At 43.0% G+C, this 140,360-nt stretch overlaps 10 protein-coding genes, 1 long non-coding RNA gene and 1 other non-coding gene across 17 annotated transcripts in view; 5 read left to right on the top strand and 7 right to left on the bottom strand.

Annotated features, from left to right (window-relative positions):
* Positions 1-5,659, bottom strand: part of c1qtnf5 (C1q and TNF related 5) — a 12,059-nt gene extending 6,400 nt beyond the window's left edge. Inside the window, exon 1 of the mRNA XM_015951572.3 lies at positions 5,373-5,659. The gene's annotated coding sequence lies outside the window, so the exon portion shown is untranslated. The remainder of the gene's footprint in view (positions 1-5,372) is intronic.
* A 5,376-nt stretch (positions 5,660-11,035) lies between these two features.
* On the bottom strand, positions 11,036-44,711 carry kmt2a (lysine (K)-specific methyltransferase 2A). 5 transcript variants are annotated; one of them, XM_015951577.3, is made up of 35 exons: positions 44,371-44,711; positions 37,674-37,746; positions 34,279-37,592; positions 33,370-33,547; positions 32,636-32,864; positions 31,841-32,523; positions 31,549-31,622; positions 31,181-31,417; positions 30,940-31,086; positions 30,328-30,423; positions 30,079-30,199; positions 29,865-29,978; positions 29,525-29,709; positions 29,230-29,406; positions 28,926-29,036; positions 28,671-28,744; positions 25,894-26,108; positions 25,711-25,805; positions 25,491-25,628; positions 25,248-25,406; positions 25,046-25,157; positions 24,893-24,971; positions 24,595-24,755; positions 23,753-23,899; positions 21,032-23,669; positions 20,012-20,948; positions 18,318-19,927; positions 18,107-18,175; positions 17,797-18,023; positions 12,985-13,059; positions 12,699-12,873; positions 12,361-12,468; positions 12,182-12,262; positions 11,842-11,971; positions 11,036-11,541 (listed from the first exon to the last, which is right to left on the bottom strand). In XM_015951577.3, exons 1-35 carry the CDS (start codon positions 44,614-44,616, stop codon positions 11,266-11,268), a joined length of 13,491 nt encoding a protein of 4,496 aa, XP_015807063.1. In that variant the 5' UTR covers positions 44,617-44,711; the 3' UTR covers positions 11,036-11,265. The 5 variants fall into 5 exon arrangements, with proteins under 5 accessions (XP_015807063.1, XP_015807059.1, XP_015807061.1 ...); XM_015951573.3 differs by having other exon boundaries at positions 18,318-20,948; XM_015951575.3 differs by having other exon boundaries at positions 18,318-20,948; positions 25,894-26,105.
* A 15,883-nt stretch (positions 44,712-60,594) lies between these two features.
* Positions 60,595-72,447, bottom strand: ube4a (ubiquitination factor E4A (UFD2 homolog, yeast)). Its single transcript, XM_015951578.3, has 20 exons — positions 72,309-72,447; positions 71,132-71,301; positions 70,145-70,321; positions 69,213-69,325; positions 68,949-69,101; positions 68,685-68,844; positions 68,400-68,602; positions 67,311-67,502; positions 66,879-67,215; positions 66,613-66,739; positions 66,232-66,539; positions 65,799-65,931; positions 65,519-65,709; positions 63,083-63,183; positions 62,740-62,853; positions 62,408-62,582; positions 61,760-61,940; positions 61,483-61,630; positions 61,211-61,368; positions 60,595-60,962 (listed from the first exon to the last, which is right to left on the bottom strand). Exons 2-20 carry the CDS (start codon positions 71,259-71,261, stop codon positions 60,827-60,829), a joined length of 3,237 nt encoding a protein of 1,078 aa, XP_015807064.1. The 5' UTR covers positions 71,262-71,301; positions 72,309-72,447; the 3' UTR covers positions 60,595-60,826.
* A 404-nt stretch (positions 72,448-72,851) lies between these two features.
* Positions 72,852-99,414, bottom strand: si:ch211-235m3.5 (BICD family-like cargo adapter 1). Its single transcript, XM_015951581.3, has 10 exons — positions 99,020-99,414; positions 97,226-97,441; positions 85,858-85,977; positions 84,052-84,198; positions 81,598-81,768; positions 78,552-78,716; positions 77,901-77,978; positions 74,643-74,755; positions 74,421-74,541; positions 72,852-73,702 (listed from the first exon to the last, which is right to left on the bottom strand). The coding sequence occupies exons 1-10, from the start codon at positions 99,299-99,301 to the stop codon at positions 73,466-73,468; spliced, it is 1,650 nt and encodes a 549-aa protein (XP_015807067.1). The 5' UTR covers positions 99,302-99,414; the 3' UTR covers positions 72,852-73,465.
* A 2,339-nt stretch (positions 99,415-101,753) lies between these two features.
* Positions 101,754-111,294, top strand: im:7138535 (protein FAM98B). Its single transcript, XM_015951582.3, has 8 exons — positions 101,754-101,910; positions 102,142-102,248; positions 102,919-103,044; positions 104,339-104,592; positions 104,655-104,735; positions 104,819-104,935; positions 110,629-110,775; positions 110,858-111,294. Exons 1-8 carry the CDS (start codon positions 101,858-101,860, stop codon positions 111,008-111,010), a joined length of 1,038 nt encoding a protein of 345 aa, XP_015807068.1. The 5' UTR covers positions 101,754-101,857; the 3' UTR covers positions 111,011-111,294.
* A 603-nt stretch (positions 111,295-111,897) lies between these two features.
* Positions 111,898-113,003, top strand: LOC107380363 (insertion element IS630 uncharacterized 39 kDa protein-like). Its single transcript, XM_015951583.3, has 2 exons — positions 111,898-112,084; positions 112,223-113,003. Exons 1-2 carry the CDS (start codon positions 112,001-112,003, stop codon positions 112,880-112,882), a joined length of 744 nt encoding a protein of 247 aa, XP_015807069.2. The 5' UTR covers positions 111,898-112,000; the 3' UTR covers positions 112,883-113,003.
* Positions 113,004-113,963: 960 nt separating this feature from the next.
* Positions 113,964-116,937, top strand: chchd2 (coiled-coil-helix-coiled-coil-helix domain containing 2). Its single transcript, XM_015951587.3, has 4 exons — positions 113,964-114,154; positions 115,062-115,323; positions 115,532-115,679; positions 116,622-116,937. The coding sequence occupies exons 1-4, from the start codon at positions 114,105-114,107 to the stop codon at positions 116,630-116,632; spliced, it is 471 nt and encodes a 156-aa protein (XP_015807073.1). The 5' UTR covers positions 113,964-114,104; the 3' UTR covers positions 116,633-116,937.
* Positions 116,938-117,114: 177 nt separating this feature from the next.
* LOC107380364 (phosphorylase b kinase gamma catalytic chain, skeletal muscle/heart isoform) lies at positions 117,115-123,033 on the top strand. 2 transcript variants are annotated; one of them, XM_015951586.3, is made up of 10 exons: positions 117,115-117,354; positions 117,785-117,940; positions 119,751-119,929; positions 120,029-120,083; positions 120,153-120,218; positions 120,299-120,462; positions 121,697-121,787; positions 121,853-122,006; positions 122,094-122,219; positions 122,301-123,033. In XM_015951586.3, exons 2-10 carry the CDS (start codon positions 117,858-117,860, stop codon positions 122,565-122,567), a joined length of 1,185 nt encoding a protein of 394 aa, XP_015807072.1. In that variant the 5' UTR covers positions 117,115-117,354; positions 117,785-117,857; the 3' UTR covers positions 122,568-123,033. The 2 variants fall into 2 exon arrangements, with proteins under 2 accessions (XP_015807072.1, XP_015807070.1); XM_015951584.3 differs by having other exon boundaries at positions 121,853-122,015.
* Positions 123,034-123,100: 67 nt separating this feature from the next.
* On the bottom strand, positions 123,101-124,318 carry LOC107380366 (uncharacterized). Its single transcript, XR_011516044.1, has 4 exons — positions 124,242-124,318; positions 124,013-124,086; positions 123,504-123,582; positions 123,101-123,243 (listed from the first exon to the last, which is right to left on the bottom strand). It is a non-coding gene; the product is annotated as an uncharacterized lncRNA (long non-coding RNA).
* Positions 123,675-123,809, bottom strand: LOC129163995 (small nucleolar RNA SNORA15). Its single transcript, XR_008563796.1, has one exon. It is a non-coding gene; the product is annotated as a small nucleolar RNA SNORA15 (small nucleolar RNA).
* Positions 124,319-126,202: 1,884 nt separating the features above from the next.
* psph (phosphoserine phosphatase) lies at positions 126,203-128,572 on the top strand. The gene is made up of 6 exons (XM_015951589.3): positions 126,203-126,312; positions 126,841-126,984; positions 127,307-127,441; positions 127,613-127,758; positions 127,851-127,999; positions 128,073-128,572. Exons 2-6 carry the CDS (start codon positions 126,845-126,847, stop codon positions 128,181-128,183), a joined length of 681 nt encoding a protein of 226 aa, XP_015807075.1. The 5' UTR covers positions 126,203-126,312; positions 126,841-126,844; the 3' UTR covers positions 128,184-128,572.
* On the bottom strand, positions 128,554-134,791 carry nipsnap2 (nipsnap homolog 2). Its single transcript, XM_015951588.3, has 10 exons — positions 134,658-134,791; positions 134,074-134,213; positions 133,950-133,995; positions 133,668-133,762; positions 133,474-133,544; positions 133,254-133,394; positions 132,532-132,563; positions 131,722-131,816; positions 129,534-129,617; positions 128,554-129,418 (listed from the first exon to the last, which is right to left on the bottom strand). The coding sequence occupies exons 1-10, from the start codon at positions 134,747-134,749 to the stop codon at positions 129,354-129,356; spliced, it is 861 nt and encodes a 286-aa protein (XP_015807074.1). The 5' UTR covers positions 134,750-134,791; the 3' UTR covers positions 128,554-129,353.
* Positions 134,792-140,360: the final 5,569 nt, after the last annotated feature.

The following is a 140,360-nucleotide window of genomic DNA, read 5'->3' as shown; positions in this document are numbered from 1 at the left end:
GTAACTCCTCTTGGATGCCATGAAGGCGGAAAACGTGTTTGACCAGTAGTTGTGCGGTGACAGCTGAGGAAGGAAGCAACTTTAACGAAACCAGATGACATGCCTTAGAAAACCGATCAACGATGGTGAGTATTGTATTAAAGCCGTGAGAGTTTGGGAAACCACACACAAAGTTCAAAGCAATATGAGACCAAGGGCGAAAGGGAATAGGTAAAGGGTTTAACAGACCTGCTGGTTGACGGTGATCAACCTTTTGCTGGGAGCAGGTATGGCAACCTGAAATGTAGCTTGTAACATCCTTGTATGTAGACGGCCACCAGAAAAACCTTCTGATTAGGGCAACAGTGCGACCCACGCCAGGATGCAGCGTGAACTTGCCTGTATAAGCCCAGTGTTTGACCTTACTCCTCATGGACTGGGGCACATACAGCCTGCCTGGAGGGACGTTACCTGGACCGGGGTCCGTCTTGAGGGCCTCCAGAGCCTGGTCCCTGACTTCCCAGGTAACCCTGCCCACGACTCATGCCGGAGGTAAGATAGTGGAGGGTTCCTCTTCCTGATCTGGTGAGTATAGTCTGGAAAGAGCGCCGGGCTTAGGGTTTTTGGAACCTGGTCAGTGGGAGATTTGAAAGTTGAAACACGAAAAGAAAAGGGACCACCTATACTGTCATGGATAGAGTCTTTTTGCTTCCTTTAAACAGACCAGGTTTTTATGATCGGTCCAAATAATGGACGGCTTCTCAGCGCCCTCCAGCCAATGTCTCCACTCTTCTATGGCGAGTTTCACCGCCAACAGTTCGCGGTCTCCAACATCATATCTGCTCTCTGCGGGGGTCAAACGACGTGAGAAGAAGGCATAAAGATGAAGGCGATGATCCTCTGGGGAGACCTGGGACAGCACTGCTCCCATGGAGTCTACCTCGAGGGTAAATTGGTGTAGCGGATCTGGTCGATGGAGCACAGGGGCATTGGTGAATCTCGTCATAACTGCTCGGAAAGCTGCGTCAGCTTCTGGAGACGGCTTCTGGCTTCTGGTTTGTTAATCGAAGTCAGGTTGGTTAACGGAGTGGCCGTTTGTAGTTCTTGATGAATCTTCTGTAAAAATTAGCAAACCCCAGGAACCTCTGCTACTGCTCACGTGTGGACGGAGTGGGCCATTCAGTAACAGCTTGTACCTTGTCAGTATCTGGCTTCAACCGCCCGCTCTTGATGATGAACCCCAGGAACTTGACAGTGGGAGCATGAAAAACACACTTCTCAGCTTTAACATATAGCCGATTCTCCAACAGACGTTGCAAAACCGCTCAAACATGCTGGGTATGCTGTTCCTGTGTTTTGGAGAAAATCAGAATATCGTCTAGATACACAGCCACAAACTTATTTAGGTAATCACCCAACACAGAATTTACCAACGACTGAAAAACTGCTGGTGCATTGGTTAACCCAAAGGGCATCACTAAATACTCAGTGTCCAAGAGGGGTTTTGAATGCTGTCTTCCACTCATCTCCCTCCCTTATCCTCACCAGATGATAGGCGTTCCTGAGGTCCAGTCGACTGAAGATAGAAGCGTCCTCAACAGGTTCAAAGGTGGAGGAGTGTAACGGCAGAGGTATTTGTTTATAACAGTGATTTGATTCAAACCCTGGTAGTCTATGCATGGCCTGAGTGACCCCTCCTTCTTGGGTACAAAGAAAAACCCGGTGCCCAAAGGAGAAGAGGACGGTCTGATGGTTCGGGCGGCCAGGGAGTCTTGGATGTACTTCTCCATGCTCTCACTCTCAGGCTTGGAGAGATGATACAGACGGCTAGATGGAAGAGGAGCTCCTGGAAATAAATCAACTCCACAGTCGAATGGTCTGTGAGGAGATAAGGAAGAGGCACGGTCCTTACTGAAAACCTGTTTGAGGTCATGGTATTCAGGGGGAACCGCTGAGAGATCAATGTCCTCCACTGGTGGGGTCGTAGAGCCGCAGATAGGCGAGGAGGCAGAGCAGAGGCAACGTTGAGAGCACTCGGGACTCCATCCCACAATTCTGTTCCTCCTCCAGTCAAGTTGAGGATTGTGGCGTACTAACCAGGAATGCCCAAGCACCAACGGCGACTGAGGAGAAGGGAACACATAAAAGGTCAAGGTCTCGGTGTGGTTACCTGACACCTTTAGACGGAGAGGAATAGTCTGATGGGTGATGGTGGAGAGGTTCCGACAATCCAGAGAGGAGACTGAGAGAGGCGCGGTCAACGGGGTGGTTGGGATCCTCCATTTTTCAATCAGCTTGGAGTCCAACATGGATTGTTCGCAACCCAAGTCCAGTAGGGATTCGAGATGGATCTGTTCGGAATTAAAAAACACAGAGCACAGGAGAGAACACGAGAACTAGTAGAGTCTGAGTTGCTGCCCGCCAGTAATCCTGGTTTTACCGGTAGGCTCTGCCTTTTAACAGTAACGAGCAGTCTCGGGCAAAATGTCCATCTTTACCACAGTACATGCATAAACCAAACCTCATACGATGTTGTCTCTCCTCCTGTGTGAGACGAGTCCTCCCCATCTGCATCGGTTCCTCAGCTGGTGAGGATTCTGTTGAGGAGTGACCACTAGTTCCTTGGCCCCGATCCTGAGTGGGAGGTGAACTGGGCCCGGGGTCTTGTCGCCTCAGCTCGTGGCGTCGCTTGTCGATGGAGGTAGCCAGTCTGATGAGGGCCTCCAACGAACCGGGCTCGGGGGATAGGGCCAGCTGGTTCCGGACCCAATCATTAAGAGCCTCGGTGAAGGCGGCAATAAGAGCTTCCTCGTTCCAGGACGTCCGAGCTGCCAGGATACGAAAATCCAATGCTATGTCTGCCACTGTCCTTCTGCCTTGAGAAAGATTCCAGAGCTTCTTTCTAATATCCGAGCTGGACTCAAAACTTCCAAAAGTCAGTTTAAAATCAGATAAAAAATCATTGTATGAAACATTCAAAAAGGATTCACAGTGGCTCTTAGCCTCGGCCCACCTTAGAGCCTTTCCTCGTAGCAGCCCCACTACATAGCAAATCTTCACAGAGTCCGAGGCAAAGGCCACAGGAGAACGTTCAAAGGCCAGTCTACACTGGAGTAGAAAACTGTGGCATTCCTCAAACTCACCGCTAAAAGTCACTGATGGTGGGGATGCTGCAAGACGGAAGTGGGTGACTTCCGGAGGACATGCAGCTTCCGGTCCGGGGAAAACCGCAGCTGCTGGAGCGGCAAATTATGGTTCAGCTGGCGGAGGTGGCTGTTGATGCTGAGACAAACCGTCGTGGACTTGTCTTACCAGAGCCTCCAATTGTTGGTAGGGTTGATACGCTGCGGCGAGTTGTTCCATAAGTAGCGGTAGTGTCTGTTCCTGCTGTGTTAACCTGTGGGTGAGATCGGTGAGGGCTGCTTCTGCAGGATTAGCGGTATGGCCGGATGATTCTGACATGTTCTGAGGAAGGTGTCTAACCCAAGACATGCAGATTCAACCCAGGAGAAGGTATAATGAAAAAATAATATTTTTATTTGTGGATAACGGTAACTGAGCGCACACTGGGAATTCCAGTGGACAGGAAAAACGGGAAACGCAGCGTCTGGTGGGGAGAGCAGATTAGAGGTGAGTCCTGAGAACTTTAAGTCCAACAGATAATGAGTGAGCGGTTCCAGAGCTGGAGAGGGAGCGGGTAGTTGTTGGAGAGCAGGTCGGTCAGCGGTGACTGGATGACTTGGCGTGTGAGCAGAGCAGAGTCCTATTGAGCGTGGTGAGTGTTCACAAAAACCAAGAGCCAAATACGAGGGCAAGAAACTGTCAGTAGCAATCATCCAGCATCGAGTAGTGTCACCCTCCTCCTCAAGAAGCCAACCCGCTGATTAGCTGATCAGGTGCAGCTGCCGCTCCCTCTCCTGCAAGACACAACTCAGAGATCTCATGTAGAGAGACGAGTACTCACCCCCGGCTCATGACAAGGTCCCTCTCAAGCTTTCCACTTATCTCAGACTGCTTTGCTTCACAGAACAAGAAGAAGGAACTTTTATAATAACGAACCGTTATGAATAATGGAGTGTTAAAATAATCATTTAATGAATGAATAATAATGGCTGAAGAATAATAACAATGTTGTGATTAATCTGTGCTTAAATTACTGAAGTTGAAATGAATATTATGTTTTGATCAGTAAGTTGATTTAACAAGTGAATCACTATCTACTGACAAGCTCACACACACTTACCATATCTCCATGACGCAAGTTAAAGTTAAACGTCACTGCTCATAGAGAATTCCTGATCCACAAATCAGAGCTCTTCTATCTGATGTTCTGAGGTTTGTTTGGTAAAACCCCTTTACATGTCAAATTCTGGTTGGCCATGTATTCAAAATATGTTAAAACAGAACTCACTTCCTGAGTGAGTCAGTTTTTGAGAAAGCTTCGGACCGGCCATCTGAAGCAAAACCTTTTTAACCCAGCGCATCTTTTGACAAGCTGTCAAAACCTGTTGCACGCTACCGCTGACTGCATACGGTTCCATCAGAATAAAGCTGAACCAGCTTCAACTCCATACTCCATAGACGCAAAACAAGTCCACCTGTTTGTCGTGACCTGGAGACGACTCTGGACTGACCTGGTCGTACTGCGGTTTCTCTACAGACTTCAGTACCGTGGGGTCCACGGACTCTCCGACATCTCGGTTCCAAAAGAGAGTCTCCAACGAAGGGTACATAGACTCGACAGATTGCGTCATTATAGTTTATAGCAGACCAAATTCACTCCCACTCAGAACTCAGTTTCTCCAGATAAGAAGGTTCTGATAACGTCACATTCACACATCCTCACACCTCACAATCCATCCACTTAGATTCATTCATCATATAAAGTGTTTCCTAGTTGTCATGTTTTCAATTGTTTAGAAAATAAATTTCTTACTTTTTATAAACTTGACTCTGTCTGAATTAATACGAAGTGTCTTACAATCCCTGAATAAACAAATAATTCTAAATCTTCTGGTTAAACATTCAAAGACCAATCAGACTGGATTTTCATATTTATATAGAAATTCACATCTTATTGGTCAAATGTAGTGTAGCATATTTAGCTTAAAAAGCACCCAAAATAAATATGTATGTTAACCCTACACCATGTTTGAGTTAAAACAAACATTTTTGCATGATCTCTAAAACCACATCCATTTCTTTTTTTTTTATTAACATTGTTCTTTGCTAATGTTTTCATGTGCTGCAACACTTCTTCATAAACACACAACTTACTTTTGCAGCTCTACGTTTCACTGGATTACCTGAGAATAAGACTTCTGTGCGTATTTTTCATTATCTCAGCTCCTGGAAAGGCATAAAGTTCAGTTCAAAGACAGTCGAACCCTTACCAGGATGTATGGAAGCTGCTGCTGAAGTTTATGTCTGAATCCACTGAAAAGCTGCTCCTCTGATCCCGAGAGTCTGGCTGGGAAAAACCAAAAGGAAATGTGATGAAATCCAATTAGAAAGCTGGAGTCGGTGGGAGAGGAGGAGCCATGGGTGGAGGAGAAGGAGGAAAATATGTGATGTCCATCCAGCTCACACAGAAGAGAAATATAACCAAAACAAAAAGTAAGACAGTAAAATCAGTGTGAAGGGAGGGATTTAAAGGGGAGGGTGATAAACAGACATTTTTCAGATGCTGCATAAAAAACATGAAGAAACTCCCCAACATGTGCCCTCGGGGCTGTGGTTAAAGTTAAATGTTCCCACGATGCACCGCTGCAGCTGGGAATGTGCTGTCCACTGAGTTTCATGTTGATTTTTATTATCTAAAGAAGCTATTTTCTTGCTCCTGATAGCATCTTTCAAACTAAAATCTGTCTTCTGCTCAAACAAGACTGACCATAATCCTCTATAATCCTGCAGAAGTGTTTATGAAGAAGTGTTGCAGTACATGTAAACATTAGCAAAGAAATATGTCAATTTAGAAAAAAGGGGAGTGGAGCTTTGTCAATGGAGCTAAACTTTTAAGTCATGTCCAGGCCAATGAAAATGTGATTTTGTTGTTATCTTGGAGACCAGACCCCTGAGAAGGAACCAAGTCTGCAGTAAAACAGGAAGCTGTAGAAAAATGATTTTGGTGTCCTGGGATGAAAAGAAAAACATCAGAAGAACATTTTTAAGAAATAAATCAGTTCAGGTTCATTTAAAGTCAGTTTATACAGAATGTAGTAGGGACGGGTCAAGTGTGACGTGACCAGGATGAGAGTTATCTCCCAACTGGAAAAATGTGGAATGCTCTCTTTGGGCTGGAATGAAGATCACTGCCTCAAAAGAAGAATGCTGTTGTTTTGTTTATAATGGATGGATGGATGGATGGATGGATGGATGGATGGATGGATGGATGGATGCTGGGTGAATGGATGGATGGATGGATGGATGCTGGGTGAATGGATGGATGGATGGATGGATGGATGGATGGATGTTTTTTACAATACTTAATTGATTTATAATCCTAATCTGATCCAACTACATGAAATATTGATCAGTAGTTAAGTTACTAAAGTCCACTAAATACATCTGATTATTCTGACAGTCTATAATTCACACTCCTTTCAGGTTCTAAAGGAAAGTCTCTTTATGTGAGGGTGAGCCCAATCTGAATGAACACATCTGCAGTTTAGCACTTTGACTGTAAAGAGCAGGTTTTATTGGATCGTAGAGTTTTAAATTTCAGTCATCAGGCTTTTATAGCGAGGAGTCAGCTGACTCCTGTGGAGGTACCAACCCGAAACTGTGTTTAATTAGCAGCACCAGATTCAGCACATTTTGGGTCTGCTGCACTCATTTCCTGGAAAAGTCCGGCATAAACCACGGCTCAGAGCACTAAATGGTAATTTGCTCCATGTGGCAATTTAACAACTTAGAACTCACTTACTTTCAATATGTAGCGGTGGAGTTATGGCATGAAGAGTGCTTGGAGACACATCATTTTAAAGTCCTTTAAGTACAAGAAATCAGTAAACAAGACAATTTAGAAAACAATCTTGACAAAATTTTATATTTAAAAAAAGGATTATAAATTACAGTTATTGTCTTTCCTTTTATAACCATTTAAACCTCCAAATGTTCTTTTTATTAGTCAGTTTTTATTGGAGCTGGTAATTATTATTGTAATAAATAAAAAACATTTTAACTGGACCAGAACTTGATGACATTAAGAAAATTCCCTGCTGTATATTTTTTAAATAAAATATGCTTTTCTATGTGAGGCACTTTATTTAAAAAATATGTACATTATACTGTCACATAAGAAATAAAATGCATTATGTTCGTATTAAATATGTAAACTCTACTGTTTGAGTTTTTGTGTCCATGCAGAGAGTTGTGTGTGAACACAGACGTCTGGGAGTCGCTGTTCAACTTTTAGTAAATAAAGACGAAACTGAGTAAAGGAGACATGTTTATTATTTAAACTATCACTTAAATAAAAAAAGTGCATAGAAAATAAACATGATTACAAACTTTACTTTTTACACTTATGTACAACTTTGTGTCCTAATTATACATTCAACCAAGTAGTTTGTGGTTTATTTTCACGGTGGTGGTTTTCCTTCATTTTCCTTTACTGAAATAAACACTGTTGAACGGGAGGATAAAACTTGACTGTTGTGAATACCTTTGTTACAGAGAGCAGGAGGATATCGATGCAAGACAAAGGTATATTCAAGGCAAAAGAAACAACTGGCCTGTTCATGATCCCTCATACTGCACCCCCCCCCCCCCCCTCGTTCTGACACTACATCCCATCTTAGACTGTTTATACACAACAAACGCTTCAAAAATTACAAATACAAGTTAAGTACTCATACAATCTCTCCAAAACCCTGACTTGTAAAAAGAACAACTCAGGGTGAATGCTGTGCCAAATAAATAAATTAAAAAATTTCCAACATCAGCATGATGACTTTCTATAAAACAGTACAAGATAAGTACAACCAAAGCTTCAGAGGAGACCGCCGTGGTCAGGGAGACAGAAGAGCTTTTCAAATCAAAACATCAAAAGAAAAAATTAAGCCATTTTGGTGTCTAAACGTCTGGTCTGTCTCCACAAACCCAACTTTCCCCACATCAAATAAGCCATCCCTGTTAAAACGTAGTGAAAGAAACATAACTGAAAAAATAAAATAAAAAATCATTCCAAAATGGCTACCCTCAAATAGTTCACAACCACATTAATACAGTTACACTTCTCATCACATAAAAACCGTTCTGCTCCAGAAAGGAAAGAAGAGAAAAAGAAAACTGCAGTGCTCCTTTGCTGATGAAGGAACCCTTACAGGCACAGCAAAACTGGTACTGGATATCAAGATTACAAAAAGAATGATGCACGTTAGTTTTATCTGATAGTACTGTAACACAAAACCGTTATAGAGTACATTGAAACATTGCTATTAACCATTATAAATCCGCTGTTTTTGCTACTGTAACTAAGTTTGTCTGTCCATTCCATATATTGTATAGATACAAGAACAAGAAATTACTATGTGTGTTTTTCCATTATAAGTATTTATACTATAATTACAGAGAATGAAGAAGGGCCACTGATGTGGCGTGGTAAAATGTCCAGAATTCAACAAAAACACCAGACGCTTTTTCCTTATTGTGTATCTGCTGCTTAAACTGTAACCAACGTAGAAGTGGAGGATATGAAGTGAGTCATAGACAGAGCCCTTAGCATCAGTAACCACCTGATTACCACTGCTAACGTGAACCGTTTGAGCTAAACCAGTAAGAGCAAGCCAAATCCCACTGCTGTTCATGCTTTAAAACCAGTCCTGAAATAAATCTGAGGTCATGTCTACCACAAACTAACACGCATCAACATGGTCACAGGTCTGTTGATGTGGAGGAAGAGTATACATTCATCGTTGACCGTAGCAGCAGAACCCAGCGAGCTGCGGCCCTCTCAGGAAGTAGAAAGGGCCCGCCGTTGTGGTCCCCTGCCTTCAATTACTGAGCAGAAAGAGTCAAGTGCACTTCGCTAGAGCCTCAAATAACCATCGTCTGGAGTCGTCGGAGACGCGAACTCTAGAGGATCCCAAGTGACGTATTTGTGCTTGTGGTTTCAGCACTGGAGTTGCATGGTCTGTCTGGGGTGAGAGCTGAGGTTTCCTGTAACTGTTCAGTGCCTGTTTCACAGCTCAAGTGCAAATTTTGTTTGTCTCAGGTCAAAATCTAGACTCAGTTCACAACAAAAACAAAGGGCAGTGCGATAGTAACTGCTGATGGATGCGAGGTCGTAATGAGGTTGGCGCGAAAGGCAGACGACAATAAATGAGTGAAAAGATGTGATCAGTGTAAACATCCTGCTTTCATATTCAGTGCTGATTTACAACTAAGGCAAAAACCAACAAGACTGGAAAAGAAAACACCGTCCCCGAGGGCTGGTGGTTATTGAGCGGTCATGGGAACATCGGCTCAGTGGAGATATGCTTGGTGAGTTCTGTTAAAAGGGTTAAAACAAAGGCACCTCTTTCATATGGGCCGAGTCTGCAGAGGGACTTCATTCTCTACTGCTGGATTTTACAAACTTTGATAGTTTTATTCGATCAGCTGATTATTAAGTGACTTTTGATATGACTCCCAGTTAGCAGCAGCCTGTGAGCAGACACGACTCTCTGATCGATGTTGCTATGGAGACAATAAGGCTGGAGAGAGGAGATATCGGCAATGGAGTAGCAATCTAAACTCTCTCAAGTGCATAATAACAGTTCACACGACAAACCAGTAACCAGAACTGGAACGATTTTAAAAAACAAAACAAAAAATATATTTATATCAGCTATGGCCAAATGGCCTATGGTAGATAAAGAGCTACTGGTGGACTGAACTTAAGGAGAACCAAGCCATAGACCAGTGTCAGTCTTTGGATTCAAATAAAAACATTCAAGCTCCAAATAAAAAGAGAAAAGAAAATACAACAGAAATACGTTGAAAAGGCAGTGGAATACAAAACATAGAAACCAAGAATTAGTGTTTGTAAACCTCTATTTTCCTACAAAAATGGCAATAAAATAAATACGAATTTTTAAAAATATAAATACCATCATTAAGTGCTATTCGCTAGAGAGTGCTTTTTTTTCTCGTAGAAAAATATTCATTATTTACATTATTATTTTCAAAATAAATCATGATATTTCCCTGTCCGTAATAATAAAAAATAACAAAATAAAAAAAAATTCTCCAAAATAACGGTTATCACAACAGGAGAGGAAAACAGGATATGTCAGAATTCCGTGATGTTTGGTTGTCTCGCTGCTGTGATTTGGAACGTGATTCCAAGCTTGCACCGACAACGGCACGCTTGCGTCTGCAACACAGCGCCAAAAAATAACAAAAACAAATTTACGTACGTCTACTCAAGCACATCAGTAGGTTTTCTGGTCCCAGTCTGTCAGTCCACCAGAATCTCTAGCTGCCTCACAATTATCAGGCCAGAGGCTCCATCTCATCGTAGCTACTCAGTTTACAGATGGTATCAAACAATCCTTTACAACAATGGTCAAAAATAAACTTGTCTTTGTAACAGAATTTGTCATTTTCTGTACATTTTTTTCTTCTTATCCTTGTTGCCACGGCTCCCCCTAGTGTTCCCACCAGTACAGCTCCTGCTAAACATGAGCAGCTCGTATTTACAGTGTCAAATGTACACAAAGTTTAGAGGAAGGTTCTAGCTCTGAAGGCATCAGGGCACATTGAGACAGGGAGATGTGCATCAATAACAGCTGACACTGAGATAAAAAACAAATTTTTTTAAATTAAATTAAAAAAAAATGATAGGGTTTATCACTGTTGCAGATCCCTTCAACAAATTGCACTTTGGTGTAAAATGAAACCAAGTTCTTTGATTTTTTTTTTCCCTTCTAAGTTCACATTAGTGGACCATGAGATATTTTTGAAAAAGGTCAAATAAAATCCAAAGAGGAAGGACCAATGTAAAAATAATATGTATGGAGGGTTAACTATCGTTCAGATACAAATAAAAGGTAATATTGCAATTCGTAACTCACCACACGGGGTGAAACTTTCAATGCCGAATGTAAAACAGACAAAAGGAGGCACAGTATGTTTGAATTCTTACTCATGGCCCATCCTGCAAGCACAGTCCTGACCCAGATCACCAAAACCGGCAGCAATCGGCATAACACAAATCAGATAACTGGTGCCATGGCGAACCCAGGGAGAGAGGCGTGACGATGCCCTTCTGGAGTCCTCCAAGTGGTTTAGGTAGGGGCGTCAGTTGAGGAACCTGCGGCATTTCTTTGCTCTGCAGTTGCAGGGTAGCTTATTGTTGGCGTCTTCGATGGGGAACTTGTAGTCGTACGTCAGCTCCTCTCCACAGAAAATGCGACGAGACGCAAAGATGACGATGTGCTTCTGGCCGTCCACGGTGATGACTCGAGAGTAGCAGTTGGGCTCACAGGAGTGGTTGATGAAGCGGGCGGCGTTGCCGTGCACTGTGGCGTCTACCACCTCGTAGTCATCAATGCGAAACATGTAACAGCCAATCCCCTACGAGGACAGAGAAGACAGATTCAGTATTACTGACTTCATCTGACTAAACTTTTAAGAGTCAATGACAGCAGCTAATCCACCTTGGCTAACACAAACATGCCTAGAACTCAGTTTTACAGCTAACACCCAGTTTTTCTGAAGATGAGCCGAACACAAGACTATGTGATTAATACTTTTTCAAGATTTCCTAAAAATTGCAATAATTCCATAATTTCTTAGTTTAAAAGTCTCACATGAAAGAAAACGGGCGACTTGCATTCCTTTCAAGAAATGGAATGCTTTTAATTAAGATCTCACCTTTCCATCGTAGTATTTCTCACGTTTGTCGGTGAGAACAGACCGAATGACATTTCCAGAGTATTCAATGACCATTTCTCCAGCTTCAATGGTTTTCTTGCAGAACAAACCACGACCGTGAATGGGTGACCTGCGAAAAAAACAGTCATACTGTTTTTGTCTTCCATGCATTAAAGGCTTGCCCATGAGCACATTTTAAAATTGCAAAAAAAGCTAAAAAAGTCCAGACCAATCAGACATTAAAGCAATCACATTACTGCTGTTAAGCTGCCAACACGTCCTATACATCTTTTCCTCAGCCTTAATGAGCTATAAACACATTTAATACTGTTTATCTGACCTGTAGACTCCCACGGTTTCCCTCGAGGTGGCTTTGATCTGCTTGAACCTCGCAACGAGTGGCAGCTCCATGGAAGCACGTCTGCAAAAGCAACACGAATTAAAAAAAAGTGTTCACTAGAACTTTCATCTTGGTTTTAAAGTGAATATAATAGCTGATGATAAATTTCAGTGATTCACCTGGCAGTCCTTAGCTGCCCTTCCTCCTCATCTTCCTCCTGAGGCCTGTACTCAGGGGGCTGGCGGTGTTTTGAGGCCAAGAAATTAAACATGTCGAATACGGACCTCCTGGACATTAGAGGAGAGAAAACCCAGAGCACCGCACATCAGCACATCGTTTTTATAATCTTCCCAACAATAAAACCAGATGAAAAGTGTGGTGGTGGAAGTCGAAATAAATCAGTAAATAATTTACTCCAGTCTGGTTGTGATCTTCACACAGTCAAACAAGAGAGACCAAATAGATGTTTTTTGTTTTTTTTGCCTGACTCCAAGAAAAATTCTGTTTCGTCTCTAACCTGTGATGGACTTCTGCCCGAGCCGAGCCGTGGGGGTTGAGGGGAGGTTCGTCCGTTTCCTCTGGTTGGTGGAAGCGGAAACGGTAGCTTCGGCAGTGCCTGGATCCATTCAGCTGCTCCAGCAGGAAGAGCACAGCTTCATGGACAACTCCTAGCATCCTCAGTCCATTCACACCTGGGATCAACAACAGAAAAAACAAAAAAAAAAACACAGTTACTGCAGGAAGCACAGAGTCTAATTAAAGACTTATTTTGATGTTTTATTGTTATCAGAGCGATCCTTTACCTTCAAAAGACAGCTCTTTCAGTTGTGCGTTGGAGCGAGCCTCCTTCACTTTATCAGTTAAAGACTTCCAGGCCTCTGTGAAGAGACGAGCAGAAAAGGGTTAGAATTGTTGATGATGCTTTTATGTTAAACAAATGTCCTGTTGGCATATATGCTTTTATTCTGAAAGTGTGTGGTTGCTTCCGGAGGAATGGCCTTTTTTGCGCGGGAGTTGGATGGTGTCATGGCGGAATAAAGGAGAAGTTCTTAACCAAGTATCAGTCTAGTTTATTGAGTAACATTGGTAGCAGAGGATGGCTAACAACTACAGAGTCCCACCAGCCTTCGATGAAAAGAAGTCCTATGAAAGCGGGAAAAATGAAGTCGCCATTTGGATTCGGGTTACGGACTTGGAGAAAAATAAACAAGCGCTCGCGGCGGCTTTGGCACTTTCTGGAAGAGCTTGAGAAGTCGCGATGGAAATATCGGTGGATGATTTGAATGAAGATGACGGAATGCAGACGTCACTTCGAAAACTTGATGATTTATTTCTTAAAGAAGAAAAGGACCGTGTTTATGAAGCATACACTAACTTTGACCGAATCATGAGAGACGGCAACGTGTCCATGGAGGACTACATCATTGACTTTGAACAGAGATACTTGCAGATGCAGAAATACAAGATGGAGCTTCCGGATGCTCTCATGCTGTTGGATACCGCCTGTTTGGATGCTAAAGATCGACAGCTGGCCCTAACTGCATGCACAGATTTAACGTTTGCTTCAATGAAATCAGCGTTACAAAAGAATCTTCGGAGGGAAGTCGGCTCACGCTGTGGGAATTAATCAAGAAACTGCCTACATCACATAACAGAAAAGCAAACCGCGCTTCTCTTGGAATCAGCACGATAAACAAAAGGCGTCACTCGCTGGAACTAATCCACTGGACAGGTATGGACGCAGATCAAGATGTGCAGTCTGTCAGAGCACATTTCACTGGGCAAAAGACTGTCCAAACAAAGGTGAGCAAGCTAAACTTACCTATGCTGGTGAGTCAGAGAAGGTGGAGGAGTGCAACATTGCTCTATATACAAGAGGCACCCTCAGATGCGGAAATATTTATGACTGAGTGCCTTGGTTCGGCACAGCGTGCACCAAAACAGTATGTGGACAAGAATGGCTTGACAGCTATATTATCAAGCTAACTCCAGTTGAAGTAAAAAAACTAAAGATGTCAGAAGTACACAGCAGTAGACCCTTCAAGTTTGGAGATGGAAAAAATAGTAAAATCCATCAAAAGGGTAAAGATACCAGCAAATATTGGACAGACTAAGAGTCAGATCCAAACAGAAGTTGTCCCAACAAAAATACCTTTGCTTTTAAGTAAAGAATCGATGAAAAAGGCAGGAACAGTGCTTAACATGGAAAATGACAGCGCAGTAATGTTCAAATCTGTGAAGCTTGACTTTACCAGCTCCGGTCACTACTGTGTGAACATAATGGATGACAATATGCCGTGTAGTCATCATGACAATGTCATAACGAATAATGTAAAGAAGGGTGAAGAACAGATACTGGCACTCACAGAAACAATGACTTCTGCAGAGAAGACCAAAAATGCTGATTAAACTTCACAAGCAGTTTGGGCACGCATCTGCTGAAAAACTTAACAGAATGCTGATAAGTTCAGGCAATAAAGACAAAGAGTGTGGATCTATTCTGCTAAAGGTGGTAGAATAATGTGAAACATGTCAGAGATACGGCAGAGCCAGACCAAAGCCAGTTATTGGTCTTCCACTGGCACCTCAGTACAATGAAACCGTGGCAATTGATCTACATGAACTTAAGCCGGGGATGTGGTACCCTACTTGCCCGTTGACCGCTGGAGATAGGCACCAGACCCCACCCCACCCCCGCGCGTGGACAAAGCGGGTTCAGAAGATGGATGGATGGAGGTCCGGGACACGCCAGAGAACTTCAACATAGAAGTAAAGCCGACAGCAGCATACAGCCCATGGAGCAATGGGCGACTTGAAAGACATAATCAGACGCTCACAGAGATCATAATGAAAGTGAAAACAGACATGAGCTGTGGCTGGGATACTGCATTGGACTGGGCGATAATGGCTAAAAACACTATGCAGAGCGTGCATGGTTATAGTCCATATCAGCTGGTGTTCGGACAGAATCCCAACCTGCCATCTGTGCTGACTGACAAACCACCTGCACTGGAAGGCACAACTAAAAGCGAATGGGTGGCAAATCACATCTCGGCTCTGCATGCATCAAGAAAAGCATTTACAGAAGCAGAATGTTCAGAAAGAATAAGACGAGCTCTGCGAAAACAGATTCGACATGGAGATGACAAGTATGAAGTTGGTGACAAAGTCTATTATAAGAGAGTGGACTCCCCAGAGTGGAAAGGACCAGGAGTCGTCACTGGACAAGATGGTGCAGTGGTGTTTGTCAGACATGGTGGAATGTGTATCAGAGTCCATCAACTCAGACTGAAAAAGGTGGACAACGAGAAAGATGATTTACAACTGGAAAACTACGCAGAAATAAAAGAAAATGCTGTGCTAAGTCAGGAGAGGACAAGAGACTTTGTTGATGACATGGAGGCTGCAGAGCACACAAACACACTGGGACAACCAGAAGTAACAGCTGGTGAGGATGCTGGAGAAACTACTGCAGCACCTACAACAAGAGGAGAATATGAAAGGAACGAACAGAGGGATGTGCAGCCAGATTGTTTGTTTGAAACCTGGACAGGTGATAGAATACAAAGATCGTGAAACTGGAGGCCTTCATACAGATAAAGTGCTGGGCCGTGCAGGAAAAGCCACGGGCAAATATAGAAACTGGTACAATGTGGCTCTTGTGTTCTTTGGCAGGAAAACACCAGTTCAGTTGACATCAAACAACTGGAAGATTTCCAGGTACAAGTTGACATGGAAGTGGATGTAACAGGTACAAGTGAGGAGGTGTTTGTGATGGGAGATTTAGCGTTTGATGATGCAAAACAAAACGAGATAAAAAGTTGGAAGGACAATGATGTTTTTGTAGAGGTTAGAGATGAAGGGCAAAAGTCAATCTCCACAAGATGGGTCTGCACTGTGAAGGAGACGTCTGATGGATTAAAACCTAAAGCACGTATGGTGGCCAGAGGGTTTGAAGAATTACAAGTGTCGGAACTACAAAAGGACTCACCAACATGTGCTTCAGAGTCCCTTTGCATGCTTGTTGCAGTTATCTGCCAGAGAACATGGACGCTTAACTCGATGGATATTAAATCTGCATTTCTACAAGGAATTGAACTGTCACGTGATCTTTATATCAGACCTCCACCAGAAGCACACTCCGACGGCAGACTGTGGAAACTAAAAAAAAATGTGTGTATGGATTAGCAGATGCATCACTGTATTGGTACAATCGTGTAAAGGAGATTGTACAAAGACTTGGAGGAAACATATCAAAGGTTGACCCTGCTGTTTTCTTTTGGACGGGTCAAGAAGGCAATGTTGTTGGAGTACTTGTTTGTCATGTGGATGACTTCATTTGGGGAGGAACAGAGAGCTTCTCTTCAACAGTGATACTCCAGATAAGAGATGCATTTCAAGTTGGCCGTGAAGAGCAGAACAACTTCAGTTATGTGGGAATGGATTTTGTGACTATTGACAAAGAGGCACACATACACCAGGAAACCTACATCCAGCAACTGCAGCCCATCCATGTGGACCCCCAACGCACCGTACAACAAGAGTCACTTCTCTTACCAGGAGAAAAGGATCAACTCAGACCCAAAGTGGGTCAGCTTCTTTGGGTGGCAAGACAAACCAGGCCAGATATAATGTTTGACGTAAGCATGTTGGCGTCAAGCATGAAGGATGCAACTGTGAACACGATTCATGAAACTAACAGAGCAGTGTGCAAACTGAAGACAAAGAGTGTAACTTTGAACTTTGGACAACTGGGCAGAGACAGCGATCTCAAGATTGCTGTGTTCAGTGATGCTTCTTTTGGAAATCTTCCCGACGGAGGAACACAAGGAGGACATCTAACTGTCCTCATAGGGAAGGATGGAAAGCTTTCACCACTCTCCTGGCAGTCACGAAGAGCTGAGAGAGTTGTATGGAGCACAATAGCGGGCGAAACACTGGCAATGTCTGATGGAATTAATAATGCACTTTTCCTGTCTACATTGTTTTCAGAGTTGACAACTGGAGACTTAAAACATGCTGTCCCCATAATCTGTATTACAGACAACCATTCTCTTGTCGACGCACTCAAGTCAACGAAGTCGGTCTCTGAAAAAAGACTTCGCCTTGAAATGAGCAGCATAAGGGAGCTCATTCAAACCCAAAAGGTTGAGCAAGTGTTGTGGCACAGCGCCAAAGCTCAACTTGTAGACTCTCACAAAAAAAGGGGGCCTCCTGCTTTCAGCTGAAAACGCTGAGTGAGGGACAATGGACTGTTGAATATAAAAAAATGTATTAAACCTATCCAGTCGCACATATCAGTCAGTTGGTTTTGTTTGTTTTTGAAAGAGCTCATCTTTATAGGTGTAAGTGATAAATATAATTTCTTTTAAAAGGATAGGCGAGATTGTTAATAATGCGTTTATGTTAAACAAATGTCCTGTTGGCATAGATGCTTTTATTCTGAAAGTGTGTGGTTGCTTCCGGAGGAATGGCCTTTTTGTGCGGGAGTTCGATGGTGTCATGGCGGAATAAAGGAGAAGTTCTTAACCAAGTATCAGTCTAGTTTATTGAGTAACAAGGATCACATCTTTCTGAAACGTTTTGGTCACTGCTTTGGTTACTTTCTGACTCACCTTCAATACTCTCACAGCGAATGTGGAAGCCGTCCTCGCTGCAGATTTCAAAGACGATGCCCTTTTTGGGTTTGCTATCTAGGCCAGAATCCCTGCTGTTACCGTCCTGGTCGGGTGGTGATGCCGCAGGAAGAGACCCAGCTTCTCCGGTTGCTGAGGGTTTATCCATCCCCACTATTTTCTCTGCTAAAGCATGTCCTTCGGGCATCTTCTTCTTCCCAATTACACTGGAAAAACATGTCAACAAAATATTAGTGTTCTATTTTAAGCCCAGCTTGGAAGTGTGTGAGTTAATAGTGGAACGCCGTACCTCTTGTTGGTGGTCTTATCTGGAGGTTTGCCTGTGTCCATGGGTTCAGGAGAGGTCAGCTCCCTGGAGCTGCACAGAAACACAATTGAAGAGGGTTTGATGTAAGGAATCATAGCAAGCTCTGTTTAGATTTGTGATGTCATGAAAAGCTAAAAAAAGAAAATTCCTAAAAATAAACACAGCTCTAAAAGCAACAGGAAGAGTGTCTGACCTTAGGTTTGAAGGTGGGAGCGGTTTTTCAAGATTCCCGTGATGATCTTCCACCTGAGAAGCCTTTAGCTTCTTCCCGGTGTTCGTGTCCAGACTCTGTCGGCCCCTCTTTGCTTTCTTTTTGTTTTTTTCTGCCACAGAAAGCAAGCGTGGCACTGCCGCGGTAGAGTTGGTTGGCCGTTGTTCCGATAATCTGGAAATGGGTGTTGTTCTGCTAGTCTGGGAGTGCACTGAGGTCTGTTTTTGAGTAAACATTCCAACAACACGTCCCTTGGCGGGACTTAGTGGGGTGGACGGGCTAGAAGATAATGTAATGTTTGGATTGGAGTCCACAGCCTGAGCTCTGCTAATGGGCTGGTGATGTAAGTGGATGCTGCCGTCCTCTGCGTCTCCATGCTGGTTGACAGCCATGCTGAGAGTCTGTTGGGTGGGCAGGACACAGATGCTGCTGGCTATGGTGGTCTGAATGGAGGGGCCCAGCTGCGACATGAGAGGAGCTCCCCCTGCTGGCTGAAGGACCACCGGCTGATCAGACAGGCCCACACCGTGGGGACCGGCTTTAAAAAGCAGGTTGCTAATGGGGCCTGTGATCTCAGCAGAGCTTAGAACAGGAGTGGAGAGTGACACTGATCCTGAAGCGAGGAGACCAGCAGAGCCGCTGGATGGAACAGACACGACGTTCAACACTGACTGACTGGGGTTTAAACCAGAGACAGAGCATGGTAGGAGGTGAGTTGAGGAATCGTGACCCAGGATGCCAGGCTGGCCGGGACCAGGAATTCTCTGCTGCAGGATTGTAGTGGGATCCAAGTACATCACTCCACCGGATTTTGGTCTCTTGATGATATTGGGGACCTTGCGCTGCGCAGTGGAGAGAGTACCTAACTCAACCAGACCACCTGGTTGGCCAGAAATGCTCGCAGTGATCTGTGGGGAAGACAGGTTGATGAGGGTCATGTTGGGGGGGCCGACCTCAGACGGGGCCAGGTTGGGCTGGCTGCGGGAGCGAGCTGGTTTTTTGCTTTTTCTTGGCAGACGGGAAATAGGCCTCTTCTTGCCATGAGCGGAAGCAAGTACAGCAGGGGAGGAAGAGAGGGAGGAGGGGCTGGAAACGATGGCGACGCTGTGGGCCAACTCCTGATGTTTACCAGCCTCTGAGACCAAAATTTGGGACTGTTCATGGGGCTGAGAGGGCAGACCAATGAGCAGCCCGGAGGTGGTGCTGGGGATTCCCGTCTGGAAGCCCGCCTGCGTGGATCCTGTGAAGGTGTGGATCTGAGAAGGGTGTGTTATGGTGCCCAGGACTTTACCACCAGCAGGAAAAATTGACTGAGCTGATGATAAACTAGCATTCAACCCTTGGGTGAGAGTCATGGGACTCAGCACTGCTTGAGAGGACGTGTCCATCATTCCCGCTGCGCTGATTTTCTGTGTGACGCCATTAGGGACTGTCTGAAGAACGTAGAGCGGCTGGAACTGCTGATTGACCACGATGAGCTTGTCAGGACCTGGTTTGATGACTGTTGGGCTGGACACCTGAGCCTGGGGAGGGCCAGGACCAAGCACTGGACTGGGACTTCCTGCAGCAGCAGCCGGAAGGTACTTCTGACTCTGAAGAGGCACAGAGGGAGAGTTTGGCAAACCTGAAGTACCAGAATTTCTGTTCACATCATGGTTAGCGGTGGGTTCAACTACCTGACCAATAACAGGACTGGAAATAAACTGCTCCGGAGTCATGTGACCATCCGTGACCTGCGCGTCTCTATTTCCCAGAGCTGTGCCGTCGTGCTGATTCTCAGAAGACGCCACACCGGGTCCCGCTCCTTTCTTGTCTCCACTTTTATCTCCACTGATGCTTTCTGGGTCAGAGTTCAATCCTAGCATGGTGCGGTCTGAGGTATTCGAGATGAGACTCCCAGCAGCGTGGTTCTGACTGGCACTGACAGAGGGGCTGCGTGTGGTTAGAACAGAGAGGTCAGAGGGCAGCTCTAGAGGAAGATAAGGCTCTTCTACCGATATGGAGCCATTTACACTGCTCTCTACAACCCCTCCACCTTCAGCACTGGGCAGTGGCTGCGAGAAGTCATCAAACAGAATATCCTTCCGCCGGTTGACATCTACCCCATAGCTGTCATCCAGCAGCAGCTCTGAGGACGAGGACCCAGATTGCTGACCCAGAGTCGGCAGCGACATGGACGGCGTGTTTAAAACAAACTCCATGATGTCAGATGGCAAAATATTCCCACAATCATCGCTGTTGTTATTGTCAGAGTCTGATTTTAGCAGGTCTGTGCTGAGGGACAACTGGGCCTCTATAGGATCCTGACCCTGATTCTGAGCCTGGGATTTGGCCCCGCCCCCAAGAGGAAGACAATTTTCCTTCTGGTTCTTTCTGCTTTCTCGTGTGTTGCCGCTTCCTGCTCCGCCGCTGTTTTCAGCATCTTTGCTTGAGTCGTGGGAGTCCGTTTTGTCGGCGTGCCTCTCTCTGCCTCTCCTCTTGGGAGTGCTTTTATGTGTGGTGGAGGACGGGGTGGCCGTAGTGGTGGTGGTGCTGGTCGTGCAGATGCTGGTGTCGCTCTCTGAGCCGTCATCAGCACCATCAAGCTGGCCGATTCTCTGCTTTCCCAAAGTCCTGTTAAAGACAACAAATAGAACATTAGTGTCCAAAGAAAACCAAGAATTTTTGATCATCTGAAGAAACAAAAGTGTACTAACAAAGCTGTCAGCATGTCTTCTTCTATTTTTTCTTGATTCCTTTGCTGCTGCTGTTCTTCGTCTTTTAGAAAGCGCTGGAGCTGGGATCCTCTTCCCAGGCAGTGGTCCAATCCTTCTATAGATGGAAGACCTTCCCCGGGGTTAATTATTGTCCGGGTGAAGTTGTAGTAGTACGGGTCTTTACCCCTGTTCTTCATCCCACAGTCTTCATCCTCTCCGCTGTCTTCTGATGAAGATGAGGTGCTCATATCATCTGCTCCATCCACCTGGCCCTCGGCTGACTTCTTGCGACCACCGCTCCGTCTCTTCACCATAGCTCCTGCTCCATCGCCGCTGCTGTAGAACGCAAGGTCCTCTTCGCCATATGAGCGAACTCCGTAGAAAGGTGTGAGGCCAAAAAACATGTTGGAGCGTGCACGGGCGCTGCGTCGAGGGTAGCGCCGCTTGGCCGACCCCGATCCGTCACTGTCGTCCTCGTGGTGCTTGTCCTCCAAACCCCTGTCGTGGTCATCCTCTGGGCCATCGCCGTCGTCCTCTGCAGGCCGAGCGAGCAGACTGTGACGGTCTCTGAGCTTGCTGTGCAAGTGGCTTTTGTGCTGGTCGTCCGCCTCAGCCTGAGTCTGGTTGTCAGAGTCAGAGCTGTCGCTGCTGCTGGCAGACGGTGAGGAGAAGAGAGCGGAGCGAGCAGAGCGGTGATCCCCCTGTACAGCAGGAAAAACCGGTGAGACTGTGCTTATAGGACAAGAGGATGAGGAGGTATCAGCAATGCCGCTGGTACCATTACGATCAGTCTTGACCTCAGACTTGAGTAAAGCTGGAGTGGAGGGTTTGACTGATCTCTTTTTGTCTCTGGAGGACAGAGAAAGCTGATTAGCCATTTGTGTTAGCTGTTTAGTGTGAGGCTGGTTGGAGGTTGTCACACCCTTCTCTGCAGCTAACCCGCTCAGCTGTAAGCTCTCCAGACTGGAGCTGTTCTTCCTCTCTGGACAGGAGTAGCTGTCCCTGCTCTTTTTGGAGGACCGTTCACCTCCCTGGTTCTCGTGTTTCTCTCCCTGAGGCTTTCCGTGGGCTTTGGTGCTGTTTCCGAGCACTGGAGCTCTGCTGCTGCTGTTGTAAGAGCTGGAGTTTGATGGGTGCGTGTTGAAGATCCCGCTCATTTTAGCTTTGTTGTTGAGAAGCGGAATTTTGTTGCTGCTATTGCTGTTTTGAGGGTTTGCCTCCCTGTCTCGGTCTTTGGATGCATCTCTGCTGCCTGCTGTCTTAACTTTGGGCTGTTTGTCTTTGGCAGCTGGTGGAGCCAGAAGCAGGGAGCTACGTTTAACAACATCATCTTCTAATGATGTCCTTGATGACCACAGAGGATTCACAGCGGCTCCTGCTGTCTGACCTAGTACAAAGTCATTTGATTTGCGTGTGTTGGACTTCTGTGGGGAGCTGAATTTTGCAACAACAGAATCCTTGTGGAGTGGAGACGGTGTGATATTTCCAGTGGCACTGCTACACTCCTTCCCTGAGCCGGGCTTGTCCTTGCATGGAAACACGCTGGAGGTGGTCGTGGGTCGGTGACGAGGTGAAGAACTCTGGCTCGGGGCAACATCCTGGTCTTTGCTTCCATGCTTTTCAACCTGTTTGGTACCACTTCTCTGTTGGCCAGAATTAACAGCTGTTCCCACAGGAGGGGAGGACTGTCCTGAGCCTGCAGGGGCTAGTCTTGGACTCTTACTTTCACTTCCAGCGCGTTTAGACTGAATTCCAGCGTTGCAATCTTTCCCTGAGCCAGAATCTTTGCTTCTCTCTGAGCTTCTGTAACTAGAATCTCTAGAAGGAGGTCGACCCTTGTCAGAATCTCTGCTGGGTGGTCTGTCTTTACCTTGTCCTGAGTCTTTTCCCGTTTCCCTGCTGTGCTGTCTTTGTTTCTCTGAGTCTCTTCCTCCGGTGTCTCTACTGAGAGACCCGGATTTATTCACATCCCTATAGCTGGAATTTCTGGAGGACAGTTTAGTCTTATCTGTGTCTCGAGTGCTCAATTCCCTGCTTGCCTGTCTCTCCTTGTCAGACTCTCTGTTCGCCTGTCTCCCCCTTTCAGAATCTCTCTGAGGATCTCTACTAAGAGCTCTTCCACTCTCAGACTCTTTCAGACCCGATTCTGTACTTAAAAGCCTCCTCTTCTCTGGCTCTTTGGCAGATATTTGGCCCTTATCTGAGTCTTTTTGCCCAGCTTCTCTGGGCGGTTTACCCCTGTCAGAGTCCTTGGAAGCATGGTCTTGACTTGACGTTCTCCCCTTGTCTGCATCTCTTAGTCCTTGTTCTCTGTTTGTCTGCAGTCGGTTCCTGTCTGCTGAGAACGACCTGGCTCTTGCATCATCTCTCTGGACTGGATTCTTTGTCACGTCTTTGTTGAAGTGTTTGGATTTTTCAGGGTCTCTGGCAGGTGAGGGGATGAGGGGAGGGGGTGAGGTGATGGGTCGAGATAAAAGCTGAGGTGGAGAGGTCACTCCTCTGTGTCGGTTTAGATGTTGGGGTGCAGAAGAAAGAGATGGGGAGCTGTGACGTCGTGAATCAGTATTTCTCATGCTAGAGTTTACCAAGGAGCCTCCTACGGTGACCAGCACGTGGCTGTGGGGCTGAGAGACACCACCTAGGAAAAAGAAATGGTATTTAAGCTGATGCTTTGTTGTGAAGTCTTATCTTTAGTTAATTTATGTAAAACAGCATTTGAACCTGGAGATGGGGTGGGCTTGGAGTCTAGTGAGCGCTGACAAGGAGGGTAGCTGGGGTGCCGGTTTCGAGAGTAAACCCTGAGCTTGGGGGTGTTGGCAGGGGAAAGATTTTCAGAACGTCTTGGAGACTCAAATGGATCTGGAAAATCTATGTTTGGACAAAACAAGACAAGAATCATGAAAATCAGTTTAAGCAAAAACAATAATCAACCCTGAGGACCATCTTTAACTGCAGCAGAAACTTTTTAGCTTCTCTACCAAAATAATTATACAACAATTATTTAGTTCTTGTGAACTGCTATTAAGATGTGTTGACTGGAGCACTCGTAGGACTACAGTAACCTACTTTGGTCTTGGCTGCATTTGGGCTAGCTGTTAGCTCCTCTGGGTGAACAGAGGCAGCTCAGGATGATTTTTCGACAATCGAAATTATTCATAATTTTTTACATAAAAACACGTTTCAACGAGGCCAAAACCTCCCTTTAACATTAGAACTAATGCTAGCAAGCATGGTGAATCTTTAATGCAAATGAGTTGTAGAGGGAAAAGACCTAAAAACAAGAAAAAACTATTTCCCTGACACTGCCTTGCTTATTTCAACATAAATAATCGACACAAGCTGTAAATGTTATTAGGAGAAGCAGGGCCAAAGAAAAGTAAGACGATTTTTCACTTTTGAAACCATTAAATGCAAATTGAGTCAATGTTTTCTAGAGTTTTATCTTCTGACTGAACAAAATTACTTTAAATCTGATTCAAATATTTGAAAATTTTCCAAAGTTATTTGTTTCCTACAGCATCCAAACCTTCTAAAATTAAAATGTGTGACGTTGGTAGCTTTACCTGTTAAGGGAGGTGGGCTGTGGGCAATTGTGCGATTCTCCTCCGCAGCCATCATGCACTTGAGGCCAGACTCTGCCACTGGAGGGTGGCAAACTAATATCCTACAGGTATAGACGCAGCGCTTTCGGGCATCTAAAGTGCTCCAGTACACCCTTGAACACCTAGAAAGAGGAAAATGTGTTCAGTTTGACAAGCCTTTTGCATTTCCTCTGCAGTCAGATGAGGTGTTGCGACTGAAAATGAAAAATGCTGTCAGAGATAACAGTGAGAGAAGAATTATAGATAAATCTCTACTTACTGGTATCCCACAGGGAAGAGCTTTCGTTTACAGTCGGAGAGTTCAGTCAGTATTCCTAAACAATCAACTGTCATGGAGCCTGAAACGGGGATGTTTAGATCAGAGTTGGACGGAAGCGGAGGAAACGTCAATGTTCAGCAGCAGGTGACCTACCGATCATCATGTGGATGTTTTCTGGCTCCAGTCCTGCCAGCCACTTCCTCCTGAGACTGATGCCCTCAAGGTCTACCAAGATCCTACGGGTTACCTCGAAACCAGACACCACCTTGAGTAAAAGTAAACAAACACACAACGGGTGAGGAATAACGTTTAAATTCAAGTGTCAGCTGAATTTCTTCCAGTGATAACCCCCTACTTCTCCTTTGATGAGGTCCCTGTGCTTTGAACAGTAGACCTTCTTGTCCTCCAAGAAGACACAGTGGCACTGGCGGGCACACATGAAGTGGTACCTGCTAGTGCAGGAGGCCAGGCAGCAGCTGACTGTGGCTCCGGTCTTTTCACACCTCTCACAGCGCTGAACACAAAGCACAACCCCTTTTTAGTGTTTGTCCAATGAACATGCATTAGAAGGAGTGGCCACTTAGTCAAAACGTCTGACCATCTGCCTCCCCTTGCGAACAGCCATGTGAACATTTTTCAAAGAGCCATCATCATCCTCAAACACGTCAGCAGACCAAAGAGCGCAGTTCACGTGGGTCCACTCGTTCTGACCAATGTACAACAGCCTGCCGCCCTCCTAAAACACACAGAAATGTTACAAGTCACACAGACACGGCCTTTTGTGTGCTGAAGTGAGCTGAGATGCGTTGGTGACTCACATTTGTGTTCTCGTCTCCGTATTTGAGACACAGAACACACTGCCTGTTGTCAGTGACGCCCGGCGGAGGAGGAAGCTCTGGGCTGTCTTCAAGATCTGAAACGAAAACAACCACAGTTTGATATGAAAATAAAAAAGAAACAAGTACGGGCATCTGTGGTAAAATTGTTTGTGTATGTCGCACCTGGTAGGTGAGTGGGTGGTGGAGGAAGAGAGGGAGGAAGAGGAGGAGGGGAGGCTGTTGAATCGGGTTCTCCAGGGAGCTTCGGCTGGGGAGCTGGGATAATCTTTTTCATAAAATGTGGATGCTCGGCACGACAGAGCTCCTGTCTCTCCTGCCACTGGGCGTAGTTGTGGTCCAGGGATGGAGGCAGAACGGCATTGGGAAGGAGCCCGCTGCTGGGGACAACAACAGGTTCAAACACTCTGATGAAACACAGATCAGCCCAAAGGGTCTAGATCTTTACATTAAAAATGAGTTCAAATGTGGATAAACAAAATGTGTGAGTTAACAAGTAAAGTTTAGAAAGTATTGAAAAACTGTGAGATAAGATAAAGATAGTTTCTTCTCTCTGCTCCTTTTCATTCAGGGAGTTTTGTTTTGATATATTTTTAGTTTTTAAGTTCCACCTTGGAATGAATGAAATAAAGAATACCTTAAATAAGTGGACATTTTGAACTCTTCGAAGAAGTGAAATCAACAGAATTCTATAAAACCAATCCCTATTATTTGTAACATCCGTGCAGCTGATGTAGAAAAGAAGCTTTAACTCATTCAAAATGATTCACTCTTGCATATCAAATGTTACCATGATTGCAATAGTCCATACACATGTTAGCCTAATACTGAGTCCCACCAAACATCGAACAACTAAAATATCTCCAGGGCCCTCATTCATCAACCGTACTTACGCACAGATCGGTGCGTATTTTGTGAGTAGGAACAATTTTATTAAGTGTGTGATTTTCACCAATTTGTCTTTGTACGAAGAAAGTTCCTTCATCTCACAACTGATGTTACAAACTATAACAGGCACTTGTGACTGACAGGAATCTGATATTATAACATGGCTGATCTTGTATTATTGGAAAATTAGGCAGAAAGTGCACTCTGGAAGGAATGGGAGGGAAGGGTCTTCCGTGAGCGCACTGATCTCATTCCTGAAGGAGATCCTTCTACGTGATTTGGGACCCTTCATGCGGCACGGCAGACAAAGCACAACAATCTGAATCCAGTCCATATTCAGTTATTTACAACTACAAGAGTGCATCAGAACGTCCTGCGCTCCGCTCCCCAAACATGCATGCGTTGCCATGGTAACCGGACTAACTGGCACCTGTGTAGCTCTGCACTCAGACAGCAAGCATTTCCAAACAAGAACAACACTAACTCCAAACAGAGCATGCATTCAGCTCCATAAATGTAAACTGTAAATGACAACAGAGCTGGAGCATCCAGTCTGCTAATCTGTATTCTTCATGTTCAGTTTTATGTCAAACCACTTTTTCTTTATTTGTGACAGGGAAATAATAAGATTACAGCCTCTGCAACATGTTTGGTTCTCTCCACTTCGACAGCCAGTGCCTCAATCTCGCTGTCAATAAAGTTTTTTTATTTATTTCTTTTGGTAGGAACGCAGGAAATCCCTCCAATGGGATGAGGATGTAGTGTGATCAAATATGGTTAATTGAGGGCATCTCTGAATGTAAATGACGGTGAACGGACACGAGCACATGGGTGGGCACATGTGGGATTTAGCAACAGTCGATTGCGGAGGGACATGCACGAGTGGCCAGCACATGTTTGATGAGTCAGGATTTTGGCCGTTTGTACGAACATTCTAAATTGAATTTGTAGGAAGGAGTGTAGGAAAGTTTCTACAAAGGATTGATGAATGAAGGCCCACGAGTGTCTGGAACAGACTGCTGTTCCAATGTGGAGGCTGTGATTTCTTCATAAAAAAAAAATTAAAAAAAAGACTTTCCAGCTCTATGTTGCATTATCATTGGTCATAATATTATGGCTGAGCAGCGATTATAAATGTTTTATCAGAAATCTATCAAATTCAAACATTTTGGGCAGTTGCCACGAGTACTAAATAGCCCAATCCAGGAACGTTTGCAGAGTCATGGTTCGTGTGATGTGAAATTTTAATATCCGAGAGCCAGGAGACGGATCTAAAACAAATCTTTCCACTGATGGGTTTGAGATCCTTTGGATGAATCACAGCTTTACTAGACTGCTGAACGGATTCAAAAAGCATCAGTAAACCACAAATAACACAAATGCATCAAGCAGCCTCCGGTGAATCTGACTCTGTTACAGCTCGCCTCCTGCAGCGCCAGGAGGAGAGGCAGAACTAAAGCTGTGAGAAAGTTGACAGCTCCATCTAAGTGACTAAAACAGTGAACATGTGAGGCTTCTGTGACTTCACACAAGTATTGTTTGAGCCGATTCCACTAATAACATCAGTTCAAAATGCATAAATACTATTTTGCTGCTTCATGGTGCTCTCGTGTGTGCAGAGGATGATCCTGCCTCGTCCAAAGAGACCACATCTGGCTCCTAATTTCAATAATTACAGACCAGCTACGCTTGAAAACTTCTCAAAGGATTTTGGAGGATCTCGTATTACAGAAATAATGCAGATCAAATCCTCCTCTTCTCTGTAATTACCAGCATAACTTGGACTACAGGATTAGAAAATAATGGCACATTATGTTGATGCAAGTGACACAAAAAACATCTAACTCCCTGACTTTATTTAGTTTTAACAAATTAATAATCACTTTTAGCTTTTTTGTGTCCATGTTTGCAATTTTGGATTACACGAACAAATCTAGACTCACCTAAAAGATTAATGGCCTTTCGTGTAACTTTGATGAGCAGCACAGAGCAGACCCTGAACACGATGTAATTACATAACTGCTGGTATTTGCTTTGCTGTGATGGAAACTCACTTGGCGGAGACTCTTTGCCTTTCCCAGAACCTGGATTCCTTCACTTTGAACCACGGGAAGATTCGGTCCATTTGCTGGAACAGGAGGAAATTCAGTGAAGTTGGTGCATCAGGCTAAACGAAGGACTTGGCTAGACCTGCTTTTTGGTGGCAGGAAGGATGATGATGATGATGACGCTAATATTATATAAACGGTCTGATGTCACCCATACCGTCATTATGGAGTTAGTGTGTACTTTTAAATTTCTGTCCTCACCTGAATGAAGAAAGACTTCACCATGCTGTTGGCTCTTCTGCTCTCATGCTGACCGCCGTCGCTGCTGATGGCTGCCTGAATGATTCGAACGATGTCGTCGCTAAACTCCACCTGGCAGAGAAACCACAAACGTTAATGATACGGAGCTTACAACGCACCACTTAAGGAAGGTTTTTCACAGACTTGCACATTTACCTCCTAAGCTTGATGCACTATGTGCCTCTGATTAAAATAAGGCCACCATCTCCATGTTTTTACTTGAAACCGAGCCACTTTGTTACAGATGCACAGCTAACAGACTCACCAATGAGCTATATCGACCTTGATCCATTTTTTTCTCGACAGACTTGAGGTCTGGAGGGGAGTCGCCGGGAGGTGTTGGAGTGACCTCGGTAAGAACCGGAGGATCTGGGCCCTCCGGGGAACGACGGGATGGCAGACTCTCCTCTGTCTCCGGATTCAGCTCTGGAGGCTTCACTGCCTGCAGAGTCAGAGAACATTTAAATCCCTCCTAATATCCACTAAAATGACCCGAGCATCACAATAAATCAAGGTACACCACAATAAAGAGAATAAATACAAGCAAAAGCATATGACACCTGTGTGTAGCGTAGAAGGTGTGTGGATGTGCGCGAGTTGAGCAGAGCATTAAGGATGTTGCGAATGCAGCCTTGAAGCTCTCTCTCCAGTACCGCCCTCCACTCGGCCGGGTGGCATTCAGTGCATTTGGTACACATGTAGGCAACGCTTTCTGGCAGCTTTGACAGCAGTTGGTACTTTTCATCTGAGGGAAGGCAGAATGACAGGTCATTATTGCTGCCGTCATTAAGATTTATTGTATTGGAGCATCTCATCAGCATGACAGCTCTCTCGTCAAATCCTGAAATGGCGGCAGAAGTGGAAAACATGACCGTGCTATCTGCATTGCTTCTCACTAACCTGTAAGATTCTCACACTTGGCGTGGACCCATCTGTTGCAGCGGCTGCACACCATTGTCTTGCTGTCGCAGTCCTCATCATCGTGACACTTGTCGCACAGCGGGCAGAGGTTTCCTACGAGAGCGGAGTTGAGAAAAGCCGCTCTGATGAGATTCCTGGAACAGCTACTTGAACTGGGGCTACCAGGCAGAACGGTAAAATCGTGCTCACTCACCTTTAGCAAAACGTTTGGCACAGTCGTGACACATGGAGAAGTCATGTGACCACTGAGCATCCCAGGACTTCCCGGGTTTGGTGGCTCCACAGCTCTTGCAGCACACACACTTAGTGCAGATCTGAAATGAAAACATGGCTAAAACATCAAAGCTCTGCCTACAAATGGTATTTCTTTAGAAATGACCATCCAGTGGCTATAAGTAGCACAGATCTGATGAGGAGAGGGCAGAGTGGCGTGGGTCCATACCCAGATTCTCTTCTTGGTGGGTCTGGAGGGGTAGTTAGGACCCAGGCACTCCGGGTGATAGCTGTTACGGCACTTATCACACTCTAGCAGCTGCTGCTACGGTGCAAGAGGCAAAAAGAAAGACAACAAGAGTCAAAAAACAAGCGAAATACCTAAATGTTCCCAACAAGCTATTGTTGCCTGTGAATAACAAGTGAACAGCAGGTTTCCATTTTGAACTGAAAATGTACCCGTAGTTCTTTTTGAAACAACAAGCTGAGATTTCAGACTTTCATGTCATGTTCTGTAGTGAGATCACAATGGCAGACACTTGCTGGTGTTTAAACAGCTCACTAATTATAGTAATACAATTTTACTTAATCTTATTATTTCACACAGTAGCTTTACTGTGCTGCTCAGATCAAACGTGATCATATGTCACTCTTAAATGGCGGCCACACAGAGCACAGAGCACACATGGTGCACATGTTGAACACAGTGGGAGCTAAATAATAAAACAGCGGCAGGAAACCAGGGGGTGATGAAAAGGTGTGTTAGCGAAGCTTCTTCTCTCTTGGAGGAATCTCCACTCTGTCAGTCTAAACTCAGCTTCTTTTGTACTAATTGGCTTACTTTAGCTTTTTGGTGCTGGTGCCCACAGGCCTGGCAGAACCGGCATCTTCGACAGCACCAGTTCTCAAACTGCTCCTGGAGAGGGCGCTCTGACTCCCCCAAGCAGAACAGATGGAAGGGCTCACAGCAGACCTGGCAAAAGACAAACTGTAGAGAAAGAGAGAGCGTCAACTGGATCGAGTAAATCGACTTTAAATGACAAGAAGTTGTGACTATTACTCCAGTTATTGTTTGTTTTTACCTCTAAGTTCCCGCTGCTGGCACACAAGAAGCAAAGTACCCTGGGTGTGATGGGCACAGAGGTGAGCAGGCTGAGGCCACCAGCCTCCCACACCTTCTCCACATCCTGATCGCTCTTAAAATCCACTCTGAGACGATGCACTCCGTCGCAGGGAGCTCTGGACCTCACCTGCTCCCTAGTCGAGGGAGTGCTCAGCGAGTTTAAAGTACTGCTGCTGGGAGGTTTAGTGCTCAGCGCCTTTTAGTGTAGAGCAAACAGGACACAGAAGAGAGTGCAGAGTCAGAGATCATGTGTGGTCTCTCCCCAAAGTACCTACGAGACTGTTAAAGATACAAAACAGCATTTTGATCAATCTCAGGGACTCCTACCATGTCTTTTGGTTTCTGCTTAGGAAACGGAGAAATAGTGCGAGATGGTTGCTTCTTCAACTGTTTGGCGTCAACTAGGATGAAGAAACAGAACATAGCAATCAAATAAGAGTGAGAAAGTGATTAAATATGTATTATTCCTGCAGCAAAGCAGGAGCCGAGGTGTGTGAAACATGGTGGAGATGTGGAGAATTTGCAAAGGAAGAACCTGCAGGCCTCGATGGCGCATTTGCTGCTTAAGTACACTCGTTTAAAGATTAACACAGCATGAAAAGAGCGGCCAGCCTCTCACCTGCTGCGGCTGAACTCTGCTGCTGCTGCTGCGTAGAAAACTGCTGGGGCCTCTTCTTGGGTTCACTCACAGAAATCTTGGGTGAAGTATCTTTTCTGGAAGGGGCCTGACTAGTAGATGGCTGTTGCTGTGAGAGCTGGTGACACGGAATAGACTGGGAGGGAGAATTCTGGGCTGAAGACGACGAGGATGAAGATGATGAAGATGAGGACGAAGGAGAAGATGAGGATGTGGTTGTGGAGGCAGAAGATTGGATAGGCTGCTGTGGCTTGTGTCCCTTTTTACTGGTGTCGCTGCAGGAGACTGGTAGCTGTTTGGGGTCTGGTGTGGGAGCTGGAGACTGGGCCTGGGCGCTGACTGGAAGCTGGGCCTGGGTGGGTTCTAGTGGGGAAGGGGAAGGAGACGAGGCGAGTGCCGGGGAGGACTGCTTCAACTGTGGTTGCTGTCTTGACTTCTCCTCTCCCAGCTTTAAAGGAGGAGCTTCGGTGTTTTTACAGAGGGGATCCTCTTTTGGCGGAGCTGGAGAGGATTTACCGCCCGGCTCTGAACTGGGTCCTTTTACTGAATTCACACCGTCTCTCTTCTCAGAAAACTTGCTCTTTTTCTTGTCCTTCTTGCCCTTTCCTTGCTTTTGAAGAAACATCTTCGAGGGCATCCACTGCAGGTTCTGACACTTTCTCATCCTGTAAATAAAACATTAAAAATGCTCAAACCTGACAGCTTAAAATAAAGCTGTTAAAATAACGAATTTTTACAAAGCCACTCGAGACAAACAAATCCACAGCCAAAACTCACTTGCAGCACTGCTTTTTAATGTTCCGCCCTCCAAACTTGGGCTTGTCGAGACAGTTAGTGCAGATGCCACAGTCCTCCGGAACCTGGCAGCCTGAGCACTGGCCACAGCGGCGTGACCGGCGCCCCTTTTTTGGAGGAGCTTCCTGAATGCCCTTTGGTCGCATCTCCCGTGGCTTAATGGGAGGAGACTGGGGCTCTGCCTCCTCTGAGCCTGCTACTGACGACTTATCTGCAAAGACAATCCGTCACACAAAGCTGATCAGCAAGACTTTTTGATCAATAAAAAGGTCTACATGTTCAGCATCATCATCATCACAATGATTAATTACATATATACAACTCCAGACTCCTGGCTTGTCACCATCAGGACCTAGAGCATCACATGAATTCACATGTTGCAACATGAAATGAACACAGTCAGAAATAATAGGAACAGAGCAGCAAAACTCCTCTCACTCCTTCATTACTTCACTGCACATGTGTGCTCCAAATGACTGGACTTTGATACTCTTATGAGGAGTCTGCCATCACAACATCACATGTTTTAATCAGAACGAGCACAGATGTTCTCATAAATAACAAACCGTGATTAAAATGATTTAAGTGTTAAGATATGTCCTGCCTTTGACTATACAAAGGATTTTACCCAAAAAAGGAACAGCCGGGCTAAATTTGCTCTTATTTCAGTTACCGTATGCAAGTCAAATGAGAGCTAGGGTATAATTGGCGCTTACCGTCATTCCCCATGGAAGATAGGATCTTTTCTCTCTCCTCCCAGGGCAAGGCACTAAGTGTGGGCATGTCGTCGGGAAACACTGCCCGGTTACGGCCAAGAGCCACAGCTGCACGACGGCACACATGTTTGATGCGTGGACCCCGGACCGAAGTCTCTGATGAGTCGCTCTCTTGACCCTTCACAGAATCATGCAACATCCAAAAAAAGAGAGTAGAAAAAATGTGTTAACGATAAGAAATAAGCAGACAAACATCTACCTAATCTAATGGTTTATAGGTCATGTATCAAGCAACACTGATGAAAAAGACAAAAAAAAGGGGATCGGGTCTTCGGGCTGCACATGGCACCCCACTGAGGAAACTACGATCTCCACCACAGCCTAGCTGGCAATAATGAGCGGAGTTCTTCAAAAAAGAAGAATAAATTAGGAAACACCAGGTTTCTGTGGTCCATAAATGATATCCAAATGTTGACAACAGCAACTATTACTCCAGTTATTGTATTTTTTGTCAGTTGTGTCCTTGCTCCACTATTTTAAGAGGTGAGTACTGCAGCCGGACCTCAACATACAGGTAATATGACATGAGTGAGTATTGAAAAGCATGAGCGGCTACAGTAAGGGCATGAAGGGTAAGGCTCAGCTGAAGGGACACGTTCTCAGATGTGCTTATGTTTTCTACATAAGCACAAAACAGACAAAATTCCCCTTAAGTAACACCCTCTGTGGGACTTTCCTCCTATCAAATTTCAGTCTGAGTACAATCACAGGTTTCTACTTATAGGAAATATTGAACACATCATTTCATTTACACATGTACCCACTTGATTGTGGCTGAATGACTGAAAGTAGAAAACCAGAAAAGTGTTTTTTGAGAAACTTGAAGAAGACATAAACAGGAGAACTGACCTGGACCTTGGTCTGATCTGCAGGTTTTAGGTTATTCTTCTTTATTGCATTGAGCTGGTCTTTGGCCTTCTTCAGTAGTCCAGCCAGCTGCCCGTCAGTCAACGAGTTCTCCTTCGTTTGGGTTCCCGTCACAGGGACAGGAAGATGGTGTTTACTCGGCTGCCCTGGAAGGTTAGCTGTCTGCTGATTAGATGAACTTTGTTTCTCTTTCTCCTTTCCCCCCTCTTCTGTCTCTGCTCCTTTCTCAGAAACTCGTCCTTTCTTAGGCAGACGTCCTTTCGTGATGGACATAGAATGAGGACCTCTCACTTCTGAAGAAGCAGCTTCAGAAACGGTGTCAATTTTTTTCCTTCCTGGAGTCTTTTTCGGTGCAAGAGCGCTTTCCGAGTCCCTCCCGTCCCCAGGAAAAAAACCAGGAGGTGGATTTGGAGAGCTGTCAGGTGAGGACACCTTACTTCTTTTCTCCAGCTCCTTCCTCCCCTCCCGCTTGTTTTCCTTCTCCTTCTCACGATTTTTCTCGGACTCCCTCTCTTTCTCCTTCGAAGGAGGCTCTTGAGATGTTTTGTCTTTAGCTCCTTTACCACCTCCTCGACCTGTGTCCTGAGCACCAGAAGGAAAAAGCGGGAAAAATGGGGAAGAAGCGGATGACGTATTTGACATGGGAGATGGGTTTCCAGTTGCTCCGCTTCTGCTATCAGATGTTGCTTGTGAGTCCAGACCCCGAGAGACAGTGGAGAAGTTGCTGAAAAGAGCAGGCTTTAAGGCACTAGTGGCTAACGGACTTGCAGACACCCCCGGCAGCGAGCTGGGGTTAGTACCGGAAACAGATCCTGTCAGCACAGACATCTCAGAGGCACCTTTCCCAGCAGGCATCTGCTCTCTCGTTTGGCTGCTGCGTCTGGTCATAGAATGTGACGCGGACCGTAAATGGACACGCTGTGCTCCCGGGAACAGTCGCCGACTGCGCCGATGGCACCTGTTGGAACTCGGGGAGGTCTGGTGAGGGGAAAGAGAACCTGGGCTGCTTCCAGAGGACGACTGTAAAGTAACGGACTCAAATATTCGAGAGTGAGCCTCGCTGGGTGTAAAACGTGGAGCTCGGAGCAGAGGGCTGCGTTTTGGGAGTGTTGAGTCAAAGCGGGATGACGAGGGATGCTGGTGGTGTGTGTGAGGGTGAAGAGGGGCAAACAAGCGACTCCCTGATCCAGCTCCGGTGCCCGGTGTTGGAAATGCAGCTCCTCCTGCTCCGGCAACACCCTGGGGCAACAACCCTACATCTTCAGGCGTTAAAGGTGGAGGACGGAAATTGTCAAATATAGGCTTTCGGATGAGACCCTCTTTTGCATATTTGGCAGAGGAAAAGTACGGCTGTCTTGGGTGGGACAGCGATGTCCAACGAAAGGTGGGCTCTCTCAGAATGGATCGACTCCGTTTGTCTGACAAGCTGGTAAGCACGGATGACCCAGGCATGAACGTTGGGATTGTGTGAGGCATCCAGGTTGGCTGGCCGTGGTGTTCACTGATTGCAGCTGTACTACAGGACCCTGACAGGGGGGCCTGTGGAGCAGTGAGGAGTGGAGGAGGTGGGGGAGAAGAAGGGGATGAAGCTGTGGACGAGGCTTGTTGGGAATTTACAAGAGTACCGGAGGTCATTAGCACTCCTGTGGGTGGGCTGATTATTGGTTTTTTAACCCCACTGGGGAGCGTCTCTCTCGCTCTCTGTTTCTGACTGCCCCGTCCTACCCCTTGTGCTCTCCGACCCCTTTGACTTCTCTCTGGCTCTGGTTCAGAAGGAGGAGAGGCAGGCCTTGAGCTGTGCAACAGGTTAGCCTCTCTTTCTCCCTGGGAGGATGGGGAATGATCCTCGGGCTCTGACAAAGCCTGCGTGGCCTCAGAACCCTGGGAGTCACAGGATGAGTCATCCAAGGTCGGACTGCTAGACCTGGAAGACTCTGCAGAGGACAGTTGAGAGGAATGCTGTGACACAGCGCTGGAGCCGCAAGATGGTGCACTATGGCTAAATCTTCCATTGGCTGCGTTACTGGTGTTGCTGTTGAGCAGACTGGGAGTTGTTGCTGGGACAGTAGGGGTAGGAGCAGGGGTTGGTGGAGGAGGAGGAGGAGGAGGAGGAGGAGGTTCAGCAGGAGCAGTTGCCCCGCTGCTTGCAACAGCAGGAGTAACAGATACAAGTACAGGAGAAGGAGATGAGGAGGTGGCAGATGTGGGTGGGGCGGGCACTGGGGCAGATGAGGGGTGTGTGTCTAAACGTGCTATCTTTGCATGGGGTGGAGGAGTTCCAAAAGTGCCCTCATCCTGGATAAAGCGCTTTGGAGTTTTGATGATGCGAAGGGAAACAGTGCTGACCACAGGCATGATGAACTGCCTAATGTTCTTAAGCTGGGTCTTTCTGATGCCCACCTCAGTCGCTCCCGAGCCGCTAACCCCAATGGCCTCTTTCTCCAACCGCTTCTGCGCTCCCTTCTTGGCACGCTGCAGCAGCTGTTTAGCGATGGTCGCATCAGTTCGTTTAGAAGGAGGGACAATTCTAACTGGCTTTCTATGCCGAGGGCTTTTTCTGAGGCCCGCCGGCCAACCCGATTTAGAGGGAGATGGGGAGGCAGGTGGATTGGAAGAGACTTGGTCCTCAGCGCCATCTGCATCTCTTAGACTGGACTGCTGAGTTATGTGTGGTTCTGTGCCTTTGTCTCCACCTCTGACTCTAAAAGCCTTATGTTTCCCTTCCCCATCTTCGATGGAGGTAGACAGCTGTGCAGCAGCTGCTGCTTCAGCTTTGAGCCGCTCAGCTGAAGGTGGTCTCCCACATCTGCGTCGAGGTACACTAGGCAACGTCTTGAGGTGGGACTTGAGTGGGGTGATTTTAGTCTCTGTCAGCCTCTTCAGGTTGGTAACTTTGGATTTACTCCGTCCGCCTTTGGGAAACTTTGCATTTGTGTCATGAGGCTGTGCATAACCCAACGATAACCTCTTGCTGCCCTTCCTGTACTTGTCCTCCTCTGTTTCCGCACCAAGCTCAAACCCAGCCTGCCTACCGTCCTCCCCTGCTGCATGGCTACCAGTGCACCAAGCTTTCTTGTTGTTTAAAGAAGGCGGTCGGCCTCTTTTCCTCTCCCCGGTGCCAGGTGGCCTCCCAGGTAACCGTTTTACTTTCTCTGCTGGCCTTTCGGGGTCATCAGACTTTGCCCGTGTCGGGGAAGGAAAGGATGAGAGGGGAGGTAGACTTGAAGCAGCTTTCTGGGTGTTCAAAATACGTGGTGGACGGCCTCTGGGCTTCTTCTCATGTACGGGTGGCTCTACTTGGCAAATCAGAGAAGAAAACATTTTTTAGTACGCTAAAACTGAACGTAAAGATCTCGAAATATCATTTTGTACTGTACCTGGAGAAGGTGCTGAAGGGTTTTGTATTTCTGTTTGTTCAGCAGTCTCTCCAAATCCTCCAAATGCTTCTTCCTACAAAACAAATACTGAGTCAAAAAAAGATGCTTTGATCCTAATTAAAAAAATTGATCATATGTTTGTTTTTTTAAAAGAAGTCACTGTCCTAAACTGACACATAAATCAACAGAAATCCCCTACGATATTTTAAAGGAGTGGTTCACTGAAAATGACTGAATATAGTCGGTCACTCTGAGTTTTTCATGCAGGCTGAAAATGAAAATAGTCTCCTACACCGTTCTCCTGTATTAGCTTCTGATAGAAAATAGACAGTGAAACGCTAGGATTTGAAAAGCCTGACCACTCTACATCACACTGTCACTTAACGTTAATAGACTCACCCATCTTGACTCACGACGGGGAAGACTGTTTTTGTTTTAACATTTGGGAATCAGCAGTGGACAACTCAGCTAGTTTAAGCTAACTATTAGCATTAGCAACTACACCACTTGGCAGAAGCTCCTCCAGGCTTGTGTTATTTGTGGAGATAAAACATCCACGCTGCAAGTCAGTGATAAGAGTCACGTTGCTGTTATCCGATCAGAGGCGAGATGTCCAAATATCAGGAAACAAGACTCCAAAACCTGCCATCTGAATCTCGGCTGTGATGTGGGTAACTTTTAGGTCCAAGAAACGGTGCACCGGTATATTTTTCCCCAAACAAGGCATTCATTCCTACTAGACACCACTGCAAATGTATTGATTGAATGAGTGATCCGCTCCTTTAATGGTGTAATTACCTTTATTTCATTTTAAAAATGGCTAATTTTAACATTTTTGTGTTCCTTTAGAGCAAATAAATAATATATTACAGTTAACTTAATATAAACTCTGCCTCTCGAGCACCGTTTCTTCCAACAGTGAATACGTTTAACATTGGAGGTGAGTCTGTCATTTCGTCATGTTTATTTATAGAGGCGAGTGGGGAAGCAGTTGAGGTCTTGTTGGCCCAGTTTAGAGAGCAGCTGCCTTCCAGGTGTACGCACATGCTAGCTCACCAGCACCAGCTACAAGTTACACACACGAGAAAACCTGACACTAACATGGAATGTGATTTAAAAGAAAATATAGGAAGATATAAAGTGAGCCACAAAATCATCCTTTCATCTGTTCAACATATAAATAAACTGCCATAACAGATGGAAAATACTGCTGTTTATCCTGGCAAGCTGCATTAATCTGAGCATCTGATGCTCTTCATAAGCATTCTAGCATCTTCGTCTATTTACACTTCTGTCTCCTCTATTCCCCGTTCACTGTGATGCCAGCATCCTCTCCTCACTGAGCAAGCTGCTGCTCCCCGTTGGTAGTGTTGCAGAGCTGGAGGGGGGCGGAGTACCAACGGACAGCACTGACTCGCTGTGATGGTGAGTAGCAGTCAATGACATCACAACACGCTAGGCTCAAAGCGAGAGCTTACAGTCAACTGCATGGATGGATGTGGCGGCACACGTGTGCTGCACATGTATGTCAATTCTGTTCTCTTTAAAAAAAACATCACTCTTAAAATAAGGGGGGGGGGACACATAAAAAACTTCCTGTGCATGAAATGCACATCAAGATGTAAACAAGCAGAGTGCAGAGGAGTGATGATGCGGGGGAGGGGAGCACAAGCAGGCGCACCAGTGAGAATGGGAGGGGGGGAGAAAGAGGGGAAAAAAAAGAGACAAGGAAACAGCATCTTGACCACATGCACCGTTGACAACAGAGGGAGCCCAGTTGTCTCCTGGGAGCGCTGGATGAAAGGCGTTAAGATTTTTAACATGCTCATGCAGCAGCTTGCCAAATCCCAAACTAAACAGGCCTCCCACATAAAATAAGCCCCCCTCCTTCTTATTTCTGTTCTCCGCCGTGCTCCGAAACACATAAATTCAGCCACTCACTCGTTACTTCCTTGCCTCGCGCCCACTGACTCCCAAGCAGCAGCGTGTGAAACACAAGGTTAACCACGAGCTCAATACCAGGACGGGCATGGGAAGGTAGCGTTAAGAAGTAAACAAACACGGGAGTAGACTAGTCAGGTTGGATTATGTGCTGCCTTGCCTAGCAGCAGATACAGTAACACAGCAACAGAAAGACAACTTTCCATCTTTCATTTCTGTTCTTCTCTTAAGCTTATCAGCTCTCATCTGCATCTCTGCTTCTGCCGTCATCCTCACCTTGAAAGTCTGAGCACTTTTACTCCCTACTGATCTGACACATCTCATTTGCCTGATCACTACTTATATTACATGACAGAAATCATTAAAAGACAGAGAAAAAGCCCAACTGATTCATAGTGGAAGAAACTGGTATTTTCAGGACATGATGGGGACAGTCCCTGACACTTAGACGGGTGGGAATTGTGTTTGAGGTCGATTTTGGTGTTGTTCTGAGGGCGCTTTTACACCTTTAAGAAAGCTGGTGGGACTTTTTCTGTCTTTAAGGGCCGTATTTAGGTTCAGTCAAACTGACTAAGAACAGCTGGCTGCAGATCAGTGCGGAATATGAACATATATTGTAGGTAGTAATACAACCAAAACATCAGAATATTACTGGAAGGTTAACCCGAATATTTTATTAATCAAGTAAACTGGTTATTGCTCCACAATGCCTTTTAATTTAGTATTTTGTCCCCTATGACATAGATTACACACTAGGGTGAGTGTTGCAGGCTTGCTTGAGAACATCTGGACAGTCTGTCACAGAGCCACACATAAAATCATCCATTCACACTCACACCTAGGGTCAATTAAGTAGCCAAATAAACACACATGCATACACTAGGAGAACATGCAAACTCCACGCAGAAAGGTCCCAGCCAGAAATGCAAATCAAACTTGCTACTGTGCAGACTTGCATTTTATTACAGGGAAATGTATGGAAATAGCTTCTGTGCAGATATGATAATTAGCCATGTGCTAATTACTGTACACTGAAAACAGCAAAGATCAGGAGTTAAGGTCAGCGACCTGATTACTGATCAGCTGGTTAAAGGATCTCTATCTGATTTTTAATATTTAATCAGACGTTTGAACTTTTTTACTATTTATTCTTTCATCTTCCAATCAGAAATGGAATTTTGTGAAACTCAATTTAGGTTAAATAGAAACGGATATCTTCATGTCACAAAGACAGGAAATTAGTAACCCTGAATGACACAATTGCCGCCTTTCTCCCAGTCAGGCAATTCCTAAAGTGGAGGTGAAAGCTCCTTGCCCGCCTGCTGCAGCAGAATAAAGCCATGGATGGGAGTGTCTGGGACTAATTCTCCATCCAGTGCTGTCCCGTTGGGAGGAGGGGGCTTGCCCAGCACTCTTTGATACCCCTGCCTGGACTCTTTCACCCACCCGCACTTTGTGAGAACTAGAATAAAAGCAGACACAAAGCTTCCTGCTCCAATCCACACGCTGTCTTGGGAATGGGTAAGCGGGTGTGGGGGTCTTCCATTTAAATAGGCCAAACACCTGCTGGACTGAAGCCCCTTCCACTCAAGCACACCAGTTCTCTCAAACCAGTCAGGCAAAGACACATTTAGATTGATACATCTATTCAGTTGAATTGTTTTTTTTTTTTTGTATGAATGATTAAACCTCAATAATAACATATGAGTAAAGGATGCAGCAGAAGGCAAGATGTGATGTCTCAAGGACAAAAAGAAAAAGATGCAAAGTCTGATTTGAGACAGTGACACTGGGGTCGGACAGGCATTTAAGAAAGAATCAACATGATCTGCTCCAAACCGAGGTTTAACACGTGGTTCAGATCAAGAAAACAAATTCTCTTCACACACACAAAAGCTAATAAATGGACAACAACAGCCAACGAGCGCCCCTTTGAGACACTCCAACAGGCTTAGTAATCCATTCCAAAGTGGCAGCTGTCAGAAGAAAAGTTGCTCTGCCTCTCAGACAGGGTGTTTTGTGTGTGTGTGTGTGTGTGTGTAAGGGGGGGGTTCTGCCTGGATGGAGGAGGGAGGGGTGGTCGAGTGTCCGGCTGGCACTCTGTTCGAGGGTTGCAGCGCGAGCTCAGTGTGTTGCAGTCAACCTGAACAACTGTGCCTCGATCTGGCCAGACAAGCACTTCACGCTGCTTTTTGATGAAATCACCATGCTGCGTCCGCAACTTTCACACGCTTCAGGTCCCATGGGGGTTTTATGGTCTAGTCTGTGTCCACACACATCAGATAATACTATACATTAGCAGAAGAAGGAGCATAAGGATGATGTTTCCCATATAATTCCCTGTTTTTCACATCCCTGTTTCTTGGTAGTATGAAAGAGCTGAAAGATTAAGCACAACTGAAGAAGAAACTGTGTGTGTTCAATTAAGTGTCAGGGATCAAAATGCTTACAAAAAAGTATTACAATTAGTGTGTTCTGTGCTAGCAAATACTCCTTCATAAAAATAAATATTTAAATAATTACAAATGCACCAATTCTAATTTTGTGGCCTGATCCAATTAATGTTTTATTCTAATAAGTAGGAGAATACTTGCTTTTCCCTGATTTTTTTGAAAATTGTGATTCTGAAGAACTTTAACATGAATGATCTGTTATTGCTAGCCCGAATTAGCACTTAGCACTGTTGTATTCACACAGACCAACCAGTTCAAAAAACAGATTTTTTGTTATTGATCACTGGGAAAGGTGCAATCATAATCCCCAAAAAGAAAAAGGAAAAACATTTCAGATTTATAAGTTTCAGATTGGCTAATCAGATTAAGCTGATCATGCTGAATATTTGCTGATGGGGTTAAATTAAACTGAGCCTTAACAGTAAATAATACTCCATGAATAATTAACGAACAACATATCAAATATGCTTTTTTTAAACTTTCATACCTAAACATATTTAAAGGTGTGGTTTGTTCCTGAAATGTTATTTGTAATAAAGATATTAAAATACTATGTAGTTTCACTTGTAAAAATAACATTAAATCACTAAATTATTTGCAATATATTACACATTTTGGCTGCTACATTCTAATTTGATAATTATAAACCCAAGACATGTTTTAGAATTAATTTGGAATACAAACAATTACATCAAAAACTTCTAACTTCATTTACGTAAATACTGCTGCTCTTTAGTAAAACTGGTGCACCGTCTGAGCTCAGATTAGAGGAGTTAAACCCTGGTGGTAAACATCCCCACGCAACGCACTCCCACTGCAATGAACGCATGCTGCTCATCATGAAGAAGGAAGATTCGCTAAGGCGAACACACCCCCACATCGCGGTCCGTCAAGAAGGGGCTCGTTGTTATTGTACCCAGCCCTGCATGCGCACTGCCACTACTAGCCTTTATTTCTCTGAAACGTAGTGAAATTACCCACCAAATCACATCGAAATTATCTAAACGTCACTTCTAAAATGAACAGGGTGGTTTTTAGTAGTGTGGCTGGGAAAACCGTCATTACCTGGCGTTATAGACCAGATATTGTATTAGTAGTAGCTACGTATCGACTGTAGAGGAAAAACATGTCCACCTCCCATTTTCCCTATGCATCAGCAGCAGCCCTGATAGCTAGCGTGGCGTAGTACGTAGCATGGTAGCTGTCTTAGCTTAACGATGGGAGTTATTTAGTTATGAGTACAAGCTTATCTAACTTTTCCTCCTGGTAAATTTAATCCATTGTGTATCAATGAAGTAAACGGAGGAAAACGACCTTTAGAGGAAATAGCCAGCTTTCCAGTGGCTTACGAGAGTGATGTAGTTTTAGCTCTGACAGACAAACAGCTAGCCTGTGAGCTAACCAGCCCTGCTGGCTAACAAGCGTCGCTGGAAGGTTGACACCTCGCTGCAAAGAGTGAGCTCTGAGTGAGTTCACGTTGTTAGCACTGGGTTATTTAGCTGGCAGAGATTATATGACAGAATATTGAGTCTGGGTAAGGGAGTACTGAACAGCCCTTTCCAGGGGAAGCTGCAGACAGACGCTAAGTTGATGTTAGCTCATTTAAAACCACAATGTTCTCTCGCCTGCTTTCGAGTTGTTTTCAAACACACTGCACACTAACTTGAAGCTAGGTCCCGTATTGTTGCACTAAAATAAAGGCACGATTAATTTCAATATTTATATCTCAAAGACATTAACATTAATGCATATTTGGAACAATAACTTAGTGTCAATGAGAATTAATTTGAAGGAAACAATGCTTAAAACCCTCAAGCCGAGTTGCTAGTAAAGCATTAGTGAAAGCGCAATTACAACGTGTATTAGTCAGTAACAGTGTTTAGATTAGTTCAATGTGTTTACTGGACTAAATGTAATTTATCAAGTTATGTATTTACTGTGTTCTAGCTAGCAGACTAACGTTAGCCTCACTTCAACCAAACTGTGGATGTAGCATCTCTTTACTCAGGATTAGAAAACTTTCCTTGTGGCAGAACTATGGTACTATAGGGTGACATTTTAATATTTAGTTTTTTTTTCTGATTGAAGTTTACACTCTACCGTGTTACTGGAGAGTTTAAGGCCACAACACCAAGTCAAAGTTATCTGAGCATCCCTGCAATGACAAGTTTGCGCACAGTAAGGAGATGCTTGGAGGACAGTAACCGTTAGCTCCTTTCCTCAGGGGTAACAAAACGCTCCTCCGGGTGGACCGGCTGCCCCGTAGCGGACTAACCGTTGGTCCCAGCTCGTCTTAGGCTTACCTCTGCGCTGCTCGAGTCGCTCAATTCCCCCAAAACATCCCGAAATTTCTGCAGGTTGCTCCCGATAACCGATGAGACTTGTAGTGCAGCATCAAACCCGGGTCCGAGTCCAGCTGCGTTCGATTGGGCTCCCGATACACTCTGCAAAAAGGCAGTAACCCTGATTCGGCCCGCTCTCCTCCCGGTACCGGAGTTGCTGCTCCCTCCGGGCCGAGCGGGGAACCGCCACCGACAGCTGTGCGCCATTTTACACTCTGCCTGTCTGCCCTACGATCAGATACCTCGGTGGGCGGAACCTTAACCCAGCACTCCACATAAACAACCTCTACCACCGCGCTCCGCTCTCATTCTGACGAACTCATCGTTATGCTTGTTCCAGGGCAGAACCAGAGAAGCCCCGGCAACGTAATCTCCTCAGCTGCCCTGCTCAAGCATTACATCGCTGAAATCTATTCAGATTCACGGTTTTGCCCGGGAAACGACCTTCTCATTTAAATCTCAAGCTAAGGACAGACCTATGGGACAGACTCAGTCTAAGGATGGTTTAACACGAAGCTGCAGCAGATTTATTTAAAAATACAAGACTTATTATATTAGAGTTAACAGTGATATTATGAACGTGTTAAACCAGATGGGTAATATATAATTTGCATAATTTTTCACAAACCAAAGAAAAATCAGTTACCATGTGTCTCATAAAATACACAAGAATAGCTGGATGATGGAGAAACTTTTTTTTACCGTGCTGGTGAAGGTCAGAGAGACAGGCCCTGGTAATCCACAGAGTTGGGCTTCAAATGGAGGCAACTGGACTTTTTTGGTTTCTTGAAGACATTTTGCTTCTCATCCGAGGAGCTTTGTCAATTCTGAATATGGGAGAGTCGAGCTTATTGTGTTGGTGCAGTCTTTTTGGTTTTAAAGAAGTCATTCGATACGGTGGACCATCAAACACTTCTGACCAAACTGACTCGTTATAATTTCTCAGAAAATGCATTAGCCTGGTTAAAATCTTGTCTAACAGAAGGCAGTCTGTGTGTGTAGGGGATACAATGTCATCATACCTTCACTGTCCAGCAGGGGTCCCACAGGGCTCTATCATAGTACAAGTGTTGTTTTCTTTTTATGTAAATGACCTGCCGAATGTGTGTAAAAATGTACACTTCCAAATGTATGCAGATGATGCGGTTATTTTTACACCTGCTAAAAGTACACAGGAAGCATCATCTATTCTCACATTAGCCTTGGAGAACATACAGCTTTGGCTCCATCAGTCATGCCTGTTACTGAATTAAAAAACAGTTGCAATGATATTCACAAAAGAAAAAACCCATAAATCTGAAGCGGTCCAATGTGTTCTTGGGGGAGGTAGAGCTTGACCTGGTGCAAGAGTTCAAGTACCTTGGAATCACCCTGGATCCGACACTATCCTTTATAAAACATATAAAACATACACTGAACACAATTAAATTCAATACAAATAACTTTAAACAAATTAGATCTTCATTGACTACAATTTCAGCTACAATGTTTTTGCACTCCATGATTTTCTCTCATATAGACTACTGCATCACAACCTGGTCATTCACTGGGGACACTCTTTTAAAACCAATAGAAATATTATTCAAAAAGTCTATAAAATTTTTGGATCAAAAGCCTTTGTCATATCACCATAGTAATATTCTGGCAAAGTACAACATGCTTAATTATAAAAAATTTTATTAAGTTCAAAAATAGTTGTTTAATCCACAGAGCACTTAATGGACTAGCTCCACCACCACTTTCCGCATACATAAAATTAAGACCAGACAAAGGCTATGGCACTAGAGCCTCCACTAGAGGAGACCTTCAGATCCCCTACAGGAAAACGATGTTCGGACAAATGGTACTGTCCGTTAGAGGGAGTCAATTTTGGAACAACATCCCAGCAAATATCAGAGAGTATCCCACTTATAGCACCTTTAAAAAGCACCTCAAACTACATCTTAAAGGTTCCCAGACATGTTTGCATCTTTAGTTATTTTAATTTTTTTGTTTGTCTATTTTAATGGAATGTTTCTATCTGACTGTTTTTGAATTGTATAGTGTTACTTATTTTACTTAGTTATCTTGTTGACGGACTACAGATGCAAATTATCAACTATGCTAATCTGGCCCATTTACGATCAATACAATGTATTTGATTGTTTATTAATGTGCATTGTCCTGAATAAAGAGTTGAATTGAACTGAATATGGGAGAGTCGAGCTTATTAAACTGTAGCTGTCTGCTTAAACTATCTATAAATACCCTGATCTGCCATCCTTTTGAAAATACCGTGCTGTGTTCTGGGAAATTTTTGACCAAGGCCTGGCTACAATTCACCTCCAGTGTATCCTTGCTCAACTAGCTAAACGGCTAACAAACAGCGAACAGAAGCCTTGGTAGAGCATGAAGTCTAGAACACGCTAGGCGGTTCGTGATGACATATCTCCTAGGCAACTGGGGCGGAACCAAGACATCAAGACAATGTTCCTTGGCAATGAGAAACACCCCATGAGTCCCCAGAAGAATGAAAAAATGAATGCAAGTCAATGGGGCTAAAAGAGCTATTTTCTTATCTGCTTTGAAGTCACGGACAACATAAAACGATTGGACCTAGAAAGCAGCAACTGGTGTTTAGCACTATCATGTAGCTCACAGAAAATATTGGAAAACCAGAAAAAGCACAATGTATCTCTCTGGTGGAAGGAATCTTAGACTACTGATGATGTATAGGTCCTTTGAAAGTGTGTCCAATTTCAGAGGAGAATATTTTAACCACTGTGATGGTGTTGTGCCCTGTCCAGGTTGTTCCCTGCTTCACCCAGCTAGACACAGGTACCAGGTCCCATCAACCTACTGGGAGTAGGTATAGAAAATTAATTAATATTTTGACCACTGCTCTGTGTGACTTTGGCCAAAGGGTTAACTGAAATTTAAGATTAGGGGTAACAATAGAAAAGTGAGTTGACTTAATGTGCATTCATTTGTTTTTGATTTGTCATGTCCAATAAAGCCATCAATCGTGGAATGATGACTTCCCAGAAACACTTTAACCAAGCCAATTAAAGGAATCTTGATGGGTTATTAGTTCTAGATCAGCACAAAAACATCAGAAATGAAAACACTCCCATCTAAACATGAAATTAAGAGTTTTCTTATGACACAATAACAAAGAACTCTGTGGCAAAAAGACAGTGGAGAACAACCAACCTACCCCATTGCTAAGACCCCACAGCTGAGTGGAATTTCTGGTGACTCTATCAAAAGCTCCACCGGGAACCTCAAGTGCCCATCAGAAAACCTAGACCAAGTGCTGCTTGGAGGAAAAATCTAAAAAAGTACTTGCACACTTGAGACAACCATTGCGTTGCCAAATGACACTAATGGAGTGGTTCCCAACCTTATTCCTTGAGAACCCCATTTCCTATGTCCAAGACAATGCATTTGCTACACATACATTAGAAGTGGTTAATTACAAACCTTATACTGACATACAAAGTTATACCTCTGTTATACCCTCCTTGGGTGTGTTATTGGGATTTTATAAAGGAAATATTTACCAATTTTCTTGGTGACTTCACTACCTCATTATAGAAAAAATTGTGGGGAACCTCCCTGGACATCCTGTGTGTGTGTGTGTGTGTGTGTGTGTGTGTGTGTGTGTGTGTGTGTGTGTGTGTGTGTGTGTGTGCGTGCGTGCGTGCGTGCGTGCGTGCGTGCGTGCGTGCTTGCGTGTGTGTGTGTGTGTGTGTGGGAGAAAGATGAAAAACAGCCAAAAGAAATCAACAAGAGATGGTAGAAACAATGGATTTTTACCAACATTTTATGTGATAAATTAGTAAACAACAGTGGGTGTGTCTCCTGGGAAAACTGTGGAAAATCCAAATCTTGAAAGAAAAATGCAAATATTCTTTATTTCAAAAGCTTAATTCCCAAACACAAGAAATATTCAGGAATTAAAAATGCATAAGTCAAATTGTGAAAGTCTCTGCAAGCACAAGTGTGCTGCAGTGTACTGGGTTATTTTAAGAAAAGAACATGTCTTACATAATGTACATAAGTTATTTCTTATTCTTACTGTACATCCAAAATAAACATTTAATGGTCACAAGACAAAGATATTGCATTGTAAATGAAACCACATAGGAAGTTAGATGTTTGAGGTGAGAAAATGTTAAATAATCTTCCCCTCACCATTTCAATGATCTTGAATTAAACCGCTTTCATTTTCAAAAATGACAACATAACATGTGATCATCTTCTGCTCTTCTTTAACACATATCTACAACGAAGCTCCAAATATTTGTCAAAGGAAATAAAGAAATATTGATGATTTAAAGGTGTGAAAAAGGTCCTTGTTTGCTGCAAGTCTCTTTGTTTTAGGTACGTCGTCGTCGTCGTCTTCCTCCGCTTATCCGGGTCTGGGTCGCGGGGGCAGCATCCCAACTAGGGAGCTCCAGACCGTCCTCTCCCCGGCCACCTCTACCAGCTCCTCCGGCAGGACCCCAAGGTGTTCCCGGACCAGATTGGAGATGTAACCTCTCCAACGTGTCCCGGGGGCCTCCTGCCGGCAGGACATGTCTGAAACACCTCCCCAGGGAGGCGTCCAGGAGGCATCCTGACCAGATGCCCAAACCACCTCAACTGACTCCTTTCGATCCGGAGGAGCAGCAGTTCTACTCCGAGTCCCTCCCGAATGTCCGAGCTCCTCACCCTATCTCTAAGGCTGAGCCCGGCCACCCTACGGAGGAAACTCATTTTTGGCCGTTTGTATCCGCGATCTTGTTCTTTCTGTCATTACCCAAACCTCATGACCATAGGTGAGGATTGGGACATAGATCAACCAGTAAATCGAGAGCATGGCTTTCTGGCTCAGCTCCCTCTTCACCACGACAGATCGGCTCAGCGTCCGCATCACTGCAGACGCCGAACCACTCCGCCTGTCTATCTCCCGATCCCTCCTACCCACACTCGTGAATAAGACCCCAAGATACTTAAACTCCTCCACTTGAGGTAGGACCTCTCTCCCGACCCGGAGTTGGCAAGCCACCCTTTTCTGGTCGAGAACCATGGTCTTGGATTTGGAGGTGCTTTTCCACATCCCAGCCGCTTCACACTCGGCCGCAAACCTACCCAGCAAGAGCTGAAGGTCAGAGCTGGATGAACCTAGGAAGACCACATCATCTGCAAAAAGCAGAGACGAGATTCTCCTGCCACCAAACTTGACACACTCCACACAACGGCTGCGCCTAGAAATTCTGTCCATAAAGGTAATGAACAGAACCGGTGACAAAGGGCAGCCCTGGCGGAGTCCGACCCTCACCGGGAACAGGTCCGACTTACTACCGGCTATGCGGACCTGTGACGTGCACCGTCTCCTTTCGGCCACGAGGGGCCCTCAGTCCGCTGCCTGCACAGCTGCAGGCTGTTAGTTCAATTATGCCACCCTGTTAAAAGGGAGAGTTTCATGTCATTCTGGGAGAGATGTGCAGATGGGTGTTGGCACGGAGGTGTTTGCTCTCCTCTCTAGCTCTCCTCGCTTACAGACGTTAAAGTCTTCGTTCGTTCGTGGTATCTCTTCGATTCGCTACCTGAGTGGTATTTTCGTTTGTTTCGCTACCTGAGTGGTATTTTGAGTTTGGTATTGTTAATAGTAATTCGTGTGTCCTCGTTATAGAGAGACTTTGCTCACCCTTTTGGTGCAGTTTTGCGTTTACCGTTTAGCCTTATTCCAGCCCATGTGCTGCGCTTTTCGTTTATTATTAGATATCGTTTTTCTTTATTGGGAAATTCCTTTGTTTGTTAATACCCAGTCTTGGATGACCCTTTTGTTCCCTTTTCAGCCAAGAGCTGCGGTTTTGTTTAATAAATATCTTATAGAGAAAAGTAAAAGTGTTTGTTTCATTACCGTACAAAATCTTCTTTACTCCCTTAACCACATCGTGCTCCTAGCGAAGCCGAGGGACGTAAAAGAGTGGGGGCTCCTCTGGTAAAGGGACTGAATGGCCCTTAACAGAAAGCCACCCACCCCATACTCCTGGAGCGTCCCCCACAGGGTGCCCCTGAGGACACGGTCATAAGCCTTCTCCAAATCCACAAAACACATGTGGATTGGTTGGGCAAACTCCCATGCCCCCTCCATCACCCTTGCAAGGGTATAGAGCTGGTCCACAGTTCCACGGCCAGGACGAAAACCACATTGCCCCCCCCCCCCCCCCCCAATCTGAGATTCAACTATCGATTGGACCCTCCTCTCCAGTACCTTGGAGTAGACCTTTCCAGGGAGGCTGAGGAGTGTGATCCCCCTATAGTTGGAACACACCCTCAGGTCACCCTTCTTAAAGATGTGGACCACCACTCCGGTCTGCCACTCCACAGGAACTGCCCCCGATGACCACGCAATGTTGCAGAGACGTGTCAACCACGACAGCACTACAACATCCATAGCCTTGAGATACCCAGGACGAATCTCATCCACCCCCGGTGCTCCGCCGCTGTGTAGTTGTTTGACTACCTCAGCAACTTCTGCCCCCGAGATTGGACAGTCCATCCCCAGGTCTCCCGGCTCTGGTTCCTCCTCGGAATGCACATAGGTGGGATTGAGGAGCTCCTCAAAATATTCCTTGCACCGTCCGACTATAGCCTCAGTTGACGTCAGCAGCTTCCCATCCCCACTGTAAACAGTGTGAGCGAGTTGCTGCCTCCCTCTGGACAGTTTGCCAGAACCTCTTTGGAGCCGATCGATAGTCTTTCTCCATGGCCTCACCAAACTCCTCCCATGCCCAAGATTTTGCCTCAGCAACTGCCACTGCTGCACCCTGCTTGGCTATCTGGTACCTGTCTGCTGCCTCCGGAGACCCACAGACCAGCCACGCCCTGTAGGCCTCCTTCTTCAGCCTGACGACTCCCCGAACCTCTGGTCTCCACCAGCGGATACGGGGGTTGCCACCACGACTGGCACCGGCCACCTTGCGACCACAGCTAGCAACAGCCACCTCAACAATCGCAGAGTGGAACAAGGCCCACGCGGAGTCAATGTCCCCCACTTCTCTCGGGACGCGGTCAAACTCTGCCGGAGGCGGGAGTTGAAGACCGTCTTGACAGGTTCTTCTGCCAGGCGTTTTCAGCAGACCCTCACTATGCGTTTGGGTCTGCCAGGTCTACGCGGCATCTTCCCCTGACATCGGATCCAACTCACCACCAGGTGGTGATCAGCTGACAGCTCCGCTCCTCTCTTCACTCGGGTGTCCAAAACATACGGCCGCAGGTCAGATGATACAACTACAAAGTCTATCATCAACCTGCGACCTAGGCTGCCCTGGTACCAAGTGTACCGATGGGCATCCTTATGTTCGAACATGGTGTTCGTTATGGCCAAACTACGGCTTGCACAGAAGTCCTATAACGAAACACCACTCGAGTTCAGATCAGGCGGGCCGTTCCTCCCAATCACACCCCTCCAGGTCATGCTGTCATTGCCCACGTGAGCATTGAAGTCCCCCAGCAGGACAATGGAGTCCCCTGATGGAGCACTATCTAACACGTCCCAGGGACTCCAAAAAGGGTGGGTACTGCGAACTGATATTTGGCCCATAAGCACAAACAACAGTCAGGACCCGTTCCCCGACCCAAAGGCGCAGGGAACCTACCCTCTCGTCCCCCGGGGTAAACCCCAACACACAGGCAGAGAGTCTTGGGGCTAACAAAAAGCCAACCCCAGCCCTCCGCCTCTCACCCGGAGCAACTCCAGCAAAGGAGAGTGTCCAACCCCTCTCAAGGACTTGGGTTCCAGAGCCAATGCTATGTGTCAAGGTGAGGCCGACTATATCTAGCCAGTACCGCTCAACCTCTGCCACAAGCTCCTGCTCCTTCCCCGCCAGCGAGGTGACGTTCCATGTCCCAAAAACCAGTTTCCTTGTCCGGGGATCGGACCGCCAAGGCTCCCGCCTCGGTCTGCCACCCGATCCACACTGCACCGGACCTTTCATGTTCCTCCTGCGGGTGGTGGGTCCACAGTTGGATGAGCCCATGTATCCGGTTCGGGCTGGGCCCGGCCGGGCACCATGGGCGAAAGCCCGGCCACCAGGTGCTCGCTCATGGGCCCCAACCCCAGGCCTGGCTCCAGGGTGGGACCCCGGTAACCCTCCGAGCCGGGTACTCCAACTCCTTGATAGTTCATCCATGAAAGATCCTCTGAACCGTTCTTTGTCTCACCCTTCACCTAAGGCCAATTTGTCATGGGAGACCCTACCAGGGGCACAAAGTGCCCCAGACAACATAGCTCCTTTTTGTATGACCTTCTTCACCACTCTCTCTTTATTCTGCTCTCCCCACCTATTCCACCTTCCTCAGGATCCACTGATTTCCCTCTTTCCTATTCACTTTCTCTCTTTCTTAACATTTTTAATCACAATTGTCTATTTTTGCTCATTTTAAATATGTATTTTAAACATTTTCTAAATGCTTTTTTATATTTTTACATTTTTGTTTTTGTGAAGCGCCTCATGATTTTTATCTTGAGAGGCGCTATAGAAATGATACTTTCTTCTCCTTCTTCTAGGATTATTAGGGCACTCAAACTCCTCCACAACAATAAGGCGACGGTTCAAGGAGGAGTTTTAGGTACCTATATGTTAATTTACAATTAAACTGAAAACAAAAAAAGTAGGGTTAAGATGTGACCAATTATTTGCAGAATGACTAACAAATACCAGTCAAAGATGGTTGAACCTCAGATTTTTGCTTTTTAAGGTTGAATCCCAAACCACCAGTTGTGGGCAGTCAGGGCCAGCAAAGCCTTCTCTGCTGGCCTAAACTTACTCAAAAACGTAAATATGTTTTTTCCTTTGGTAAATATTTTTAAATAAAATAAATTTCACTGGTCCATTTTCTTTCTATATCCTATTATACCCACTTGGTTGTGCTGCTTCCAGTGTTAAAATACCAAGGTTGGGTGTTATCCTATCAGTTTCAGCTAGCTTGTGTTGTCAGGCATATTAAGTCTGCACTAGGCCTTCAGAATCAACCGACTGTCCACTGTAAGTGAACAGAGACAATCCAGTTGCGATAGACAATCAGCTCACGAGTCAGCGTGGCCCACGCAAAAGCTGACATGAACACATCCTGTGATTGGATAAGCAGTAGTTGTAACTTTTCTAGTGCCATTAAGCAAAATATCAAAACTAAACACGGAGATTTGTGTGGCAGTGTGAGCATCCTGTCACAGTGTCCCGATTGATCATGCGCCCTGGCTACTTGGCCAAGGGGATGTCCCTTTGGCTGACTGGTAAGAGCGTGACTCTCACCCAGGAGTCTGGGGATCGAATCCCGCCTGGGCTCTCGTTTCTCCACCTTGCCACATTTGGCGTTGTTGGCAGGATTCATGTAGTACTGTCAAGAAGGTCCATGGATGTGAAGTTTGTGGCACCCTGCGCAGGAGCACGAGGACATGCTTGTGGAAAGAGGGGGGAATATGTGACAGTGTGAGCGTCCTGTACAGTGTCCCGATTGATCATGCACCCTGGCTACTTGGCCAAGGGGATGTCCCTTTGGCTGACTGGTAAGTGCACGTGACTCTCACCCGGGAGTCTGGGGATTGAATCCCACCTTGCCACATTTGTATCTATAGACAGCTATTGGTGTATTTTTTGAACACATGATGGCAGAAAGGGGAGAAGGGACAGACTTGGTTGCAAATTTACGTGACACGCCATTTTCAAGATGGACCTTTCAAGAAAAAATGGATCTTGTGAGAACAGGTCGTTCGACTCCAATGCTAGCTGGCTTGTCCCAGCAGGGGAAAGGATTTGTTCGACATTTTCAGGCAAGCAACTATGAACAGTACCCATGGCTAACAGCTTCAGAGAACCGCTGCAGGTTATTCTGCTGAATGACTGTTGCTCGCATAAGATCGATTTGGTATTTGGAGTTTTAATGGGTATAGTATATTGCAGTAGTTGATCCATTGTGCTGGTATCGATTTGTACATGCTTGGGGTGGGGGCTGTGCAGCTAGCCATGACTGGGGTGAATTTTGAGTTTTTTCTGCAGCACATGTTGAAGTGCAAAATAAACGTTACATGCATGGTGCTTTAACTTCAGTCTCCGAGGTCCTCATTGTTTTCATGTTAGACAGAAACACAACATGGTGTCAGAAGTGGGATTTTCTTTTTATTATTTGTTTTTTCATCCACCGAAGACGCTAAAACAAAGTAGCTCCGTCGAGTGAGTGCTGTTTTGACTGAACGCCGTTACAAGCTGAGCCAGCCATGGAGTAGTTCAGCTCCAGCGCCTGCGCCGCTACAGCTCACAGGGAATTTGAGTGAAAATTGGCGGCCACGGGAGCAGATGGAAAAGACGAACCAGTAAAAGCTGCCATTCTGCTACACACGATTGGGGAAGAGGCTCTTGAGATTTATAATACCCTTGATGTTGAAGCTGATGATGGTGAAGATGGGCCAACTTTACAAGGTATTTTGGATGCATTCAAGATGTAATTAATGCCGGAAAAAAATATCGTCTTTGAACGACATCAGTTCTGGTCTCACCCGCTACCGGAGGGGCTCGGAGTGGACAAGTTTGTGACAGAACTATGGCAAAAGTCCAAAAACCGCGAGTTTGTGGTGAGTGAAAACGATATGATCTGAGGGAGGTTTCGCTTTAAAACACTGCCTTTCGGCATCAAATCTGCCATTGAGGTTTTTCAACAGAAGAACTGTGAGGCGTTTGGAAATATAGAAGGGGTGCACATCATAGCAGACGACATGACAGTAGCCGCAGCATCGGTTGAAGAGCATGATGTCATCCTGAAAAGGGTGATGGAGACAGCCAGGAAAGCAAACCTAAAATTCTACATGGAGAAAATACAGTACAAAGTTAATACTGTAAGATACATGGAACACGTGGTCACTGCTGAAGGTGTGAAGCCGGATGAGACAAAAGTATTGGCTAACAAAGACATGCCACCACCAGCAGACAAAAGTGGACTCCAGAGACTGTTAGGAATGAAAAGATACCTGTCCCAGAACATCCCAAATGAAGCCACTATAACAGCGCCACTCAGACAGCTACTGGGGAAAGATGCAGTGTGGGACTGGAACCAGGAACACAATAAAACGCTGGAAAAACTCAAGACTTCGCTGATGCAAGCGCCAGTGCTCAAGTTTTATGATTTAAAAAAAATAAAATAAACGCTGACTATTCAATGTGACACATCTAAAGATGGACAGGGTGCTAGTCTCCTGCAAGAGGGCAGGCCACTATCCTACGCGTCACATGCACTCACTGAGTCTGAAAAAAATGAAAAGGAGCTTCTTGCAATTGTTTTTGCAACTAAACGTATGGCAACACAGTGAATGTCCAATCTGACCACAAACTGCTGGAGGTCATCTTTAAGAAGAACCTGAAACACCAGCACGACTTCAGCACACATTGCTACAGCTTCAGCGCTACGATCTCAGGATAACATACACAGCAGGCAAAGAGACGCATGTCGCTGACACCCTGTCTCGTGCTGTTGCCGGGAACTGCCAAGAGAAAGCAGTAGAGGACCATTTTGATGAGAGAGTTGTTCACATGATGGAAGCTACAGCAACAATTGATGCAGAGACTATCGCCATGCTAAAAGAGGCAACTGCCAGCGATAAAGTGCTGCAGGATCTGACAGAGATGCATTATAAAGGGTGGCCTGAAAGAAGCAGCAGCGTGGCCACTAATCGTCACCAGTATTGGTCGAGAGACATCATCAGCATCAGAGACGGAATAATCATGGCTGGTGATAAGATTATTATTCCTGCAAAAGCCAAACAAATGATGCTTGGCAGATTACATATTGCACACCAAGGAATACAGAGGATGAAAGCTCAAGCTTGGAAAATGATGTACTGGCCAGGAATGACCTATGACATTGCAAACATGGTAGAAAAGTGTGCTCCATGTCAACAGCTTCAGCCACAAAACGCCAAAGAACCACTCATTCCACATGAGATACCCGAGTTACCTTGGATCAAAGTGGGAGCTGATATGTTTGAGCTAAAAGGACAATCCTATCGGGTGATAGTAGACTATCTGTCGAAATACCTTGAAGTGCTGCATTTAGCTGACAAGACAGCCTGTACAGTCATACAGAAAATGAATGCAATTTTCGCAGGCATGGGATCCCCAAAGAACTGGTGAGTGACCACGTTCCTTTTGTTAGCTCTGAAATGAGAATGTTTGCAGCATCCTGGGGCATAAAACTAATCCATTCAAGTCCTGGATATCTGCAATCAAATGGGCTAGCAGAGAGGATGGTGAAAACCATTAAATACACACTGAAACAAGAATTACAATCAGGGACAGCTCCACATTTAGCCCTGTTGTCACTCAGAAATACGCCAGTAACTAGTAATACGTTTTCACCTGCCCAAGTTCTTATGGGTAGAGTGTTGAGAACGTTGCCGAGCTCTACTGCTGTACTGCAACCTGCGATCCCAGAAGTATTTCACCTGAGGTTGAAACATCTCCAGGCCAGACAGGAACATCATTACAATCAACACTCAAAACATCTACCTGAGTTTGTTCCTGGCACCACGGTTCACATGACGACACACAAGATGGATGCCATGAACTGTCATGTATACCATGGCTGATTTTAAAGGAAAAATTCCAGCTGATCTATAGGATTTTCTTCTGAACAAAAACCTAGGTGAGTGTGGGACAACTTCACTATCCCAGTGTCCACTGCCTCTGTTGAGCGCTCATTTTTAGCATTAAAGCGTGTTAAAACTTACGCCATGCGACCAGACAGACACGGCTTTTAGCCTCCATGTCCAGATCTACTCATGGACCCAAGGCCGGATTAACCATAAAGGGCCCAGGGCAGCAAGGGCACGAGCAAATTACTGTATCTGTGATCTCTCGCTTTATATTAAACTAGTGTGACCGTACGTCCTTTTTTCCACGGACATGTCAGCTTTTCACTCTGTCCGGGATGTCCGGGTTCTTGTATTGATGAAAATGTCCGGCTTTTCATCCAGGAGCAGGGATGGGGAAGCTGTATATCCTACACATTCAGGGGAGCCAGAAAAAAGTTTTCTACCTATATTACTATATTATCATTCATGGACTCTTTTCAGCAGAGAGCGGCAGAGCGATGATCGGTGCGCAGCACTCCAGGCTGCTGCGTCCAGCGCACGGTCCATTCTCAAAGTGGCGCAACCAAAAAACTATAATTAACACACGATCGTTCATGTCTGCACATGTTCTCTACTTTCTGTCTTATTTGTGCCTGAAGCGCGCTACTGCGGAGCTCATCACCTGTGCTGCGGTGATTTCATCTCACTGATGCGTCGAAACGCGCTCTCCGCTTTGCGGTCAGGAGATCCCTTTGATCTGCTCAAAAGTAACCGATGAGGTGAAAAAGTAAGAATCCAGGCAGCAGTTTTTCTGGATAGTTTAGAGGCGATGCAGGAAGAAGAGAGACAGACAGGACAGGAAAATATAGTTAAATAAAAACAAGAAAACAAAAAAGTGTTGAAAAGTAAAATGTACATAGATTTATCTCCACTACACGTTTTTACCTGCAAAACAAAAAGTTATACACATGTAATATTTATACATCTGATACAATTCAGATCACCTTTAAAACTCAGTCACACACCCAGGGCCGTTTCAAGACATTTTGGAGGCCAAGGCAAAACGACCCCCCCCCCCCCACCACCACCACCACCACCACCCCACCCCCATAGCTGGGCTCCCCAGAAGCCTCTGTGTAATTCATACCCTCTCCAGGAGAATTAGTTATACAGTGTTTGTAAAAGTCCCTCAGATATTACTGACATGTTCTAATATTATCAGATGAAAAACTAAATTATCAGACATGCTGTCTCATCTGCTTCTTTTCTAAACTTGCAAGAAGTAACAAAACCATTTGAAAGCCACTATTTGTGGATTCTCTGAAAGTTTCCAGTGTGACAACTTATTTTTTCATTGATCCTATCATCTAATCTCACAGCTGAAACAAGCACCCTTAATAATCTGTGCACAGGAAGCGTATCGATGCTGTAGTAAAACAAAAGTTATAATTTATTATTAATGAAACCTTGTTGCAGCACTAAAGCAGAAAAATGAGATTTTGCAGTAAATATGCTAAGTACTTATTGTTTTAGAGCCCTTTTATTGGCAGAATCTGATATTAATTTACTTCTTACAAAAAAATGGGTCCCAGCGTTGTGTGGCGTTGCCATAGTGTGATGTCATAGGCACAGATCCCCTGTCCTCTTTTTTGGAAATGGAAATATGATCACCCTGTATTAAACAAACTGTCCACCCGGGCTTTTGCGCTGCACAGAGACTGTTCGCTGCCTATGACTTTGAACGTCAGTTGAGACTCAGTCTCTTGTAGACTGACCAATGAAGAGAGGGCCTCAAGTTAAGACTCTCTCCTCATTGGTCAGTCCACACAAGATGGGTCAAAGGTTACCCTGAGCGGGTTAAGTGAAGTCAGGCATTCAAGTATTGAGTATATTTACTGCATATTACAGTAAAATATTCTGTGTGTGACCATATTATGGTGATCCTTGGGTCGTGATGAGGGGGCCCTTTAATATTGTTGCCCAGGGTACAACGAAGTCTTAATTTGGCCCTGCATGGACCGGAAGTGCACAGAAACTGACAGCATGGAGGTTTTCCTGAGGAAAGAAGGATGGATTTTATTTTCAAATGAGAGGAGGAGATCCCTGTTGGAGATTTATGCTGGTGAGTACAAACATTTTTAGTATTTTTAATGTTTTGTCATTTTATTTAGTTAATAATCAATAAATATCTAAATAAAATGGCAAAATGAAATAAAAATTTATTCAGTTTCTATGCAATTTATATTGTGTATAATGTGGTGCGCGCAGCTGCGCTAACATGTTCAATTGTTTCGCGGTGCAATTTTCTCCAAAACAAATGCAAATGTGTTTGCTTTACTTACTTTATTGACTCATCTCTTAAACCCGTCTTACATTTTTGAGATTTGACAGTATCCATGGTCTTAGTTTCCTACTTTCAATTGCGAATGCCAGTTTGACTTTAAAGGCTCCGGAAATAGTGTCTTGACCAACTACTGGTGTGGTGTGTGTGTGTGATTCTGTAAGGATTCTCAAGCTGTGATGTCATATTGATGGTATTTTAAAGTGTATTAATTTAGATTGGACTGAATAGGAAATCACTGAAGGCCCAGGGGTGGAACGCACGTCACTGCAAACCACCATGGTCAGTTTAAGGACCTTAAAATGAACTGACACAAGTAAATGATGATAATGTCATTTAAACTGAATCTAGACAGAGATAAATCAGCACAGTCACAGATAATAAGCTGCATCTGATCTACATTTTTATTAGAATTAAACATTTCAGAGTCTGAGTTTTCTACACTTCTTTTGAACTTAAAAGTCACAGTTTTGATAATATCCTCTTATCCTCAGGGGCTGAGAGGAGCCTCTCGGTGTCCATTATCACCGCTTAGTGTCTCAAAAAGGCACTCATAAATCTCACACATGAAGGTCGCTCTACCATTCAGCAGATGCTTTCTGCAGCAGCGGAGGAAACCCCAAAACACTTTAATTACAACGTCCCACAAGGATTCAACAATTGTGTGCTACAGTCAGTATTCAATGGCTCCCAAAGTGACATTCAAGGTAAAATGTCAAATGTTTAAATTCTCATCACAAAAGGTTGGTTTTTATTCTCATTTTTGCATTTCCTAAAAAAAAAAACATCTGAACTTTGTATCCTTAAATCCAACAACCTCTAGTGAACTCTCATTGTGACAATAAAATATTTTATTAAAGGCAGGCATTTGAAAGTCTACTGAGGCTAATTTTCTAAGTATTTTTAAATAATTTCTCCAAAACCAACAAAAAACGGAGAAATTTTTAAGTAGCTTTAATCTGATCTTTGTTTCACTTTTAACAGTTAATATTTATAATTAGCATGCTGGTCAAGATTGACCAAAAATGCAAACATGTAGGGTGTTGGTGGACTTTAAAAGGCAGTGTATGACACATTCTTTATCCAAGGGAGACCAGTTAGAATGTACAAATCTACTTAAGAGTTCCCAAAAATACTCACCTTGCATTACAAAATTAAAATTACTGGCTGGTAATTCATGGTAGTTCATGAGAGATGACCAGAGTTCTGACCGTAGTGACGACAGAAGCAGCAGCAGCGCATCATGGGAGAAAACAGCAGGTACTGTGCATCAGATTTAAAGTTGTAACCTGCAGTGCAGTTTGCAACGACAGTTGATGCAAAAACTATGTGTTTGAGCATAAAAGGACTGATGTAAAGTCAGCTGGAGAAGAGGAGCCTGAATAAATCCAGAGATAAAAAGCACGCTGAGGGTTTTCCATGAAGCAGAGGAGCACAAGAGCCAGGGTAAATAACAGTTTTTCACAGCAAGTTAACCAAGACTAGCCACTTGGTCCCAGCTGCAGCTTCTCCTGCTTATGTTTATCCAACCACTGTAAGATCTGTTGTTTGAGTTCCTCGTTTGGCCTGATCTGGTCCATAGTTAGAGGACTCCTGTTGAAGGGGTCGGTCTGGTCACTGTGAGGAGCACACACATAATCAATAATCAATCAATCACTAATTTTATTAAAGACAAAAAAAGGTCCATAACAGATTGTAAAAATAAATAAATAAATAGGTAAAATACATGCAAGCTATTTAGGCTCACATAAAGGTTAAAACGCCAATAGTTCCAACATGTCAGGGACAATACATGAACTAATCAAGTGTTGAATTAAAGATTAGAGAAAATATTTAGATAATGTTAGAGCTCAGGAGGAACACACCTGAGAAGATGTCTTGCTATAGTTGAGCGGTCAACTGTAACATTAGAGGAAGGGAGAAGGACGGGATCTAACATCAAAGTGGACATGATGGGGTCCAAAAACTCATCTGGAGCATCTGCATAGGTTTCTTCTTCCTGTTGCTGTCTGTCCGCATGAGACTAAAGAAAAAGGCACAATGATTAAAAAAAAATGCTGAATTCCTAGATTACTGCATTAATTTATAATGGTTTACTCAGATGCTAATCTCCAACAAACCACAAGTCAAATTATACCTTTATTTTATCTGCAATGAGACCAAAAGTCACTATCATGTCACCAGGCTTGTTGATCTTCTTCAGCACCCGAAGTGTCTGGGAGAAGAGGGTAGGGGAGTAAGATCGTCCATCTTTTGGGACTGTGGCACAGAAATTCTCCTCATCACTGCAAAAGACAAGAGCTGGATGTAAAGTTCAAATAAAAAGAAACAAAGCAAATGGTTTCTCACTCAAGATTCAGTTTTATCATGAAAGTCTGCCATCTTGTGAAATAAAATAAATAATTCTAACCTACCCCAAGTTGAGGTAGATTGTGCAGATGTCAGAAACGAGCTGCTGTGGCTTAAAGTCAAACTCGCTGAAGTCCTTGACTTTAAGAGCCCCCATCTTAGGACCGACCAGGTGCTGCAAGAAGTAGTTCAGCATAGAGATGATCCTCTCAGCTAGGAACGGGTGCACAAATATACCCTTGATCTCTGAGAGAGAGAGAGACACAGAGAGACAGACAGACAGAGACAGAGAGAGAGAGAGAGAGAGAGACAGAGACAGAGAGAGACACAGAGAGAGAGAGAGAGAGAGAGAGAGAGAGAGAGAGAGAGAGAGACAGAGAGAGACAGAGAGAGACAGAGAGAGAGAGAGAGAGAGAGAGAGAGAGAGAGAGAGAAATATTTAAACACAAGTACTATAAGTGAAAAGTTAGTGCATGTACATCTTTAATAACGTTTGAGTCAACATGTTTAAATAAATAAACGGTTTTATAAAAGTATTATTAGTTTAAACAATTTTTTCTCCACAGAAAAAATAAAAATATATCGATAAATCCTGTTTGTTCATAAATGCCTAAATGAAGTATCTAGGGCTGCAAAAGCTGCTTGAATAAACATAAAAAATACATAAACAAACAACAAAACAATTGTATCTGTAACAGCCTATTGAGCCTGACCTGAGGTGAGGAAGGCTAGTGTCCCGATGGTCTCGTTGGACATGATGTTGTGGAAGCGTCCCAGCTGTCCAAACATCTGCAGGCTCGACTCCTTTTCTCTTCGAGCATCAGGGGCTAGGCCTTCCCACTCACCTCGATCCCGCTCCAGCTGCAGGATCTTGATTTTACTCAAGTACTACACACAAAAGTAAATGTATGAGATGTGGCTCAACACAAAAACCCATGACCAAATCTAAATTTCATCACTGACGACATCATTTTGGGAGGACTTCAAAGCACTGAAAAATGACCAAATAAGTTCAGATCATCGACATATATGCAAGGAAACTCACCTGAATCGCTTCATCCAGCAGAAAGATGGCATCGTTCATCAGTAAGTTGAGGAACTTGAGGAACAGAGGGGGGTTCATGGCCTCCAGGTTTTCAGATGCATAGTTGGCCAAACGCTGAATGAAAAAATATCAAACAGAATAAAAAACAAGTTTGAACTTAACAGAATGCTTTTAGTTGGTAATTACAACTTTTGAATGAGAATGATCTAATCAGTTCAACTGGAGCACAACAAGGAACTCTCCAAACTCCAAACATTTCAGCTTCCTGTTAAAACCACAACTGTCATACCACTGCATGCAGGTGAGAAGACCGCGAGTTCAGATAAACAGTGAAAAACTTTACCTTGATGCTCTCCCTGTAAATGTCCTTGCTCCACATGTACTTGAGAATTGGATACATGGGTCTCCTGTAGTTGAATTTCTGTTCAAATTGATGAGGATCACCTGGAGAACAGACAGATAAGAGGTGAGTAAACTGTTAGCATCTGCTTGTTTACATTGTTCAGCTGTTCTTTATAAAGAGTTCCCTTTTAGTCCACTCACTCGGTACAACACTTATGGTATGAGACGTCACACCTCCGCATGGCCTGACTCAAGACATCTTTAACCACGCCCTTAGGCACATGATGCGTGGTGAAAAGCGGCGGGCCCTGGCTGCATGTACTGTAAACACGCTTACCATCACAGTCATTATTCAGCTCTTACACTCTTCACCTCACTGAGAACACCCAATTTTCTAACTATGTGCAACCAAGCTAGAAGAGCTTTCACTTTACAAAATCAGCTTCAAGGTGCATGAAGTAGGAATGACATCCTGTGGTCAAATCCGAGTACTGCAGCCCAAGCTTCAAAACAAGCAGGTTCGTTGGTTTCGTGGCTGTTGCCAGTTACGGATCAGCGCCAGAAGAGATGAGTTATACACGGTAAGTTGAGTAGATAAATACATTTCACTGTAATACTGAGTTGTTGATAATTGAAAAAGTAGCTTGAGACATTTTCAGAGCAACTATTTGCTTTTATTTCACCGTTAGCGTCGTTAGTGCAACATTTTACCCCATAGAGTAAAACAAAAAGGATGACTGTTCAGAAGACACTGCCACCAAGAAAAGCTGCTCAGACCAAACTCAGGGTGTGTGACCAGCTGTGTTTTACCAATCCAGCTAGAGGTAAGGCTCTGTCCAGAAAGAGGTTCTCTCATTGGATTGTGGAAGCTATCTCACTCGCTTACAACAGCAGGGGTCTCCCTTTACCTCAAGGTGCATGATAGAACATTCAACCGGGGGTATGGTTGCTTCCTGGGTCCTTTGGGCGGGCCTAATATCCAATACTACATTTCTTATATCTTGTTCCGCTAAAACGGTAACTTTATTTAATTACCGTAAATCCTCTAATACAGGCCCGGGTCTGTATTTGACTCAAGCTCATCAAGCTCCAGGCCTTTATTGGAAGGAGGGCCAGTATTAGACGCAGGCCTCTATTTCTATTTGAGCAAAATGAACGAATGTTTCGCTGGAGTTTTTGACAATTAAAATTGCGCCCACATTTTCAAAGTTAAACACAATTCTTTTAACAATGGTAGTTTCTGCTTCAGCCCTCTCCCCCCTCCCCCTGCGCAGCGGCCGCAAACTCACTGATGCGCCTGCAGCCTCTCGGAGTTCCTGCTGCTCTAAACATTAAAATAATTATTTCATTTTCTGTTCCTCACTTCTGATTACCTTCAATGGTGTCTGTTTGTTGCAACCAGCAGGTACAAAAACTAACTTGTTTTTATTTGACTATTTTTCTGTCCTGCCTGTTTATTATCTTCCTGCATCTCCTCTCAATCCTTAAGAAAAACTGCTACCTGGGTTCATATATATTCACCTCACGAGTTACCTTTGAACTGCAGTTCTAAAAGATATACCAACCGCAAAAACAGTGGAGTGCTCGCTGCTTGCCGGCCGCATCAGTGATCAGTGCGTCGGAGGACAAGGTGATGTGCCCCGCTCCACAGCAGCGAAACACATCAGGCGCAAATAAAAGACAGAAAACATTAAAGGAAATGAACCGACATGAACGATCGCGTGTCAGTGCTGACGCTCTGGCAGAGCGCGTTGCCCCCCCGAGCGCAGGAGCTTGTCACCTGCTGACAGCAGGCTGCTGTCTTTTCCGAGGGCTGCATCTTGCCGGTCATTATCACGTGACAGCGACTAGTCGACGACAGGCATAAAAAGTCACTATAGTGAAGTTGACTAGTTCATACAACCCCTATTGCTCCCCAGTGTTCTGCAGCGCACGTTCTCTTTGAACTTGATATCAAATTTTCGCCTCCTCTTCGTCTCCGCACGGTTAAAGTTACACTCGCGGTCTATCACTGGCAAATCAAAAGTGAGACGATGACACAACCGCTCCCGTACTTGCTTGTTACCACATTCCACCCGGCCACAATAAGAGACCGGCCATTATTCACCTCCGCCGACTCCGACACCGGCCAAAATTGGAGACCCAGCCTTTAATTGAATACCGGCCTGTATTAGAGGATTTACGGTAATTTTTCTTCGTGGTCAAGACTGACATATGAGAAACACACACAGAATTGACATGGCGTTTCTCCGTGTCCCGGTGCTAATAGCAAAATAGTACAAATAAAAATATTTAAGGTAAAAAAGGAGGTAGTAAAAGAGAAGACAAAAACACAACATGGCTTTTAAATTCAGTCGATGTCTACTATGCGAACTTAGTAAGTTTTAAAAAGGTCATTTAAAACTAGCAAGTTGAACGTTCTAAGAACTCGCTTCACCTGTAAATTCAATGTCAACAAACACAGTGATGAGGGCCTCGGCCAGCTGAGGAGCATATCTATAGGAGCAGAAGACCCTTTCCCTCTGGTACACAACAGGCTGAGCGGCACCCAGAGCCTGCGGCTCCATGTGAGGCATCACCGCCTCCAACACCTCCGCAAGCTTTGCTCTTAAATGAGGATTCTTCATCCTATTGAGCAAAAAAACAAGGAACAATCTGAAAAGTGGATTGCTTTTTATATTACCGCAACCAAAGTCATGTCAGAAAAAGTCACGTACCTTTCTACATTGCCCATAAAGACAGTAATGAAATTAAGAATCTGCTCCAGACTTTCAGCGGAAGTCTCCAAAACGTCGTCTGCAAAACGCCGTAGGAAGATGAAAAAGTCTCCCACGTTTTCTGCAAAAAACTCTGATAAACACAAGCCAGCTTTTAGTTGAGCCTATCCTTATGGAGAATGCTCAGCAGCGTTGAATAACTGTACTATGAATAACTAACCTCAATTATATTGTATGCACAGCTGCAGACACAATAAAACCCTTTCTTCAATGGGCGCATTTCAAAAGATCAATTAGCTACGAGACTGAAACCTGAAGCCACATAACCCTGTCCCTACATAAGGTGAAAGGTTTAAGTGGACCGGTCATGTTGGTATTTTTTTATACCGAGTTAAAAACAGCAAACCTAGTCTGTAATGACAATGTACCCCACCTGGAATGAAACACAGCATGGTGTTGTGTAGGGAGGGCAGGGGGAAGCTGAGCGCTACATGTTCAGGACCCTGGTTTTCCATACTGAGCTGAACGAGCAGAGCGGCGGTGGAAGCCTGCAGGTTAAGGCAGCATTGTAGCATGGCGGGCTGTGTGGTGGCAGCTTTGGTTGACAAATAAAAAGTCATCAGACGCTCAAACTGCTCCAGGAGCTGCTCTGACATGGGGTTTCCTGTTCGCTGGGCCTCCTGCCATGCCACCTGGAGCCGGTGGAGAGACTGGTTCATCTTGACCATCTGCTCGTGGAGTCTGCACACACACACATGCACAGGGCTTCCAATATAGTTGTGATCACTTGTTTATGGCGTTTGACTTTATGCACCTGTGGAAGCCAAGATACACGGTGAGTTGTGTGAAGGTGAGGTTTTCAGTCAGCAGGCTGTAGGACTGTGCAGGCTCGACCTGCTGCTGGGGAGGCACAGGAATCAGACAGGTCTCCTTGTCGAGACCTGTCATCAGACAGAAATTAAAACACGCACTCATGTGTTATTATTGCTGCGACATTTGTGCAAACAACTTTATAGAAAATTGTAGAACTAGATGAAATACCCAAGCAGTTCCAATGATTCAACAGTGCATTATACTGACCTCTTGCATGAATGCTGCGATTGCGCCTCTCTTCTTCGCTCATGTCTTTGAGAGCACAGTAGGTGGGATTGAAGGAGAGCAGTTTGAGTGAATGAGGCTTGCAGAATGGCTGGCACAGCTTCAGCAAAGCGGCGCCCAAGTTTAGGAAGAAAGCATCCGAGGCGTACGTCTGGTAAAAAATCTCTGGCATCTGATTGGCCCAGATTTTGGCTCGACCAGAATTAGCCTGCAGACAGCCGCCCAACCATGTGAGCAGCAAGTGGCGGGTCTCACCAGATCGCTGCTGCAGCAGGTTTTTAAAAACCTGGTGTATCTTGTCATGGAACTGCCCCATGAACTGTGAAACAGAGAGAGTAAACCTGTGGCACCTGGAGGCATTTATAGTTTGATAATTTGGCAAAAAATAAAAATAAACTAAAGAAGCTCATGTACTTGGTGAATGTTGCCTTCCTGGACCTTTGTCTCCTGGGCACTTGAGCGAGAAGGGTTCAGGAAGTAGCCATGGCCCTCAACAACACCTGGGGTTTTCAGCAAACAGGAAATATTCAGCACCGTCCCCAGGAGAGTTTTCTGGTACTGCAAACCATTAGCAGGGTCTTTGGGCAGTATGTGTTCAACCAACACCTTAAAAAAATCAAAAGAAAAATGATTTAGAACTAAAATTATCTCTCAGGTTCTGGAACTACTGCCTAGGTTTTGTGTATTATTTCATAAATGATTTCCTGCTGACTAAAGCCGGGCGTACACTGTGCGACTTTTTCACTCGCAGCGTTCAGCTTCAGCTCAAACTGTACGACTTCCTCGCAGAGCAGATCTCACGAGTCATGTGCTCACACTGTACGACCCAGTTCTCGCATGCGACCTGACTGCTCACACTGTACGTCTGGTAGCAACACGTCGGCCCTAAAAATGTGCTAAAAATAGCAGTTTTTACACAACACGTCAGACTTTTTTGTCTTGTCTTGCCTGTTGTCCTTCGGGGGTGCTGCAGGAGGACACACAGGCATTTATGGGGGTTGGATGAGGAAAACGAAATAAAGTAAATCTGTGTTTTGTGATCAGTTTAATTTGACATGAACACGACAAACACACTTTCTTGACAATCTTTGTGAGTAAAAAAAACGTGTAGAAACAAAAACGAACAGCGTGTGTTATTAGGGAAATAGCGAGCGACCGGCGTTGATGCAGGATTGCGCATGCGCCATGAGCGGTTCTGATACTTTTTGGATCGTAGCTGCTCGCAGCGCTGCTTCAACAGTGCGATACCCTCACGAGGGACGAGCGAAATATTAAACACACCAGAAGTCCGTGCGACCTCACGACTGCTGATCGGCAGCTGGTCACGTGGTGTTAATCGCCTCTCGTAACCCCCTGTACACTACACGACCGCTCGGCACAAAACTCGCCCCGATCTTGTGGATTCTCGCACGACTGGAAAATCGGCTCAAAAAAGTGAAAAAGTCGCACAGTGTACGCCCGGCTTAAAACTGCATGTTTCCTCACATCTGTTTGTCTGCTAACCTTGGCAATGTCTTTCTGGTGACTGAAATAGAGGAGAACGTCGAGGTAGAAGTAGAGAAGAGGCTGGCACAGCTCCAAGTCTTTTAAGCGTCCCTGAAGAATATCGAAAACAGGAACCATCACCTCCTCAAAAGTACGTACCTCTTGGTCAGAAATCAGGCCAGCGATGACCTCCTCAACAAATTCAACCACCTCCTCTGGATCTGAAACACAGAGACTTTGTTAGTGGAAAAACCAGAGAGAGAGAGTTATTGTGATTCTCCTCAGGCTTAATGCAGGACCTACGTGCTCCTCGGAAACCTTCCAACAGCAGGTCGAGAAGCTGCTCATAAATGTTCTGGTTGATGTAGATCTCTGGTGTGAGCAGGACTGTTCGTGTGTTTGACACAGACAAGTTCTTACAGCGTACAGCAAATGAGAGTAACTTCTCAGGGACCTTTGTCACCTAAACCAAGAGAGCAGATGTTACATTGTTAGTTTATCATTTACCAATCGTTCTGAAAAATGGGAGGATTCTGATAACCAGTCGTTAAAAGCTACAAGGCAAACCTCCTCCTTGGCTCTCTGGTAAGAAGAAAAAAGGTAAGGGATGGCACATTTCTCTCCAGCATCGCGGTCAGCTGACAGGTTCACTGCGCTGCATGATGTCATGTAAATGAGCTGGTTTCCAGGCTCGAGCAGCAGCAGGCGGTTAAACAGAGCCTGAAGGACAAAAATAGGAAACATCACAGACACAAATCAGAGCAGAACAACCATTTCAAAAAGAGTTTATCATTTCTGTTCAATGATTAAAACTAAAAGTTGATGTTTAACCTGCTCTATGTTGTCCATGTCCAGCCAGTCCTGTCCATCCAGATCTGCAGCCATTTCCTCCAGGTAAACGCAGCGAGGTGGGATCCCATTACCGCCTCTCAGACTGGGATCACCTAAAGGTAAAACATAATCATCTTAACACGAAACTAACAACAAGGCCGAGTTATTCCTAGCTGCGAAATAACCAGAACTAGAATAAATAAGACATGAGAGTCTCAAATGTAGTGTGTGTGTGTTTACACACAGAGGTGAGGATAAATAACCTGGGAACTAACTGGGGGGGGGGCTGCTTTTAGCCAATATTTCCTGAAACATGGTGAGTCATTCTTTAGCAGTCTGACTGAAGACGAGTGACTCAGCCAGCTCACAGCACTGGAGGTCTTTGTGCTGTCTTTGACCACCGTGACTCATTTGTCTCTGACTGGAAACTTATAATTTGATTTTCAAGATATCGAACAGCATCCAACAACGGCCTCTGAGGAGAAGCGGGCTCCACCCGCTGCTATTTCTGATCTGCATCGCTATCAGCGAGCATCTACCCTTCATACGTTGTTTTCATGTGAAAGCAAGAACTTCTGCAAAAATAAGGTTTTCTGCTAATATCTGAATTTGTTTTCACAACTGTATCAGGAGCACAGACTGACTCCAGAACCCTGAGATCACACACACAGAAATCCTCGAGTCTGAACCTCTTTGTCAGCAGCTCTGATCTCAACATCATGGAGTCATTCAGAAATCTCATTAAGAGGCAGAAGCAACTAAAACCACCTGAATTCAAAGAGTCTTTAAAGTTAAAAATATGCTTCATGTTAAGAAGACATAAAAGATCAAAGTGAAGCGTATGACAACATCATCCCTACTGATGTGTTACCAGTCCAGTGTTTGAGCTAAATTCCACACAGCCGTGTGATAATCGTCCAGGTTCTACTTACTGTTATCCAGAGTGATTAGAAATATCCTCTGGATCATGTGATTGACATTGAGCTGTTCACAGAGCTCCTGTCGGGACCGGAACGAGCGGCTAATCTCTGCCACAGAGTCATCGTTGTCATCGACACTGTCTGACACAGAGTTTTCGGACTCTGACTGGCTCTCTCCTGAGTCCTCCGCTGAGAGAAAAGGTGCATTTAGAGCAGATGTTACTACAGGAAAAAGGCAGATGTGTATTTGCTACAAACATTCTGTCCAAGCATATTTGTGTAAAATAGAACCTTTCTGCATTTGAGGTGACATTAAGTAAGATGGCTGAGCTTTATTATGTCAGCAACTCTTTAAACTGCAACAACAAATAAAAAACTAAAGAAAGAAAGAAAGAAAGAAAGAAAACAAATGCCCACGAAACCAAACCTTCCACTCTAAAAATGAAGCAATTTGGTGAAAGCTGCTCTAATGAAAGAATAAAAAAATATATTCTAAAATAATTTTTTAATGAAAATATAATCACAGATATGCAGTTTCATTTCTGCAGATAGATCAATCTGCAGTATAAATACCACACTGTATATTGAGACTTTCACTGATTGTTAAATAAACGGTTTGCCTGCATCCACGACAAGCATGCACTCCAACAACATGAAATCACAGCTAAGCTGCAAAAGACCTGCTGGAAAGGTTAATATACATAAAACGGGTAGCTAAACGCCTCTACTGCACACGTCTTAATGGACTAATTATCAAAAGAAAATCTGATCTGCAGCTGCATAAAATGTAATACGTGAAGTAGCCAAATTAGGTTATGGAACAATGATAGCTGCTATTCTCCTCTCACTTAGCCCCTAAAAGGTTTACACACCCCAATTGTAACACTAGAGCCAATTAACATCTTGTCTTTTCTACAAAGGATGTTCGTTCTGTGGCGCTAAATCTATATTAAGACAACGGTTACTCAGTAATAATGCAAGATTCAAACTCTCACTCACATGGTGGTTGAGCAGACTGTTGCGGTGCTTTCTGGCCAGATGCAAACTGTTTGGCATCAGCCAGTGAGCTGAAAAGGGCAGCAAAGGGATTGCAGGAGATGTTGTGGTTGTTGTTGCCCTGGTCAGTCATCTCACTGGGGCTCAACACTCACTCCATCCAAGATTCCAGCCTCAAGAAACAATGCACACAGTTAATAATGCACAAAGGAAATAGCCCACAAAGAAGTAAGCAAAGATGAACAGAACGCTATTCCAGAACGCTAGAAGACACTATATCAAATACAGGCCATTTGCCATTTAATCTGGGAATTTCCTTGTTTCCCTACCTGCTGAAAATGTTAATGTTTCTAAATTAAAATATACTAGCAAAAATTATATGAGAACTATTTTGACATGTTGCTCTATGGACAATTTATGCTGTTTTATGAACAATTTAGGCTATGGACATATCACAGAAAATCCATTCCGGGCCCAACAAGTTCAAACTCCAAAAGACTCACTCAGCTCTGCTGTCACAAAATATCATTCATCCCTGTCAGCAGATCAACAGCCCAGTGAACTTTGCATTTTTACAAACCAACAATAAATATGTAAATTATGTGCAGATTCTACACACTCAGGTACACACTAATGACTGAAACACTACTGCTTTTACTTTATTTGATGTTGGTAGTTTATTATTTTTAATATTCTCGTTACTGTTCATAATTTATAATCAATCTGGATTTCTAGTACTAGTACTTCCATCAGTGTATTCAGCACGTTTTGTAGTTTTTATAGTTTAACTCAGTCTTTATAAAATACAATATTTTCAGATGCGGTCATAATGTGTTTGTATGAAATCCAAAGTAAAACATCCGTTAACTGCTAGGTTAACCAGCAGTTAGCACCCTTCAGCGATTAGTTAAACTACTTCATCGAGTTTCAACAACTCAACGTTGTGTTATTTTAAAGCTGCCATACTACTAACTTACACTTTATTAGCAGAATCAGGTTAACTTGACACTTGACGAACTGGCTAGCAGGGTTAGCTTGTTAGCTCAACGTGATGCAACAAGCTAAGCTCTCATAAGGTCACAACGGACCATTTTCAACGTTTATTTAGAAAACCAGCACACGTGTTTATGTGCTTCCAGTATACACGATGTATAAAATACAGTAAAGAACGCTGTCGTACCTGTTTAACGATCAGAAATTAGTGTTTTTGATCTGGAAGATAGCCTCTACGTAGCCTGAAGCATTTCCTCAGTAAACAGAAGCTGGACGTCATCAATGTGAGACGACTGCTATTTGTTTCTGTAAATGAACATTTCGCCAAGCGAACCTGTAAAGCCGTCTTTCATTACAAAGCATTAAAGGTTTAAGTCATATAGAATTTTACATTACAATTTTATAATTTTACCTGCTTGGACGGGTTGTAGCCTGTAGTGTTTGATAACTACCAGCAAGGGGCAGCAATACTCTGTGTCGTCATTCTCGAGGACATGATAGTTATGGACATGATAGTTTGGCATGCTGTTTCATAGTTTTTATTATATATTTCTTTTTGATAGCTGCTTTAGTGGGAACGGTGGGAACCATGGTGGGAACCTTAAGGTTGGGTAAGAGAGTATCTCAATAATTTGGGTCTTTTTCAACAATAATTTGCTCAGTACTGAGCCTCTTTTTTCACATTAAGACATAATGAAAACATACAAAATAAAAAAAATAAAAACTGAAATCATTTTCTTTTTTTAATGTTTTATGACCAGAAAGTGATCAAGTGAGTAAAAAAATAAAAAAAAGAAAACATGAATACAGACTATGTACACATGCTACATACTGACATGTTACCAAATTATCCTTCAGATAATTTTTACTTTAACTGGAAAAACAGACAAAATTATAACATATAAATTGCTGTACATGAGAAAATTTGAAAATATTAATTTCTGAGCAGAAGTAACAATAAAAATGTGCTTTTCCATCAAACTTGGAAAATTTGAACATATAGCCTGAATTTAAGTGTTTGATCGTTAATTTCCTGACATAGATGTTGAGTTTGTAGGCTTAAATAATCTAAACAAATTGTTAATATAACAAAAATTAGGTACAAAATTTACAATCTGTTTGCTGTTTTATGAAAATGCTGGTGTTGCATGTTGTCACAGTTTAGATTTAATGGAGGCTCAGCCTCTCGTTGAAATGTGTGTCAGTAGTTGTTCGTAAAGCAAGTCTTTGTTCTGTAGCGCCACACCTCAAGAATTGGAGGATGCTCCACTTGTGACTTCCTTTGACCTGTTATTTTTTATTTTTACTTCATGTATCCTCTATTGAGTGGAGAGCTGTCATACTTTATTTGCCAAACTGTGTCCCCTTTCCAAGTCTTAGCCAGTCCTTCCAAGGGGACTGAACTTTGTCCTGATTAGTGTCCGAGCTGCAGAAGGAAGAAGAGGACTGGTGCGACCAGCTGGAGATAATTTTGCTGGGTCTGCGGAAGAAGGACAGGCCATTTGAGGCAGGCTTCAGCTGGGGCTTTTCTGACTGCTGCTGTGACTTGAGCTGCTGGTTGATGACGATCTGGATGTCGTCCTGAAGAAAAGATGAGAAAAGGGTGAACAGGAAGTCTGGTTTCTAATGTCTTAAACACAAATATGGTCAAATAAATAAAATAAAATAAAGGCCAACGATGCAACCTACATGTATTTGTTTTATGTCTCTAGTTTTCTTATATACTGAGAATTAATGTCTAAGAACGAATTTGACTTTTTTTTAGACAGAAGATTCATATTTCAGGTCACTATTTTTAAAACACTCCTCAAGTTCCAGCAAGCTTTTGCAAACAAAGCAAAGCCGAACAGAGTTTGGGTTTGATATTTCATCTTAATAACATCAGTGTAACTAATATTCATGTGCAGATTTTTTAAAAGTCCTTTCCAGAACCTATTTTTTGATTGTCTCCATGAGCTAGTATCTGCAGAAAATGAACCAGTGTTTTGATCTAAACATTTTCTGCATCGTCCTCAAAGCTTGAGATCAGACTGGCAGATGGCTCCGCTTGGCAGCAGAGGACACCTGCTGCTCAAATCCTTTAAAACTGTTATTACTGACAAAGAAATGGCTGCATCTGCTCCTCATATCTAAGTTAGAACATCTTTGGTTCCATCAAAACATTAGAAATCTCCAAATGACATGGCAGGAAGTGTTATTTTTATCTTTATTTCTACAAAAAATAATCTATAATGCAGGAATTTTATAGAGCAGAGGATGGTGAAACAGATTTTAAGAGATGAAGAAGCTGCTGACCCACCTGCCAGGCCTCCAGCTCCTGTGACAGCTCCAGTTTACGATGGATAGCATCTAATAACTGGTTGTTTAAACTCATCATGTCATGTTTGCTCCTCAACAGCTCGTCTTCCATCAGGTTCTTCCTACACAAACAAATTAATTTAAGACATTTAAGACATGAATTCATATTGGAGTTTTTTTTTCATCACTTTTTAAAATGAAATCAAGAATACGAGTTAGCTACTTGGCAATAGCTTCGTCCCGGTCTCTAATGGCTTGTTGAACAAAATCCGTCTGATCTTGTATGTTCTGCAGCTTCTGCAACAGTTCAGCATTCTCCTCCTGCAGCTGGATGTTCTGCAGAAGGATTCAGAATAAATTAATTAACTTCCATGATACAGCACCAACCTATTTAATTGCTTATTTAAAGATGCAATATGTAAGAATGACATCATGTGGTCAAATTTGGGTACTGCAGCCCATTTTCTAAACAAGAAGTTACTATCTCACTCCAGTTCTATGAGTTTCATGGCTGTTGCCTGTTACTTGTCAGCGCCAGAAGATTCTAGATGACAAGCAAAGACGGGCCACAATATGTTGATAAGTAGATAAATGCATTATCATATCTGGTGTTAGCTCTCTTAGGCTTTTTACGGTAAGGAGCTAGGGATTGTACGAACTAGTCGACTAGTCGACTTCACTGCTCTGTAGTGACTTTTTATGCCTGTCATCGACTAGTCGCTGTCACGTGATAATGAGCGATACAGCAGGTGACGAGCTCCTGCACGTCGGGAGGCGGAGGCGACGCGCTGTGCCAGAGCGTCAGTACTGACACCCACGGTAAAACGGACATTTAACCAAATTGTGACGTTTACCCTCTTGCAATTTAACCTTCCCCTCACCCCCATCCTAACTTTAACCAGCTTGCACATGCAAAGCATGATGATTCTCTGATTGTTGACGCGTTCCAGACATCTGCGTCCTGAGCACGGCCACAGTAACATTATCAAATTAGGTGTCGCCACCTCAAAAACAAATTTAACACGCAATAGTTCATGTCGGCTTATTTCCTTTAATGTTTTCTGTCTTTTATTTGTGCCTGATGCGTTTCGCTGCTGTGGAGCGGGGCGTATCACTTGTTTTGTCCTCCGGTGACGCACCTAACTGATGTGGCCGGCGAGCAGCGAGCAGTCCGCTGTTTTTGCGGTCAATAGATCTTTTAGAACTGCAGTTCAAAGGTAACTCATAAGGTGAATATATCTGAACCCAGGTAGCAGTTTTTCTTTAGGATTGAGAGGAGATGCAGGAAGATAATAAACAAGACAGGACAGAAAAATAGTCAAATAAAAACTAGTAAGTTTTTGTACCTGGTGGTTGCAACAAACAGACACCATTGAAGGTAATCAGAAGTAAGGAACAGAAAATGAAATAATTATTTTAATGTTTAGAGCAGCAGGAACTCCGAGAGGCTGCAGGCGCATCAGTGAGTTTATGGCCACTGCGCAGGGGGAGGGGGGAGAGGGCTGAATCAGAGCAGTATAAATGCAGAAAAAACCGTTGTTAAAAGAGATGTGTTTAACTTTGAAAATGTGGGCGCAATGTTAATTGTCAAAAACTCCAGCCAACCAACCGACCGACAACCCCCCCCACCCACCCACCCACCCCCGCTTCAGGTGTATGACGTCATCGACGACTAGTCAAAATCGACTCGATTTTCATTGCTTGACTGTCGACTGTAAAAAAAATTAAGTCATGCAGCCCCTATAAGGAGCTGTTATTAAAATTATTACAGTAGTATGCCTCCAGCATTAGAAGAGTGTGGTTGTTTGCCAGTTGTTTGCTGTCTTACTGTTAGCATGCTGTTACAGTTCTGAATGACTCATTAAGAAAGTAAAACTCCTCAATTGACTCATTATTCACTTCACACACAGATTTCACTGTAATATAGAGTAATTGGTGATCGGAAAAGTAGCTTGAGATATTTCTAGAGCTTCTAATAAGTGCTTAATTTGTAAATCAAACGTTCCCGGAACGCAAATACTGATGTCAAACCAAAGTTCACTAAAGACAAAGCAGATGCTCCCTTTAGATCACCTGTAATTCGTACCCTGCGTATATAGCACAAGCTGGGAGCGTGAGTTGCCGGAACCTTGCAGACAGATGTGAACGGTCTTTTTAAAATAAGACAGTTCCCAGATCTTGTTCCGGCAAGATCTGGCTCAAATTAACCCCTGCTTCTTTAAACTCTAGCCTTCTTTACCCGATATTGGAGTGAAACAAAAGGATGCCGTGGCTTATAAGCCGGGCGTACACTGTACGACTTTTTCACTTTTTTGAGCCGATTTTCCACTCGTGCGAGAATCCACAAGATCGGGGCGAGTTTTGCGCTGAGCGTCGTGTAGTGTACAGGGGGTTATGAGAGGCGAATAACACCACGTGACCAGCTACCGATCAGCAACCGTGAGCTCGCACAGACTTCTGGAGTGTTTGATATTTTGCTCGTTCCTCGTGAGGGTTGAAGCGGCGCAGCGAGCGGCTGCGACCCAAAATGTACCAGCACCGCTCACGGCGCATGCGCAATCATGCATCAGCACTGCTCACCCGCTATTTCCCTAATAACTCACGTTGTTCGTTTTTATTTCTAAACATTTTTTTTACACACAGTGACAAGGATTGTCAAGAAAGCGTGTTTGTCGTGTTCATGTCAAATTAAAGTGATCACAAAACACAGATTTACTTTCTTTATTTCGTTTTCCTCATCCAAACCCCATAAATCCCTGTGTGTCCTCCTGCAGCACTCCCGAAGGACAACAGGCAAAACAAGACAAAAACGTCTGACGTGTTGTGTAAAAACTGCTATTTTTAGCATATTTTGTAGGTCTGATGTGTTGCTACCAGACGTAAAGTGTGAGGAGTCAGGTCGCATCCGAGAACTGGGTCGTGCAGTGTGAGCACATGACTCGTGAGGTCTGCCCTGCGAGGAAGTCGTACAGTTTGAGCTGAAGCTGAGTGCTACGAGTGGAAAAGTCGCACAGTGTACGCCCAGCTTAAGAAATCACTTCTGGGTCACTCTTGTTTACTGGCTTGGCTTTTTGCCTGTGGCTGTCAAATTACAAATGCCGGTGCTGCAGCGTTATCTCGGCACAGACTCGGCAAACTCGTATGCTTACAGATTGTAAACAAAGACTACGTCCACCTTTGTTCTTTTTTAAATGGAAGAAAACTAACAACCCCCCTCTGGCTGAGAAGGAAATCTTTTTCAATGTATCCTTCCTTCCAACATGATTGGTACATTAGACTGTTTTGTGATTATTTCATTATAAAATCCTTACATATTGCTCCTTTAACTTATAGATATACAGCAAGTTGTAAAACAAGCTTTTTCAAACATTTCTCCTGTTTCGAAATGCAACAAGTCACAGCAGCTGCAGCCTAGCTCTGATTTAATGACCCACTAAAGGCACTGTCCTTTGACAGACATGTTTGTTCATCACTGGGTTACCTGATCTCTCAGCTCCTGTGCGGCACTCAGATTCCCACAGTGATCGCTCGTCCCGTCGACAAAACCCAGATTCAACTCCTGGGACAGAGACATTCGCAAAGAGATCAGGTGTCGGCCGCACATGTGCAAAGGCAACAGTTTAAACAAAAATCTGCTATTCGTCTTCATGCATGGCACTCTGACGGTGGAAGAGGTGGGACTCGGTATTTAGTTACACAGATGAATGAATGTTCCTGCTCAGAATGGAATGCAGATTCCAGGAAAAACAACTGGACGACTGTGTTTGACCGTTAAAGGCAGGAATGGGATAGCAGTTCAGGTAAATCCAAACCGGGATTTAAGAGATGATTTGAGATTTTTTTAATCTCTGCTGCTTCCACGTCTAACAAGAAAGACTAAAACATTGCTTACTCTCCTTTAAGAATAGCTGACTCACTTTTGTTATCCACAGTCATTGCTGTTTCATAAAGTTGAAAGAGAGTAAAAATACACACACCTGTCTTTCAGGTCAAGCATGATTACATAAAACCTGCAGCGTCTGAGCAAACATCCGTGTAGTCACAGATTTGAAAACCAGAGTGAAACTTTTCTTTCTTTGTAATTTAAAAATAAACAAAGCTGCCTTTTGTTTCCACTTCCCGTGCCCCTCACCTGTGGACTGGATTCTCCTGCCAGATTCCGGGCCACTCCCTTCAGTCGGTGCAGCACGGCCTGCAGATCTTCCTGCTCATCCATGACCTCTGACTTCTCTGGGCTGTTCGGATCTCGAGTAAGAGGGAGGAGCAACCCCAGGATGGAACCCACTTCTTGTGTTATCTAAGTAAAGAAACGGAAACTTCACTTTATAATAAAGATTCAACTATTAAATCTTTTCTAGCAACAACAAAAAAAGCAAAACTAGTTTGTTGCTTTCATCGTTTTTGTTCAATAATTTCCAATTCCATAACAAAGATGCATAAAAACACTATATTCTCCTACTACTGTCACAGATGGTCTTCTGATTAACAGCAGGACTTGAGTGACATCACTATTATTGACTCAATGGGAGGTGACAGCATTACCTCATGACATTCATCTCATCTGACTCAACTAGTCCCACATGACTGTGCTGATTTGTAGATAAAGACAGCTGAATTAGCTCAATTTTCAGATTACAGATTAGTTGAAAGTTAGTCCTCTTGGGTGACTTACACACGCTGCTGCCGTCCTTTTAATGTTATGAAAACACCAAAACATCCTTTATGTTTCAGCCAAGACGAACAGGAAACACATCTCGTGTGTTCCATGTCCCACTTTCCTGTTGCTGAACACACACAGAGTGAGAGGACGTCCTCTCTCTCAGACATAATCACATCTGATCTCACATTTCTGAAGCTCCAATATTCACAATATTTGCCACCTTTTTTCTGGCGTCAAACACAAGTCACACTGTTGCCAGAGCTTGCACGAACTGTTCTGTCACCGTGTTCTTCTCTGCAGACAACATGGGAGTTTTGTTCTGGCGACATATACCCGACTTATGTCATTTTTTTCTAAATTCACCTTAAAACTGCACGTTTTTATTAAAAATGTGCCCAAACGATGCAGCACTGCAGACGGGACATCAAAAAGACTAACACTGTCTAACTTTAGAGCTCAAATCTAGTGAATGTATCTACACAGAATTATTTTATTGTCTTATTTTGGTGCAAACTCCTTCCTCTGAACCCTGATAAGAATGAGTTTGTTGTTCACCATCCCCATCATCAGGACTCTATCTGTCTCTTTATGAGGAATTCAGCTTGTTTTTGCAGACTCTGTGACATGCTGCGTAAAGGGGTTATTTACTGAGTCACTTAATGAAATTACAGGAGCAGCAATTAGATTCTTACCTTAACCCTCTCAGGCTCAAAATAAGTTTTGATAAAAGGACGAACAACTAACGCCGGGGACACACCGGCCGCGGAAGCGGTGCGAAGCGAATCGCTCACGAAATTCGGCCGCTGCTCGCCACTCCTCAGTTCAGATCAGACGCGCCCCAGTCGAGGCGTGCCTCGGCTCAGCTGTAGTTTTTCTTTTAACCACTTGGTGTCCTCCATTTCCTCTCTGCCTTTTCTCAGCTCTTTTCCTCTGTGTGTGTGTGTGTGTGTGCGTGCGTGCGTGCGTGCGTGCGTGCGTGTGTGTGTGTGTGTGTGAACCTATGGTATGAACCAGTTGTTTCTGCCAGTTAAATCTCTTGGAACCCGCTCCAATTCTGCAGCTGTATCCTAGAAGCTTATTCCGAAATGGGTATGTAAATAACCAGGTTTTTCGGGGGTCGTACAGCTCCTTGTGTTTCTCAACTTCCATAATTAATTTAAAGTCATCCATTTTAACTGCTTGCCTCAGACTTTCTGCCTCTCTGTCCTGTTTGCTCCGGAAAAAAAGACACCCAAAACCACACCCCCTTCACGTGGTCACACACGTTCGATATGTGTGTATGTGTGTTCGTGTGGTTTTTCTGCAGTGTGTGATTACGAACACATTTGACTATTGTGGAATTTTATTTTGAAATGCTTTATTTTGTTAAATTTACCAGCCTGCCTCTTATGTCTAGGTTTGACTTCCTGCCAGAATTGACACGATTCACCCACGGCTCGCGAAAAAATAGAGCAGACGCCGAAACGATCGCTGCACAGCGCGGGCTGGAGCGCCGGCACAAGGCGATTCGCGGCGCTTCGGCGGCCCATGTGGTCTATAGAATAGCTAAGTCCTTCAGGGGTACTTCTGAGTTACAAAATGCTCATGAAATACGGATGTGGAGTAACCTGATAGGTAGGTTTTAACGTTGCAAATCTGCAATGCCTGCCTACAGAGGGTTAAATTAGGCTTCTGATGAACCACCATTCTTTCAGCAACTCTAGTTAAACACAACCTAGGTGATTTTTTTTTTTTAGATTTAAAGACAAACTGAACAGGCTGCAACACAGTTTTACTTCACTTGAGTTCGGCAGTAAAACATCTGGACAGCCTGCATTTTAAAATGTTTAACCCTCCCACTGTCTTTATGGGTGGCCCTGCGAGGAAAGTTGACCATTGAGCAGGATTGATGGTTTATCCCTTGAGGTCCATGTGGCAGGGGTGAGGTGGTGCTCACTCTTGCCACGTGGACCTCAAGGGATAAACCATCAATCCTGCTCAATGGTCAACTTTCCTCGCGGGGTCACACCCATTAGGACAGTGGGAGGGTTGAACAAATGTCACTAGATTATTGTACTCTGTGAATGGTAAGTTGTATTTTAAAAATAAGTAAAAGTGTCACTTTTTGTTTTTTCCCAAATCCAATGATTTCCTGTAAAGTTACCTTTTCTGGGATTCAGAATTTTCTCTAAAAATTCTCAATCATGAAAGTCAAAAGAAAACACTCATAAAGGGGCGTTCAGAAGCTGCTGCTGCAGGTGAAAACAACAGAAATAAATCTTGATTTTTTTTATTTTAAAGTATATGAAACTTGTTTTAGCAACAAGTGTGACTCTTTAAAACATGCATTTCATATTTTTCCACACGTTTCTCATTTAAATCCACCAAACTCAGGTTAACCAAATATTTCAAAAATTTCTAGGAAAAATCATTATGGCCAACAAAAACATTTCAAGTGAATATTTCTGTTCTTATGTATTTTTTAATTTAAACGCTTATTTAAAATGTGTGTTCTGATGGTTGTAAACAGTCGGTCTACCTCCGCCCTGCTGACTCCCAGCTCTGCTGTCTCCAGCTCAGTGAGCAGGGAGGAGTCCAGGTGGCTCCTGGACTCCTGCAGAGAGACCTTCTCCTGCAGCTCCTCCACCTGAGCCTGCAGCTGCTGTGAGCGACCCTGTGCCAACTCCACCTCCTTCAATGCCTCATCTAGCTATAAAAAGAAAAACAACAGAGGAATTCATACATTTATAATCACAAATGTCTAAAGATAAGATAAACAGGTGTAACTGAATGAAATGACTGTTTACCCCTCTCCTCTGACACAGAACTAGTCTGCATGAGATATGGCCTCAAGGTCTCATGCATTTGCTTATAAACTGCTTCTTTTCAGCTCAACAGAAGAATGAACAATGGACTCTCTGCTTTTAATAAATCAAAGAACTCTATTTTAATAAAGCTAATCAAGCAAAGTGTTAGTCAATCAATAAGATGTGACCAATCTGTGAATTCAAAATATTAATTACTTATTATAATCCTATAGAATATAACAGTTAATATGACTTTAAATGTTTCCACTAGGACTGATCTCACGTAGCGTTAAAAGACATGACACATTGCTTTCACTGATCCAATCAGAATCTGCCAGATCTGACGGAGGCATGGTTTTGGTGGTGTTTGGTAAATCTGTCAACTTTTCGTTCGACCATAAACCAAAACATCCGAAGTATAAAACTATGCCCACGTCATCTTTAACGCCAGTTCAAAGCATTCTAGAGAAGTTGTCGGAGTGGCCAATCCGTAACTTTCCTCTTCAGCCAAAAGAAACAACGACAAGCTGGATAAAATCTGTTGCTGTTCCAACTGCTGCAACAGTTCCTTTCAGAATAAAAGCTGAACCATCAAGACCCAGGTTTGGGTCTCGCTAGACGGAAACAAAATTGTCGTGACCCGGAAATATCTCAAAGATTGGTCTGGTCGGCAACCGCTGCTTTTCCTACCGGCTTCGGTTCCAGAGAAGGTCAAGCTGGACCTCGACATTCCTGATCTAACAGGGACTTCCGCTAAGGGTATGTAGGCCGACAAATGGCGTAGAATGTGTTTATGAATCTCCTAATCAAAGCTTAGCGCGAATATATCACCTTCAGTTCAGGTGATGTCTTCGCGCTAAGCAGATTCTGATTGGATCAGTGAAAGCAATGTGTCATGTCTTTTAACGCTACGTGAGATCAGTCCTAGTGGAAACATTTAAAGTCATATTACTTGTTATATTCTATAGGATTATAATAAGTAATTAATATTTTGATTTCACAGATTGGTAACATCTTATTTATTGACTAACACTTTGCTTGATTAGCTTTATTAAAATAGAGTTCTTTGACTTATTAAAAGCAGAGAGTCCATTGTTCATTCTTCTGAGCTGAAAAGAAGCAGTTTATAAGCAAACGAGTGAGAACTTGAGGCCATATCTCATGCAGACTAGTCCTGTGTCAGAGGAGAGGGGGAAACAGTCATTTCATTCTGCTACACAGGAAATCTAGTTTATTCTGTTAGTGTGATTAAAAGGTGGCTCATGTGAAACCTCTGCAAACATTCAGCAGAAGAGAAATCCTGACGAACCAGATTCCAGCGTGACATGCAACTGAACACCAGAGGAATCCAGACTTGTGGGTTAAAAAGCAGGGATGAGGTGATTGTTTAGTTATTCTTTCAACAATCGAAACCTCAGCTTCCAGGCAGAGAGTGGAAAATTCCCTCGATGCTCACACAGTCACGTTTAAAGGGACTCTAAGGAAGTTTGAAGTTTTAATGCTCGCAATCGCCACTCAGGCCTCACGTGTAACTGCAGCTTCAAAAGTAAGCTTGTGCATGAGGTGCGCATGCTGTACGTGCACGCTCCTTAGCGAAAATAACAGCTAAGACAGTCCTGTGTGTGTGTGTGTGGGGGGGGGGGGGGGGGGAGGACAGAAGAACACAGCAAATTAATAAAAATAATGTGCCTCTGTCTCTGCAGCTGCACTTTCTTGTTGGCCGGCCGAATGTGCTGAAACAATGTCAATTTGCAGGAAATATCTAGAAGAAAGTTCTACAGAAAGTAGCTAAGGGTCCTCAGAAATGTAGCTAGGTTTGTCACTAGGTGTTAGGAACAGAGATAAAGTCGCTGAGTTGCCGCTGCCTCGCTCTCTGCTGCTAAATCTACTGATAGCAAATGCTATGGACTATGCCTGAGCGTGAACGTGCATGAAGGAGCCTGCTCGACCCGAGCAGCTCTCTTTTTCTGTGATTTTACAGAAAAACAGGCAATCACAGTAAAAATGCCAGGGCTCATTCTACAGGACCAGGGCATTGCAGGAGAATGTATGAAGAAGAAATTTATTATTTCTATACATGTTTTGACTGTCAAACTTCCTTACAGTCCCTTTAACGTGTTTTTACTAACATTGCTCACATTTACTGACTTTGATTTGGTGTACCTGTGTGTATCGTGTGTGCTTACCTGCTGGCTGTGCTGCTGTTTGAGTTGGTCGTGCAGATCTAAACGTGCCTGTAAAGAGGCCAAAGTCGCCCCGAGCTGGGCATTTTCCTGACACACACTCTCTAAATGTTTCTCCAGTGTCTGTTCCTTTTGGGTGAGTCGCAACACCTGGAGATCAAACACAGACCTTAGTGACTATTCAAAATCCATGCATGAAAAAGTGAATCAGACGTATTGAGGAGTAACTTCGTGTCCTCCTGTTTTCCAGTTATGTACAAAAATATTACCCATAAGCCTTTGCTGCTTTACTTCTGCAATAATGGATTTATTTGAAACCTTTTTTATTTGTAATCTGACTCATCTGGTTGGACAAAAACAGCAAAGAGGAAGGTGCTCGTTCTTTGTTTGCGCTGATATGCAAATGTGTTTCATCGTGATTGCATCAAGTCCAGGAGCGTATCAGTCACGAATGGGACCTCTCAGAAATGATATCTACTGAAGGCGAAGGTAAATAAAACAAAGAATAGGACTCGTTTAATGCTGATGCTCTCCAGTATTTTTCAGATTTAAAGCTTTAGCAAAGCAGTTAGCGTGTTAGATCTATTTCTAAATGTATTCGAATAGAAAATTCTTGAAGAAAATGTTCTATTTTGCTTTTTTCCAAATCATCACCTGCTGTTCAAAGGCAAAAGATGGGTTATCATGTTTATGTCTGTCAGTTTGACAGAAAATGTCTCAAGACCCACTAGATGGATGACTGACTAACATATAGAGTCTACATGGTTAAACCTCTTTAGCTAACACTATGGCCATCAAACAGCAATAGTTTCACCATCTCCTTTAAGCCCCATGAGATGTCTAAGCTGCAGATGTTCCACACCTGCTTATGTTTATGTTTATGTATTTATCAGACGCTTTTATCCAAAGTGACTTACAATTTAAAACCTATAGGGCATGTTGTGATCTGTGGGGGAAACCCGAGTACCCGGAGGAAACCCACGAATGCATGGGGAGAACACGCAACTCCACGCAGAAAGGCTGCAGCTGAGCCGAGGTTCGAACGTGCAACCTTCGTGCTGCGAGGCAACAGTGCTAACCACTGCGCCACCATGCAGCCCATGCTTAGACTCTATCAAAACCTGGATGGCTGGGAGCTTTCTACAGCTGAATGAATATGACTGGGATCCTCATCTGTGCCCCAGACAAGCTGGTTCCCAAAGTCAGAGACTCTCTTGGTCAGCTTTCTTCTCACACCAAATCACCTGTCAGGAATCTTAGTGTGACCTTTGACCCAGCTCTCACCCTGGATTCTCATGTCAGTTCTCTTGTTCGTTCTTGCTTCTTCCATCCCAAAAACATTGCTGAGTCCCATTCTGTCCCACACCTTCATCTCCTCACACCTATAGACTACTGCAACTCGCTTTTAACTTGTCTGCGCAAAACCTCCCTCAACCGTCTGCAGGTGGTTCAGAATGCCCGTGCCCAGCTTCTGACCAAATTTTTCTATTCTTCCCCATTTAAAAAAGAAATATTTTTACTTTGCTTAATTCTTTGCGTTGATTTTGTTGAAACATCAGCTCAAGAGATTTTTCCTTTAAAATATTTGTTGCATATCATTGTTGATTCATTATTTAGATTATCACACCAATGATAAGACCAAAAACAAACAAGCAGCTGATCAAACACATCATCTTTTAATTCCCTGAAAGGCAGCATAAATGGAGCAGTATGTCTCTGTAAGTGTGATTACATAACATTTTAACTTCAGCAGGATTACCAGTTAGAAAAAACCTAATCATGATGAAGTTTGACCTCTCCGGTAGTTACCTGCTCTCTCATGGCACTGATCAGCTCCTCGTCCTGCTGTCGATTTGGACTTCCTTTGTGTTGAAGCTCCTGTTTCAGAGCCTGCAGCTCACTGGACATGGCTCTCTCCATCTCTTTTGCCTTCAAGTGCACACAAGAGAGGAAAACAAAGAAAATGGGTTAAAAAGTGATTTAATTAAACAAAAACCTACAGAAAATTTACCAAAACACTCAAAGAAAAATGCAAAACCTACACAAAAAGTAAATATATAAGTTTTTGTTTGCTTCTGTCTGAGAGGCAAACTCATTCTAAAAGATTTAAAAATTAAACCAAAACTAAGTGATCATAGAAAAGCCACGGGTACCCCCTCCCCCACTCTGATCCAATGACCCAGTCCAGAACCCCTGATTACCCTCAGTGGTCTGGCAGGCCCCTGTCAGCTCCCATCACCACCCCATAATACCAGATGAAAGGCTGGCCTCTGCAGCAGATGGAGCTGAGAGCTTCTTGGTCCTGTTGGTGACATCTTCATGCCACTTTAGACATCCATGGAGCAGAGGCTAAAACAGTGCCCATCGTGAGGTTAAGTTTGCTAGCTTGGGTCTGAATGAGGCTACACAGGGAGTGAGGTGGGCCAGGGGACTGAAATAAGAGGAATGCATGTGTGATGAGAGTAAAGCGGACACCGATGGACAAAAACAAAACATTGCACGCAGACAAAGTGTGTAGAAGAACGAAGGGGCTAATTGTCATCATTACTGCTGCTTCTGTGAACAAACATGGGCCTCTTGTAGAACAGAGACCGCTTTGAGAATCAGCAAACCATGGAAGGAGGGCGCTTCTTTTATTAAAAAAAAACAAAGGCTGAACTGATATATTCTTCATTTAAGGGCCTCTACCAAGCTTTGAGCCATCATCAGAGCAAACATACAGAGTTATCTACGATCCAGATCCCCACAGGGAACATCCAGAGTAGTTGTCTCTCAACTGGGATGCATAGATGTCTGGATATGAGGAGCAACATCAAAGGGAGAATATTACAGATCTATATCTCTGCAATGCATCGTCTCTTCTGCTTTTGTCTGTGAGAGTGGTGATGCTGACAGAGAGCACAGAGGTCATGGAGCCTTGTCTGAATTGAAGCTTCTCCTTTTCTAATAATGGTAATCCACAGAGAGGGATTCATCACAGCTGTCCAATAATGCAGCACAAAACCACAGCCAGCAACCAGGACCAGAAAGCGCCAGAGGTGAAGAGGTCAAACATCGCTGAAACACTATAGACAAAATGAATAAAGTTATAGCAACATAAATTTGAATTTTCCTCCTTTAATCTTGTGCTAAACATTTTGTTTTTATGGAAACTACAAAAACTTTACACTGCACACAAAAAATTGGACTTGGAACATGTACACATGTAACCAAATATCCTTCCCGACACCATCTTGTTTTCAGGAATAAAAAAAAAATCTAGTGCAGGGGTAGGCAACCCTGGTCCTAGAGAGCTGCAGTCCTGCATGTTTGCCAGCCATGTCTAAATTTGCAGCTTCTAACTGGCTGAACACACCTGATCCAGGTAATCAACATCGTTGTTGTTCCTGATGTTGATTACCTGGATCAGGGTTAGGGTTAGGGTTAGATAGTTGGAAAACAAGCAGGACTGCAGCTCTCTTGGACCAGGGTTGCCTAGTCCTGATCTAGTGCATTGTAAAACACAATCAGGCATGCTAGGCCTGTAGGAGGCAGTAGTTCCCCAAATCAGCGACATCTTTTGGGATTGGGCCATCCTTCGCCAGTCAGAAATACTTTCTTCTTCTGTGGTCTTTCACATGCTGCAGTAACTGAGCTTGAAAAAACAAGTGAGTGTAAAAACAGTTTGCACGTGTGACATCAGTGACATTGCATAACCTAAAACCTCGGTTATTTACATTTACAACCAAATGCTGACAACGGAGAGTTCGCAAATCTTTGAAATAATTGCTTTAGGTGCCGTATATCTTCAATTTTGGGTGGAAGACAGACACATTTGTTTTGTCAGATACCCATCTATGTGTGTACTGGTTCTACGTTTATAGGATGCATCAATATAGTTAAAACCATCTAGAGTGAATCGAGAACCTTTTTACTCCAAGACACAAGCTAGCTTGTTTTTGTGCAACAACAGAGCTAACGATGGACATTTTCTTCCAAACCACTTGCAGAGGAGGTTTTCTGGGAAGCGTTGAAGTGATAAATGTTGTAGCGTTCCAGCAGAATAAGAGCATAAGCATGAGAAACAGCTTTCCGCTTCTGGTAGGTAACAAGATGGCGCCTGTGCTTGGCTTAGCCGCAGTCACCGGTCACTTTTTCAAACTTTTCTCCACTAACCTCCTCTTTTCCACCTTGCTCCTGTCTGCGATCCTCTTCAGTAGTGTCCCTGCTACCATCCCCTATGATCGCCAGACTCTTTTGTCCTTCCGTTCGTTCACGATTGCCCAAGATGCACCGAGGATTTACCTCCCTGTTTGTTTATCTGAGTGGCGCACTGGCCCGGAGCCAAATGACGATTCCAACCAGGGCATCACCAGCTATGTTTATTCGGTCCCGGGAAAACGTCGGAGGAAAAGAGGGAAACAAGCAGGAATCGAGGTGAGAATAAGACTTCTCTTGTTCTCTTCTCTTGTTTATCTAGTAAACATCGGCGTGATCTTCTAGCTTCTTGTCCTTTGTTTGGCGACTAAAGTGCCACTTCCGCATTCCCGCCAGGCCACGTTGCGGCGCGGTTTCTCCGTCCAAGTTTTTAAGGTTGGTTTATCCTCATTCTTCAGTGGCTTCTCCTCCTGTTCCCTCCATAAGTGGTTTTTATAAACACCGTGGATCTAACCCAGCTAATTTACGTCCACAATATCCAGCTGTTTCTGTAGTTTCTGAATGCTCCACCTCACTCAACATGGCTCTATTAAATACCCGCTCTGTTAACAAGTCCTTCCTGCTCAGTGATCTAATTCTCTCTAAAATCCTGGATTTTCTGTTCCTGACTGAAGTTTGCTGGCAAACATCTGATTATTCTGGTCTAATTGAACTCTGCCAGAGTGATTATTCTTTTCTTAGCCAGCCCCGGGGTTCTGGCCGTGGTGGAGGCCTAGCTGTTGTTTTCAGAGACCATCTTCCATGTAGCTCTACAACCGCTAGTCACTTTGCTTCCTTTGAACTGCAGCTTATTAAAGTCGAGCGTAAGGACCCGTTCTATTGTGCTGTGTCTATCGTCCACCTGGTCCAAACAGTTCTTTCCTTCAGGAGTTTAGTGACTTTCTATCCTCCACTGTGAAGCTGTCCAGACTGGTGATTGTTGGTGACTTTAACATCCACGTTGATGATCCCTCTGACCACTTTGCCATGAATTTCTCCAGCCTTATGGACTCCTTCAGCTTTACCCAGCATGTTTCTGGCCCCACACACACTGGGGGCACACTCTAGACCTTGTTTTTACCCTGAGTCTAAATGCTGACAGTGTTTGTCCTGAGGACGTTTATATTTCAGATCACCATTGCATTTTCTTTAACTTGTCAGTTTCTGCGTCCCCACCTCCTGCTCGCCGTATGGTTAGTTCTCGTTTTCTTAATGAGCGCACAACTAGAGTTTTTTCTGCTGCTTTTGATTCACTCTGTTCTTCTGATAACGACCCAGATTACTTAACTTCTCACCCCGGCTTTCCACAGGAGCCGTCAGCAGCACGTTACTGCAGCAGCACGTCATATCTGCTGATAGGAACTTCTGTGGTCAACAGAACCTTTTCCACTGGAGCCGTCAGCAGGCATCAGCAAAGCGAGTCGGCCTGCTCAGGAGCAGCATGTCGCGGCCTTTAGGCGCCGGTTCTATTTTCTACGCGCGACGCCTCTGAAGCGGGTCAATTTCGACATTTTTGGGGAAGGAAAGACAGGAAATCGTACGCAGAAATGGAGAGAAGCTCCCGAGATTTTCAGAATAAAGAAACGTACTGCCTTCCGGTTGCTTTACTTTTAAAAGAAGTTACTAACTGCGGCCCCGTGAGAAGTTATCACCTAGCTAGCGGTCTCCTTTGTTTTTCAGGTCCGTATTGGCGATTATAAAACGGACAGAACATAAAACACAAACCTTTTGGAGCCGACTTCGTGCTCGGTCGGTGACAGCTGCTCCCCTGCTGCTTCGTGTCTCGTGGGAAGGGCCAAGCAGCAGCTTACGCGAGCAAGACGTGCTGCTGCAGTAACGTGCTGCTGACGGCTCCTGTGGAAACCCGGGGTCAGTTTAACGAGCACTGCCTCTCAATCAAATCAAATCAAAGATACGAGAGCAGCCATGTACGGCGCTCAGTCACTGTAGCCACAGGTGGGAGGGAGATCTTGGGAGGAGCGCTGAGCACATTGACTCCTGCAGGTTGATGACCTCGCCAGGCTGAAGTCCACCAATCCGAAGGCGGGGCGGGGGGGGGGGGGGGGTCGGGTTTTCACAGCATCTGTCTGCATGCCTTCGTGGGGGTTTGTTCATAGCATCTTGAATGCTGCTATGGCGTCAGATTCGGATAACAAGACTGTTTGGGTCAGGCTGAGATAATTATCCTCTCTACCTTCAGTCTTTAAACTGATCATTCAAGTCCTCCAGTGAAGCCAATTTGGTTTATAATCTTGTCCATACCGTCCGGTGACCCTCTCCGAGATGACATCCATTTTGCGCACTAATACCGGTATCGCAGCTAGAACATTGTCCAGCTTACGATTCGCCTCAAGTAGCGTCCCAGTCTGTGAGGTCTCCACACGGACAGTGCTTTCCGTGGGTGCGGGTCGCCCTCCAATCGCTCCCGCCTTCCCAAATTTCCAGAAAACCAGATATCCTCCCACTCCAATCAGAAGAAATCCAGAGATCATCAGGCCAAACATCCACACGTCTTCGACGTCCTCAATGGACAGCTGGGAGAGGCATACGATCTTCCACTCCTTCCAGGAATCGAGCATATACCCCACCGGGTGTGTCCCTTGCGGGCAAGTGGGAGCCCCCTGATCCGTTCTCATCGTTGAAAAAATCTTATCAATCGCATTGAATTACCAATTTATCAAATCCATTGTTAAAAAATAGGGGGTTTCAGAAGAAATGCAGAGACACGCTCTGAGGGCAGACAGGACAAAGAGCCTTGGGGAAAAAAAAGTTAAGGGAGCAAAAAGAGAAGCGTCTGTACTCTGTGAGTGCCAGAAGAGAAAGGTGCTTTCTCTTCATTGTCCATTCTGGACAACATCTGTCCTTTCAGAACCAGATCAGTTCCTACAGTGAACCCTACTCCCTGGTTTAATGACAGCCTTCACAGCCTAAAGCACCAATGCAGAAAAACTGAGCGTTTGTGGAAGAAAACCCATCTCCACGTCCATCTGCTGCACCTAAAGGATCTTCTGACATCCTTTAACTCTGCAGTCAGAGATGCTAGGGTTTCCTATTTTTCCAACCTGGTGCCCCAGAGCAAAGGGAACCCCCAAGATGCTGTTTAACACCATCAACTGTATTGTCTCCCCTGCCTCTCCTACAGCCTCCATCCACTCTGTTGCAGACGGTGAAAACTTTCTGTCTTTCTTTGTGGACAAAGTCAATAAGGTTAGATCTAGCATCTCTCCTTCAGCTTTATTGTTGCCTTTCCCGAATCCAACCAGGCCCATAATCCTAGACAGCTTTGCTCCCGTTTCTTTGCCTGAGTTAACCAATCAAGTTAACTCTATGAAGACCTCTGCATGCCCCCTTGACATCTTACCCTCATCTTTTTATAAAAGTGCTTTTCAGTCCATCGGTCCCAGAGTGATGCAGGGGACTGTTCTGTTCTGGTCCTGCTGGACCTGACTGCAGCCTTTGACACTGTTGACCATGACCTGCTACTGGAGAGGCTGAGAGACTGGGTAGACCTATCAGGAACTGCTCTGGAGCGGTTCTCCTCTTATCTTTCTGGGTGCTCCTTTTCTGTGGCCGTCTCCAAGTTTAGGTCCTCCACCACCTCCCTGGTGTCCCACAAGGTTCTGTGTTGGGGCCTCTGCTTTTCCTCCTCTATCTACTTCCTCTTCAGCACATCCTGAGCTACTTCAAAGGAATCTCCTACCATCTTTATGCAGACGACATCCAACAGAACATCTCCTTTAAGCCCCATGAGAAGTCTAAGCTGCAGCTGTTACACACCTGCTTAGACTCTGTCAAAGCCTGGATGGCTGGGAGCTTTCTTCGGATTTCTTCTCACACCAAACCTTCCGTCAGGAATCTTGGCGTGTCCTTTGACCCAGCTCTCACCCTGGATTCTCATGTCAGTTCTCTTGTTCGCTCTTCCTTCTTCCATCTCAGGAACATTGCTAAGCTGAGTCCCATTCTGTCCCGCTCTGAACTTGAGACAGTTATCCACACTTTCATGTCCTCACGCTTAGACTACTGTAACTCTCTTTTCACATGTCCTGAGCAAAACCTCCCTGAACCGTCTACAGGTGGTTCAGAATGCCTGTGCTCGGCTTCTGACCATGTCCTCCAAACATACCCACATCACCCCTCTTCTCCTCCAGCTTCATTGGCTGCCAGTCAACTTCAGGGTTCATTTCAAGATCCTGGTTCTGGTCTATAGGGCCTTACATGGACAAGCACCATCTTACATTGGTGATCTTCTTAGTCCCTACACCCCCTGCAGATCCCTGAGGTCCAGTGATCAAAGACTACTGATTGTGCAGCGCACCAGGCTAAAGACCAAAGGTGACAGATCATTTGCTGCTGTGGCCCCCAGACTCTGGAACTCTCTCCCCCTGAGCCTGAGATCAGTGGACTCAGTGGACTCCTTTAAAAAGCAAACTCACCATGTTCAAGCTGGCTTTGGTGTGACCTTTGTCACCCTCTTCTTTTCTGCTCTCCCTACCTATTCCACCTTCCTCAGGATCCACTGATTTCCCTCTTTCCTATTCACTCTTTCTCCCTCTTTCTTTACATTTTTAATCACAATTGTCTATTTTTTGCTCATTTTAAATATGTTTTTAACCATTTTCTAAATTCTTTTTTATATTTTTACATTTTTTGTTTTTGTGAAGTGCCTCGTGATTTTATCTTGAGAGGCGCTATAGAAATGATATTTTCTTCTACTTCATTTTTCATGAGGAATTCCAGCTAAGCTCCAAAAATACACTCCTGTTCCAGTCTGGGAATTCTTATCAAGAATTGTTGTTTACGGTTCCTTTTCCAACACACTGATAATGTTTCCCAGGAGTTCGACTCGATCAGGAAACATTTTTTAATCTCCCTTTTAACAATCTCAGGCTCAAAATAAGTTTTGATAAAAGGACGAAAAACTAAGTCCTTCAGGGGTACTTCTCAGTTAAAAATGCTCATGAAATACATACATGGCAGTAGGTAGGTTTTAACGTTGCAAATCTGCAACGCCTGCCTTCAGAGGGTTAAAATTTCACATCCACCAACCACGACTCAGCAAACTTTCCTGGATTGGGCTATTTAGTACTCGTGGCAACTGTCCAAAATTTTTGAATTTGATAGATTTGTGATAAAACATTTATAATCACTGCTCAGCCATAATATTATGACCAGTGATAATGCAACATAGAGCTGGAAAGTCTTTTTTGTTTTTTCACAAAGAAATCAGCCTCCACATTAGAACAGCATTCTGTTCCAGACACTCGTGGGCCTTCATTCATCAATTCTTTGTAGAAACTTTCCTATACTCCTTCCTACAAATTCAATTTATAAAGTTCGTACAAACGGCCAAAATCCTGACTCATCAAACATGTGCTGCAGGCCACTCGTGCATGTCCCTCCTCAACGCCTGCCTCCAGAGGATTAAAAAGAAAAATCATTACAGTTGATGTTTTTCCTTTTTCAAATCCTGCTGGGAAACATTTCTAATGATTGAGTTTGGAAATTATTCAGGCATTATTAAATAAGCTGTGAGCTGTCAGCTGATTGTAGAGAAATGCATTTTATTACGTGATCAAAGTAAAATAACCAGATGGACACCATTCATACACACACCCTGGTATTCCAACAGCTGATTGTTAAAGTTTGGCTTCTGTTTATACAACTGCTGCTAAATCATGTGACAGTCTGCTCCACATTTATTTATGCTTTTGTTTTCAGCCTCTTCCAGGAATCAGCTGGTATGATTTACGGTGAATTTCTCTTTAGCTTCTGTCCGTAAACTCCAGATTCTTTCTAATTCTCTCCTCTAGATTCCCATCACACTTTTCCAATCTACCACACGTCCTTGTAATTAAATAAATATTATTGATCAAAAGTCAGTCATGGGTTTTCTAAGGATTTTTAAGCATTTCTTTGGGCTCGGCTGCTTTTTTTTCCTGCCCTTGTACCGGACCATGACAGGACACACAAATAAGAAGAAGTGACAGGACAATTCATCCTTCAGCTGATCATTTACTGTATGTGAAGTTTTCAGCTGATAGATCCCTTTGATGTGGTCGTGTTTGGAACAGTCTTCAGGCAACAAAAAGTCTAAAGATTTTATTTATTTAGGCCCTCAAAGCCTAAGTAATAACGAACAATTATATAAATATTAAAAACATGTTATTGGGCAATTGTACGGTATTAAATCAGTAATAAAGCTATAATTGACATTTAGGTCCTACAGTACTTAAATTTCCCACAAGGAGGCAAACGTCCAGTACAGAACTCAATGGAGAAGATATTAGAGGAATGTACTAATCCTGTTAAAGAGAAAGAGGTCTAAGACGTTTAGAAACATGCATCAAATATGACACATATTGTTCCTGTGAAGTTCAGACATGTTTGAAACCTGAATTATTCATAGATTAGAGTCAAACCTGGCTTTTATGTAGGGTGATTTCATTTTTTGTCATTGTCATTCGTTCTCATTTTTATTGATTTTATAATTGCGTGATGTAATGTTGTTTTTATCCTAACTTGCTAATTATTATGGTTTTATGATTTTAGTTATGCTGTCTTGCTATGTTATCTTGTGTGCTTGTACAGCACTTTGGGTTGCGGAAGCAATAATAAGTGTGCTTTAGAAATAAACGTGACCTTGACCTAGAGTTGCAAGGCCAAAAAAGAAAATGACAACCTTCAGGAATTTAACAGTGTTAGGTTTAAAAAAACAGTATGGATTAAGGCAACTTCAAAGGACTACCACAAGATAGACGATGACGAGTTCCAACATCTTGTTGGGACTTTTTCTGATTTCTTAAAGCAGAAATCTGGAGCTCTTTTCTCAGAGTGCACCATCTAGAGGTGGAAACATGCATGGCATCTATAGCCCCTCCCCTTACTCCGCGATTACGGCTGGAAGCAACGCCTCTCATTGGTGAACATGTGTCTCTAGACAGCATCTGGGATAAAACGTGTTGTTTTACAGTTATTCCACATTATGGTGTTTATTATATTTTACAGTCACCAGCTCTGCATCTGTCTAGGAAATTCAGCAAACATGCATGCCCACTCTGGATTGCTGCTTTAAGTATTCTATCGTTCCAGTAAAAAGACAATCTTAGACCTGCAGTGAGGAAGTTTAACTTTGTTTCCTGCATTTTTCTTTAGCATAAATAAACTGCACGTTCCTCGGTACATCACAGACTGATACTCACACGAACAGCCAGGACTCACGTCACAGGGTAGAGGAGCCAAAGAACCAACAACCTTCACCACATCTAGTAACGAAACGTCAAAGACGTGAAGCTTCTCCTGTCTCTGAAGACGCTTTCACTCTCTTTTCTGACTTTCTCCAGCCACACTGAGTCCAGCTGTAGCCATGTTTGACTCTAGACACGCAAATAAGACACTTCCTCCGCTTTGGAGCTCAAACACAAGTTTTATCTAAATTGCCTTTTTCCTGAGCTCAAAGGGAGCCAGCTCACTCCTTCAGCAGTGGGAAAAGACATTCCTTATTCTGTGAACCTTGACTTATGGGAGGGTTAAAGTGCTGCTTGGATTCACTTTTAACTTTTTGAGCTGCGGGTTCATTCTTTCTGATTTCAAAATGAGAACGCCTCTGTCCGCTGTGGGAATCAGTCAGGTGTGACACAACATGTCAGTAATGTAGCGTTAGGAAGGTCACGCCACATTTTCTCAAGTTGGAAAATTACTCAAGGTCTTCCAGCTGAGAGATCCAGACAGCTCCTCCATGTTTACTGATAAGCAGCTGTAAAGCACGTCACCGGATTGAGTGTCATCCCGGTGAAAGGCCTTTTCTCAGAATAAAACACTGAGAACCATAAACGCATCAGATGACCTAAACCCTTACGTCAAGCACGTTTCAGGTTAAACATTCACTTGATGCATATAACTAAAAGCTTTTAATGTTCTCTTCAAGGGCTGTGGTTAATGAAAAGTGACATATGTGATTAGTCTGCCCTTTTTTTTAAATAATTAATAGCATTTGAGAAGTTTAGAAGGATTTTACCAGCAGCTTTCTTATTTTTTTTCCTCTTTGCTGTATCCAAAATCAAATCATTCACTTCTTTTCTTATTTGCATGTTATTTTCATCATCCTCCATCAGGCCAGCACCCATCAGTTTCCAAATAACACAGCAGCACAACATCAAACATCACTTTTTTCTCTCTAATTTAATTTAAAATAATGTTTTTTTAAAGAACTTAAAGGCGTTGAACACTTGTTTAATAAGTACATTTGCAGTGGTCTCTTGTAGGAATTAATTCCTTGTACGTCGTACTCAGGGGACAGAACACCAGTGCACTATTTCCATGAGCTACCTACATCACAGCTGAGTTTCAGAAGGCAGGCTTTGGACTCTGATTTCCTGATATTTGGACATCTCACCTAAGATTGGATAACAGTAACGCGACTCTACCACTAACTTGCACAACTGATGTTTTATCTCCACAAATAACACAAACCTGGAGGAGCTTTTGCTGTGTGGTGAAGTTGCTAAAGCCGTTAGCTTCTACTAGTCTCTGCTGTGTCCTGGACGTTAAACCAACGACAGCCTTCCCCGTCGTGAGTCGAGATAGGTGAGTTCATGAATGTTAAGTGACAGTGTGATGTAGAACTGTCAGGATTTTCAGATCCTAGCATCTCACCATCTATATCAGAAGCTAATGCGGGAGATAGGCGTAGGAGACTAGTTTCATGTTCAGCCTGCATGAAAAACTCAGAGTGACCCATTATAATCAGAAATAATCATTAAAAATAGTTTTTCAGTGTGTTACACATTTAATGGTGGGGTTACTTTGAGGTAATCACCAGAATGGCTCTAGTTTAGACTCGAGAACATCTGAACAGATCAGATTACAGCCCAACTTATCAGCTCAGACCCAAACAGCCTGCAGCCCAGAACCAACAGGTGTTCAGTTACCTGTTCCAGCCACGAGGCTTGCATAGGGTGACATTAAACTCCCAACTGTACCATTAAAAACGTTTAGGACTCACGGAGTGAAGCTCCTCCCTGAGAAGCCGAGATTGTTCGCCGTGCTCCAACTGGACTCGACTTTTGTCCCGTTCTGCCTCGCCAAGTGCCCAGGTCAGTTGCTCCATTTGGGCAACCAGGTCCCTCACATCCCTCTCCAGGTCTCCCACCTGGCTCTCCCACTGGGACTGGGAGCCCTCCAGCTTCAGTCGCAGATCATGCCGGTCCTGCTCCAGTTCCTGGACACAGGCGGAAAGGATTCAGTTAACAGATGTACAAAACAAGTAAAACACACAAGTTAGTCAACTAAGCTAATGAAGTCTGTTTTAAATGTTGTAAATCACCAGAAGCCATTTAAGTAACTTTGAGTCCATGTTTTTTATTGATTGGAACATCTATATTTGCATATTATATACATATTTTGACATTTAAGTTGATTTTAGTCACTAAGTCTAAGAGCTCTGCAAAATGTTGCTGGTCCAAATCTGATTAAACATGAGAGTTTTCTGCAAACACATTCAATCCTGATCCAATCTGTTGACTGTTAGTGTTTCAAATAAGATTCAAAACCTTTCATTTTCAGTGCACAAACCTATACAGAACTGTTGTTAAGTGGTATTCAAAACAGAAGAGAATCTGCAGTGAAAAGCTGAAGGAGAAATCCCATTTTACTTTGAAAGGATAAAAAGTTGTTATTCTGTCAGTCAAAACTCCTCCAGTGTGCACCTGTGTGAAACTAAAACAGTAATTAGGAGACCACCTGGGTCAGGAAAGAGGTGAAATTCAGAGAATCATCACCAACTGGACCAGAAATTTGTGTTACACAAGCTTAGACCAGGTCGGTGGTTTATTTCGTTACCTGTGCATTAATCCTACCAGAGAAACATGTTTGTTTGAGTTAGAAGTATTTATTAAGTCATCAAAACAAACAAACAAAAAAAAACCTGCAGATCAAAAAGAAAAAATATCTTGTTAAAAATGTTTTATCTTCATTGGAATGTTTGTAGGATAAGTTGGATGTACTAAATGGTGAAATTTTATCAAATGTGTTTCTTCCATCCTGCACTAACAAAAGAGGCTACAACATTTGCGGTCATCTCTATAAAGTGTACTTCACTGGATGCATGAGGGTTCCTGTTAAACTGGTGGTTGCAAAGGGATACAGATTAAAGTGATAAATGATGAAATTAAAAGCAACATTTTGTCACATCTAGCTTCTCACAAGTCAAAATGTCAAAAACTTTTAACCCCATTTAATCTTAAAAATCACATAAACAATAGTAATAATAATAATAATAATAATGTTAATTAAAAAGTATAACTCTGACATTAGGCAGAGAATCTCTTTGGCATGCTTTTATTTTGATAGGGAGCATTGTCTCAGTAAATATTTTGTTTAAATAGTTTAAATATTTAAATGTAACACGTGAATTTAGATTTGATACCATTTAGATGTATTTTATATATTCAGATTTGGTTCTAAATATTCATTTTTGTAGAGCTAGACGCTGTTTTTGACCATTACCTTTCACAAGCGGAGCCCCATATGTTGCCTTGTTCTGAGATTTAGGACATTTTTATAAAGAAACTATCGATCTGGTCTGATTTATGATCTTTTCACGCATTTTTTTCCCCCTCTAAGCAGCAGGAAATTCAACCGGAGCTGTTTACGATATGAATATTGTCCGTAGGCCCGAAACCGCCAACTTTAAACAAACTTTAAGCAGCCCATCAGCAAAGCGCTCACTGATTGTACCAAATTACGTCCCTCTGTCTGATTTTAAACCACTTTAAACTAAATTAAGCAGCTTTCTCACCTCCAGCTTGCTCGCGTACTGCTCATGGATCTTCTCTTTCTGCTCCTTCAGTTGTCGGTTTTCCAGGAGCAACGCGTTTCCCAGCTGCGCTGCCAAAATAACCTCTTCCTCCTTTTGTTTCAGCGCAGCCAGGAGTTCACTGGGGTCCTGGTAATCTGTTATTTCCTCCGTTCCATAGTCAAAGTAGAAATCCTCCTCCAGGTTCATTTTCTTGGAGGTGAAGCTCCATCCATCCAGTCGATCCATCACTAGCTCAGAGACGCTGCACAGACGCGGTGCCATTCATTACACCTGACCGCGTCAGGATGAGAGCGAGGCTAGTAGGCTGCATGGGCTCCAGTGGGAGGAGTCTTCGGTCACCTGAACAGCAACCTGCTCAGCCACCTGCAGTCACCTGTCTGCATCCGGAAAATGCCAGCGCTGCGTCAGCTCAGTTTCAGTCGTCACCAAAATGTCTGATGTCTCTTCTCGCCAATTCAACCGAGTTACGTTTGTTTCTATAAGCCAGTTGACAAGAAAAAGTCCCACAATAAATAGCAAGTCATCTCAGGTCCATCTGTCTCCAGTAATTTTGATAAAATGAGAGGTTTTAAAATACTGTTTGGTGAGATTTACCCTACAAGAAGGAACTGAATCAAATAAAATCTTTAAATTATCACTTTTAACAAAGAACTACTAAATTAGGGGTGCAGTCCACTCATTGTTTGATATTCACTTCAATAGGATGCTCGGCATTGGCTTCTTTGTTTAAACCAGTTATCAAAATTGTCTCTGACGCATATATGCGGGTTCCTCCCTTAATAAAAAAAAGTAAGAAAAACTAAAAAAATATATAATTTTTCCTATCAAGCCTGTTATCTGTGCAAAATGACAATAACATCAATTGAAATTAGTCAATAGGAAAAATCACTCTGTGATGCCTTTACACTAATCTTTCAGAGCTTTTTAAGCATAAAAACCTTTTCTGAACGAATGCGGTGATGCTGACGCTGGAGAATTAGAGTCTCCCCTTTTCTTTGGGGACTTCCATCATCAACAAGGGTTTTTGAATTCTGCAAAGGAGAAATGCCTGCCTGCTTTGTCTAGATGCTCTTCAGAGGTTAAAGGTCATCTTCTGCAAGGTTCCACAGTGCAGGGGGCAGAGTCTAGGGAATAGAATACAAAGCGGCTTGACGCGCAGCAAGGCTTTGTAGTGAGGAAAGCAACCGCTTCTGTACATATGGCAGCAAATGGAAGCACTGTATGTGTCAGAGCTCTGTCCGCTTCGCTGCCATTGTCTCCATTGTTCCTGTTGGCTTTGCAGGCTGCTGGTGTTTGTGATCCCACAGATCACCTGCTGTGAAGTCTGACAGAGCTCAACAGGCAAAGCTAGCAGTGTACTTGAGTTCAAACGTGTGTGAATGTGAGGGTGAATTTGTCCAAATCAGAATCTGAATAAATCAGAATACGGGATTCTCCAGCAATCTTCCAATTTTTCCTCTGTCAAAAGTTGCAGGAGGAAAATGACCTGGAATCGCGCAGATCTCACATTCATAAACTTCAGAGGTACTTTGAAGTCAGACCGTCATCTATTTTCTCATCAGCTGCATCCTTAACACCTGATGCATCAGCCTCTCTCATGTCTCTCCTGATTCTCATGGCAGTTCTCTTGTTCGTTCTTCCTTCCATCTCAGGAACATTGCTAAGCTGAGTCCCATTCTGTCCCGCTCTGAACGTGAGACAGTTATCCACACCTTCATCTCCTCACGCTTAGACTACTGTAACTCTCTTTTCACGTGTATGAGCAGAACCTCCCTGAACCGTCTACAGGTGGTTCAGAATGCCTGTGCTCGGCTTCTGACCAAGTCCTCCAAACACACCCACATCACTCCGCTTCTCCTCCAGCTTCACTGGCTGCCAGTCAACTTCAGGGTTCATTTCAAGATCCTGGTTCTGGTCTATAGGGCCTTACATGGACAAGCACCATCATACATTGGTGATCTTCTTAGTCCCTACACCCCCAGCAGGTCCCTGAGGTCCATTGATCAAAGTCTACTGGTTGTGCAACGCACCAGGCTAAAGACCAAAGGTGACAGATCATTTGCTGCTGTGGCCCCCAGACTCTGGAACTCTCTCCCCCTGAGCCTGAGATCAGTGGACTCAGTGGTCTCCTTTAAAAAGCAGCTGAAAACTCACTTGTTCAAGCTCGCTTTTGTGTGACCTTCATCACCCTCTCCTTTTCTGCTCTCCCTACCTATTCCACCTTCCTCAGGATCCACTGATTTCCCTCTTTCCTATTCACTCTCTCTTTCTTTACACTTTTAATCACAATTGTCTATTTTTGCTCATTTTAAATATATATATATTTTAATCATTTTATAAATAATTTTTTTATATTTGTACGTTTTTTTGTTTTTGTGAAGCGCCTCGTGATTTTTATCTTGAGAGGTGCTATAGAAAAGATCTTTTCTTCTTCTTAAGCCTCAGAAGAGCACACAAGTTGATGCGTCATCATCAGAAAAGAAAGAAGCTGGGAAACCCCTGCCAATGTGGCAAAATGAAAACAATTCTGCAAAGAAGAGTGGAACAAAAGACCTCCAGGGATTGACCACAAACTCCTAATTACAGACAACCAGACTGATCTGAAACAATTATTCAGCTTGTTTGCAGGTAGCCTGCGTGTGCGCACTCTGGCCAACAGGAGGCGACATTCGCCCTGCTGACCTGTGCGTGCGCACTCCGCCCAGCAGGGGGCGACGTGAGCACTGCCCTTTGGACTCTAATAGAAGGAAGCGGACTTTGTAAACACGGTTCAACTTTTAGTCGCTGACGTTCAGAAACAGATGTAAATTTATCGTTATGGTGGCAATGGAGAGAAGCAAGGAGACAGTTTCAGCTATTAAAGCTCTGGGGTGAATAATATCGGATAGTTCAGTGTTTGTGTGTCGCTTGTAAAGCCATGTATAATATGTTGTTTTGGATACTTGTTCATAATTATGTACTTCGAGCTTCTAAGCTAGCTTAATTGTATATATTCTTTGTGCTTGGATGTCCTAAAGTTGAGCAGGGTTTGGTTTCCCAGTCTTTTGTGGACGTGATGCTGGCCAGGTGGCTTTACCTGTTGTGTTCACTTCCTGTTCCAGCTACCCGAGCGGCTCGTGTTTGTCCCGGTGCAGGTGTGACGAGCTCCCCTGTCCGCTGCTCACCTGGCTGTCTGTGGAGCTCAGGACTCTGTGTCCAGAGCTGCAAGGTGAGACACGCCACAGCCTGTCTGTGTGTTACTCTTAGATCTAAACATAAATAAAGGTTTATCTGACTTTAAAATCCAGGCTACCATAACAAGGGATGCAGCTTACCATAATAAATCAGTAGGATGACGAAATGTTTCAAACATCCCTTTGATTTTCTGAACGTAGATCTTTTTTTAGACTTCCTGTCTGGATTCTTGCTGAACTCTAACACTCACCATCAAAGTAACCCTGATAAGTTAGATAAGAGACTCTTCTTTTCATAGTTAGGCTTCTTTTGTTTAACAGCAGTCTGAATGTGCATCTAAGTTAAACGTTTGTTACAAAATCTCCACATTTTTAGTTACTTTGATTGCATCTTTATATATTTGTGCCGTGTTTTGAAATTATAAGCTCATTTTATATTATTAGATTTATTCTAAATGACTCAGTTTAACTCAAGTCTGTTAATTATTAATATTTTTTATTAGATTAAAGCAGAAAAGATTGAACTTTTATCCAAACTATCCAAAATTTTATGTCAAATTTAAGTAGTTTAAGTAGTTTAGATTTGCCTTCTTTCTCTATAATACAATTTTTGCTGAAACATTTCAAACATTCACCAATAAAATTAGATAAAACACAGAAAAATGCATGCCCATGTAAAATTAAATTGTCCTGCCTATTTTTTAGACCCAGATAGAACAACCAATGTCCTGTTGGTGAAAGAACTGCGACATTTACTATCAAGCATGAGCTCTCCCCTTGCTGACATGACATCCGATGTGTTGGAACCATCTGTCCTCAACAATGTAACTGGTGAGAGATAAAATCCTTGTATATGGTGTTTTATTTTAACATTTGCACCTTTTTATTAAGAAAATGTTGCTTAAAGGGACTTTACAGTTTTAAATTTTTATGCTCGCGATTGCCCCCTCAGGCCAAAAGTGTAACGGCAGCTTCAATAGTAGGCTCGTGCACGAGGCGCACATGCTGTACGTGCACACTCCTTAACGAAAATAACAGCTGAGACAGTCAGCTCCGTGTGTGTGTGTGTGTGTGTGTGTGTGTGTGTGTGTGTGTGTGTGTGTGGCCCGGAGGACAGAGGACAGGAGAACACGCAGCTAATTAATTAAATAATTTGGTTCTGTACCTTTCTCTTCAGCACAGCCTACAATGTTTTAAGATGGGTCAGTCCTCCTGCATGCTCTTGAAAAATTGTTCCAAAATGAAAGATGAACCCACATCTTATCTGTGAATTCAATGCCTGCCGTTCGGCGAGTCTCAAATAAAAAATTGGGCATCTTACTGTAAACAAATATACCATTAATGTAAAAAATAAACTCTAAATAAACTATGTTCACATTCAGAATCAAACCCGGGTCTCCTGCATGAAAGTCCGACGTCTTACTAGGCTAGCTAACGGGCCAGTGATGTCATTCGCATCTGTACCATTTAAGAACGGTTCGGAGGGCTATGCCTGAGCGTGAACGCGCATGAAGCAGCCTGCTCGACCCGAGCAGCTCTCTTTTTCTGTGATTTTACAGAAAAATAGGCAATCACAGTAAAAATGCCAGGGCTCATTCTACAGGACCAGGGCATTGCAGGAGAATGTTAGCCTGGCAAGCCAGACTAAATAAATGTATTATTTAGTCTGGCCATGCTCCATTGACGGCTCTCGGTTGTGGGGCGGGTTCTACCGTCGTCTTTCAAATGATCTCCGCATTCCACTGGACAATGAATGTGACATACTCTTGTTTCACTCTGTTGCATCATCCCACCCACCAGGCATATAGAGTGCCCTGATTGGCCCACAAAGCGGATAAAGCTCTGTGATTTGTTCACTAAGCAGATAGAGCACTATGATTGGCCCACCATTATGGACCAATCACAGCTCTTTATGTGTTTGAAACCCCTCTAGAGAGCTGTGATTGGCTAGCCAGAGTCCTGGTAGGAGCTGCGGAGGTTCCAATGGAGCATGCCTAGACCATTCTTTGCAAAGCAAGAATTTGGTCTAGTTCACTAGGCTAGGAGAATGTATGAAGAAGAAATGTATTATTTCTATACATGTTTTGGCTGTCAAACTTCCATAATGGCCCTTTAAATCCTGCAGAGTTTCTTGTGTCAGAGTTGCTAACAGCTCGGATAATGAAGCATAAAGAGTCACATCCTGAAGAGAATTTGAAAGAAGATGATTCCGCAAGAGAGCAGCGACTGGAGGGGGATCGAGGTTTTTCTCAGGAATATGAGGACACTGATGCAGCTGAAGCTAGCAGACCATCAGCAGAGATGCAGGCAGAGTGGATTTTACTGCTCCGTTCACTTGGTTTGGGTGCATCGTCTCAGTTGGATGATGTGAAGAGTGAGGTAAGCCTTATGGAAGATCTGGACCAAGACAATCTCAGAGCATTGAAACTTTTTTATTTCAGGTGAAGCTGAGGATTGATCATCTACCAGGTGGAGAAATGGCTAACCCTCTTCTTAAACCCATCCTCAGCTCAGAGCAGTGGGTACGCCCATAGCAATGTTTTCACTTCAAGAGACATGAAAAAAACTCTGAATATTTGCAACTTTTTTCTTTTATTTTATTCAGAGGGAAGTGAAGAAGATCAATCAGGTTCTGCTAGAGGACTATGGGTGTCGGCGACAGATGATGATCAAGCGCTTCCAGGTCACGCTTCAGTCATTCGCGTGGGGAGAAAAACAAAAGGTTGTCAAGTGAAATGACAGTTACAATGTTCTTATACATTACTGACAGCACTTACTGCAGAGCCATCATGTGGTCTGTTCAGAACACATTACAATGATCACATAAAAACAATTTGCTCCTGGTGAATACATGAGTGTGAACAATTAAAGAGCAAATGGTAGAAACATAATAATCTACAGGGAGTGCAGAATTATTAGGCAAGTTGTATTTTTGAGGAATAATTTTATTATTGAACAACAACCGTGTTCTCAATGAACCCGAACAACTCATTAATATCAAAGCTGAATGTTTTTGGAAGTAGTTTTTAGTTTGTTTTTAGTTTTAGCTATTTTAGGGGGGCATCTGTGTGTGCAGGTGACTATTACTGTGCATAATTATTAGGCAACTTAACAAAAAACAAAGATATACCCATTTCAATTATTTATTTTTTACCAGTGAAACCAATAAAACCCAATATAACATCTCCACATTCCCAAATATACATTTCTGACATTCAAAAACAATACAAAAACTAATCAGCGACCAATATAGCCACCTTTCTTTGCAAGGACACTCAAAAGCCTGCCATCCATGGATTCTGTCAGTGTTTTGATCTGTTCACCATCAACATTGCGTGCAGCAGCAACCACAGCCTCCCAGACACTGTTCAGAGAGGTGTACTGTTTTCCCTCCTTGTGAATCTCACATTTGATGATGGACCACAGGTTCTCCATGGGGTTCAGATCAGGTATCTGCGTTGGTGTAATTGCAAGCCGCCATGTTGGATGGGTCACCAGTCGCCCCCAGTACGTTCATTGGGCTAGAAAAGTCTATAGTAATCCCACATAATGTGTTTTCAATAATACGTCGATTGTTGGAACCGTAGACTGCACAAAAACGGGCCTAGTTCTCACTCGGCGTTCACTCCGATTAGGTTTTGGAGAGAGAGGAACCCATCCAGTATGATGGCGAAGTGGTAATACTCCAGTGCTAAATGTGGCTTCAACCTATTTTGTTTTCGTTTCATCTCATTCCCAACTCTTGTAGCAACTAGCTGTCTGTTTCATAAAGTAGTACATTTGTACTGCTTTCAAAAGTAATATTTCTTCAAAAGTAGACCTGCTTTTTATTCTTATGGCTGTTTGAATGTGGGACTACTTTCTTTCGAGCGTAATGAGAAAGTAGTAAAGCGGCACTCACGCGATTGTTTTAGACCGAGTGGTCGCATTTAGTAAACGGGAAACACAGCTGTGTACTCTGAGTCGGAAAATAGCAGCAATTATGATTTAATTATCTTAGAAACTCATAAATTAGAGAACAAAAACTATTTTTATGGAAACATGTTTGATGTAATATGTCAGGGACAAATTTCTGTTGAAATATATTTAAATCAAAAAATGCTTTTACCAGTTAGTTTCCAAGTCCATTTTGACGTTCCCACGCTTCAGCAGCTCTTCTTTCACCATTTAAATTATTTTCCCAGTTTTGCCTGTTACCTTCAACTCTTGCTGCTGACTCAAAACTGTATGGCTGTGCACCTTCTGTCCATCCATCCATTTTCATCCGCTTATCCGGAGTCGGGTCGTGGGGGCAGTAGCCTAAGGCAAGAGGCCCAGACTTCCCTCTCCCCAGCCACTTGGGCCAGCTCCTCCGGGGGAATCCCAAGGCGTTCCCTGGCCAGGTGAGAGACATAGTCCCTCCAACGTGTCCTGGGTCTACCTTTAGGTCTCCTCCCAGTTGGACATGCCCGGAAAACCTCACCAGGGAGGTGTCAAGGACCAGTCCTGACCAGATGTCTGAGCCACCTCAACTGGCTCCTCTCGATGTGGAGGAGCAGCGGGTCAACTCCGAGCTCCTCCCGAATGACTGAGGTCCTCACCCTATCTCTAAGGGAGAGCCCAGCCACTCTTCGAAGAAAACTCATTTTGGCCGCTTGTATCCGCAATCTCGTTCTTTCGGTCACTACCCAAAGCTCATGATCATGGTTGAGGGAATGAACGTAGATCGACCGGTAAACCGAGAGCTTCGCCTTCTGACTCAGCTCTCTCTTCACCACGACAGACCGGTACAACGCCCGCATCCCTGCAGATGCATCACCAATCCACCTATCGATCTCACGCTCCAGTTTTCCCTCACTCGTGAACAAGACCCCGAGATTAGTGTTGTCAAAAAAATCGATACCCAGATATAAATCGATACTAAAAGTGGTATCTAAATGAGATATTCCATCCCTGTGGTATCGATATTTTGGACTATTATACACAGCCTTCTTCAAGTACACCGACACGCACGACAGCCAGATGCCGTACGTAAACCAGCCTCCACCTCCCAGACAAACAGAAGAAGACGCCGCATGGCTACATAGCAATTTCCCACGCGAGTTGTCTCCGATCCAAGTTTTGTCTGCCAAATAAATAAACAAAAACATAAACAGCGAATTTGGGAGGCGCTTCACAGCCCAACTTAATTAGCATACCAAGTCCGACACGTAGTTGTATATTCACGCTTATGTGCTTAAAGGAAACTCCCGTTATTGCAACCCGGACTTAATTTCTAGCATGCAGTACGTTTGTTTACTCACGCTGACAACTTTGGTGCTACTTGGATTCCCCGGGGTATTTACCGTAGGTCCATCGCCGAATCGCCGTCAGCGTATATCCATATAACGGTGCGGACAGGCACCCATGGTGCAGCCTCGAAATAAGACATTATCTGCACCAAAACATCTTCATGTCGAAAGGTTTTGTTAGGAATCATTAACGTGATTCCCCTGTTCGTTTGGAGCGGGTCTGGTCAGAGATTTCTAGACGTAAACAGACTAGCTGCGGCTAATCTAACCGGCGCTTTTAATGACGTCACTGCCGTGCGCCAGTCTGTTTTTATTAAGATTACCGGTAGATGTACGTTTGTCCTACTGTGGAGAAATTCGTTTTCTCCCTTTATTGACCAACAGAGTTGTTCAAAAGTACAGAACAAAACATATGGCATTACATCTTATGACAAAAATGCATTACATCTTATGACAAAAATGCACCTTAAACAGAGTTTAAGCAGCAAAACATCACTCTGCAAATAGTGTATATATAGTGAGACAATTCATGATTTAAAGTGTTAACTTTCACCAGTTTTTGTATGCACGTTTTAAAAAATGCTGACACTTGAAAGGTTTAAGCACTTAATACACTTAATTCTTAACATTTAATTTTTGTAATATAAATTGAGGAATGTTATTTTTTGAATAAACTTGTTCGATAAATGGGTGTTTTTAAATAGTATCGAAACCGAGTATCGAGTTTTTTTTCCAAGTATCGAATCGAGTTTGAAATTTTAGTATCGTGACAACCCTACCCGAGATACTTAAACTCCTCCACTTGGGGCAGGACCTCATCCCTGACCCGGAGAAGGCATTCTACCCTTTTCCGAATCAAGACCATGGTCTCAGATTTAGAGGAGCTGATTCTCATCCCAGCTGCTTCACACTCGGCTGAGAACCGCTCCAGTGAAAGCTGAAGATCACGTTCTGATGAAGCTAACAGGACCACATCATCTGCAAAAAGCAGAGACCCGATCCTCAGGTCACCAAAACGGATGCCCTCCACACCTTGGCTGTGCCTAGAAATCCTGTCCATAAAGGTTATGAACAGAATCAATGACAAAGGGCAGCCTTGGCGGAGTCCAACTCTCACTGGGAACAAGCCCGACTTACTGCCGGCAATGCGGACCAAGCTCTGACACCGGTCATACAGGGACCTAACAGCCTGTATCAGAGGGCCTGGTACCCCATACTCCCGGAGTACCCCCCACAGGGCCCCCCAAGGGACGCGGTCAAACGCCTTCTCCAAATCCACAAAACACATGTAGACTGGTTGGGCAAATTCCCACGCACCCTCCAGCATCCCCCTAAGGGTATAGAGCTGGTCCAGTGTTCCACGGCCAGGACAAAAACCACATTGCTCCTCCTGAATCTGAGGTTCAACAATCCGACGGACCCTCCTCTCCAGAACCCCTGAATAGATCTTACCTGCACCTTCAGTATGTAACAAAAATTAATATTCATATTCAGAATCTGCTGCTGCAAATTCTTTTTTTTTTTTTTTGAGCAGAGCCAGGAAATTTTTCCATGACTAAGATCACTTCCGGTTTCTAGCAAGACGCGCTGTTTTTAGACGGATGAGCTAGGAGAGCCTAGTTGGAACAGTTATAGCACCTTTTTTCCTCGAATATATTCATTTTATAAATGAAAATGATCTAAAGCAGGGGTGTCAAACTCAAACTCACACGGGGCCGAAATGAAACTCTGGGACGGAGTCGAGGGCCAAACTTAATATTTTTTGAAAAAGTGACGGCAAATTTGCACCTTTTTTTTTATCAGCATGTATGCAATTTTGAACCTTTAAATTTGGAAACAAACTTATTTCTGCATTAACACTGAATGTGGAATAACCAAATTACACACGAGCAAGTCAGTTACAAATAAAACACATCAGTGGTATTCATTACTTGTGGTATATTCAGCATTTTTAAAATCTATTCAAGATTTATGTTTTCTTGTTTATTCATTTTTCTTATTTTTTATTCTCCTTTTTTTCTCCTGTAATAAGTGTCATCACTGCTGTGACGTCTAGCTTTCCCCACTGAGGAACAATAAAGGGATTTTCTATTCTATTCATCTATCTGCAGACTTTCCACTTCCTGTTTACTGTAGGTTAAATCTTTTCTCACGGGCCAACAACAAAATAAAAATATCATTTTATCTTAAATGAAAATGCAACATCTCACCTGTTAACTTTCATGTTTTGGAGCAGAAAAAGAGCAGAAAACCAACATATTTAAAGCTCAGTTTGCTCCACTGGTTTACTGTGATGCTCACCTGTTCCAGCCAGATACCTGCATCATGGGGTTGATCTGAGCTGAGGAGGAGACTCCTGTTGTTTTGTTCATCTTCATCATAATAATGACAACATTAGATGACAACAGCTGCTCACATAGGTTTGTGCTGATGATGTCTGAGCAGCTTGACCACGTTGTTGTGAGTCGGGGAGGAAACACGACAGCAGCCACAGAGCCATGCTGGTTTGAGCGTGTCGCTGCTCGCTGGAGTTATATCAGCTCTGTCTGGACGTTAGTTGGAAAACTTTCTCTTTCAGTCGTGAACACATTACTGAGCGGCTAGAATCTCCGTTTCTGGGCTTCAGCGTCAGAAAACAGCTGAGTGAACTCGGCGCTGAGTGAGAGGAGCGTAGTTTGTCCGAGACAGCGGAGCTGCAGATACCCAACTACCTCTGACTGCCTCTGCGCTGAAAAAACACAAAGGAGGGGGCGCGTCTGCTCCGCGCTGGAACCGCAAAGCATCATGGGAGTTGTAGTCTTTGCAGTAAAATCGGCCAGCGGGCCAGTTTTAATATATTTTTGATATTTATCTCGCGGGCCACATACAAATGCTCCGCGGGCCGCATCTGGCCCGCGGGCCTTGACTCTGACATATGTGATCTAAAGTCTCAACCTGTTACAATATAAGGGCTTCAACCTGTGTTTAATGGGGAAGAAGCGCTTTAAACAACTTGGTAAACCAGAACACATCAGCTCTGTGGAGGTCAATCACTGTGACAGATCTCTGTATTTCTTAAAAAATGTTTATTTGGAGCTTTCATAATGATTGTCGGCAATTCTGTCTGACATATTTGTTCAAAACTGACTGAAATGTACATTAACAGGAGCGCAGTGCTGCTCTGGCCTCAGTGCCTCCTCTTGCATCCCTTGCTGGATCGTCCCAAGTATCTCTGTCTTACCTGCTGGCTGCCAGAGAGGACCAGTCCTTCATTCACCCAATCAAAGCTGGAAAAAGCACCCCGGTCTACAAGGTAAAGTCATACAAGGTGCTCTCTCTCTCTCTCTCTCTCTCTTTTGTTCTTTAATTTTGGTAACACTTTTTACTCATATTAGATGCTGATGGGCAGTGTGCCAGACAGAGGAGGGCGGCCGGGGGAGATTGAGCCTCCAATGCCGGTGTGGGAAAAGAGACGAGCACAAGGAAACAGAGGAGGAAGAGGTGGTGGACATCATCATAAGCATAAGAAGAAGGCAAACAAGGAATAACATGACTGTTTGAAGGCTTTATTATGTAAAATGTATTAATCATTTGTGTGAAAATAAACAGAATGCTGCACGCGACATAATTTACAGTTATGAGTTCATATATAGTTTGTAGTTGTATGTACATATCCGACGGTGTACATTTCCAAAGTACTGTAAAGCTCATCATGGTGCACTGGTCTACAACATGATATTCATAAAATACTTTGTTCTTATTAAAGACATGAGACTTAGATTTTAAGTAATGGCTTTCCATTTTGTTTAAAAATAAATTTATCAAACAGTTATATGGATTTTGTCAACATTTTTCATAAATATTCTGTTGAGCCTTTAAAAATAAACCAATTCAAGTTTAGGGTTTTGGGTTTTTATCAATGTACTTCTGTTGTAATTACTGTGATGTTTGCAACACTAATAGATATTTACCTGACAACATTCATAGTTTTAGGCCAGTACTTGGCTATTTTCAGAGGAATTTTTTGTTGTTGTTGTTGTTGTTGAACCATTTATAATTAATTCAGACAAAATGTTCTTAAACTCAGAGGAACAGACAATGCTGTGTTACAGTTTTTCTCAATTGTTTTCACACATTTTCTGGTACTTGAGACACAATTACCACAACATGTAACCAACCCCCCTAACCAATTTTGCGAAACTACAAGCACAATTCCTGCTTTGCACTCAAATTTCAAATCTAAAACACACTTTTCTCACAACACTACACACAATTCTCTGCTGTTGGCACAGTTTTCATACAGGAACTATCTTGTTCTCACAAGGAACACACAGCTATTCAAATATGCACACAGACTCATCACAAGGGCAAACACCTGTCACACAGTTTTACAATCAGCAAACAGAACTTTAGCATAAAAGGGCAACAGGTGAGCTCTTCTGTGTTGGAGCAATGGATGCCAACTTTGGAAACAGGCAGAGCCAGAGGAGTGAGAGTAAGAGGAGGAGGAAGAGGAAGACCAAGGAACGTAATCTCTGATGAGATCCGAGCCACAGGTCAACAGGGTGCAATTTGAAGGAAACTCAGAAAGAGTCAAAGAATTGCGATATAACTATGTGCAAGTGAGTCCCGCAATTGATGCATACACTCAACACTGTTTACAGTAAATTATACATATTTCAATATTGTAATCATAATGACTGTGCTTCACACTAGTGACCACTCCACGTTTATTTCTGATATTGTCATGTGTGTTTCAGAGAGTCCTTGAGCTAGAGGCAGCTGCAGTGGAGCACCAGTTCATCTTCATTGATGAGGTTGGATTCAATCTCACAAAAAGACGAAAGAGGGGAAGGAATATCATTGGCCAGCGTGCCATTGTTGAAGTCCCTGGCCAACGTGGAGGGAACATCACAATGTGTGCAGCGCTTGGCTACCATGGCATCATCCATCACCATGCTACCCTTGGCCCCTACAACTCCGCCCATCTGATCACATTCCTGGACACCCTACATAACACACTCATTCCACCAGACCAGGTAGATGGTCCAGAACAGCCCAGGTACGTTGTCATTCGGGACAACGCAAGTTTCCACCAGGCTGCTGTGGTTCGTAAATGGCTCACTGGCCACCCACGCTTTTTAGTTGTTTACCTCCCTCCATATTCTCCATTCCTCAATCCCATTGAGGAATTTTTTTCTGCATGGAGACGGAAGGTGTATGACCGACAGCCACAAACCCGTATACCTCTTCTCCAAGCTATGGAGGATGCATGTGGAGATATAGCAGCTGATTCTTTTCATGGCCGGAATCGCCATGCTAGGAGATATTTCCCCCGCTGCTTGGCCAGGGACAACATTGCTTGTGATGTGGATGAGGCGCTGTGGCCAGACCGCAACAGAAGAGAGGATGCAGCATAGATTTATTGTTTTACTGTAACTGTATACAGTAAATTTCTGTTGGATGTAGTTTATGTGTGCAACTTTGTGTTGGTTGGGAATGGGATAAACATTGTGTACAATGTTTTGTGGGAAAAATAAAATAATTTCTACCATGTATTTGTGTGTTCAGAGTGTAAAAACAATATTCTGAAATAACAACACATGCATGTGTTTACTGTCTGTAGTAGGTATAACACTGAACCAAAAAGGCTTTAGTCATTATGATGAATGGAGAGGACGTGTTTTCCATTCATCATAGTGTTTAACATTGAGCACATGAGTGTTCTGCTGGTTCTTATAAATGTCTGTTCACATGATGGTTTGTGTGTGTCATTTGACAACAAAATCACATTTTGAGGAGAAAGTACATTGTTTTGAATGTGTTTAATTTTGCAGGTTAAGTGAGGGGTTTTGCCCATTGTGTGTGGTTATTTTCTGGATTTGTGTGTAGAGTTCTGAAAATATGGGGCATGCTTTCAGAAAATGTGGGTAAACAATTGAGAAAAACTGTAACACAATAAACTTAGCAAATAAGGTATTGGGTCTACCTAAGAATTAATTGGTAAAGAATTCTCATACCTGCTGCTTACTGGTCTTGCCTTGTGGAAATAAAGTATAAAGACAGTTTGGTGGTTTAAAATGTTTGCATGTTTCCCATTTAGTTAATTATTGTTAATGTTATAATACTAGCACATTAATGTTTAAATTACTTTTCTTGACACTAAGAAACCTTTTTTTTTTGTAAAAAAAAATATCTCAATGACTATAATGTAGTTTAGGTTCAGCCTCTGTATATGAGATATATAATGGAGTTTTTATAAGCCATACATTTCTCTTACGCAATTGCTTATTTATTTATTTATTTATTTAATTTAACAATGTGCAAGTGTACATCAAATTACAAATTAAGTATACAATACAGTTGAATTAATTTATGTAAACATTCAGCCAGGGGGGTTAATTAAACAAATATATGCAAAGATCCACAAACGTCAATCGTTTAGTGAGCCTTTTTGTTAGTGTGAACTTTTACACAATTGTTTGTGTTGAACCGGAAGTCAGTCGGAAGACAAATGATGTAACACGTAGAAAGTTCCGGATTATTCAAAGGTCGAAATAAAACTGCGAGCGTGAGGCTTAGTGGATCAGTGTTGTGGCTGTTTTAATAAATTAATCATCTAAGTCTACCTTATAGTTTAAAATGCCCAGAGGAAGCAGAAGCAGGACTTCTAGGATGGCCCCTCCAGCCAGGTAGTAAAATATAATTTATTTAAAGTTGTAGAAACGTTGTGAATTAGCTATGTGAGCTAACAGAAATGCTAACGTCCAAGTGTCGTGTCAGGCTGAGACTGCTAGAAACTCAAATGTAATTTGGTGCTTTAAATAACATAATGATGGCATCTAGACTAGTTTTTACCGTTCTACATGTTAAGATAATGTTTTATTAAATGTCTTCGACCAAAGTAATGAAGGTCACATGTGATTTTGATGTCATTGTTGCTAAAAGGTTGAGTTTTTGAACCTTTCAAAACAGAAAATTGCGCAAAATTAAAACTAGTGAAAACATCTTATTATACCAAGCTCTAAGTATGTCGTACTTTAATACACTTTATTTGAGATGTGTTTCTACAGTGTTTAGAATATTTAATTTTCTCATTCTCTATAAATAGTAAAAGTAAATTACCTAAAACTTAAGTAGTTATCTCAGTCAGTCACTATCTCTAACTTATTTTTCCACCTTAGTTAAATTAATTATAATTTTGCCTTGTTACCCACATTTTGCTGGTTTTTGGTGGAAACAGGTTGTGGGCCTTTAGTTTTTACTCAAATAAAATGAAAACCTGCAGAACCCTGTTGTGCAACTTAAGAGCAGGTCTGTGTTCGATGACCCTAAATAACCCCAAGCCAGACTATTTAAACACTCCTAATTATTTAAGCTCTTATTCGCGTTCACAGTGTACTGTGATGGAGTCAGAATCTGCAATCACAACCTTTTATTTGATTAAACAGCTGGACATTTAAGGCCCATGTGGATTTCTGTGCAGTATTGAACACATTTTTGCCGTTAAAATTTAAGAGTAATGCAAATCCTAACTAGCTCGAGAAGAAAGATAGTATTTGCTTTGACATTTAAGTGGAACTTTTCTCTTTACAATAGGGCACCACCATCTCCTCCACCTATGGCCCGTGCTGCACCTCCACCTGCTTCATCCCATGCTCCAGTTCCAATGCAGGCCCCTCCGTCTGCCTTAGGAGCACCGGCTGCTGCACCCAGACAGCCAGGTTTGCTAGCACAGATGGCCACAACTGCTGCTGGTGTAGCAGTGGGCTCCGCAGTAGGACACACCCTCGGCCATGCCATGACTGGAGCCTTCAGTGGAGGAAACTCTGAGCCTGCCAAGCCTGATGTCACGTACCAGGTATACTGAGGTGTAGCTGACCATTAGACTGGAATAGAATCAGATCAGAGTGTGACAGGCCAAACAGTTAGGACATAGCTTCAAATAGTGTTGGTTATAGACAAAACATAGAATACTTGCTTTTTCTTGAAGATATTTAGATGTTTTATTTTTGTACATTATGAAAATATTTTAAATGTAAACATGAAGTTACCTGCCTGTCTGTCAGGAGCCGTATCAGCAGCAGCCTCAGCAGCTGCAGCAGCAGGCCTGCTCCTATGAAATGAAGCAGTTCCTTGAATGTGCCCAGAACCAGAGTGACCTGAAACTCTGTGAGGGATTCAGCGAGGTGCTCAAACAGTGCAGGTTTGCTAATGGTGAGTGTTTATATATATATTTAAAAAAAAAAACATATTTGACCTTTTCATATTTCTATCGTTAAGATTATTTTTGTTCCGTCTTCATCTTCTTGTTGCTGCCATTTCTATTGTGCTGTCAAATCACTTAAACACTTTGTAATTCACACTTCAAAGACCACTGGCTCATGCGATTGAACTGTTTTGTGCTCGGTTGTCTCCTCTGTCCTCTGTCCTGTGCTCTAGAAATCATCCTTAGCTGAAGATTTTACAGAATCGTATTTTATAAATGTGCTTTTAAAGGAAAGAGCTCTAAAAAAATGTCATGCTGTTGTTTCAGTTTTAATAAATCTTTTTGACATCTGAGATGTTAACGAGCATAACAAGTGAATTAGTCATTAACTGAATTAAAGTTAAATTTGATTGTTCATCCGTCAGAAATTGTCAATATTCTAATATTGATTTGTTTTTTTTTAAAATGAGGCTGCAAATTAATTGTTCTTCAGCCAATCGCCATAACGGCATGGACAGGGTTTGCTGTCCGCAGATTGGGACAAAGGCATGACTTTGCACTATTCTGGTGACGTGTTGCAGTACTTAATGTGACCAGGAGGAGGAGTAGTGTGCTTCTTTTTTTCTGTTACTCGTGGTATTCAATTCTGGGCCTAGATGGTCGATATCCAGCACATTTTAGTTTTAGCCCTGCATCAACACACCTGATTTCAATCAGCAGGTGATTAACTGACTTCTGCAGAGCCTGATGAGCTGCTGCACAGGTGATTCAACCACTGAATCAAGTGCGTTGGAGCAGAGAAACCTCTAAAACGAACTGGCCCTCCAGGCCTGGAATTGAATACCTCTACAATAAACTCAGTTTTTATATTCTCTTATTTCAGTAGCACAGCTATTTGTTCTTAAGGAAAAGAAAAAGTTTGTCTTATTGGACCTTTTTTTCCTCCAAAGGTCTACCTTGAGACGGAGACACTACTGCAGCATCAGTATCACTCCTCATCACATCGTTACTATCTGGGATCAGTCAATAAACATAATTTCTCTTATGATCATCAGCATTTATTTGTTAGGATTCTGCTGCAGTTTGTAACCATAGTCTTTATAAATACTGTTTATATATTTTGCTGTGTCATGTTTTCAGTTAATTCTAAATTTGACCATCCTTCTCATCAGCATAAATGTACCAAAAGCAAAATACTTAGTTTTAATCTTCTGGTTCAACATTTGCTTGTAACAAGAAGACAACTAATAAAGAACTTGGATCAGATTAACTCTGTGGTTTATTTCACTCCCACTGAAGGCAGAACACATTGAAGCATTTCTATTTTTATCTACGAGGTCTTTAAGAGCCACAAAGCGGGACAGCAGAGGATCCCAGCACCTGTTGTGTCACTCGAGTCTGAATGAACGTGTGAATAAAAGCATTGCGGCGAGAGAAGGAGCTGCTGGCGGTTATTCTGTGGATCTGGGTTTTACGTGTTGCTGGAGAGCTCCTTCGGAAGCACTCATTTATTTTTGTCAGCTGACATTAAAGCTCACCTCTCTCAACATGGCACCAGAGCTCCCAGAGACGGGACAGAACTGGGCTCTGACTGGAGCTGCCGGCTGGTGATTTTCTCATTTAGTGAGCAGAGAGGTCAGATTAACGATAGTCTGTTTATGGTACCAGACACTGACGCAGACGGTGAGTCAGCAGGTTTTTTCTTCTTTTTGTGTGAGAAAAATAACAAAGGTGGCTGAGTCATAGGTTTAAAACGGGCTTTAATTCAAGTGAATTGTTTGCATGTTCATTACTGAATGGGGTTTTAAAGCAGTCAATTGTTCCAGATTATGAGAAATAGACACGATCGTAGCATATTTAATCTAGTCATTTATGTGTCTGAATCATTTGACACTTTTAACTGTATGTGCAGCTGTGCATGTTTGTGAATAACATTGAGCCCATGTTTAATTAAATTTGGTACATCAACAAAATAATCCTGTGATGGATAAACACATCTATCATTTTTAAATGTGTGTTTCCAGACAATGATCGTTCATGCACAATGTTTACATAATCCAAGCAGTGACTTAAAAAAATCCCATTGGTGTTGTTACTGATCTGACGTGGTCAGACATCATTTCCTGCAGCGTGCTGTGAGCTGTCAGAGGGAGTCGGTTGTGTAGCTTTGGTGGTGAACCAGCATCATGACCAAAGAGGAGGAGATCCCAGACTGGGTGGGAGCAAAGGAGTTCTACGATAAGTATGAGCCCAAAGAGATCCTGGGCAGGTAGGTTTGTAAAGAACACGCAACCCGTTATTATAGAGAGAAACCAAAAAAGTTAGATAGTTATGTGAGTTTTAGTTTTCTTTCTTTAGACCAGGAGTGTCCAAACATAAATTCAAGGGCCAAAATCCCACATAATTAAGTAATTGCATTAAAATGCAATAATTTATTGAAAAGAACAGTAATTTGTTGTTTTTTTTAGAAAAATGCGTGTAAAACTTGTTTTCATTTATTTATTTGTAAAGCCCACACTGCCGCCAATCAAGGCTGCCCAAAGTGCCGAACACCAACAATGCATATAAAATCATAACTGAACGTGAAATAATAAGAGTTTACAGTGAATAAAGAGATCTGAGCTTGTGCAATGACTAAAAAGACAGGTAGACCTAAAAACACCTAAAACACATAGCACACATGTAAACCACAAACAAACAGGACATATTGTGACAGGGAGACAAATAGGACAGATGACCCTGCTGCATCTAGATAGAAGGCCAAAACCGTCTTCGGCTAAGAACTCATTCCAGAACTAAGAGCTTGTTCCACAGTTTAGGCGCCAAAACCGAGGACGCTCTTTCTCCTCGTGACGTGTGTTTAGACCTTGGAACAACCAACAAGTCTTTGTCAGATGAGCAGAGGAAACGTATCGTTTTAATAGCTCTGCAATGTAAGGTGGGGCAGTCCCCATAAGAGCATGGAAGACAGTGACCAGAACCCTAACTGCTACCCGATGTTTTACAGGAAGCCACTGCAGGTCATCCAGGATCGGGGATATGTAGTCCCACTTTCTTAGCCCGTAAACGAATCTGGCTGCAGCCTTTTGCACCATCTGCAGCTTATTGGTTGCAGACTGTGCTAGACCTGCGTAGAGGGAGTTACAATAATCGAGTCGAGAAAGAACAAAAGAGCACGTTACAATCTACACGTCTCTTTTCAAGAGCCTCGACTTATTTCTTGACAGCTGACGAAGTAAAAAAATAAACAAGATCTGATAACTGCGTTCATCTGTGAGTCAAACGACAAGGAGTCTAATTTCACCCCCAATTCAGCAATCGCATTTTTTCTTAGTAGATGAGGGACATAAAAAGGTCTCAAATGTTTGTCTTAATTAAATTTATAGTCTGGTTGATGGTGTTTTTTTTAAGTTTTCTTTGGTCCTAAAAATATTTTTTTTTGTCTTATCGCCTACAAGAAAAACGAATTGGGTCACTCTTCAAAGTGAACATCAAATTGTTAGGAAGTTTTTCTATCTGCATCCTGCTGGAAATGCCATATAGAATAACTCCGACGGCCACAAGTAGCCCCCAAGCCACACTTTGGACATGCCTGCTTCAGACCAATAACAGTCTTTTAGTCAAATTCACGATGTAAAGGATCTAAACTTGTATAAATCCCCCTTTTCTAATTTTTTAGTGTAATCTAGCTTTCCAGCATCATGCTGCTCAGCTTCTACTTCAGCTAGAACACCCACCAGTCTTAGACGGGTTTCCTTGAAGTTTCCCAGAAGTCTTTGGGAAAATTGAGAAAGGTCGGAGACCGCTCATTGTCATTCCCGACCCGTTGTGGCTTCAGTGTGCTGGAGGGTTGTGCACAAAGGTTTTAATGCAGAGAGGCTCTCAGGAACGGAAGCTGTTCTGATTCTTGGCATAATGTGTCTGCTCTCCTCACATGCAGGTCATGAGGTCACAGGAAGTGAGGCGTTTCACGCTTACATCACATCCACAACCTCTATATCTAACACCCCAGACTCTTAGAATGAAACACAGATGGCATGCAGACCAAAAGGATGATCTTGATTTCTTTGCTTTGTCAGAGGAGTGAGCAGCGTGGTGCGCCGCTGCGTCAACAAGCGCACGTCCCAGGAATATGCAGTAAAAATCATCGATATCACCTCCTCTGACAAGATGACCCCCCAGGAGATCGAAGAGATCAGGGAGGCCACAGTAAAGGAGATTGACATCCTTAAGAAAGTCTGTGGACAGGAAAACATAAGTAAGAATTAAAAGTCTCCAACATCCAGTTCTTATTAGTTTTATTGGAAAAATGTCAAATGTTGATTATTGAGTTAGCTGAGTGACCTTTCACCTCCAGTACAGCTTAAAGACTGCTACGAGTCCAAAGCCTTCTTCTTCCTGGTTTTTGACCTGTAAGTCCTCCAAGTCTACTGGCTCAGCCTAATGGGAGCTCCTCAGAAATGTAACTTTCTTCTCCCCAGGATGAAGAAGGGAGAGCTTTTTGACTACCTCACAGAGAAAGTTACTCTTACTGAGAAGGAAACCAGGTTAGTGAGCTGCTCTACTCAGTCAGCATAGTTTAAAAAAATAAATAAAATCTGGGAGTTTGGTGCATGTTGTGTTTTAGGAAGATCATGCGTGCTTTGCTGAAGGTGGTCGAGTACCTTCATGCCCAGAACATTGTCCATCGGGACCTGAAGCCTGAAAACATCCTTTTGGATGACAACATGAACATCAAGCTGACGGATTTTGGTTTTGCTGTTCAACTCCAGCCAGGACAAACGCTTAAAGGTGAGGTAAATGATCCAGTAGCGAGAGCTTTAGTGCCCCCTGAAGTCACTTGATTTTCAGGCATCCTCCATGTGTAAACGCCCTGTCTGAACCCAGTGGTGCCCGTAGAAAATTGTTATGGGGGGGCCAGAGAAAACTTTGGGGTGGCACCCCAAACTGGTCCTTGTGGTACTCTGGGAGTTTGCTTCGATAAACAGGTGAGCAGCAGCGACTTAATTACATGAATAAAAATCTGATCATTTATCTATTCATTAATTATGTGTATTTTATTGGGTTGGGTTTATGATTTATGAAAAATCACAGGTCTTCCATTGGGGGGGGGGGGGGGGGAATTTTCTAGGGGTGTCTGTACCACCTAATGCGAGCTTGTCAGAGCACCAACTGTTGGTGGAGAATCTGGATCTGGTTGCAGAACATGCTTCCTGCTATGAAGAGTACAGGACGCTCTGATCTATTTGCTGCAGCCACAGATGTTCACACTGAACTGACCTTTTTTTAAATAGACTTCTCAGAAAGCTTAAGATCATTAGCAGTAGTGGTAAGTCATGTTTCTGTTGAACTGTATCTCATCTGAGGGTCAATTTTATTCCATATGCATTGTATTAAGATGAAAAACGTACCCCTTTAATATGAACATATGTGGCTTCAAACTAAAATATATTGGTCTAAAAAGGTGCAGGGAAGTGCGCAGAAGGCAGAACAGTCTGTTCATTCAGAAGGACTAAAATGTTTTACAAGCAACACAAAAATACTTCCTCTGGAGAAAAGTCTTCTTGTTTGATCCAGAAAAAGACCCCATCAAGGCTTTTTGCTAAATAAAATCAGTTCTAAGATGAAGTCTAAAACTTCAACATTTTGGAAAATTATCCTACATATAAGAGCCTATTTCAACAGGACCAGGGCAAAGAGGTGGGTAAAGGGGGGACCCTGGGCACCAAGCACACAATCATGGTCTTTGGCAAACCCGGCAATATGTCATTTAAATGAATAAAACTAATGTAAGATAACACACTAAAGTGTCTTAGCTACTCATTTGTTTTACTTGGAAAATGTGTTTTTTGAGAACTTTTGTCAATATTACAGCTATGCTGTGAATACATTTTTTCTAATCTAACGTTCTTATTCGACACGTAAAATCTGTTTTTATTTCCCATAACTTGCAAATGTACATTTGTATTGTAACAGAAAGAGACCGACCCGGGCTCATCAGTGATTTAATGTGTCTTTGATGCAGAGGTGTTCGGGACTCCTGGTTACCTCGCTCCTGAGATCATCGAGTGCTCCATGGATGCAGGACACCTGGGATATGGCACAGCTGTTGACATGTAAGTACTCTGATTCAAATGTGCCATCAGACGCCTTAAATGTGACTGTCGTCCATGTTTTGCAGATGGAGTGCAGGAGTTATCATGTACACACTGCTCGCAGGCTCGCCACCCTTCTGGCACAGAAAACAGATGCTGATGCTGCGCATGGTCCTAGCAGGGAAATATGACTTCTCATCTCCAGAGTGGGAGGACTGCTCGGACACGGCCAAAGATCTGGTCAAAGCTGTAAAATCTCGCACATAAATCTAAACCTGCAGTTAAAAGTTCCACTAAAAAAATGAAAAAATACATGTTTTTGTTCAGATCTCTCGGATGTTGGTGGTGAATCCCCAGCACCGTTTCACGGCTACGGATGCTCTAAATCACTCGTTCTTCTCTCAGTATGTGTTGAACGAGGTGCGACAGTTCAGCCCATACCGGAGGTTCAAGGTGAGGCTGGAAGGATTCTACTAATTTCAAATGTGAACAATCACAACTCAGTGAAAGCCATATGATGCCTTTCTCCTCAAGGTTATCTGCATGACCGTTCTAGCCACCATGCGTATCTACTGCAACTACCGCCGTGCCAAACCGGTGACCACGGAGGTGATAAAGAGCGACCCATATGCCGTCAAGCCCATCCGCAAACTCATAGACGCCTGCGCCTTCAGGATCTATGGCCACTGGGTCAAGAAGGGTCTAACCCAGAACAGAGCTGCACTTTTTGAGAACTCTCCAAAAGCCATCCTGCTGTCACTTGCCACCGAGGCAGAAGAGCAGGCGCAGCAGAGCTGGTAGTCAACCTGGAGAACTTGGGACTTGCTTCCACTCTTAATATTTTGGGAAAATCTGAACTGATAAATGAAAACTTACATTTTTCCTTTTCTTTCTAAACTTTTGGAAAGGTGCATTAATGAGATTTCTCAGAAAAGCTGCCAGGTGCTTTAAATCTGGAAAATGAGACATTTTAAAAGTGAATGAAGCTTCAGAGACAGCCTGATCTCCACTCTGCTGTTGCACCCCTTAAGCCATGAATATGTGCAAATTTTACCAATGAAGTGATGTCATCATTACCCCCCAAAAATGTCTATCTAAACTTTATCACAGAGTTCAGCATTTGGACACAAGTTCTGAATATTAAACAGTAACTGCATATTTGAAACGACTCACTGTAACACACACCGGTGACAGCTCCAGTGAGTCTTCAGCACTTTAGTTTGTATGCTTTGAATATATTTATTAAAAGTTTCACTCATTCAAAACACAAGATGTTTATGATGCATCTGATTTTAAAGGCTTTCAACTAAAAATGAATATTCCAAACACATGAATAATTTAAATAATTTATTAAAGAAAGGAGAATATCACAGCACCAGGATTCACAACAGGACAAAGAAACACTGACACAACACGCTGAGTTTTGCTTGTAAAGAAAAAGATAAGTTACCATGGCGCTCACAGCATGCCCAGAATCCTGTTTTAGAAACAATAAAGCAAATTTAGGAAAAGACAATAATTTAGTACAAAAACACAACACAGCACATCATTGTACTCATTTCTCTGCAGACAGACGAAGCTAAAGAGCAGCCACCGTCCAGGCGTTTGGCAGAAATGAGACGAGGCTTTGGCATGGTGTCTGACTGCATCCCGCACACATCAGCTGGAGCAGAATTCAGCCATGCCTCTGATCACCATAGGTGTGTTATCGTGTTAACAGAGAGGGTACAAACATACCATCCTGAGTGAGGCCCGTTCTCTGTCTGAAGGTTAGTTACAACGACCTGTGAGTGTGGATTAGTCCGTAAAACTCATGCTGCAAAACACAACAAACACCATCAGGACAAATGCAGCAACAGCGTAAACAAACAAGTTTATCACTAATAAATGCAAATCTGAGCTTTGTGTTGCTGTGTTCACTCTGACGTTCAGAAACAGGCCCATGAATGAAAGCAGATCTTGCTTAGTCATGTGAAAACAATCCTTTGGCATGGTGTCTGACTGTATTTACTACAGGGAAAGTAACACAGAATTCTGCCATGCGATCAAAAACATGCCATAACCGAGAAGACGATACCGTTCAATCCGCAACAACCTGGAGCTAAAGCCTGCTGACGGGTGAGAGATGTTTATAACAATATTAATATCCCGATGTGATCCCTGCTCCCAACACTCTCTCCAGCGCTTTATACCCATTCGTTTATTGTTGTGGCCTAACCAGCCATTTGTACCTGCTTCTCTCTCACCTCAGCACACACAGGTCAGCGTGTTCCTAGTTCCAGCTCGGGTGTGAACTCGGGCCTCCTCCTCGTGCTTCTACCTGGAAAATATAGGACGTTCGTCTAATTGTTAAATCCAGCCATGCTCAGCTATAGAGAGCGTTTTTAAGGTTCTGACTTTACATGGTTTCTGTGTAACACGAAAACGACAATAGAGTACAATATTTGTTTCAATTGGTTTTGAAACACCACCAACCTTAATCCAGCGTGGCATCCGCAGCCTCAGCATCTTTCTTCTTCTTGTTATCAGCGCTCCGGTCATTAGTCGTCGAGAACAGCTTTGTGCTCATTATCGCCCTCTTTTGAACAGAACATGGAACTGCACATCATAAATTTTTTCTTTTAAAAGTTTCAAACGTATAAAACTCCTAATTTTAAGTCAAATCTACCCAATGCAGAAGAATATGTCTTCAAACATTTTATTTAATAAAAAAATAATTTAAAGTTTCTGAAATTAACTTTGTAATTGTAATTGTTCACATTGGCAAAGAGGAAAAAATAAATTATTTTTGTTGTACTAAATATATATATTGATAATATAATGTTATGTTGGACTGTGCATTTCAAAGTACATCCTTTAAGCATTATTTGTTATGTTTTTGCTGTTTTTTTCAAGAAAAATAAAAGTTCCCTCTTGTTGAATAAACTCACTGAGAGATGAATTTCTATTACAACCAGAAAAATTAGTGTAAATAATGCTGATGCTGTCACGCATCAGATTCACGATTGATTGGCTGAGTTGTCAGGTTACTCTTTACATGATAGACCTCTTCTTATCTCAGCCCTTTGTTTCATGTTTTACCAAACACTGCAGGTCACAAGGGTCAGTTTGTTGTTTTTGAGAGACAAACTCCATCCATCATGACTCTGCTTCAAAGTATTATTAAAAATAAATGCTAGTAAATACTTATAAATTAAGCACTTACAAATTGAAATTTAACATACAGGTCAGACATTAATGCTCACATAAAAAGGTAAGGACTGATCGATATATCATAGAAAATTAAATATAGGTTGGGGGGGGGGGGGATAAGTGTGTAAACATTTGTTGAGTGAAACTGTGTTACAGAACATCAACCATAATCATTTAAATGAATACTGTCACTGACAGTTTATAATCTAGACTCTACAGGAGTTATTTCCTTTTTCTGACAATATATGGTTCATGAGTTTGCTTATGATGTTGTTTGTAATGTGCTATTATACCTGTTGTTCCAAATTTTTCTTCAAGGTTTTACAAACTGCAGATCATCTCAAATTGAATTAACAATGAAAGCTAACTATGAATGTATGGACTTCATCAATCAGTAAGTTCCTCATATGTCTAAAATGTGTTGACTGTAAAAGATGAAGAGCAAACCCAAAATACATTGAAAAACATTTGACAAGTTATTAAAAGTGATCAGAAAAAGCTATGATATCTTGCCTTCATTAAAATCGAACCTTGAGGCTTTTTAATCTTCTGTGACTGAATGGAAGAGACAAATATAATCAATGTTTTGTTTTTGATACTCTTCTTGCCATAAAACAATAAACAAATCACATTACATTCTGTAATTCTGATTCCTTAAAAAACATTTGTTCTGATGAAAACAGAAATTCTAAATTATAAAATATCAAATAATAGTTTTTATTTCATAAAATTTATTTTCATGGTCTTTTCCTCCTTCTTATTGTGGCTGATAAAATGTACTTTATCCAGTCAAAACAATGAGTATGGCATCTGCACAGATGGATTATCATTCAAAAATCTGTGTAAAGAAGCTGTTGAACTATTTGAGGCTCAAGTACCAACCAAAATGCAAAAAAGGCACACCTGTACTGAATTCTTTCATATTTTTTGAGAAGCAAAACTTGATAAGCTAAGAAAACTAACAACTGGCTACAGGTTTAGTTTCATATCCCCTACAGTAGTTACACTCAAACTCAGATGAAAACAAAATACATGAACATAAATTGTATTACGCTTCAAAAGCGTACATTATCTGAGTGGTGATCGGTAAGAAAGGTCAGATTTCACAATTAAACTGGCCTGTACATAACTTAGCACTACAATTCGCGGTTCTTTACGTCTTTGACCTCTTGGGGTCGCCGTAGAGTGTTGCCATGGAACCGAGTCAAGAGGGTGAGTGGGCGGGGCCTTGTCGGCTTCTTTCTGATTGGTCCATTGCTGAGCTTCTCTCTTCCTCATCGGTGAGTCCGTCGAGAGCGGTCCTGTCGTCTATGTAGAAGCTGCTCCTTGTGCCTTATCAACGCTGCCTCTACCAGTAAGTATCAAGAGGAAAAATAATCAACGTTTTAAGCACTTTTTTAAAAAGCACGAGCCCGGGGTCGCAGTGTTGATTAGCTGAAGGCGGAAGATGGCTGAAACGCGCTCAAATGAATCAAAGTAGAGGACAGGTACAGATCGCTGTAGTTTCTGTCGCTTACTAATCTGAGTTTTTATGTTTGACCAGTAAAATCATCTTTGTAATGCTGATTTTCATAAAGTCCGCGCTTTTTGCGGGTTTCTGTGACAATCTTCGGTTCTCTGTAGTGTCCTTGGTGCTCCGGGGTGACGCAACACGGACAGAGGATGTCCATCCATCCTTCTGCCCACCCATCCATACAATTCACTGCTTTATGTAACGCCCCTCTATGGCCCGGGACACGTTATTATATTTTTTCGTTTCAGATGTTTTTGAGGAGTTCACTGGAGAAAAGCATGATGTCGCCTGACATCTTAAGCCTCAGCCTTTGGAGGCCCAGCTGAAGATACTATAATAAATCTTGTTTTATTTTATGCCATTTTTCAGAACGATGACAACTCTCGCACAGACAAAAGAACTGTTCAGGAGAGCGGACGCTGTCTGTTTTGATGTGGACAGCACGGTCATCAAAGAGGAAGGCATCGATGAACTCGCCAAGTTCTGTGGTGTCGGGGACGCTGTCAGAGAGATGTAATAGTGCTCATCTTTTCAGCATACTCCTGCATTTAGTTTTTTGTTCACATTTTAGAAATCACTTGAGTAGAGCCTGCCCAACAACACAAAGAAGGCCAAAAGATCTCAAAATGCAACAGAGAACATCTGCAGCTGCAGGCCTCACATGTTTCAGGGTCAGAGTTCATGACTCACCAATAAGAGTAGATGCCATCCAGTTCCAAGGCCAAAATGTTTGCTGAGCAAAAATCACAAAAGCCCAAATCACATTTGGAATGGGAAACCATTTGACTAGATTTGTCCAAGACACAGGTCAAACTGTGCCTCCCTCCCATTTCAGGACTCGTAAAGCCATGGGTGGCTCCATGACGTTCAAGAAGGCCCTCACCGAGCGACTCTCCATCATCAGATGTTCCAGAGAACAAGTGAACAAGCTCATAACAGATCACCCACCTCAGCTGACACCAGGCATCAAGTGAGTGTGTCAGTAGACATTATTCTATATTACAGATTCTAGGAAAAATCTAAGAAAAGAAATAATGAAACAGATCTGAGTCAAACACTAAGGATTAGTTTGTTTCCCAGATTAACTAATAAACAGCTGAGTTGGTGCTCTGCAGCTCTCATTTTTTTAATTTCCTTCCAGGGAGCTCGTGGAGCGTCTCCATGAATGCAACATAAAGGTGTTCCTCATCTCCGGCGGCTTCCGCTGCATTGTCGAGCACGTGGCCACACAGCTGAACATTCCTCTGCACCATGTCTACGCCAACCGACTCAAGTTCTACTTCAACGGTGAGACCCAGCTGCAGAGTTTCGCAGATCTTCCCCTTTCATTCAGATCACCCGAGAGCTGCTCGATCTACCCGTCTGAACTCTAATTCCAGGAGAGTACGCTGGTTTTGATGAAGTCCAGCCCACAGCTGAGAGTGGCGGCAAAGGAAAAGTAATAAGCATGCTGCAGGAGCAGTACGGCTTCGAGACTGTGGTGATGATCGGAGACGGAGCCACGGACCTGGAGGCCTGTCCTCCAGCTGTGAGTCTTCACGTGTACAGATTAAATATGTATTTTAACAGCACTTTAATAACGATGCAACCTATCCCCTCAGAGCGCTTTCATTGGATTTGGAGGGAACGTCGTCAGGCCTCAAGTTAAAGAGAGATCCTCGTGGTATGTGACAAGCTTCCAGGAGCTCCTTAAGGAGCTGGAGAAGATCTAAAGATGCTACAAGAACTCTGTAACTAATTTAACATTTTATATTTGCACCCAAAGGTGTGCCATTGGTAGTTTTATTTACCATCGCACCCTTTCCATTAGACTGGAGCAGATTTTTATAATGAAACTAACGGTTTACACTAATCTTACCCTAATAGGGATGTCGTCCTATTGGTTTTTATAACATACTAAAAGAAAATAAAGTGTGGAAGTCGAGACGACTTTTAGCAGAGGTTTTTGCACTTTTCACACCCAAACCTCTCGGTAACTTTTAGGTATTAAACTATGGCATGTGCAATGAGTAATACGTATGTTAGAGATGTGATCTGTAATGAGTGTGGAGACGTCCGGCATTAAAAGATGACAACATGCTATAAAGGATGTCTGAATGACTTTAATATCTTGTTCTTTTTCTCATCTTTGAACATGAGTTCCTTAAAGGAGAACGGTGGTTTCCTAGCTAATAAACCGTCTGTTACAGTGAGGAGCAGCATACCTTCGTATCACCCCCGTGAAACCTGTTGGATTAAAAACAAAGACGATAAAACCAGGCATGCTGTTGCCACGAGAAAACGAGTACAAACACGGCACCGGGAAACTTTAAACACCACAGGGCAGAGAGTGAGGAGAATGAAAACCAGGATATTTGCTCTCTGCACCATGTCACACTTTATCTTCATGATTGGCAACAGGAAGATTTTTATCTTAAATGAATATACAAAGAAATTCCTCAGACATTTAAAACACCAAGTACTCTAAATGTATTTTAAATAAATAAAAGGCTTAAACTATTCCCACCCACCACCCTGATATACAGCTGCTCGTTTGTTTCAAGTAACTTTGGTTGGTTCCAAAATGAGAGATAAGCTCTCGTCAGAAACTGTTTTAATGTGGCACGAGATGCTGCACATGACGACCATCAGGAGGCTCTAACTGGACCTAATTAACTCGCCTCACCCAAACGACGAGACACGGAGTGTGTCAGGAGCTTCTGGTGTCTATTCTAACCCCAGATCATTTAGCCTCATTTGTCCAAATAAGTTCTTGGAGAAATAAAGAAACATGGAGTAAAACCAAACAATAAAAGTGGGACGTTTGGTAGACAGGGGGTTTGGACCCATGGCCGATACCCAAGATGGATGTAAAATTCAAAGAAAAGCTGATATCCACTTGTTCACTTCAGAGGGGAAGCCTTTGTTGGGATCATGATCCTTGAATCCATGCGCTGAATGAGTGGGACTGCAGGAAACAGTTGTACAGTTTAAAGTTTTTAATAATGTAGGATTTTTTTGCAGCTATAGAAATACGACTGAACTGAAAAAACACCAACTTGGAAAAGTTGTTTTTTACTAACCTGTGTAATACACAACCTCATGCCAGCCCTCCTGCTGCCAGACGGCGTTCCTCGTCTCTTCTCTGGACAGAAGGTCTTTATAAGCTACAAAATAAACAAGCTTGTTATGAAGCGGGTTTGTAAAACAGACACAGGCTCATCTGGTTAGCCTGTTTAACTCATTCACTGCCAGCCGTTTCCTGATCGCTAAAGGCCTTCGCTGCCAGCGTTTCTCGTCATTTTTACTGTTGTTTTTTTTTAAGAGTGACAGAACGTTGCACGCTAGGATGATATCGATGCCAAAACAAAGAGGAGACTCGCCTCTTACATCAGGAAGAATCCGCGTTTCGAGCGTTATCCGTTCATTCATAATCCGTTGTCGAATTGTGATCGGCTGATGCTTTTCCGGTTCGCGCTTCACTTTTGTTTTTTACAGGAACGGCCCAAAACGATCTCCTAACACATGGGTTTTCTGCTTCCTGATCATGTGACGTGTGACGTATGCGGATGAAGATCGGCTTTAGAGCTGAGATGTTTGTTCTCTCAGCGCGGGGGCTCGTTCCGATGCCCAAACAGTAAAAAAAAAAATGCATTGGCAGTGAATGAGTTAAGATCTAAAAGTGCAATACATTTTAAACAAATCCCTCCAATAAGAATTTTTGGCAAAGATTAATAATTCTTTCCAGCTGTAATAATTTAACCGTTTTGATTTTTGAGGAAAAAAGGCTCCCAAGGAGGAAAAGCAGTGAGTATTTATAGCACTGCTAAATGTTAAAGTAGTACGGTGGACAAGCTGCTAAGTTTTAGGTGACAGTTTTCTGAAGAACAAATAAAATCTTAGAATTTGTTATTAAAATAAAACAACTGGTGTTTATTCTCAAAACTGCAATGGATTTGAAGCCTAAGTAAGGGAAGTAGATCAAAATAAACACGCGCTGACTTGTTGAATTGGACGAATCTTTAAATTTACAGCTTCAATTTTTCTTTAATGTCACTGATAATGGATCACCAGAGTCTTAAGCCTGGTTTATGCTTCTCCGTCAGCTCCGCAAGGGACAGACACGCACGGATTGACAGAAGCGTTTTGCTCTTTTACTTCTCCGTCTCCTGGAGAGTGTTGCAAAGCAATTGCCCGGCAGGACCACAGAGGGCGTAGCGCTGTTCTGTGGTATCCTGCCATGTATCGGTCCAAGATAGTGTGTTTATATTGTGTTTTTTGTGTATATAAGAGACTTTTAACACGGACATATTTGTCTCTCATTCTCCCACCGCTTCATGCGCTCCCTGCCTCTAAACCCACGTTTCCTGTCATTTCCGTCCACAAATAAAATGCTTGCTGTGCATCTTTTCACTCCTCCAGTCATGGGAGAATTAAACGTTCATATTTTTAGAGTTTTTTCGCGAGGTATTCTTCAAGCTTCTCCGTGTCTGCCGCTAGTTATCCTCGGCTCTCTTTGCAATGGCGGCGCTGTAAACAACTGCCGCGTCCTGACCAATCACAAGCTTGCGTAATCCGTTTTGTTCGACGGATGTTTAAAAAAGTGGGCTTGACTCCGTACGTACTTGCGTGCCTGCCGGAGCCCTACGCAAGGACGGATAATGGCGTTGCGTGTGCTCCGCACTGACGCAGACGGAGAAGCATAAATCAGGCTTAACTCCACTCACACTTCCTGTTTGTAAAATATGCCAAATGCAAAGGGGTGTGGCCGTGACTCGGCTGCAGTGCAGAACAGCTACAACATAAACGCAAGCTAACGTAGAGAATACCTGCTTAGCCAATAGCGATGGCTGTTTCAAACTCTATGTAGTACAGACTTTTAACCTTAAGAGGGTGCTAAACTGGTGGTTTTAGGCAGAATAAGATGCACAAAATACCTAAATAATCACCACACATGGCTACAGCGCTATTAGACACTCATTTATTCAGTTTATCAGCAAAAATTGTTGAATTGCTCTTTAACTAGTCTTCTTTAATCCTTTCTAGCCATTTCTGAATAAAGACTCAACACCATGTACAGTTATTCAGCTTTCTTAATGCCAGATTTGAGTGGTCTTGAAACTAAAATGTCTCATTTTGCCCAAAAAAAGTGTAAAACTGCAGCAATAAAAAGGAAGAATAAAACAAAAATTCCCACATTCCATAATTGACCAAACTTTCAGAATGTTGATGTGTTGAGTGTATTGGTGCAGAGCATGCGTGTAACCGTACCCCAAAGGTGATGAACCATGTAGAGGTCACCAATCTGTGAGAAGAACCCTCCAACTGCCTCTCGGTTACGCTGGCGGTACTGAATGGCTCTGGCCCTGAAAACACAACGCGCTCCAGTCAAAACAAACACAGAGCCTTCATTAGGAAACACCAAAAACAGCCACAAACCTCTTTGGGCTGTGTCTAATACTTGAATCAGCCTGTCTGGTTAATGACTTTAGTGTGTAAATGTTTATTTATCTTCACACAGGCCAAGTCCTGGTGAGCGTGTAGACGTCTTCACATCACAATCATCCTGTCGCCCAAACTGCGACGCCTCATTTGTAAATGTTTTTGTAACCCCAAGCAGGAGTTTAAGCTTTCAACTCCGCTAATTACCCTAAAATGGCTTTAAATGGTTCTGCAGACATGGTTTGTAGGACCACAGGGGTGCGTGTAAATGATGGCCAGTTAAAACGAACGTAAACACAAAAAGGAAAAATTGGTTTAGGTGGATTTTTTTTAAACTTGTTTTGAGTGATGTTTTCCCTTATGTGAGCACGTTTCAGCAAAATAGTAAAAAAATAAAATAAATTAATCAATGAGATGACAGAGCAATTTTCTCTGCAGATATATTTTTCAGTGGATCCTTTGAAACTCATACACTCCTACAGTTTTTAATCCTCGTTGGAGTGCACGACAGTACAGCACCAAGTGTGCGTCCTCTCTGAGGAATAGCTCTTATTAATGTCACAATGATGAGAGGTTTCGTGGGCTGCAACTGTTCTGTAACTACAGTTCAATAAGTCAAATGAAATCAGGCTGCCTTACCAGTAATTACCCCACTCGATCATGGTTCCTGGCTGCGGGGAGCAAAAACATATTTATTAGGAGACACATAGAAGAAAAAAGCTTTCCAAACTTTTGCCTTCCAGACAGAACATATTAACCAAAATAAATGGCAAATGCATAACATGTTTATCTTCGTGATGGTAACATGCAACAACAGCTACACCCAGAGGCTTCTTCAATCATCCTCCAGCGCTTAAGACAGCAAACGCCCTGCTGCGTGTCAGATAGAAGATCAGCCCATCATGAAGGATAATAGCTTACATGTCTCAGGGGGACACGGATCAAACAGAGGGTTTGGCCTTTTCAGATTAAATTACTTAATCCACACAAGGTGATGTGGTTTGGTCTGGGATTTTATTTAAAAAAGAGCCACATTTATATGTGCACATAAAAATGGGATTCAGGAAAGATGACTAATTGTTACCCATTTAGGATTTTATCGATAGAATATTTAGAAGCGATAAGCAACATTTACGTTGGTGCAGCAATGTTTGATCAGTATGAGAAGATCATTTAAGGCGATCCGTGTTAAACCTTAAGAGATTAATCTGCATCACTGAGTCTGTATAATCCTCCATTGTTGCCTGAGAGCACTTCTTCTGCAGTCACACTGAGTTTAACCTCTCACGTGGTCGTGTTTAATAATTACTTTGTGCAGAAGGTGAAGCTTCAGCGCCACAGCGTGCCACCACATCACTCACCCTGAGCTGGTAGGACCTGAGCTCGTAGATGTTGGGGCCCTCTCGGGGCACGGGCTCGTTCCAGAAGCTGAACTCCAGCAGGAGCTGATTCCTGCGGGACAACAGCATCTTCCCTCGCTCCATTCTGTACGCTGTAAACTCCTGACGTGGAACGGACACCGATCGATAGGCTTTACGTCAACTTCGGTTAACAGGAAGGTGAAATGAAGACGATTATTACCTTGTTCTGCCTGAGCTTGTTCATAACCTCAGTCAGAGCAGGGTATCCACCTCTGTAACGCCACAGATGAACTACAAAACACAGACTCTTATAAATAAAACAGTAAACTCCCAAAACTTTCATTTTCCAAGTATTTTTGTGCAGATAGCAAATGTTTATACTGCAGGTGTTTATGTTAGTATTAATGATCCTACCAGCCTGGTCTTGTTCTCCATACCAGGTATTCCAGGTTCCCACCAGCTCACAAGGATAGTACTTATCGGCATGAATGGAAGGTAGAACATCCTCGCTGTGAAGAATAAGAAAGCAAAAGGAACCAACTACTGAAAACACGAAAATATTTAACCTGCAACTTCTCTCCAACGTCAAACTTTCTAACTTCAAGCACAAAACCATCAAGTTATGAAACGTTTGAGGGAGGAATGTTGTAAAACAACAAGCTCCATCTGCTTGTATTAACTTAAAACTACACTCACCAGAGTTTGTTGTATGCATCGAGGCACTCTGGCTTCACATTATGAACTGAAATAAATATTTATATAATTTTTTTATAATTATTTCAGGACTGATGCTTAATGCACGTTGCTGATGATGACTTACACTGTATTTTGTAGAGGTTGCTCTCCTCGTTTTTTGTCAGCAGGTTGGAGTGTGCATCCTTTCTGGGATCCACTTTCCTCACAAACAGAGACTTAAACCAGCTGTCCTCTCGGTTTCTGCTGCTGGAGGAGGCAAAGCCCCTGCAAACACAAATAAAAGAGAACTTATTAAAAAGCCTTTAACAGGGACACCGCTGTTTATAAAACACTGCGTCTGCAAGCATCATTATGACGCACGCGCTGGGCTTTAAAGACATAAACAAAAAAAGGTTTTATTTGAAAACAAAACTGAGAAACTGACCTTGAGCTTTAGCTCTGCAAATAAAGACGGTACTAACGCGCGTGGTTTAACTTTCACCACCAAACACACACAGCTTTATTCTCTGACTCTTTTGAGTAATTTAATATAAAGTGCAGCTCATTTGGGTGAGTAAAGTGAAGGCCAAAACCGGTTAGTTAGCAGTTAACGGGTTAGCTTTGCCATGCTCATCGTGGCTGCAGTTTAAAGAAGCAGAGAAACCAATAGCGGTTAACACAGGACTTTACGGGGAATACAGCAAAACAGCAAAGGTAACGGCTGCCCACCTGACCCAGAAAACGAGCTGTCCAGCTGAGAGAGCCCCGGTTTTAGCCGGAGCTAACCCTCCGCGGACTCTCTGAAGGACTCTTGTCGCCATCTTTCAATGGAGTGGAGGCCATTACGACATGTGACCAGCAGGTGGCGGCAGAGCCCCAGGCCAAATTTTACAAGTTTTTTTTTATTCAAATTTTACAAGTTGTAATGGAAATTAAAGATAAACTCGTTTATAGAGGAAGTTATCAATAAATTATTGAAACTTATTAAAACATTTAGTTTACTTGAAGTCATTTTTAAAATCATTTTACTTTCAAACTTTGTCCACCCTAATTTTTTATATTACTATTTATGTTTTTGGCTATACTTGGTCAATTTATTCCAAAACAAATGTATGTATTTTGTTTATTGTTTGCCAAATGATTTTTCACACTATCATTAACGAATAACAAAAAGAATAGCAGATAAAGCGGACAGTAATTTTTGTCCTTTGAGGCCACCATACTGCATGTCCAACACACCTGATTTAAATGAATGGTACTGATGGCTTTATTTAAAAGTTGTTGGAAACAAATACATTCATTTAGAAAATGTTGTAGTGCTTATATAAAGGTAGAGGATCTTTCATCCATTGTTCTGCAAGATAAAGTGGTTTATATCTTCAAATGACCCACCTCAGGTTGTGCACAAATGTTTACAAACCATTTTTGAAAATGAAAGCCCATTAAAACACATTTTATATTGTCATGTGTCTGTTTGATCAAATCGTGGTTCAAAATTAGTCATTTAAAAATAAATATGCTGTAATTTATGCACAATTTTAACTACAGCTTTTATTTTTATTTATTTATAACATTAAGTGGTTGTATTTTGTAGAGAACTTTAAGTTTCATATGATTACCTTGAAAATTGTAATGGTATATGGTAAAAAAAAAAAAGGCCTGTAATTGTATAGTGCCTTCTGGTTCTACAACCCCCCAAAGCGCTTCACAACACAATCACCCATTCATACAGACATTCACATGCTGGTGGGGATGAGCTACAGTGTGGCCACAGCTGCCCTTGGGTGCACTGACAGAGGCAAGGCCTGCCATACACTGGTACCACCAGTCCCTCCAACCACCACCAGCAGGCAAGGCTGGTTAAGTGTCTTGCCCAAGGGAACAACAGCAGCATTCTCTGGTGGGATTAGAGGCCGACCGACATGATTAATTTTTTTAAGTCTGACACTGGTTTTTCAAGAGTTTTGTTGCCAATGGCTGATATCTAAAGCCGAATATTAAGGCTGATATGTATATATTTTAGCAGCACATTGATTGTGAAAGTCAACTAAATGCTCACTGTGTGCAATATAAATTAAATAAGTCAATAAATTTCTTAATATTTATTGAATCACATCAAATCAAATCAAACTTTATTCATATAGCACTGAATCACACAATGCATGTAACTCAAAGTGCTTAACACATTTAAAAGGCCCCGCATACCCACATTCCCTTCCATCCCCAGAATTTAAAAACAGTCTGAGAATAAAAATCCCTTCACAACACTCATCCTCCGGCACGCGCACACACACACACACACACACACACACACACACACACACACACACACACACACACACACACACACACACACACACACACACACACACACACACACACACACACACACACACACACACACACACACACACACACACACACACACATCTTTTTTTGGGGCCATTTTTCACTCCTTTCACAAATTAACCATTTAAAAATGCATCTAAATGCTCAGACATAAAACCCATAGTAAACACACTAATGATGGATTGCTAAACAAGGTAAAAACTTATATTGTCTAAAGGAAGGAAAAATTTGTTTGAACAAAAAATATTTAAAAAGAAGAATAGGAAGTGGAACATTTGTCTTTACATCTGAAATGTAACACATCTCTTTAGTTGAAGAACAGAATGATCACTCAAAGTGTAAAAAACATCAATTGGTTTTTGACTCACTTTGTCTCAACTAAAACACAAAGGAAAATAATTGTATTTACAAAAGTAATTTACAAACAATAACGACAATGCAGAAAAGGGCTATCAGATTAATAACAAATGCAGGATATTTGGATCACACAAATGAACTTTTTATTAAAACACGGACAATGAAGTTCCAGGACTTGGTTAATTACAAAACAGCACAAATAATGTATAAAGTAAGAAATAAATTAATGCCTGATAAAATACAGAAACTGTTCACAGAGAGAGAAGGAGGATATAACCTGAGAGGGACACTAAACTTAAAGATACATAAGTTTAGAACAACATTAAAACAGATGTGTATCACAATAATAGGGGTTAAATTATGGAACAATTTAGAAGAAGAAATCAAAGTAAGTACAGATATAAATGTGTTTAAAATGAATTAAAAAAAACATATTCTGAACAAGTATATAGTGGAAAATAGATGATTTATGTGGGTGTCCTTTATTCCAAGGAAAAGTAAATTGTATCATTTGTAAAAAGATGTTTTTTTTTTCTTTTTTTGTTTTTTTTTCCATATAATTTGGTGGTTTTTTGGTGACTTGTACCATTTTGTTTGTTTTAATGTAGGTTTTGTGTTAGATTTAAGTAAACAAGTAAAAATTACTTGTATAAAGGGGTAGGGATATATAAGTTTCCACTTCAGCCTACTCCTTTTCAAACACAGAAGGGATGATATGTATTTTTTCTGTTTGTGGTACTTTTTAAAAAATTATGTATGTTTTCTTTGTTTGAAATAAACTAAACTAAACTAAACATAGAACAGCAGCAGAAGGACTGAAGGACGAGAAGAGAACTTGCCTTCAAAATTTGGTGAATTATCTGCATCTGATGACATTGCACAGCAACACAAACACAATAGGAGAACTCCTACATATTTCTATTCTGTTGTTGCAGACGTTTTATTATTATTATTTTGGTAGATTTTAATTTTGCAACACAAGCGCTAATATAATAAAGAAAAACACTGGATCTGTTTATTTGAATTCTTAAAGCCAGGCCACCAAGCGAATACAATCCTGGATTCTTTGAGGGAAAACAACTTAATGAATGCAACTTTTATTATTAATATTATTAGCCCTGTGGTTTGCTTGTTTTGACTTGTTAAACTGTGTAATTATGCCACACGCTGTTGACCACCAGAGTGGGTCCGTGCACAATCACATCCAGCATCATTTTTGCTGACGTTAGTGGAACTATGTCTCCTGTTAGCTTTTGTGGATGTTGTTAAGCCTGGAAAGCACGGGAAAATCAAAAGGAACATTTGCAAAAATATGACAAGGATTTGAATCAGAATCAGCAGCAATGAAAGTGAAAACAACAATAAAACGTAATTATTATAAGGTAAGCGAATTGTGGTAGCTCTTCTTCTAAGTCCAAACAGGTGGGGGCACTGTAATCAAATAAATTATTATTTTATTTTATAAACAATGGAATAAAACAGATAAAATGCTTTAATCTGCTACCAGAATAACTCATCCATCAGTTTGCATTGGGCTTTTTGCAGTAAAAGCCAAAAAGAGTTATGAAATGCAACCACTGAATGGATTATTGATTATATACAACATTTTCAGCCATCATTTCTTTACATTTAACTTCCAAGGCTCTCTTCTTGTGTTTCAAATTGGTTTCGACCAAAAGTTGTTATCACTTTTCAAGGTCTGCCTTTTGGCTTTGGCTTCTTCTTCATTCACTTAAGGCCAGTTCCTGAAATGTGTTTAATTTGATGTGTTTTAAGCTGTTGAACTCTGATCTATGAATCATTCAGACATAAAAAAGTCTCCTAGACTCAAAGCCAGAGCTGTGTCAACACATAACAGTCAATTCAGCAAAGAACCAGTAATTGGGTACTTTGTTACCATCACCTTGTCAACAAAACCACAATTTATTCCAAAATATTTCATTGAATCTAAAAAAAGTTGCCAAAGCAAGCACCACAGTTAGACACGTTGAATGGTATTTAAACACCAACGGATGATTCCTGGCTGAACATTGATCCACCCAGGAAAGATGGAACTCTTAGGTCAGAAATATTCATCTGCTTGAGATGTTTGCTTTTAGGTCCAACATGTCGTCTTTTGTCCTCCTCTTGTTCACGTTTCAGATTTTTTTCTGAAGCTGCACAAAATGCTCAAACTGTGATGTAGAAGGACTAAACAGACAATAAATAAAAAGCAGCCAAAGTCCAAATAAACAACATGAATGACCATCACAAAGAATTATTTATTAAGACACGTGGAAGAGACAAAGGAGCGAAAACAATGAGCTTCAGACGGCAGGTTTTGGAGTTTTATGTCCGGGTATTTGGACATCTCACCTCGGATCAGGTAGCAGTAACAGGATTCTACCACTGACTGGCACCGTGGATGTTTTATCTCCACAAATAACACAAGCCTGGAGGAGTTCTGCTGTGTGGTGAAGGTACTAATTCTAACAGTTAGCTTAAAATAGTCGGAATGTTCACTGCTGTTTCCTTGACGCTAAACCAACAGCAGCCTTCCTGGTCATGAGACAAGATGAGTGAGTCCATGAATGTTAAGTGACAGTGTGACGTAGATCTGTCAGGATTTTCAAATCCTGGAGTTTTCTAACAGAAGCTAATGCAGGAGATAGGTGTAGGAGACTATTTTCATGTTCAGCCTGCATGAAAAACTCAGAGTGACCGATTATAACCAGAAATAATCATTAAAAAAATGTTATTTCAGTGAACCATACCTTTAACTATTTTAATGGAGTAAATTGTACGTTTTTATAAATGAAAAGTGTACTTTATACCTTATGTTATTCCATATAATACAAAGTACTAGTACTGAAACCATCTCAGCATAATGCTGATACATAGAAATACTAAAAAAAAGATGTTGACTAATGGTGAAGTTAGACTTCTATAAATGCAGAAAAAAGAAACAGCTAGAAACAGAAGGATGTCCCTTCTGCTCTGCAGGATCCTGCTGCCCACCCTGCAGGAGCATGGGGGGGACTTCCAACCGAGGACGTATTCAGTACCCCTAATAGATCGATTTATTATTTGACTATGAAGTGACTATGGAGCTAATTGGGACCACATTGTCAAAGCCGCCTTGGCTACTTCACCAACGATGGAATTCAGAACCTACGGAAGGATTTCTTTTAAGTTCAAAGACATGAATCATGAAGGAGCATTTGATCCATGAAGCATTTTTGAGTAACAAAAGGCAAAAATATGGATATGTCTGGGAATTTAGAGCACGGTGGTATCCAGCCAACTCAAGCTCTTACATTAAAAACACATATAAATATATGTAAGTTCAATCAACTTCCAAGATTATTTACAAGATTATTCCACTCTTGTTTTATTTAATAGGCACCAGTTAGCATCCAGTATTGCTTAACATCAGAGCAACACTCTTCTTCTGAGGTCAGTATTACGGTTATTAGATCTGTGTGTTGTTTATTTTTAATTCAAGCTCAGTCGGATGTGGAAGTGTTTCAGGAAGAGGGCATTTCATTATTGGAAGAAGTGAGATCAGCTGAAAAACAACGAGCTCCAGTTTCACTGTTTCAGCTGCACATCTAGGCTGTTTGGTGGTACTCACGAGCTGCTCCGTGGAGATGTAAACGATGTGTTTAACAGGATTTATTACATTTTGTCCTGTTTGTCTTAATTAGAGACCATTTATCCACTCCTCGTTAGCTCTCACGCTAAAAT

This window comes from Nothobranchius furzeri, chromosome 13 (genome assembly GCF_043380555.1).
Source record: "Nothobranchius furzeri strain GRZ-AD chromosome 13, NfurGRZ-RIMD1, whole genome shotgun sequence".
Classification (NCBI taxonomy): Eukaryota; Metazoa; Chordata; class Actinopteri; order Cyprinodontiformes; family Nothobranchiidae; genus Nothobranchius; species Nothobranchius furzeri.
The sequence above is the reverse complement of the archived record's forward strand: the minus strand, read 5'-3'. Positions and strand labels throughout refer to the sequence as shown.

Bases quoted from the DNA above. Each gene is read 5' to 3' on its own strand.
- kmt2a (XM_015951573.3), bottom strand. From the start codon at position 44,616: ATGGCGCACAGCTGTCGGTGGCGGTTCCCCGCTCGGCCCGGAGGGAGC. The intron at 24,972-25,045 runs GTAGGTCACCTG...TCCCCGTTTCAG, and splicing joins AAACATCCACATGATGATCG to GCTCCATGACAGTTGATTGT. The intron at 13,060-17,796 runs GTGAGTCAGAAA...GTCTCTTCACAG, and splicing joins TCGCTGTGAGAGTATTGAAG to AGGCCTGGAAGTCTTTAACT.
- ube4a (XM_015951578.3), bottom strand. From the start codon at position 71,261: ATGACTGACCAGGGCAACAACAACCACAACATCTCCTGCAATCCCTTT. The intron at 69,326-70,144 runs GTAAGTAGAACC...TTTTACCTTTAG, and splicing joins TCTAATCACTCTGGATAACA to GTGATCCCAGTCTGAGAGGC. The intron at 62,583-62,739 runs GTGAGTTTCCTT...TTTTGTGTGTAG, and splicing joins TGCTGGATGAAGCGATTCAG to TACTTGAGTAAAATCAAGAT.
- si:ch211-235m3.5 (XM_015951581.3), bottom strand. From the start codon at position 99,301: ATGGCACCGCGTCTGTGCAGCGTCTCTGAGCTAGTGATGGATCGACTG. The intron at 85,978-97,225 runs GTGAGTCCTAAA...GTGCACTTGAAG, and splicing joins TCAGGGAGGAGCTTCACTCC to GCAAAAGAGATGGAGAGAGC. The intron at 74,542-74,642 runs GTAGCTAACTCG...TTGTTTGTGTAG, and splicing joins CGGGACGAAGCTATTGCCAA to GAAGAACCTGATGGAAGACG.
- im:7138535 (XM_015951582.3), top strand. From the start codon at position 101,858: ATGGTGGCAATGGAGAGAAGCAAGGAGACAGTTTCAGCTATTAAAGCT. The intron at 103,045-104,338 runs GTGAGAGATAAA...TAAATCCTGCAG, and splicing joins TGTCCTCAACAATGTAACTG to AGTTTCTTGTGTCAGAGTTG. The intron at 110,776-110,857 runs GTAAAGTCATAC...TACTCATATTAG, and splicing joins AAAGCACCCCGGTCTACAAG to ATGCTGATGGGCAGTGTGCC.
- LOC107380363 (XM_015951583.3), top strand. From the start codon at position 112,001: ATGAGATCCGAGCCACAGGTCAACAGGGTGCAATTTGAAGGAAACTCA. The intron at 112,085-112,222 runs GTGAGTCCCGCA...TGTGTGTTTCAG, and splicing joins TGCGATATAACTATGTGCAA to AGAGTCCTTGAGCTAGAGGC.
- chchd2 (XM_015951587.3), top strand. From the start codon at position 114,105: ATGCCCAGAGGAAGCAGAAGCAGGACTTCTAGGATGGCCCCTCCAGCC. The intron at 114,155-115,061 runs GTAGTAAAATAT...TCTTTACAATAG, and splicing joins AGGATGGCCCCTCCAGCCAG to GGCACCACCATCTCCTCCAC. The intron at 115,324-115,531 runs GTATACTGAGGT...CCTGTCTGTCAG, and splicing joins AGCCTGATGTCACGTACCAG to GAGCCGTATCAGCAGCAGCC.
- LOC107380364 (XM_015951584.3), top strand. From the start codon at position 117,858: ATGACCAAAGAGGAGGAGATCCCAGACTGGGTGGGAGCAAAGGAGTTC. The intron at 120,219-120,298 runs GTTAGTGAGCTG...GTTGTGTTTTAG, and splicing joins CTTACTGAGAAGGAAACCAG to GAAGATCATGCGTGCTTTGC. The intron at 121,788-121,852 runs GTAAGTACTCTG...CATGTTTTGCAG, and splicing joins TATGGCACAGCTGTTGACAT to ATGGAGTGCAGGAGTTATCA.
- psph (XM_015951589.3), top strand. From the start codon at position 126,845: ATGACAACTCTCGCACAGACAAAAGAACTGTTCAGGAGAGCGGACGCT. The intron at 126,985-127,306 runs GTAATAGTGCTC...CTCCCATTTCAG, and splicing joins GGGGACGCTGTCAGAGAGAT to GACTCGTAAAGCCATGGGTG. The intron at 127,442-127,612 runs GTGAGTGTGTCA...ATTTCCTTCCAG, and splicing joins CAGCTGACACCAGGCATCAA to GGAGCTCGTGGAGCGTCTCC.
- nipsnap2 (XM_015951588.3), bottom strand. From the start codon at position 134,749: ATGGCGACAAGAGTCCTTCAGAGAGTCCGCGGAGGGTTAGCTCCGGCT. The intron at 134,214-134,657 runs GTGGGCAGCCGT...TTGTGTTTGCAG, and splicing joins CAGCTCGTTTTCTGGGTCAG to GGGCTTTGCCTCCTCCAGCA. The intron at 129,618-131,721 runs GTACGGTTACAC...TTTATTTTGTAG, and splicing joins CATGGTTCATCACCTTTGGG to CTTATAAAGACCTTCTGTCC.